The sequence below is a fragment of the Sebastes umbrosus genome, chromosome 17, assembly GCF_015220745.1.
Source record: "Sebastes umbrosus isolate fSebUmb1 chromosome 17, fSebUmb1.pri, whole genome shotgun sequence".
In the NCBI taxonomy this organism is placed as follows: Eukaryota; Metazoa; Chordata; class Actinopteri; order Perciformes; family Sebastidae; genus Sebastes; species Sebastes umbrosus.
The window spans coordinates 8,673,179-8,817,357 of NC_051285.1; the positions used below are offsets into that span (position 1 = coordinate 8,673,179).

The 144,179-nt window shown below is 39.7% G+C and overlaps 4 protein-coding genes and 1 long non-coding RNA gene across 16 annotated transcripts in view; 2 read left to right on the top strand and 3 right to left on the bottom strand.

Moving 5' to 3' along the window:
* Positions 1 to 24,722: 24,722 nt before the first annotated feature.
* Positions 24,723 to 28,888, bottom strand: LOC119475679. The gene is made up of 3 exons (XR_005203847.1): positions 28,707 to 28,888; positions 26,988 to 27,058; positions 24,723 to 24,851 (listed from the first exon to the last, which is right to left on the bottom strand). It is a non-coding gene; the product is annotated as an uncharacterized LOC119475679 (long non-coding RNA).
* A 4-nt stretch (positions 28,889 to 28,892) lies between these two features.
* On the top strand, positions 28,893 to 81,008 carry pdlim4 (PDZ and LIM domain 4). Its single transcript, XM_037748590.1, has 7 exons — positions 28,893 to 29,140; positions 39,353 to 39,504; positions 52,250 to 52,331; positions 66,253 to 66,641; positions 68,069 to 68,226; positions 76,488 to 76,626; positions 78,594 to 81,008. Exons 1-7 carry the CDS (start codon positions 29,048 to 29,050, stop codon positions 78,796 to 78,798), a joined length of 1,218 nt encoding a protein of 405 aa, XP_037604518.1. The 5' UTR covers positions 28,893 to 29,047; the 3' UTR covers positions 78,799 to 81,008.
* A 13,962-nt stretch (positions 81,009 to 94,970) lies between these two features.
* The window catches only part of p4ha2 (procollagen-proline, 2-oxoglutarate 4-dioxygenase (proline 4-hydroxylase), alpha polypeptide 2), a 51,463-nt gene continuing 2,254 nt past the window's right edge, over positions 94,971 to 144,179 (top strand). The window contains exons 1-17 of one of the 10 annotated variants that reach the window (XM_037748239.1): positions 94,971 to 94,986; positions 98,922 to 98,998; positions 100,456 to 100,565; positions 123,337 to 123,436; positions 125,171 to 125,267; positions 126,242 to 126,393; positions 128,846 to 128,983; positions 130,469 to 130,708; positions 133,169 to 133,365; positions 133,761 to 133,937; positions 135,265 to 135,335; positions 135,913 to 136,012; positions 137,383 to 137,436; positions 140,931 to 140,990; positions 141,061 to 141,126; positions 143,371 to 143,439; positions 143,870 to 143,966. In XM_037748239.1, the coding sequence (XP_037604167.1) occupies positions 123,355 to 123,436; positions 125,171 to 125,267; positions 126,242 to 126,393; positions 128,846 to 128,983; positions 130,469 to 130,708; positions 133,169 to 133,365; positions 133,761 to 133,937; positions 135,265 to 135,335; positions 135,913 to 136,012; positions 137,383 to 137,436; positions 140,931 to 140,990; positions 141,061 to 141,126; positions 143,371 to 143,439; positions 143,870 to 143,966 (1,600 nt within the window). In that variant the 5' untranslated portion in view covers positions 94,971 to 94,986; positions 98,922 to 98,998; positions 100,456 to 100,565; positions 123,337 to 123,354. Of the gene's footprint in view, positions 94,987 to 98,921; positions 98,999 to 100,455; positions 100,566 to 115,305; positions 115,461 to 115,641; positions 116,022 to 117,048; positions 117,085 to 123,336; positions 123,437 to 125,170; positions 125,268 to 126,241; positions 126,394 to 128,845; positions 128,984 to 130,468; positions 130,709 to 133,168; positions 133,366 to 133,760; positions 133,938 to 135,264; positions 135,336 to 135,912; positions 136,013 to 137,382; positions 137,437 to 137,808; positions 138,348 to 140,930; positions 140,991 to 141,060; positions 141,131 to 143,370; positions 143,440 to 143,869; positions 143,967 to 144,179 lie in introns of those variants that run through there. The other 9 variants (XM_037748238.1, XR_005203801.1, XM_037748236.1 and 6 more) reach the window with 9 other exon arrangements.
* Positions 100,576 to 103,526, bottom strand: LOC119475485. Of its 2 annotated transcripts, XM_037748248.1 has the most exons (4): positions 103,305 to 103,526; positions 101,937 to 102,251; positions 101,356 to 101,487; positions 100,576 to 101,130 (listed from the first exon to the last, which is right to left on the bottom strand). In XM_037748248.1, the coding sequence occupies exons 1-4, from the start codon at positions 103,516 to 103,518 to the stop codon at positions 101,075 to 101,077; spliced, it is 717 nt and encodes a 238-aa protein (XP_037604176.1). In that variant the 5' UTR covers positions 103,519 to 103,526; the 3' UTR covers positions 100,576 to 101,074. The 2 variants fall into 2 exon arrangements, with proteins under 2 accessions (XP_037604176.1, XP_037604175.1); XM_037748247.1 differs by having other exon boundaries at positions 100,576 to 101,487.
* LOC119475484 lies at positions 107,718 to 111,947 on the bottom strand. Of its 2 annotated transcripts, XM_037748245.1 has the most exons (5): positions 111,363 to 111,947; positions 110,877 to 111,197; positions 110,137 to 110,460; positions 109,117 to 109,242; positions 107,718 to 108,146 (listed from the first exon to the last, which is right to left on the bottom strand). In XM_037748245.1, exons 1-5 carry the CDS (start codon positions 111,451 to 111,453, stop codon positions 108,109 to 108,111), a joined length of 900 nt encoding a protein of 299 aa, XP_037604173.1. In that variant the 5' UTR covers positions 111,454 to 111,947; the 3' UTR covers positions 107,718 to 108,108. The 2 variants fall into 2 exon arrangements, with proteins under 2 accessions (XP_037604173.1, XP_037604174.1); XM_037748246.1 differs by lacking the exon at positions 111,363 to 111,947 and having other exon boundaries at positions 110,877 to 111,221.

A 144,179-nucleotide genomic window follows, 5' to 3' on the forward strand; every position in this document is an offset into this window, starting at 1 on the left:
CGGCGTAATTTGACATCATAGTGACGTAGTTGGACACAAGGAAGAACTGCAAGCCTCTACTTCAGGTTGGATTTCTAGTCTCCGCCTGTGGGTAGCCAGGGGGTGCCTGTTCTCATTCCCAGGGCGTTAAATACCGAGGCTTTGTCATTGGGCGTTGACGTTCGATACCGCCGCACAAAGCACCTTTCAGCGGCGGAAGGACACGCTCCGGGCTTTCCATAACCCTAACTACAATGTAAACCCATCCGCAGCAACAGTAGACGCAGAGGGAAAGTGCACCGGGAGTGTGGTGACATAGTTTAAAGAGCAAAGGACACACACGATGGGTGGAAGGGGAGGTGGATGGGTCCAACAAACACAAGGCTTTCATCCAGGACATCATATCCTGTGCGTCACTTCACAATCAGCTGTTCATTCGTGTCCTGTGTTCTCAATGTTCAGTGTCATTTTCACTGTGCAAATGTAGTAGTTTTAAGACCAACCATGCATGTAGTTTTTTCTTAAACGTAACTATAGTGGTTTTGACAAAGCGGCGGTATGTGACGAGTTGGGATGATAAAGTGTTGGAAGCTCACGCCCAATGCATCCAGGTACATGTCACGGGCACGGCTCCGCGAACAGAGGAACTCATCTTTTTCAGTCAATATAGCAGCACTGAGGAATTTGATGGTTCAATTTTACTATCAATGCTGATTGAACATCCACATAAAAGGTGGCAAATGTTCCCTTTAAGGGTTCAAACATACTAGTTTGTAAAAAGTGTCGTCCGACCACGTCTTATTAGTTGCCTGGTCTGAAAGGCCACACTTGGAGCCTGCCGTGATAGAGAAAGGTGAGACACATTTTTTAGTCTCTCCTCAGAGTTATTTATGGTGTTGCCCTCAGTTGTGCTCATGAACAGTGACGGAAATAGTTGTGTAAAGAATTTTAGAAAATAGTTTATTTCTACATTCACACCTCCACACACCTGACCAGCACAAGCACTGTGCTTCAAGCATACTGAGGCCTTTAAATGAACCCCAAAGTGAGTGGACTTCCAGAGACCTAGGATGGGTTTGTATACACTATTAAAAAAAGATCCTACACAACAAAACCTCATGTTCTCTGCTCATTCAATTTACTCTAAATAAAGCTTTTTACGCTGGCAGCTGGAAAAACCTGTTTTCTGTTAGTATCAACATGGGCTGTCTCTGTTCCTGACCGAGGTTTATCCAACACTGTAGAACTAAGGTAAGAAAGGAAAACACAGGTTAACGTACAGGTAACAGAAAAGAAAAAACAGTTTCCATAACCAGTGTATCACCAAACATCAAGGCACTAAATAAAACATTGGAGGAACTTGAGATTCAAAGCAAAATGCACGTGATTTTCAAATGAATAATACAATTAGCAATAGTGTAACATTAAACACATTTGGTGTGATCAAACTCTTTTTTCAGACTGTTTTTCAAGTTGAAGTTGACATTAAAGACATTTAAAAACATGTAGCACCAACCTGTGATCAGTATTCTGAAGTGAAAAGGTTAAACATCTCTTAAACCTGTCACTATCCGGTGTCATATATATGAAAGATATATGAAATTATATGAAGTGCATCTTGTTATAAAGTGCTGACAAACATCACAGGAGCCTCTCTGCAGTTTATACTATACTTCAGCTGCTGCACACGACCTGCAGGATTCCTCGAGTGTTTATGACTGAAGCCTGAAATGCTGTATGTCGTCAGTAAGTGCCGATGGTGACATGTGTGTAGTTTCTCAGTGCATGCTGTAAATGATTGAAGAATTATGAAGGGCGCAGCATCCGTTGCTGCTCCTCTGTGTTTGAATGACGGGCGTGTTAATGGGAGTACAGGAGACAAGTTAAACTGTAGACAAAGAAGGCAGGGGTTTAACATTCAACATGTGCTCTTGTGCAGTTTGACATCCATCACATCCTCACACACACACCTTTCACAACTCTTCCTCATACCTCTCTGATGGGTGTTTCTGACTCATGAGTCCATTAAGAAACAAGGCGGGTCCTCATTACTGCTGGCACTCTGCCTGTACAACAAATGTTTATGAATTGAAACTAGCCATAAAAAAAGCAGCAGCACCAACACCCCCTAAAATCCCAGAGATAGGAACAAACATCCTCCAACTGATTGGGGTGTGGTGTGGACAAGACTGGACCAGCCACCCTCCTCTGTTAACCACATTTTAGTCACATGTCTGCCAGAAATTCAGTCCTCCAGGTGAGAAAAGGAAACAGTCAAATGTCAGATTCCTGCCTGAATACAATGTTTGGGTGTGAAGATAAAAGCTGGTAGATTTCAGTCTTTAAAATAAAAAAAATTTAAAAAAACAAATCCATGACTGTATGTTAGCAACAGTATATTAAAATTAAAATAATATATGTGATTAGAAGATGTATGACACCCCTCTTTAAAGGTGCATCTACAAAATATTCTGCTTTCTATAATCACCCCATTTCATACAAACGCTCAGGTCACAGGTCAAGTATTCCAGAGAAGTACCAGTACTTTTTTTTTTTAGATAAACTGGTTGAAAGTGTTTCACCTCTGACCAAGTGTCCTGGAGTACACGTTTACATCAGCAAGGTGAGAAGTTAACCCCCTGCTGGGGGTCGGCAAAAACAAGATTTTCAGGTGGTGTTAAGTTGCCCTTTAAACAAAACAAACAATGGATGCTGGTGGAAACAATGACCACCAACATTTTTTACAGTGAAGAGGAACGACTGTTGGGATAAGTGTGAAGTTCTAGTCCAATTAAAGATTGTTGCATTCTTTGCAATCATCTTATCATTATTTTATCAGTATTATTACCAATCTCAGAAGTCAGGGTTCAACAGTGAAATGGTGGAAATGTGTTTTGTCATGGACGTGTGTGTGTGTGATTTTGGTCCTCACATAAAAAACAAGCCATGACACATCAGTGTTAGACTAGTGGCGACAATACCTTCTAATCCTTTTGTTCTGCATCCTTCTTTTTATGTCTCTTTCTCTTTTGTCCCTACCAGGCTACTGTTAGTCCCTGGTCATAACAACATCAACACACAACATGCAGCTTACGGGACACACACACACTCAAATGTCTGTGTTACCATGAGGCGATCAAACTCATCCCAACTCGTCACATACCGCCCCTTAGCGTCACTTTAGGATTAGACAATAAAATCACTTAGTTAGGTTTAGGAAAGAACTACATGATTGGGCTTAAAATGACTGTGTTTGTACAGTGAAAATGTCACTGAACGTTGTGAACACAGGACACAGCTGATTGTGAAGTGACGTACAGGACATGAACAACTGTCTCCTGGAAGAAAGCCTTGTGTGTGTTGAACCCATCCACCTCCACTCCCGCCCGCCCCGGTGTGTGTCTTCTGCTCTTTAAACTACGTCACGCGCTTTTTCCCTGTGCGTTTACTGCTGCAGCAGATGGGTTTACGTTATAGTTGATGGTCTCCTACCGCTGCTGAGGGGTGCCTTGTGCGGTGGTATCGAGTCATGTGTCATACCTCATACCCTTCACTAAATTTGTTAACACTACATAGAAATGCCTTAGTAACATGGTTCCGGAGGTAATCAGTAACTTGGTCTTTTTTTTGTTTTGTTTGGGGAACAATATGTGGAGCTCATCACTCCTCAAAAAGTTGTGTTGCAGGCACGTGGTAATACAGCTGGAAGCAGGGGCCATTTCGAAAACGCTCTATTGTTGGTGCCTTTAAGAGCTAGCGGGGAAGCTCCGTCATCTGAGGTTCGAGAGCCGGCTGCTGAACAAGCATTGCATTTATAAGCTACAGTACATTTCGTGAAAAGCATGATGTGAATATGGTTGTTAATTATATCATTTTTATTTTAGATCTCTTATTCTATCATAGACACATTTGACCTCTGTTATTATCTGAATTCAAACAGACATGGATGCACTGTGTGTGTCTGTGTCTGTGGCAGAAGCACTTCACAATAGTGGTGTTGGCGTGATGACAGACCTCATGGTGTCTGTTGTGCATCTGTTACTTCATACCAGAGTTTGTTTTTGATTAACTGAATGAAGCTCTCTCTCTCTCTCTCTCTCTCTTTTTTTCTCAGGGACACACAAACACGTCTGAATGCATCACCGCCAACAAACATCCTCCTCTGTCTAGGTGGTAGCACCCGTCACACACCCTCAGACCGCATAATCTCTAAACACACACACACACCAAAGCCTTTGCATTCACAGTCACAGTCTCCTGTAGGTATTGACATGTAGACACACACCCTCACACACACACACACACACACACACACTCATCCTCCCCCCCTGCCAGCCCATCGAGGCCCCTCACTGTAAACAGGCTGATATTTCGTTCAGCGGCGGCGTCCTATTCTTTGCGGCCGATGACACTGGTGACATGTAAAGCTCTCGGGCATTGTCCAGCTCTCTGGAGCTCTTTAGCAGTGTAATCACCAGTGAAATGGCAATGGGCCACTGGGATGAAAACACAAGTCAGCAGCTGGTCAGCAAATCACAGTTGAAAGCCGTTAAATGGTGGATTTGCCCCGTAAGCAAGACGAGCTCGGGGGGCCTTTTGTGGACCCGGTTTGTGAGTGCACAGAGTTGGAAGGAGAGACTTTTTTCATAACCATTTATATATCGGTTAGATTCAAGGCCTCTGATTTATATATGACGTCCTTTTACTCAGTATATCTCATCAATAGAGTGGAGGAGCTGGATCTCACTTGACAAAACTTTCAAAATTGTGATTGATCGCAGACATGTTGTCAACCCCGCACCGTTTCAGAGTTGGTTAAAGGTTATCTAACCGCAGAGAAATTACTTTTTTAACGTATATTTCAATTAAAGTGATTGGACATGAGCTGACTTTTGAGTTACAGCACAGATTTCCGATGTTTATGCTGGAATTGGTTAGAAGCTGCTGACCAGAAACAATTTTCAGTGTCAAAACATTTCTTTCATTGGGTTTAGCTTTGCCATAACAGTGCTACAATAATAATAATAATAAAAAATATTTGATATTTTATCTGTGTATCTGATAATAATAATAATAATAATAATAATAATAATAATAATAACAATAAATAATAATAATAATAATAATAATAATAATAATAATAATAATAATAATAATAATAATAATAATTTATCTTACATGCTTTAAGAATGTTTACAAAGAATGGAGGAAACATCAGTGACAAAAGTATAAGAAAATATTTTTAAAACAAAGCAAAATTTAGGTAAAATGATGAATGGTACATGCAACATATTACTGGTCCAAAAACAGCATGATGACTCATCACTAGGTACAACATGGAGGCAACAGCATCACAAACATAAAACAGTAGTCAAAGCGGGTCCTTCCAAAAGAAAAAAAAAAAACCAGCATTAATCTTCAAAAGTTATTTAAAAAAAAATACAAAATTAAACAAACTAGGGCTTCTGTTAAAAAGGTAGAAGATATGAAAAGAAACTCTCTGTTTCTACGTCCATGTGTTTAAACTTTCTGTATCTGAGAGACTATGATGTAATGGACTCACTGAAACAGGCAATATGTCACCATGTGGCGACTCTACACTCCACCTAGTGGCACATTAGGACTCAGAGGTCTGTGCACACAAATACAGCAGAATAAAACTAATGGCGGAGTCATTTATTCTCAGTGCAACAGTACAATACCAACAATTATCCACAGGTAGCTGGTAAGTTAGTTAGTTAGTTAGTTAGATAGATAGAGATAGATAGATAGATAGATAATATAATCATTATAATCATCCATGCAGAAGAACTCATCAGAAATGAGAAACACTTAACTAAAAAGTGTAGCCCTTAAATCATCATATACAATACATATCACATAGTTAAATTCTGCTTTACATACAGTACGGCTCTACACTATGATACCAAACATCAACAGACTATATTTCCTTATACATTAGGAACCTCAGTAATCCAGATTTGTTCTTATGTGCTAAAGTGTATGAAATACATAAATGATTATATCTTTTGTGATAGGTACAGTTTTTTGTTCTCTATAAAGTTTCTTCTGCCTGAAATATGATCCCCACCAACTTAAAACAGATAAAAAGTGCATTTTCTTTCACAAAGTCATTAAAATTAAATAAATGATAAATCTCACATAGATCTTACTTGTAATTATTACTTTTAAATATTGTGATAACTGGAGGCTTTTTGATTTTTTATGGCTATTTTTTTCCTATTATTACTGTCAGTTTCTGTTATCTACCATGTCGGTTATTTCATTTAGTTTTCTGATTTTTATTTTAGGCTTGTTTTACCTTTTCTTTTTTTATTGATAATGTGTGATTTAAATTTGTTTTTATTATTGTTCTTTTTGTGTGGAAGACCAACTACCACCTTGTGGAGGGTAATGAGGAAACAAATAAAGAATAAAGGATGCAAAATGTCCCAGTTATAGATCCTACTAGTGAGCCACAGTTCAGACAAATCATCTCATATTCATGACTCATGGAGGCTCATAATTAAGTTTGTGTGTTTTTTGGCCGCAGCCACAACTTACCACAAAAATGCATTGATCTGTTTATTTTGGGCGTTCCTGTTAGACGCAAAAAAACAATTGTGGTTCTTGTTACATCAAACAAAAGACATATTAATTTATATATCTGCATCACACCTTGCTGAGCGCTGAACTAAAATAGGGTCTGCTATTCTGTCGCAACAGTTTTTGACACATTTCTTGTGGTAGTCTCACTCAGTATTTCCTTCAGTGAGTTCTGCTGTTGCAGCAGCATGCACAGTCTTGCCAAATATGCTTATCAAAACCCTTTAAGCAACAGGCGTCCTGAACACACTCATCATGGGTGGAAAAGCTAATACACAGGCTGCTACTGTACCTGGGGATGGGGGGGTGGCGGGGGGCAATGCACCTGTTAACCTTTTATGACTAGTATTGACTCATGCACTATATATACTCTGAATATAATTTACTATATGTGTATAGACAGAAAGTGCTGCAGGGAGGAATAAAATAACTCCCTGACATAAATTACTTTGAGATTGAACGCTTAACATGCCAAATATCTGTCTGATATAGAGGCACATTATAGTGGTACATTTTGTACAAATATAACCTTTTGATCCACCGTAAAGGTACACCAAAGTTAGTGGTAGTTCACAACCTTTCTGGCTCCTTGAAATTAAGAAATGCCTTCTTGTGACCCCCCTCATAGCTTAAACATGAAGCACTTACACCAAATAGTGATCTTCCCTTTTATTTCAAGAGAAAGTATTTTTGAGTAGAGCATGTTTAAGGAACGGTCGGTTTAAGGAACACATTTGTACCAATGCGGCCTGAAAAGTATAGTAAGTTAAAGTGGCAGTAGGCAGTATATTTTTGGCATCATTGGGCAAAAATTCCATAATAACCTTTCAGCATATTGTAATGCAAGTGTTCTGAGAGATAACTAGACTTCTGCACCTCCTCATGACTCTGTTTTCAGGCTTTAAAAATCTTTGAGAGAGCGTTCCTATTGGCTGTGCTGTGGGAGTGATTGCATTTAGCATAAAAAATATGCTCAACATGGCAAACTCAAACCCAGCACGCAACAACAGCTGTCAGTGTGTCAGTGTGCTGACTTGACTATGACTTGCCCCAAACTGCATGTGATTATCATAAAGTGGGCATGTCTGTAAAGGGGAGACTCGTGGGTACCGATAGAACCCATTTTCATTCACATATCTTGAGGTCAGAGGTCAAGGGACCCCTTTGAAAATGGCCATGCCAGTTTTTCCTCGCCAAAATTTAGCGTAAGTTTGGAGCATTATTTAGATTCCTTCCAGACAAACTTGCAACATCTAGTGGCTGAATGTTATCAATGTTATCAACAGCACCTTTAATCCCAGTTAGCAGCAACTGGGGGAATTGGCCATTGCAAATTTGTGAGAAAATTAGAAACTTTGTGACATCAGTATTGCCTCATTTGACAGCGGTGTGGGGCCCAATGCCTCGGGGGAATCTTTCCTCACACAACGACATTTTTCTATATAGTGCAATTTTTTTTGTTGATGTGTAAAACTAGAAGTTTCAAAGTCTGAGCCTGTGGGCCGCCCCTCAGACAATGCTTGGAGAAAGGCACCACTAACCCCCCTCTCAATGTTATTTGATCCCATAGACACTAGACAACTGAGCCAAGACAGCCTAATATTGCTGTCTGACATAACTTAAGACTACACAAAATATATAAAAAAAGGTCTTACCTAAGGCATTTATTAGTTTCTGACTCTGGGAAAGTTGGAAAAACAGTAAAATTCCCCAAAACTACTGTATCTCTGAACCAAGGTCATCATATTTAAAGTGTTAATTTACCCTCAACAGCAAACTAAACATAACTCCTCTTTAGTATTTGACTTAACTCACTTCAGGTCACTAAAACTCAACTACCAACATTATCTGAGTAAAACCAGTGGGCCTATAGTGTCAGCTATCAGGACGGGGTGTGCCAGACCTGAAACCAGCTGATAGTGCTGCTGGTTAAACTCACTCCCAAGAAAAAAAGTAAACTTTGTAATGACCAGATGAATGCATAGTGTAGGCTACATACAGCATGGATGTAGGCTACACTCACACAATTAGTTGTGGGTCGGTAAATATGCGAACTAAAAGGAAAATCAGGTGGAACGGAAATTCGCAATATCTTATTGATTGTCCTATTAATGGGTGTTTCTGCAACTACGGTCACTTCTGACTCTCTTAAATAAAAAAAAGCAACCTCTGTGAATTTTAACCATCAGAGTATGTAATAAATATAAACAAAATTACATATAGTCGTTAAGACTTTAATCTGTTGTATACTAAATGTCCTTACCACATTACAATAATGTGCATTTTTTTACATTTTGCTTTTTTATTTTCTGTAATATTTTCAATGTTCATCAAGCTTTGTGCATCATTGTAAATACTAACATAAAAACAGTGCACACTGCATACTACATATATATCTCGATGGATATGAGTCATCAAGTCACACAGCACTGTAGCTCCATCTAGTGGCCACATATACAAATGTGTACCTCTGAACAGGAAATGATTTTCTCCAAAGTCATCCCAGGCTCCATTTAAAAATGTTGCAGTTTTATGCTACTTTATATATAAAAGGAGATGCAAAATATTCGAATTATAATTAAGTTGTTTTTAAGAGATTCAAGGAGACACTCTTAAATTCGGCATACATATAATACACCAAAAACCTCTTACTGATTGAACATTCAAGCTTTTGTAACTGGTTAGTGCTGCTCCCTAGAGCCCACATGGGCTTGCATAATATTACACTTTTATAGTATGTCCATTCTGTCCTCTTGGCTTTTATTTTGACATGTTTACTTTTACTTCCGGGTCACCTGTTGCCATTCTTTCTTTATTTTACTTTCAAAAATCTTTTTATTTTAGAAAATGTAAGTACAATAACAATATAAACATACAAAACTGGTCATTCCAGAGGTACATCAAATAATAAAATAAAATACAATAAACAATTATAAAAAAATATATATGTATATGGATAAAAAGTAATACAAAATCAGAACAGATTCTCATTGATCCGTAAGAAATTTATCAAACACATAGTTTTGATTGCCTGCTTATTCTTAATGTTTCTTACTGTGGTGCCATATTGTCTCAGTTCTTGACAAAAATTGTCAAAATTAGTTTTGGATTGGTTTGTTCTTTATAAAGGTATTAGCAACAACAAAAAAAATTGGACGGGTTATTTGAATTTGGTTTTCTTGATTTCTTATTTTGTTTTTTTATTCAGAAACCAAAAATGGAAAAACAGCAGTCGTGAACAAAAAAACTAATTGTTCTGAAATTTGCGCTTATTGTTTTGAAAAAAATAATAATTCTTATTTGAGAATTGAACCAAAGCGAATTAGAAAAACTGTAAACTGCCGCTGAGGAACAATATAGCTGCACCGTTCACTGATGTCCACTAAGTGTCAGCAGATTTCAATTGATACAAAATAAACACTTTCAAATTCTCAGGCACCAACACTGATTAACGGACTAACGAACTAACATCATCACACATGAATACAATTGGGCTCATTGGATCCACAATAGTCTCAACTTTACAGTAATACCCAATTAATGTAATTCAAGAGTGTTTAGGGACCCCAGTATTAAGAAATATTCAAATACACCATTTTAGAATAGGTGAAAATAGCACATATATATACTTTATGCAGAAAACTGCATGGTTTTAGCCCCAAACTGTATTTGATTATCATAAAGTGGGCATGTCTGTAAAGGGGAGACTCGTGGGTACCCATAGAACCCATTTTCATTCACATATCTTGAGGTCAGAGGTCAAGGGACCACTTTGAAGATGGCCATGCCAATTTTTCCTCTCCAAAATTTAGCGTAACTTTGGAGCATTATTTAGCCTCCTTGTCGACAAGCTAGCATGACATGGTTGGTACCAATGGATTCATTAGTTTTTTTTAGTTTCATATGATATCTGTATCTTCAGCCTCTGAAAAACAGTAAAGTCCGTCAGGATTAATGCACTACACTAATGCTTAACGGCTTATAACGGTGGTTCCCAACCTGGGAGTAAAGGGGGTCGCAAGATGATAAGCAGAATGTGGAGAGCAGAAAAAAACATATTTCTGTGTCATAAACCAAATGTTAACATATGTTTCACATTCTTTTTTTGATCTTATCTTTTCTTCTTGCGAATTAACGGATCATTTTATTTACTTATGGGCCAAAATGTTTGGGAACCTCCTGGCTTGCTATACAAGATATAAGAGAGTGACCCAGAAACAGTTTTCATGCTGTTTATGCTTTGGCCACCAGGTGTCACTCTCGTCACATTGCACATTTCACACTGTGATGATTTATACAGTCATACATTGAATGTCTCACATTATCTGTTACATTTAATACATTACATCCAATAAAATACAGATGAACCAGCTTTATCTGTTTGTGTGTGGCATATCTGCAGTTAGTAGCAAGCCACCTTTCCCACAAATACCACAATGAAGCAGAATAATGAATCCTATCATAAATCTGGCCTTGTTGACACAACTGGGCGTCTCTGTTTAGCTAAACACTAAGGTATTTTGTTTGCCACGCTGTCAAGGTTGAGGACTAACACGCCAACCATCAGGTCGTTTTCACACCTGAGCAGAAAACAAAGGCTGTGAAACTGTGATTTAGTAATTACACATAGAGAACTGAATGTCTTGGCATGTCACACAGAAACCAGTCAGAGGGAAGAAAACAAATCGTAAACCAAGCTTTAGGAATGTGTTATCCACCTTTAATGTATAGTGGCGGAGACATTGTCTTGTCAATGTGACGTCAGTGCACAAAATATGCTTTCTGGCTCCGTCTGGAATCAGCGGCATCAGGTTTTGGAGTGTCACACGATGACAAAATGACTTTCAGAAAACCGAGCATCTACTTCCACCCATTCATTTAGTTGAGGTTAAGGTTTTCCAGATGTTTCAAGAGCGTCCTTACGTTAAGCTTCATCCTGTGCTCGGCTCAGGCTGGCAAATCAGAGAGGTCACAAGGTCAAAGATGCTCCCTTGTTTTGCAGAGATGATTTAGAGAGGGCACCAAACAGTGTAGTACATGTGTATGTGAGCTGGTGTACTGTCTGACCTTTTGCTTGTGCGTGAAGCCCGAGTGATTGAAAGCGAACACACACGGAGCAGGTTTGGGGTTTCATACGCTTTAATCAAACCTCATCAGCTGAGCTCAAGGGCTCGGCAGTCAACTTCAGCGCCACTTATTCCACCCTGGCGGGGGTTTAAACAACACAGTAAGACACGGAGAAAGTCATTCACTGTGAGTGTGTTTGTGTGTGTATGTCTATGTGTGTGTATGTCTGGTTCAGTGACTCCAACCAGGTAATGAGGCAGAAAAAAGCACACTAAAAGCACAAAGGAGGGATCATGCAGTCTGCTGTTTGAGAGGGAGCATTCCCATGAGTGTGTGTTTCAGCTCTATCAGGTAAAGGCACAGCTTTTTTTAATCCTGCTTTTTATAATTACTACCAACCTAAACCAAAACAAATAAAATAATATGTACACATAATAACAGCTAGTAACTGTAAATTGAAAAACAAAGCATTCAAAAACATGGGAGGAGAAAAAAATGGTGATAATAATATTAATGATAATACACTTTAAAAAAGTAACTACATAAACAAATAAATAAAGCAATAAATAAATAAATAAAATGATAATACATTAAAATGTTAAATGTTTAAATTAAAATACAAAATAATAATAAAATATATAAAATGTTAAATGTTTAAACAACAATTATATAATAATAATAATAATAATAATAATAAAATATATAAATAAATAAGTAAAAATGATAATAAATCTAAATTGTAAATATTTAAACAAAAATGCATAATAATAATAATACAAAAAATATATAAATAAAAAAATGAAAATAAAATAAAATGTGTTTAAACAACAATAATGATAATGATAATAATAATAATAATAATAATAATAATAATAATAATAATAATAATAATAAAGAAAAATAAAGAAAGAAAAATAAATGAATTAAAAAAATAAATTCACACGGCAGATTCCCAACACCTATTTATATCCATGTGGTCCCACCACCATGTTAATTCACCCACATAGGACAGATACAGTGTACAAACTGTGTGTTTAGGGCAAGATACTGCTTTTTATTCCAACCTGCATGTCCTTAAACCGTTAGTGGAGTCAAATAAAGCATTAACGTATTTGTGTAGCACACATGGCATGTTTTCTTGTGGTCTGTGTGTGTAGCAGTAATGACTCAGGGCCGGCTGCAGTACCTGAGGATTGGGTTACATGAGCCGTCTGTCAGCACAGACAAAATGAGCCCCCTCGGGACAGAAGAGACAAAGTGTTGTTCACACCGCACTGATGTCAAATACTATTTAGAAGTAATCCTTCACATTTGTTTTAGGGAGGTTCGGACTCCCAAATGGGTGACACCAGATACTTTTAGAAATCACAGGAATGTGTTGTGAAGTTAGCTCAATTGGTGTGTTATTGACAACTTTACTGACAGCAGAGTCGCAGGAGTTCAGGGTCGCGGGAGGCTCATCTGGGCGAGAGAGTTACACCCTGGACAAATCACAGTCGGTCAAAGGGCTGACACATACACACAGGTACACTCACATTCACAGCTACGGGCAATTTAGAGGCACCAATTTCATCTAACTTCCACCTTTCTGTGTGCATGTCTGTGGACTGTGCTGACCTCTGAGTCACCATGCCATCCAGTCTGAGAATGACAGATGTTTAGCTTCAAACTTTTGCCGATGCTTGAAAAAGAAATGCTAATAAACGCTGAGAAATTTAAGCCTCATGAATCATTAAGCCTGGAGAAAGGTCTGGCAAACATGGAAAATCAGAGAATAGTCTGGAAAATATCCCTAAAAGCTTGGATTGACAATGAACAACTGGTAATTAAAGGAACAGTGTGTAACATTTCAGGGGATCTATTAGAATAAATTGCATATAATACTCATAACTATGTTTACATTAGTGTATAATCACCTGAAACTAAGAATCGTTGTGTTTTTGTTACCTTAGAATGAGCCCTTCATATCTACATATGGAGCGGGTCCTCTTCACGGAGTCCGCCATGTTTCTACAGTAGCCCAGAACGGACAAACCAATCACTGGCTCTAGAGAGAGCCTTTCACATTTTCACATTACCTGAAAGCCACCGTAGTTCTCTGACACGCTTGTGAAATTGCGGTAACGCGAGTAACACAAGTGTAAAACCGTGGTATCACCAGCCGCTGACTTACGTTGCTCCTAGTGTTATTATAGTAAGGATGGCCTCTGAGCGAGGTGAACGGCGTTACCATGGTTTTGCACTCGATGGCTCATGTTACCGCAGTCTTGGACAGGGAGGAATGAGTGGAGCGGTACTCAGTTGGTTGCAATCTGCAGCTATTATGAATATAGCATAATATTGAATTTCTGTACATTTCTTCTTCTGTGTTTGTTTTCAGTTCAGCCTTTCCCCTCCTTTGTTCTGTGTACAAGCACGTATACTTACATGTGTTTGTGAGTGATTGTGCGGAAGTGTATCTGTTTGCACATGCCTCATTTGACTAAAGGCTCCCGTCACCGAGGCATTATCTAACCATTCAGCATATCAGTGACTTACGGCTTCACCAATATTGACTCAGCTCTTTCTAGTGAAAGAGTGGGCAGCTTCGAGCAGATGCACAAACAGGTCGCAGCCTATTATGGTTGTGAAATACAGAAGGAAGGACGCACGGGTGAGGCTCCTCGTTCCTGACCTGCCGGGCCCGAGCTGTTCATTTGTCTTAAACAAAGTTTGTTACATATCCTCCCTTGATGATGATGCATGTGATGCTATACAGAGGCTTTGTGCTTACAGTAACGGAAAATTACACATTACAATCACACATTTTTTATCTGTTCAAAATGTACCTTAAAGGGAGATTTGTCAAGTATTTAATACTCTTATCAACATGGGAGTGGGCAAATATGCTGCTTTATGTAAATGTATGTATATTTTTTATTATTGGAAATCATTTAACAACACAAAACAATGACAAATATTGTCCAGAAACCTTCACAGGTACTGCATTTAGCATAAAAAATATGCTCAAATCAAAACATAGCAAACTCAACAGCCTCAACACCTTTAGCGAGCCACTCAGAAACCGGTAGTGCTACTGAGCTACTTGTTGAAGACCCCTGCCTTATAAGGTTTTTATAAATTGGGATTGTTATTGTTATTGTCTGACATCCTAGAGATTGGATAAAAAAGAAACAAATCATTAGATTAATCAAATATGAAAATATTTGCTTGCTGCATCCCCAAATATTTGTAATACATAAAATAGAAGTCAGACTTCGCTCTCCAGGATCATTGACAAGGTCACCTCCACCTATATCTATATATAATATCATCTATTATGATGTGAAAGTCCCTGAAACCAACACACCCTCTTCTACAAGAACTGGCTCCAAGTTGGTTTATAACACAAACAAGACACTCGAGGGGAAGACCGAGCGAGCACAAGAAACTTTACAAGCCCGACCCTGGAGGTTGTGTCTCGAGAGAGAGCTGCTCTTGGTCCAGAGAGGGACTTCATACCGCACAAGGACTGGAAACCTCCCTCCTGTCTGCTGTTTCAGTGGTTCCCACAGCAATAAATGATGCCAGTGAGAAAGGCAGAGGCTGACTTCTCCTGCTAGTGAGGGATGAATGGTGCTCCATGACCCAGCTGGCTTACTTGCCTTGCTGTTTCGCTCATACATTATTAATGTGTTTATTTTTGTTTCATAACGGCGGCATAAACATCCCACAATGCAACAAGTGACAACAACGTTCATTACGGACGTTGACGGACAGCTCTGTAATGTCATTAATGCTTCAATTTAAGTGTAAGTATAAGATTTCACTTCGCTAGGTGTAATATCTATTATAAATTAATTCAGACTTTGATTCTCTCAAACCGTTGTTTTGGTCACCTGAGGTTGGCACGGGTTACCATGGTTACACGTCTCCAACTGGCAAGGAGGCTCTCAGGAAGTGACGACGTAAACTACAGCTCAGTGCGTCAGAAAAGATACATACTGCTGTTTTTCTCACACAAAAGTGTGTTGACCGATATTGAGTATGTAGTGCGTAGATTTCGGACAAAGCCTAAGTCACTCGCGAGCACGCATAACGTCACATCTGTTGGATTTTTTTGGGTTCTTCACATTAAAAGCAGTCTACATGCTGATAGAGGAAACACAGAAAGTCGCGGAAATCTCATTTTTTAGGTTGGGTTACAACCTGTTCATACACTGACAATAAAAAAACGGTTAAAACACGTTTATAAGTGTAATAAGTTACATACAGTCCTTTTAACTGTTTCATAATGTGAGCACTATAAAGTCCTGTGAGACCACCACTAGGATTTAGAGCTACACATCTAAACCTGACTCACAGCTTGGCAGTCAGGAAGGAGGTCAAATCATCCTCGCTGTGTAAATTATGAGCCCACCAAATCCACAAAAACATAGTTTTGCATGACCTCGGGTTTGTAGTACGCCTGCTGGCTGTCAAATTACATTGACATCCAGAGCACTTTGTTCACATTTGGAGCGGGTGGTTGACTGGTAACAGCACAGGGAGGCATAGAAAAATACACTCCCTCAGACATGTGCTGAAGCAATCAAGGAGCCGAGGGAGGATGGTAACCTTTCAAATAGGAGCTCAGACACAGAGAGCGAGAGAGCGCAGGCCTCCTTGTCTTCTTCCTATTTCATACTGAATCACGCTTGATCACTTCAGGCCAAAAACCACATCTCAAAACCACAGCCTGTTGAAGGAAGTGAGGCCGATTCCTGGTAGAGTGAAAGAGATCCGTGCCAATCAGATATGATGGTGTACACATTCAGTTAGTTATATTCCTGGTACTTTCTATTTATCTATCTGCACCGCTTCAAAACAAAACTGAAAACATAACGTCTATCTGTGGGGTTTTTTATGTTTTCCAGGCAATGATTTAAAACATATCCGGACCAGACATGATGTCACCATCTAGAGTAGCTAAAAAAAATAACCCCCCAAATGGCAAACATTAGTGCACCTGTAATCGAATTAGGTCTTCAAGGCAGAGGGAGCGGAGATTCAATTACATGATTAGGTCTCAGCAGCCTGGTTAGTGACAGTAATGAGCCCACAGTGGCCCGGTTGTTGGAGTTCAGCTACTGAGAGGTTTTCCTGAATACTTTCAGTCTGTGTGGGCTTTTTTTGTTTAATATGTCTATTTCTGTGAAGCACTTTTGAGATGAACCTATTTTGTAAAAAAAAAAATGAAAAAAAAAAGTCATTTGGAAATAATTTTGACTTGACTGGAGTTGACCTAAATTTGAGAAATTTGGTCTCTACTGGGAGCCAGTATAATGAAAACATGATGCTTCTCTTGGCAAGTGGGGATTCACCATAAAAGCCAAACTCAGCTGACCCATTTTAGCTCCTGACGAAACGCTGACCTTTTCAGTCGAAAGGAAGCAAATCCTGCGCACTAAACTTGTTGTTGAAATTTAAAGCTAGGGTAGGTAATGTATTCTAGAAACCTTTTTTTTTAAATATATATATATATTTGTCAAAATTCTCTTTATATCCTGACAGCAATCAATAACTTAAATGCTCTGACAAAAACAATCTGGTATCTGTGGCTTTCGCAGGACTGTAATAAACCCGCACAATCACTTCATTCGGCCCAAATGTAATGATTGGACTGGCTACCGGCCTGTCTACCTGCACACACTCTGCCCGTGCAATCATTGTGCATCACCGGAGTCTTCCACAAGCTTCTAGCTTGACAGCTGTGAGTACTAACGATAGCCATGTTCGTTGTTTACGTTCATAATGATAATTTTGGGAGAGTGGCTTTGGAGGGAGGCCTGAAGGGACGGACTGTCTTTGTTGCCGACTTTGTGATTATTCGCTAGATTTAGTGACTTTTGCAAGACCAAGTCATGGCCAAGACCAGAGTGTATCGAGACCGAGATAAGACCAAGACTTTGAGGGGGCGAGACCTAGTCAAGACCAGACCAGTGCGAGTCCCACACTGCATGACATACTTACCTAACTAACCCTAATTAAGTGGTTGTATTGCCTAAACGCAACTTCCGGTAAAACAAGCGTATTTTGACACGCTATCCCTGGTTTGACCCCGTGTGTCGGACTCCGATGCTGAGGGTCACTGACCAAACGGCGGCATTTGACGAATAGGGAGTGAGAATGTGTCGGATTTCCAATTAGGTATTCACGTGCTCATAAGTCCTCAAACCTTTTTTTTTTTGCTTCCATAACTCTGAGCTCCATCACATTCTCATCGATATCTTTGTTTGTTGATCCATGGTAGAGGGCAAATATCACCAATAAAAGTTGTACGAATGTCTCATTTTAGCCCAGAACTGTTTTTTGTCTGAGATATAAATCAGTCAAACCCTTAATCCGTGCCATAAAAAGTTAGTTTCACAGAGGGATAAACTCGATGATGGACCCCGACAGGGGTATGCAGCATAAAAGAGAAGCAACACGCGATAGTCTGGAAGTCATCATGCAAAAAAAAGGTTAAACTCTCCCTTTTTTAGTCCCCCTAAAGCCACTAAAGTCCCTGAAGCCCCCGGAAGGCTGTAACCAGGTTTTAGAAGCATTCTTCAGGGATGTCTCAGAATTGTTCAGCTCCCCTCGTCCTAAACAACACACACACTAACACACATCATGAAGAGACGTGTGAGCTCACAGCTGGTAATAGTGAAAAGATAAGGGGATGAAGTCAATCTGTTTCTCGTTGTATTTGATGCTTTAATTGTGCTCAATCATACAATAATTGCAGCGTAAAAACACATTTTTCTGCAAGATGTTTTGGAGCAAAGAAACAATAGTTGGATTTTTTTAGGTACATTTTGAAGTGCACTATTTAAGATTTTTGTATATATGTTTCTGCATTTCTATATGACATGATGCCACTATGCTACTCTGAAAATAGTAAATCACAGAAGGTGTCTATCTGCACCCGATTCAACTGTTTTCAGGCAATTATATGGGCGTTAAGCACCATAGATGTGGGTCATTAGGGGCCTACTACGCCTACTACGTTGAAAAAGTGAAAGCGAAACTTAAAAGCAACACATTCTAACATGTAAAACTGAATGAAATGTTACGTTTTGAACACCAACAAAAAGGCTTCTTTAGGTTTAGGCATCAAAACTTCAACTTCTTTAGGTTTAGGCAACAAAACCACTGGTTCACTTTAGGGAAAAACGTTGTGTTTTGACATCAAAATATGTTTCAAAAGTGAACGTTAAGGCTTGCAAACACAAAGATAACTACACGTAGTTGCAAACCCTATTCAGGGTGAAAACCCTGTGTTTTGTGTCCCATCCATCGCCCCCAACCTCCACCCCGTATGGAGTTTCACGCTGTCTACTACAGTGCTTGACTTCCACTTCTGCTAATTACTGCGGTGGCTAGAGGTCGCTGTCGTGTTCTTACCTTCTTTCGGTGATTGACCATATGAATAGACGATAAAACCTACTAGTGGGTGTATTAGGCCCCTATTGACCCACATCTATGGTGCTTATAGTGACGGATAATGCCTATTAAATAGCCTACAACAGTCTAATCGGCTGCTATTTTCCCCAACAGTGCCTGGCAGAAATCATTTGTCATTCCTGCAACATGTAATACTAAACACTGTTTTTTTTCTACTTAAGCCAATGATTCTACTGCAAGGTGTGTACGACATTTTTCACATTGTTGGTGAAGCCATTGGAGGGGTTAACTGTGCACACTGTGACCTGGTTTAGTTCAGTTGGTGCAAAGAGAGGAAAGCAGATAAACAAGCTTTCAAGAAATGAAATGAAACAAAAGCCAGACAACGGGTAATTTCCTGAGAGCGGGTGAGTGGGTGGCTGTAGAAGTTTGTGTGAGTAGGTGTGTGGTTGTGGGGGTGGTTGTATGTGTACTGTTTGGTAGTCCCTTTTATGTCTCACAAGTGTTGTTTGACATTCCTGCACAGGGTTAGACCAAAGTATTTAGAGAGGATGAAGAGAGGGAGGCAACAGGAGGGATAAGGGATAGAATTGTTTATGCAATCATATTTATGTAAACTTTTTTAGTTTCAACTTCCAAAACCTCACAAATGCTTGGTTTTTTTCTTTTCATGTTTCTGTTAGGATGGTTTTAAGAGGAAGCATCTTAACTGTGATATTACACTCTATCTAAACGAGGACTCCCACGGTGTTTTAATTGGTCTTCTTGATAGTGTGTGAATGTGTGGGGTTTAACAGCAGCTGCTGACCAGTAGCTGTAATCCATCCCATGTTCCAGCGCTCCTCATAGAGGAACACTGTGATCTTTAAATGTGGACACTGGCCCTGCTAAAACACGTACGTTAAAATCTGAGTAATTTACGAGTCTTGTGGGAAATAACCGTACATCAGCCTGGTTTCTACTACAGACCCAAAAAAGGTTGAACAATTCCGTTTCAGACCGTGTAACACAGAAGAAAAACAACCAACGAGTCTTCAATGGCGTATAATAAAAGTGTATCCCCAGATCATTTAAACATACAAATAAAATAACAACCCACTCTTCTTGATTCACCAGAGATCGTGCCCTATTCCTCCTGCTTTTTGCCTCTTCAGCTGAGTATTCACGATCGCCTTGTATGGCTGAGATGAACTCAGATGGTCTCACCTATCAGGGACTTCCCCTGTGGTTTATGATATGTGTAATCTTTACAACACCTGTTCCTCCTGGTGTGAGACCTCAGAGTCAAAGATAGCGATGTTTGATGGTTTGGCCCTTTGAAGCAAGGCCAAGTGAAACACTGATGTGGTTGTTGACTAAGACGACTCAGTTTCTCCGTAGAAACAAACCCTACTCCTACTCTTTATTTTCTTTATTTTGAGGTAAACACTGCACAACACTGTGAGCTTATTTACAATTCAGCAGTTTTACAAGGCAAGTGAGATTCCCCAGTATACAGTACAAAGCTACAGAATGAGCTCTGTAACGTTGCCATAACCAACAGAAGACGTTTCCAATTACTTACCACAATTAACAGAGCGAGGGATCACAGAGCGTAGAGCTTGTTAAACCCCCTAAGACCCATTTACTACCAAGGATTGCGAGCACGCAGCTACTGTTAAATGCCTCACGCAATGACGCCACTATAGTATGCAGTCCTGGAGGAAGTGAAAATAACAAAAACAAAAACAAGTAAAAGTCTTGCATTCAAGGCAAGTCAGCTCACTGAAAAAATATATTTTCTTACTTAACCCTGATGGTATCTAGCCACGTGGTTTATTGGTCCAGGTTTTGAGATAGGTCTCAGTGATTTCTGCCTCCGACCCAATTAAATGCAGGTGAATGGAATTGCACTTGTGGTGGTTGTTTTCATTGGACCTATTCTTTTTGTTCACAGTGAAAGCTACAGAATGGATTATCCAGATTACCCATTGTACTTGAATGGAGGCAGAAGTCTCAGAGACTGACATACTGAAAACTGGATGAATAAAATCTTAAAGGTGCTGTGTGTTTGGCGGCATCTAGCGGTGTGGTTGCAGATTGCAACCAACTGAAATTCCTCCCGTGTGCCAAGCATGTAGGAGAAGTATGGTACTTCTAGTATCAGTAGGTCTATACCACTGCATGATTTGTTTGATAAATATTCTATCTAAACAGCCCAGTAAGTACCTCTTTGGTTGGGTTTAAACCTGAGGCTTGTGAAGAAATTAACAAGTTATTGTGCTTGGTTTAACGTTCTGTTATAATGCTTGCAACAAAACAAAGTTGGGTCATTGATTTTAATTCATTGATTCATGTTTTTGCTCTAGAATGTTTATAAAATTATAATAATGTCATATGTGTTATATTTATAGTTATACAGTATACTATATGTATCAATAATATAAGGCTTAAATATGGATACAGACAGACCTAAGCCTGCCAGCTGGCATGAATAGTGGTGGCCGTCAACTCTGTGGTATTGTCCATCGACTGTAAACACGAACGAAGCCGTGAATGTGCTGAACTCAGTTGTCAACAGCTGGCATGTGTACACAGGGGGAAACATTTATTGGTCTTTCCCAGGTCAGAACTATCCAGCACATCAGGACAAAGACTGCATTGTTACAGTGTTGATGTGGTGTGCATCATTTCCCTTCATTACAATGATATTTATCTTCACCAGAAGGGGTTCAGTTCCTGCTATTAATTTATTAGTTTCTTATTACCTCCGTCAAGGAGGTCATGTTTTCTGTTCGGTTCGGTTTGTCTGTCTGTTTGTTTGTTTGTCAGCAGGATTACGGAAACACTACTCGCCTGATTTTCATGAAACTTGGTGGGAGGGTGTAGTATGGGCCAAGGAAGAACGTTTTCCTTAACATTGCGAGCTATGGCATTTGGCCTTGGAGGTCTGTGCTCTCCAAGTGTCCTTCTAGTTTTATTCTGTGAAGCAAACGAGGATCAGCGCTTATAGTTCCTTTATTCACGAGGCAGGCACAGTTGTAATTAAAACCTGACATCAAGATGTAAAGTGTCATAATCTGTGTGGCTAGTTTGTCAGCGCAAAGCCTTTTCAGTACTACTAAGGTGAATTTAATTAAGACATATCTAACCTGACGCCAACCTGCACCAAACCACTTTTCAAGCAATTTCACTATCGCAGACATTTTCTCAATGTTGGAATAACGTCACAAGAGTTTTACTGGAGTTGCGGCGCCCTCCCGTGATCTTGATTGTTTAGTGTAAGGTGGTCATAAAACTCAGTCCAAGCTGTCTTAAGTCCGTCTTTTTCGTTTAATATTAAGTTCAATGACGCAAACATTGTCAACAACTGGTAGGTGCGCTCTCTTCAGCCCCAAATAGTCTTCAGAAAGCAGGTTTGGTAAAAGGAGAAGCTGTGTGTTTTTTTTAAAAATATAACTCGTCTATTGTCCAAGAAGACATTCTTCTGATTTGGAGTCCAAACCAAAAAGACGTCCATGTTTGCGTGCCAACCCTCCGGCTTGAGGAGATGTCTCCCACAAAGACAAAAAATGACACAAGTCTTAACTGTTGTTCGACCAGCCCCTGGATATTTAATTAGTGCCCACATACATTCCTCATGCCACCCCTGTTGCTGTGGGCTCGTCCAATGAATGCTCTCCTTACCTGGATTGTTTACTTGGAGTAACTGCTGATTTAAAGCCTTCGTCACAGCATCAGATTGTCTCATCCTCAGTATAATGAGTGGGCTTGGCGTCAATTAGGGTTTTTGTTTGTGACTCTGGAGAGGAGTTCTCTAGAACTTGTTTAGGTTTAAATGGATGGTTTGGTGGCAATGGTTTGATGATTCATCCTGGTGAGCTTTAATTATACACTCTGTGTGAGATAATGAATTACAAATAGAGAGAGAGATAGAGGGAGGAGGGAGGAAAAGCGTGAGAAAGGAAGGAAGAAGTCAGTGTCCCTACAGATAAAATCAAATTTAAAGGTGCTATTGATAACATTGATAACATTCTCACTATTATAAAAATTATAAAAGCCATACTTTTTATAATTCCATACCTTTCTAAAAGCTCTGTGTAAGCTCTAAGCGCTGCATAGTTTGACCGTTTGGTCGGAGTTTGCGAGTGATTGACAGCTGCTCAGAGACTGCAGGCTACAGCTCGGCTCTGATTGGTTGTTTTCCTCCGGTCTGTGAAATCTTGCAGATGCCATTAGGAACACCGGGGGAAACAAAGGCACATGATTTTTTTTCAGATTACCTGTCTCATGCACTACTGTCAGGATATAGCGACTGGTTTAATCACATTTGCTCAATTTCCACCCACTGATGCTTTAACTCAAGGGTGGTTTGTCTAACTACACACACTCAGTCTTTTTTACTTTCACGTCAGCACACTGCCTCAACACTGAATGAATACATTATTCTTGTTCGATTGTATCTCATATTTATGGACGGTACTTGAAGATCCATTCACTTCTGTTTGTTATTCCAACAACAGTAACGCTTCAGCACCACGTTAAATATTCATTGCCAGCATCTGGTCAGTGTGTGTCTCTTGTGTGTGGCCAGAAAACGTGGCCATTCAATTACAAGTTCGATGATGGATGACTGTGTTAAGGATGACTTTTACGCTTGGCCAGCTAAAACTTTAGCTATTATGAAGCAATTACTTTGGTTTAAAGATGACTGATATGTGAAATAAATAATGTGTGTGCATTTAAACATGCTTATATCCTTGCATTTACTGAGTATAAAGAAACCTTTGAGCCACATCGGCTGTATATTCATACACTGACTGCAGCTGCTCAGTACAAACACATTAAACTTAGCAGCTTGACTGGAACATTTAGTTCTGATTTAGAGATAATTGTGAAAGAAGTGGACACATACTCTTCAGATGTATTTCCTCCGGTATCAAATGTTCTTCTCAGTTATGTATAATCACATCAACTTGCAGATGGTTAGTGTGTAAGTCTGCAGCGTTCTTATGAGATAGCTTTGGCCCTGTGGTCCTCTTATGCTATGAAATCATCTGTTTTTCATTTCTGACTCAGCGATATTGCAACCACATAAATTAAGCTTCATGATTTCCCTACAACTATTTGCTTCCCCATGGGGCGCTCCAGGCACAGCGCTGTAAAGTGGCACCATTGTTTTCAGCCTGTGCCATTACAAACAGCAAACCATTTGCAACGCAGGGGACATAAAGCTACCAAATGTCGTGTGAGCTGAAGAGAAGCCGTGTTTTTTTGTTAATGCGGCAAAGATGTTAGCAATCAGGAGTTACATCTGCTGCTAGATTTGCCCGCAGCAGATTTTTGGACTTCACTCAAACTCATGGTAGTGATTGTAAACCCTGCACCTAATGGGACTCAGGCACTAAAACACTGACATTATCAGCTTGTTGTGGTGAGTGTTATTCATTTATGTACACATATCAGTCAGACATTAGAATTCATTTGGAGTCGTGTTTCTGGCCACCTGACAAACTTAAGTCCAATATTATTGGCTATTGTGTGACGCCATTAATAATTATTAGACTCTATCACTACCAGCGACAAAGCTGAGGAATCAACAACAGTTTAGATGACATCACTCTCCCAGACAGCAGAGGTAATCCAGATGGAGGCAGACAGCTCATGACTACAACACCGCTCATCTTACCTGCTGCCCCCTCAGGTTCTTCTTTGCTACGTAACGCAGAGGCAAAAACCATAGAGTAGATAGATTTGTAGGGGTTTAAAAGGACTTCTTAGACGCTGCCCAGGGTCTGTCGAATGACGACCATCTGGGGAAAAAGAACAGAGGGACGGGAGCTCTCTGTAGTTAGCCTCAGATTTATTGGGAGCAGGCTTTGAAGAAGACGCATATCCGACGAAATGTCAGCCTGTTCATCTGCTCAATAAATCTCCGGAGCAGACCAACAGCCCTCTCATCCTCTCTTGTTCTCTGGTTAGTCATCCTTTGATGTAGCCTAGGTAGCAAGTAAAGGTGCAGTCTGTAAATATCGTTTGGTGACACTTTCTGAAATGTGATTATTGGCTTTGTTTACATGTCAATACAAATTGCTGTATGGATATATTGTGTTTGTCAGTTTTTTAAATCTTAAATGCTCTTCCTAAACTATTGTTGTTGAAACAGTGGGCAACTCCGGGGTCTGAAAAGTGAAGCCAAATGAGGAAGTGCCTTAAACTTGCATTCTTTCTAATAGCCAGCAGGGGGCGACTCCTCTGGTTGCAAAAAGAAGTCTGATTGTATAGAAATCAATGAGAACAAATAGACCATAAAGCAGGGGATGCTTTAGGGCGTGGCTACCTTGTGATTGACAGGTCGCTACCACGGCGTTGTTGTCCGGTCTGGGAGTTGTCAGTGTTTTTGTCTTACAACTTTAACCCTTTCACAGTTTGTTTTCAGTTCATGAAAGTTAATTATAACCTTTTTGGTTGCCTGAAAATGTCTTATTCAGTGTTCAGCTGAACTTAGCTCCACCTTCTTTTGTCACTTCTGGTTGCAAAAACCCCAAATGGCGACGACCAAAATACAAAATACTTATATCTGTGGACGATATCTGACGTTTGGTACCCACTTCTAACAAGGCTTGTGAGCCAATTGTATAACAACGTTGGTATCAAATGGTATCTCTGTGTCGTCAGTTAATGTGGAAAAAACGGATAAATGGCTGAGTTTGACAGTGGTGTCTCTATTAGGCTCTCCAAAGTTATCAATTGTACCTTCAATTTCTCCTGAATCCAAAGTCCTGAGAGGAGGTTTCTAAGCTTGTGTACACTGAATTGATCTGACTAGCGATCACACCGCTTGCGTTTCTTACTTTCTCAACGTGCTCTGTTGTGTCACAGCACCTCATTGTGCAATGTTTATGCAACACTTTCAAAACACCCTGTCATGCTCTGACGATGATACCTGATGTTGAGATCCAGCTGGTTTGACATCAGTGCCACTGTTTTTACACACATTAACTGGAATGGGTTGGTGTCTGACTCAAATTGACTCAGACCTTCAGACAGAGCTCCACATGCCTGCTGTTGTCTGAACGGCAGATTCCCAGGAATGTCTATATGAGATCATTCTCTCTGCAGTAGAAAAAACGTACTCAAGCTCAATGACTCACTCTGCAATTGGCAAGGGAAATGAATGAATCAAGAAGTGGGGCAGAGAGGATTCTCCACTGACAAATAGGAGTGGTGTTTTCTGCCAGTGAGGCGTCCAAATTACAGCACAACATCTTCATTGTTGAAGATGATACTCAGCAGGTACAGCTGTCTGGTTAAGACCCTAATCAGTGAGTTATTGACTGATCTTAGTTTTAACTGCATGTTCAGATTATTTCACAAGCCCCAAAGGTGTTTTTTTATGTTTTCATTTCTTGATGTGTTTTTTAGTAAAATGTCTCAACAACTGTTGAATGGATTGCCATGAAATTTGATATTAGATATTCATGTCCTCCACAGGATGAATTGTAACAACTTTGGTGATCCCGACTTTTCATCTAGCACTATCATCAATCAGGTAGACATTTTCATTTGTCCAATGCTTTGGTTTATGACAAAGCACCTGCAAAATTAATGACATCATCCTCAGCTGCACGTTGTGATTAGTGCTAATTAGCAAATGTTAACATGCTAACACCAAGGTATAAGGTTACAGCTTCTTTTCTATGAGTTTTTAAAGGTGCAATTTTTCATCTAAATGTAAGACAGTTTTAACACACAGACTCACTAACAACTAAATCTAAATGTTTTATACCTAGTTGTGATGACCCCTGTCCTTCCCTGTTAAACTTGTTCCAGGTGCCTGGTGGCAGGGGGCCGTTAGGGTCAAGTGGGAACACCTGGCCATGGTGTTCTACATAAATATAAAATAGCTCAGTGATTAACCAGGGAAGTCAGTGATCAATAAACCTTACCTGTATGTTCACTGATGGGGATGATGGATTTTGGACTGAACATGATTACTGGACACCAGTAAAACGTCCACCTAAAAAGTGCCGTACAAAAATTTCTATTGCATTGTCATATTCTACCAAATAATAAAATATTATACATATAATAAGGCTGCGTTCGAAATTCCATACTAACATGCTATTTAGCAGCCTACGCTAAAACAGTATGTGAGATATTTTAGTATGTCCGAAACCCTATGCAAATTGCATGCTATTTCGTAGTGACGTCAACGTTAATAACGGACATAGACAGACAGCTCTGTAACATCAATAACACTTCAATTTAAGTGTAAGTATAAGATTTCACTGTTCTTGTCGTAATATATATTTTAAATTAATTCTCACAAACCAGCGGCTAACAGCGCGTTGGCTCTGCGGCTAACAGCGCGTTGGCTCTGCGGCTAACAGCGCATTGGCTCGGCGGCTAACAGCGCGTTGGCTCGGCGGCTAACAGCGCGTTGGCTTGGCGGCTAACAGCGCGTTGGCTCGACAGCTAACAACGCGTTGGCTCGACGGCCAACAGTGCGTTGGCTCATTGGCTCGTTGGCTCGGCGGCTAACAGCGCGTTGGCTCGGCGGCTAACAGCGCGTTGGCTCGACGGCCAACAGCGCATTGGCTCGTTGGCTTGTTGGCGCGTTGGCTCTGCGGCTAACAGCGCATTGGCTCGGCGGCTAATAGCACGTTGGCTCGGCGGCTAACAGCGCGTTGGCTCGGCGGCTAACAGCGCGTTGGCTCGGCGGCTAACAGCGCGTTGGCTCGGCTGCTAACAACGCGTTGGCTCGGCGTCCAACAGTACGTTGGCTCGGCGGCTAACAGCGCGTTGGCTCGACAGCTAACAACGCGTTGGCTCGACGGCCAACAGCGCATTGGCTCGTTGGCTTGTTGGCTCGTTGGCTCGGCGGCTAACAGCGTGTTGGCTCTGCGGCTAACAGTGCGTTGGCTCGACAGCCAACAGTGCGTTGGCTCGTTGGCTCGTTGGCTCGGCGGCTAACAGCGCGTTGGCTCGACGGCTAACAGCGCGTTGGCTCGACGGCCAACAGCGCATTGGCTCATTGGCTCGTTGGCTCGTTGGCTCGGCGGCTGACAGCGCGTTGGCTCGGAGACTAACAGCGCGTTGGCTCGTTGGCTTGTTGGCTTGTTGGCTCGGCGGCCAACAGCGCGGTATGTTGGCTCGGCGGCCAGCAGCGCGTTGGCTCGGCGGCTCACAGCGCGTTGGCTCGGCGGCTAACAGCGTGGTATGTTGGCTCGGCGGGCAGCAGCGCGTTGGCTCGGCGGCTAACAGCGTGGTATGTTGGCTCGGCGGGCAGCAGCGCGTTGGCTCGGCGGCTAACAGCGTGGTATGTTGGCTCGGCGGCTCACAGCGCGTTGGCTCGGCGGCTAACAGTGCGTTGGCTCGGCAGCAGCACTTTTTTCAGTCATATATTTTCATCATTGAAGTTTTGTTAAAATTATTGTTATAATATCGTGTATGGTATCGAGATCATGAACCCAATATCGTGTATCATATCATGAGCTGAGTGAATCGTCACACCCCTAGGATACATCTCACTGATATAACTCCATATTGACATTAACCAAGGAGGGAGGGGGTTTAGCAACAATAACAAAGATATGCTGCATCTAGTTAGCCCCATTTACAGGCTACCTACAGTGTTGAACAACAAGCTGATGTTTGTGACTCACAGTTGTCATGTCACAGCAGCACACTGCCGGCTCGGTCCCCTCCTCCTCCTCCTCCTCCTCCTCCTCCGGTGCTCCGGTCCTCCAGGTCTCCTCCCACTCCGCATAGACCGGCTGAAGGCGGGCAGGAACAGCCCGTCATCTCACGTCAGAGGCGGCTTCGTTATTTAAACTTGAGTGAAGAGAGGAGGAAAGTTTTCAACAGACGGGACAGCGTTGCCTAGCAGCTAGGCAGAGAGAGGACTCTTTGCTATACTTTGCCTTTTTACTGTTACCCCGTCATCTACACATCGAGGAAACCGAGGATATCCATCTGTCTGCTTCTCTCTCAGTCTCTACCAAACATGAGCCAGACCGTGACACTAAAGGGACCCTCTCCTTGGGGCTTTCGACTGGTGGGAGGACGAGATTTCAGCACACCGTTAACCATCTCCAGGGTAGGTACACTGCAAAAACAGCCCCACTAGAAATAACCCAAATATTCTTCAAATTTCGACACATTTTCTTGTTTTAAGCAAAAAAAATCTGCCAATGGGGTAAGCACATTTAGCTTGGCTAGAACTCTTAAAACTAGCCTATAAATCTAGACACTTTAAGACTGTAATGTGTCTTAAAACTACAAAAAAAGGGCACAATTTTGCTTATTACAAGCAAAGAAACTGTTATGTAAGACTTAAAATGAGTATTGTGCTTTCTTGATTAAGCTGACTTTAATTTTATTTTTTTACTTAATTTAAGAATTGACACCTTAATTAAGATTTTAATATCTTATTAAGAAAAAGTTAGATGTATTTTCTTAAAATGAGATTATTTTTCTAATGCAAAACTTGCTTGTCAAGATTATTTTTCTTTTTAGGCAAAAAATAAGAAAAATCTCCTAGAAACTTTTTTTTACTTTCTTAAAAATCCTTTTTTGCTGCCTGTTGCTCTCCATTATAAGCCCTTTTAATCATCCTTATTACAGCAATTTCACTGACTTATTCTGCATTAAAGTAATTCACATGCTCAAGGGATGTAGGAAAAGTTGCTCGTCCAATTACTTAATCGTAAATAAGAGGTCGCTATTACCCCTAATAACAGCAGCCTATTTAAGTGTATGAACAGGAGCTTTACTCTCTAAGCTGACAGACGATGCCGTCTAATTCCTGGCAGCTAAAGTTGCCAGGACAATTTAGTGAGTCATTGCAAATTGGCTGACCTTTAAGCTTTCTCTATCAGAAAGAAAACAAAACAATATGGTGATATACAACTGTATCAATATCAAGTAAATGACATACATACTGAATGTATAGATAATGCCATTTAAAGTCATTTTTTCCAAATTGTAACCAGGTGTTAGTGACCTCAGGTGGTAGTCAGACAGTCACATAGTCACAAATAGATGCAGGTAATGTCATGATTACTGTTTTATTGCATGTGTTATTTATTTATTTATTTTTATTTAAAAAGGGTCCCCATTAGCTGATACCAATGGCACCAGCTAGTCTTCCTGGGGTCCGAAATCAAGTACTTTACATCTATCACATACATACTATATATACAACATCATCACAATATTTGATTTATTTCAAATATTTTCTTACACTCCTAGGAGCTAGTAGTGAAAGTAGTGGTATAGTGTTCATGAACTTTCCTGACCCTCAGAATATGGGTCAAGAGTCCTGGCAGAGGATCTGGCAGTAGCCAATAGTTCATCCCGGCCAGGGTAAACACAGCCCGGTCCTGCTGCCTGCAGGGCTTCATGCAGAAGGAGGAAGGGGGGGGGGGTGCTGACATTTGTTTTTCATCAGAGCTCATTGGTGCTGCTGAGGGATTCCAGGTGTTGTGCTCAGCTGTATCACCAGCCCCTAACCGGCCCTTTAACTACAGGGCCCTAGCACTTCAAGCCAGAGGTGTAATTTTTAGATTTATGGCGGGCGAACCCCTGAAGGTCACCTGAAGTGCTCTCTGCTTTTACCACTGTATCCCTAAGTTGGGATGCGATGGTGAGGCACTTCAACTCACAGTCTGTGCAAACTAAGTTGAAAGTCTTCACAGTTAGGTTTGTGGTTTCAACATTAAAGAGTTGCTAGCTTTCATGGCACCTTTGCTTCTTGAGAGCCACCTTTTGCAATTTGAGACATTTCTGTGGATAGAGCGTTCCCTTCATACTTGATCTTCATGTTTGTCTCTTCGCGGAGTAAAGTTTCCAACCGAGACCATGCCCGAGACCAGAATTCATTTGGAAAAAAAGGAAAAAGTTGCGGTTTCAATATCAGTGATTTAACAATTTCTGAATTTTGCCATTCCAGCCTGTGCATACTTGCATGACTGCCAATGTGGAAACCATGGCATCCATGCACAGGGAAGTCTTTGCATTGTGAACGTTGCGTAACTCAGCGATGATGGCGTCAGTGAAAATAATTGCAGGTTACACTTCACAGACAGTTGCATAGCAGAGATGGCAATAAAAACCAACACTGACATGCAATACAGTAATAGGGAGTTTCGACTAATTCCTAAATCTTGGCTTGAAAATTCGGGAAGGAAGCAGCTGGTGAGATGCAAGCATATTTATCAAAATATGTAATGTCGGAGGCATAAATACACACAGAGTTCTGGCAGCAAGACCCAGCATTACACCACCTCCCGAGGACTTTGCTTTCTACCAGCTATATTACAGAGCAGTTCAGGGTCCAAATGTAGTCACATGCTCTGAAACATCAGCTGACAGCACAAAATGTGTTTTACTGGCAGAACTCGCTAATTGTTTTTATCCTGGTATCTTAATACGCCGGTTTACATGAGTGAATAAATCACAATTAAATTCAGGGAGAAGTGATAAAAAAAAGATAGAAATGGTGGGAAAGGAATCCTCTTGCCTCACCTCATGGGAGCTGGTCGCATTCTGGGTTTTGAAGCACGCTGTGATTCACTGCTGCTGATATACTGGAGGGTTTCCTAAACTTGCTATTCATCACATGCTTGCAACATTCTTGCCGTACAGTGCATATGCCCAAGACGGCAATTACAATGTGTTGAATGGTGACGCAGAGAGAAATACGTGGAGGGAGAGAGAGAGAGTGTTTGTGAGAAGCATAGTTTATGTTGTATAGTATTTAAAATGCCTCTTCGGGGGGCACTCTCTGAAGGTTGTAACAGCGTCTGCTGGCTTTGTATAACTAGAGGAGATAAGGTTAAACACTAAATGCTAGACCTTTTGCAGTATTTTACGTAATCCTTCCAATCGTACCTCTGGTTTGCACAATTGACAGATCTCCTCCCCTCTTCCCCCGTGTCCTTAAAAGGGAACGCCATGAAACACCTGCATTTGGAGACAGTGAAAGTTGTAAATACCAGAGAACAAGTTCTGATGGCAGCAGCTGGTTTCTCCCTTAAGGTGATAATGTCCCAGGATAAGCCCATTAGTCCACTGCCAGACCATTAAGTCCCAGCCAATGACGTGTCTGCTTGACTCTGGAAACATTTGCCCTGATAATGTGTGTGTGTGCAGTCACAGTGGTAGGTTGTTAAATGGCTTTGTGTGCATGAGAGAGAACGAGTGGCAGAGAAACAGAGACATAATAAAATCACCGATGTAACTGCTGAAGCATTTAGAGAGGATACGTTGGATATGACAGCTGCGGTATAAGCCTTTTTGTAAATATGTGTCAAACCACGTCTAGGCAGGAGGTGACGCAGGACACTTGTCAATCCCGCCGACTGGCAAACAATCGTCTTCTGAACGGGAATTCACAACTGAGTGTTCAAAAATGATCCGAACAGTGCGCAGCTTCCCTTTCGACACCTTTATACTGCATGCTGCTGCGTGGTCTGTCTTGTCTGTCCACGCAAGGTGGGAAATTGTCAGCGTAGCTTTCAGACAACTACTGCTGCTGCATTTAGAGGGTTGTTTTGCACAGGCCACATTCTTGAAATTGCATTTTTTTTTTGTGATTGTTTAATTAATCATTTAGTTTATGAAAAATGTCCATCCAAATTTCCCAACCCCCAAAGTGACATCTTCAAATTATTTGTTTTATCCAACCTGCAGTCCAAAACCCAAAGTTTATAATGATATAAAAGCAGAGGAAAGCAACAATTCCTCTCATTCCTAAATCAAATATATTCAGTTTATCATCACATAAGACAAAGGAAAGAAGCAAATCCCCATAATTTAAAAACTGAAATCAGGGAATGCTTGGAATTTTTGCTTGTAAAATTACTTTAACAATGAATCCATTGTCTAAATAGTTGCTCATTGACTTAAGTGTTTCAGCTCTACCCACAGGGAATGAGATAAACACCTGTCACCTGCCAGATAACAGGGTAAATGTTGGCTCAGGTCACCTGCCACCATTGTGGATGGGTTTTCCTTGTATTAAGAAATATTATTTTAAAAGCAATTATCTAAGTTATAAATAGTCAGGGATTATATTACATGATATTGGCCTATTCCATATTACTGTCTGGTACCCCTGACTCAGTTTTTACAATTCTAAAGCATAGACCCTGTCTACCCACCACAAAGACATAATATATAAAAAAAGAACTTCGTAAAGATCTATATAGTAACTGTTTTATTACACCATCTGTTGCTCATTGTATACATTATCTTACCGCTTTCCATCTGAACGTGATCAAAGTCTAATCTGATACATTTTCAGAGTAGGATAAACTGGAATTTATCTTCAAACAATACTGACATGCCCATATGTACATTAAGGGGTTATTGATCGCTGTAATCATTCCTCTTGTCCATACTGGCCGGTGACCTCAAAGAGATCCTTTCTTTAAGTGATTAAGTGATGGAAACAAACGATTACAGAGACCAAAAAGTCTTTCAATGTACATATGGGCATGTGAGTTTTGTTTTGACACAACCTTGAGGAAAATGTGAACCTATCCTTTAAGAAATAAACGAGAAAGAGAGATAGAGAAAGTCGGAGTCGGAAAAATCCTTTTCATCTGTCTTCTGGTTATGGAATTTCTGGATTTTGATAGAGTTCAAAGAAAAGCTTTTAGTCATATCAAGTCATGCCGTTTCATGTTTGTTAAGCTCACAGTGCATGCATTAACAACAAATTATATCTTAGATTGAATCAGCAGTTATACATCCAATGAACTCCGTGTCCTTTGCACCCTTTTAATCTCTCAAAGTGTACTTCTGTTCAACTCCGCCACATACCAGAGACAGGACATGTGACCTGAAGCCACATGGGTTGCTGCTGGTTATAATAGTCAGCTTTAGGCAGCTCTGCTTCTCCAGATGCTACGACCTGCAACTTCTGAGCAAAAGATAACAGATGGTGCTCTCCAAGAATTTCCTGTTGTCGGTGAAGCTGTGTAGCGCTCCTGAAGCAGTATATGAGCAGGAGAACAATGCAAGTCCTTGGGATGTTGCTGAGCTTTTCCTGCTCATCTGCTTATCTGATGCATGAAGCGGAGTCTCCGTGATTGATGTTAACACGGGGATGTGTGAGCAGTGCCGTGAAGATGAGCAGATTTCTGGTCTTTTAAGTACAGTAATTACAGTTTTAAGTATGAAGACCATGTGGAGAAAAAAACGCGTGCTCTGATTCTTAGTGCATTCATTATATTTAAGCACCCTGCAGTTCGACGCTATATCTTCTCTTGCGGTATGAAGTGATTCTTGAATTATGTGCTTTTCCTTGTGAGCTTTCCTGTCGTCTTAGCCGACTTGTATTTCCACAAACATGTGTTTGTTTCGATGTATTTGCTGTATCCCAAGTATCTAAAATATTACTCTTGAGACGCTCTTAGGAAACTCCTTAGGGGAAACGTGCAAAGAAACAGTCTGAATCATTACTAATCTGATTACAAATCATATTTAAAGGGGTTGGTACTCACTTTTCGATGAGTAATATCGTGCTCATTCTGGACGTACACAAACGCATTACAGACTGTCATCAATTTCAAGTGACTCTCCCGTTTGCTTGTGTTCTCATTAAACCCCCACATATGAAATCATCAGCTGCAGTACCGGTCTTAACAGGTTCAGTCTCTTGATAGTCACACACCAGTCAGAACCTCACACCCGAGTCTATGTAATGGCTTTCCAGAGTGTCACCAAGGTCATATCCATGGTTATATTGTTATGGTTATCGCAGGTCCAACAAGCAAACAAAGGATTTTGACACGTTGCCAGCAGCAATTACTCTGTGTGTTGCTGAGACGTACGACTCGGTGTGCTCCCACCCAGCAGAACTTTTCTATAAAGTTTCCCTTGAATTAAATGAATGCTGACTTATCCTACAACTACAAGAGTTTCTACTAATCTAATATTAAAGTTGCCGTACTAATTTAAAGTGTCCTTACAGAAGCTCGGAGTATTAGATCCTGTCATGATCTGCTCTGCTCTAAAGGTAGATTTTTCAGGAACTAAGGCACTCTTAATTGTACTGTATGGCTTCGATCTCAGACACAAACAATGATGACACGGCAGTTGACTTTGCCCTGAGGCGGACGTGTCGATGAAGCTTTAACACATTCACTACAGTACACTAACACAAACATTCGCACACATTCATTCTTTTCTTTGTCGTCCGTTTCACGCTCCAGCAAACAAAAAAAACACGAGTGCCCACAGTGAAACCACAACTCCAGCACACACTCATCAGGCCTCAGCGTGCCACATGATGACTCTCTGTGACATGAGGCTGTCATTTGCTAACCGCTCTATCTGCTAGCAATTAACTATGTCACTGTTTGTGGAGCAGCCCCTTATGGAAACAACGCAACCGTTTAGATTGCCCAACAACCAGTGAAGCTGCCGTTTGCGCCATCACCATCAAATCCATCGTCTTACGTGACCTTATCTCAGTCGAGTAAATTAAGCAATGAATTTTTCTGTTAGCAGCAAGATTGATTTATATAATTTTTAGCTCTCATTTTGTCATCAGTAACAAAAAGCATCCCCTTTTTGTTGCTGAAAGTAGGTTTATTGGGTGAAAATTCATCCCATATGATCTTAAGTTGCTATTCAAAGCAAAGTTGGATCATGTTATTGAATTTATTCTCTCTTTTCTTCCCTTCCGCAGTGGTCCTATAACCACTTCACATATATTCAAAACAGCTTTTGTTTCCATCCTCTGCCTCGGCCAAGACAACTTTATTATCTGTAGTCACACACTGTTTGTTTTCAGACGACTGTCATCTCTCATTTTTGAGTTTTATTCTTATTTTGGCCAATAACACGAAGCCAGTAGAAGTGGATCACTCAGATGATGTTAATACCAGTGGTTTCATGTAAGAAGACAACAAGACTCGGTCAAAGGCGAGGACACTAGGGGACATGCTGCTCCACGCAACTGGCCGTCCAAGCTCTGACGTACCCTATCGTTAAATGCACCTGATTGGTCCCTGGTTTTCTGCTCGCCGTTTCAAACATGGTGGCCTTTCTTGTAAACTTTCTGTTATTCCGTCTAAACAATCCACCAAAATCTACTTTTGAAAATATTTTAAGAGAGAAATAGGTGATGCCACTGGTGAGTCTTGTTTCATTTTAGAGCTAGATCGCCTAGTTTGACAGCATGGTCCAAGTTTCATGAGCCGGACGCGTTGCGCTGTACGGGCTTATTTGCATAAAGGACCGTTCCCCGCCTTTTCATTTTGAAAGAGCAACAGCCAATGAGGAAACTCCAACGCTCGGCCGACCAATCGTGTATCTTCATCACTCACTCAGTGACAGACTTTTGAGTTTGTAGGGCTGATCCCTCTGCGGTCCAGCCAAAAATAAAACGTTAAGGGTAAAAAATATAATGTTTGTATGGTCTTCAAAGCCACTTGCCCAAGCCATAGATTGAGTAAAAACCTAATTAGAAAATTATACTCATCTTTAAAGCTCTGTAGAGTTAAGCCCTTACATCACACTGCATCCGCAATGTAAATATAGCAGATTGTGATTATGTCTGAACCACGTAACTCTACACCCTCCTTATATTTCCTTGCAGACGGGAATGTTTGTCCTCTAGTAACGACCTCAGTCCTGCCATTGTGGCACTTGGCATACCACTGTGTGTGTGTGTGTGTGTGTGTGTGTGTGTGATTCATACACTGCTATTCATGGCCTGACCCTGAGGTGATCTAAGTCACTGTGTGTGTGTGTTTGGGGGGTGCATGAACTTCGGCCCACTATGACACAGCCAAGGCACAAACCCAAGACACAAACATAAACATTTAAAATGCATTCTCACCGTGGAGGTTGCGCAGAATGGTGTGGGTAAACTATAACCTCCAGTTAGTGACTGTCAACACTGACAAATAAGAATCAGTTACTCTTCTCCATCCCCCCAAAAAAACTTTATTCATGCTTTTGCATCTTTAAAAGACTCCATCTGTAACTCACCTTCGATTATACCATGCTTAGTTGTGTAGTTTATGTCAGATTTCCATCAATGCAGTACGTAGTAAAGTGAGTTAACTTTCCCTGTGATTCACACACACATACATTTCCCACAATGCCCCCCTGACCTCTCAGTTTACCGGAACTGAGTCAGGGGCTTGGGGGCGGTCAGAGGCTGTAAATTAGGAATTCCACATCTGAACCACACGACTCAGCTATTAGCGCTTCATGGAGCGTGAACTTGTGTGCGTTTGCTTTTAAAACGCTCTTCCCAGTTAGCGAGGCTGCTTCTCTTGCGCAAGCAGATCCTCTCTCGATTCATTATTCCAGACATACATAACTTAATTTATCTTGGATTAGATTACTAATATCTGCTGGAGAAGTAAGAGTTATTTCAACACAAGTTGTCAGCGTTCCAGAAACAATACATCTTAATGCGCAGCTGTCAAAGGTAAAAGGCTTTCCAAGATGTTGTGCACGGGGTCAGGCAGTGGGCGCTCAAAGAGAGGCATCCACTTCAAAAACTTGGACGACAGGATAAAGATTAATCACCGACACTTGACATGCAAGGCCTTCATTAACAGGACGGTCACCCTAAATCTTCTGTTCCCTGTGTGTTTATGGATGCAGGTCGTCATTTTAACCTTTTAGCTCTGAGGCATGCTACAAAGGGCTGGAATCTGAAAACCTACCTGATTGAGATCTGTGGTAAAAGTTTAGCTTTTTATTTATTTATTTACTTATTTGGTGATGATGAAACAATTAGTAGATAATTATGTCCATCCACAGAAAATTAATCTGCAACTATGATAATCGAATGATCATTTAAGTATTTTTTAAAAGCAAAAATGTCAAAACTTTGAAGGTTTCAGCCTTTCAAATGTGATTATTTGATGCTTTTCTCTGTTTTATATAATTGAAAATTGAATTTCTTTGCGTGTTGGACTTTTGATCAGTCAAAACAAGCATCTGAAGACATCAATTTAAGCTCTGGGAAATTGTGATGGACATTTTTTTTTTACCATTTTATGGACGATAGGATTCATCGAGAAAAAAATTCGAACAGCTGTTGCCAGTTTAATAAACTTTACTTAACAGTAAATCAATATTGATTCTCTCTTCTCTACTCTCAATATGAAAGTGTCACAAATTCTTGCAGTTAAAATTCCTCCTTAAACTGTGACTATAGCAATTGCGTCCAGCTGCAGAAAATCTTCTCCCATTTAATGGTCGGAAAAAAATGCAGTCAAACTAATACTCATGCATGTCATAGCCTGACAGCACATGGAGCGCACAAAGAAGACCGGAGACATGCTGACAATTGTTCGCATTTTATTACACTTTTGTTTCATGGCTAGTAAAGAGTATTTTTTTCTCTGCAGCTTGCCGCCATATGACAGTGACTGTTTTACTGTGGATGTCTTGGTTTCATGATGGATGATTTGATTGGTAGTTTCTTCTTATTTATGTCAGCCAAACCCAGTCAGAGGCAGGCCTGGAAATAGCAGGGACATTTGTGTGTGTGTGTGTGTGTGTGTAATAATGGAAAATTGTTATCATATGTTACTTAGTGTGTCTGTGAAGGTGAAACACACCCACCTTCCCCTCCTCACCCCTCTGCCTCCCTGTGGGGCTCAGATGTCCGCCGACCGGAGTGTTTCTGGAATAATAAGGGATCACAGAGAGGAACCTGCTCACTGTCCAGCGGCTCAAAGATAATCCTCAAAAATTAAAGCGATGTGGACATAATGTTTTACAAGATCAGAACGGTCCAAGTTACAAATCAGAGAAAGCTACAAGAACATATTGAGCAGATGTTTGTGAATGAATCTAACATTACACAGAGACAGTTGTTAACGTTCAAGGTTCAAATGCAAACTCTGCACTTGAAATGAAACACCGAGGGTTTAGTCTGATGCAATTGCTGAGTGATCATAAAATTGGACATTGTTATTTTTTGACAAAATTTCAAAAGGCCAGGCATGTTAAAGTGTTCCAGTACTTTCCGAATATTTCACCACCTCCCAAACTCTGAGTGGCCTCTCACTTCCCAGTGTCGTTGTTGCTGGCTTTTGAAAACGTAAACCTAGAGTGCTGCCCAAGGCAATATCACATAAATCAAAAGAGAGCTTGCTTTTGTTGAATTTGGCCTCCGTAGTGACACTCCCTCGCATATACTCTTTTTCTTTCTTTTTTTTTTGTCTTTCTTCCTCACTGACAGTTTGACACCACTTATAACAGCTCTTTCTTTTCTTTCCTTGGGTGTGCTTGGATGGCTGTGTGTGTGTGTGAATGTTTTCTTTAGGTAACACCAGGCAGCAAGGCGGCCCAAGGTGACCTGTGTCCAGGCGACACCATCTTGGCTATCAATGGCGACAGCACGGAGATCATGACACACATGGAGGCTCAGAACAGGATCAAAACCTGCATTCAGCAGCTCACACTCAACATCAGCAGGTATGGAAACACAAGATTTTGATCTATATCAAACAGCATCCTGACAAGCAACCTCTAGCGGTCATGTTAGCGTGACGTTGCTTATAGTGCCACAAACACACTTAACGAGGGCGTCGGGATGAATCACACAATGTGTCTGAGACCTTGGTCAGTTTTGGTTAATTTGAATTATAATCAAGATCTTTTAGTTGCCTAAAAGAGGAATTCCAGTCTGATTACAGTTGTTGGGGAGTACAACTGCAGTTGTGAAAAAAATTGTATGACGCTTTTTGTGGCTTCTGAAGGAGCTGTGCGAAATCTGATAAATTGCCTCAAGTGATGTCACTCGAGTCACTGTCAGTTGGGACTGAAGACTACAAAGTTAGAAAAGTTTTCTCATAATTGTTCGTAGCTATACCTACGAAAAGTAATGCATTGTATTTTGTGTTTATCCCACAAGATCAATTTGTATGTAATCCACATCATTGGCAACCAGGAAGCATAGAGAGCGGAAGGATGACTTTCGTCTAAGAGACCACTGTTCGTCTCCCGTGTGAAACCAGATGTCAACGTTGATTTATTTGTCACGTAACTTCCGTACTTAAGTTATGCCACTTCTGTAGTTATTTTAACCCAAACCACGATCCTTTCCTAAACATAACCAAGTAGTTTTCTTGCCTTAACCTAACCAAGTTATTTCCTGTGAAGACAGACGTTTATTTTGAAAAGTCTGTATGCACGTAACAAGCAAACATCTCACTGTATTGAAGAAGACTTGAAACTAGCGATTGAGACCATAAACTCATGTTTACAATGTTTACTGAGGTAATAAATCAAGTCAGAAGTAGGCTCATTTTCTCATAAACTTTTATACAATCAGACTTCTTTTTGCAACCAGAGGAGTTGCCCCCTGCTGGCTATTAGAAAGAATGCAAGTTTAAGGCACTTCAGCATTGGCTTCACTTCTCAGACCCGGAGGTTGCCCACTGAGATTTTTTGAAAGGCTCTGACACACACACACATGTACTATATTTGTTTATACTCAAAATTTTAACCATACTTTAAATGAGATATAGCTACCTTGCATGATCCGTTTACTACATCATTAGTACGTACTGTAGTAATTGCTTGCAGACTTATTATTTATGGGCGCTTGTTTCTTCAGAATACGTGACAAACTGTACATTCAGCCCATTTTCCACAGAGGATGGCTGGTGGGAATTATGACGTTCAGAATAATTGGAAGTCAGGAAACGTTACAAACATTAGTCACTTGCTAATCAGTCGTCACTGCTTTGACCCTTAGCAGAGGCCGCTTATGGTTTTTGCTTTTAGGCTCATTAAGTGAACTGAGATGAAAAACGTGACTGTTTTTTTATGACTAAGGTCATTTACTGCCTCGCGTCCAGGAACACATATTGTTTCTATTTCTGGCGGGTCTGTTCAGCTCGGCACAGTCGAGTCATACGGACGTATGACAGGTTTACGGCAGCTTAAATGATCGACTCTCTGCTCCTATAGTGCGCTGTCAAAGTCAATGAGGCTTGTGTATATATGTGAGTCAGACGGTGACCTTTTGAAATGGACTTCACAGCTCGATATTGTGCATTTTACCAGTTCACGAGGTGGAAAATTAGCTTCAACTCCTCAGCATCATTTTGAGGCTGAGTATGTGAGGATGGATGAGTTGGCCTTTAGCGGAGGACAGGAGCAACATGTTTCTGTCAACATAGCCGAGCGGAAATCATCCATCTAAACAGTTAATGAGAGAGAGAGAGAGAGGGAGGGTGGGGGGGATAACCAAGGAAAAACTGAAATGGCAGTTGTTCCCCACATTTCTATTAGATGGTTACCGCCAGAGTACTGGAAAGTGCAGAGCAAATCTGGCAACCTCTGAATCCCGTCCTCTCAGATGAAGAACACTGTGTGGTTTCAGCCTCAGTTACAACTGGTGTTTCAGCTCTCTCCTTTTAGGGCAGCAGACAACAGCGTCTCTCTCCCGTAATGGTTTTGAGCGTTGCAGATTCAGTGGAAATAAGAATCACTCTCTGAGCAATCAGACCCATCAGATCAGTAAAGATTCACACATGCAGGAACTCCAAATTCAGACAGAGAAACACGTTTTCTCTCTCTCTCTCTCTTTGCACTGTATTTGTGTTTTATAGTATGCACTCGAGCGTGCAACTGCCCTCCCTTTCCCCACTGCCTGTAGTAGAAGCCATCCATCCATATGTCAAGCTCAGCGGCTGAGCGTTAAGTGGTTTGTCCACATAGGGATAGTAAATTTATTTAAGGATACATAAAGTAGTATTCAGCGCGCAAAGACCGGGGGAGCTCCTCTGCAGCTGCGGGAGCACAAAAAGGGCACTCCTTCGCTTAAACACTTGCACCCTAATGCACCCAAATTCAACTTAAATGTCCCTTTAAGTAGTCAAAGTTGTTGGAGAAAGTAATTTAGTGTGATAAAAAGCAGGAGCACTTCAGAGTGATGGATCCATTAGTTGATGTTTAGCTTCACATGAATTCTTCACTTCATTGGAGCTCTCTCACATTTATACTGACTGACATATTCAAACTTAAGATGACGTTTTTATGGCTACACCGAAGTGGACAATCAAAGACTTCTTGTGCATCATTTTTCACACATTTTCCATGCAGTTTTAGGTCAACATATTGTTTGTGGAAACCTTCGGATCTTGACCAAAATCAGTTCAAATTCGGTGACTTTAGGACTAAATCATAACCACAAGTAAACATAGTCATGCTGTTCATCAACCCCCTTAATTTTCCATTTAAACTGACAAGATAGCAACACAGCAGAGGCAGAACAAGGCAAGCTGCTGGTATGTGACCTTTCCGCAGTATATTGCTTGAATAATTACAGTCTGAACTGCCCTGCTGCTGGACAGGAGGACGGTCAGGCATTCACCTTTGGCTCCAGAGCACAGCGCTGAAATGAACTGCTGGTGAAGGGCAGGGAAGACAGAGCAACAGGGGTTCAAGCTTAAGAAAAAAAAAAAGAGAATTAAAAATATGGATATGAATGTTTAGGACAGCAGACAAATAAGAGTGTTAAATATAAAATATAAAAAGAGAAAGAACAACAATTGTAGACAGAGACTAAGACAGAGAGAGGGAAGTTGAAGCCAAGTAGAGGAGCGGTGAATCAGACAGACCAAGTGAGAAATCCACATGGGCCTCCAATGATGTTTTACAGACAACATTTTCTGCGGGGTGCATTGCTGGAAAATCAATTACACAGACAACACAGTGACTGCGTTTGAATGCTCACCAGTATTCCACTGTTATTCAATATAACAATATTCTGAATTTGATACGGGTCATGTAAACAGCATATTCTGTTTGGATATCCTGAATTTGGCCTTACTTACTGGCAGTTTGCGACACACAGACTCTTGCCTTGTTTATTGGCAGCTTATGTCCAAAAGAAAAGCCCACATTTCAGGTCAGAAGGAGAAACACATCTACTTTTAAACATTATGAGAGACTTGGATATCAACAGGTTTGTGGAATATTAATTTTCATTAGCCATATAAACAGCTTATATTGTCTTTTTTAGAATAAGGGCAAAAATTGGAATACTCTGTGCCTGTAAAGGTAGTCCGTGAAGCTCAGAGTTGAGTTCCTCTCCCTGAGATAGAGGACATGCATCACCACAAGTTTTGAAATAATGCTTAAATATTCCTGCTGGACGTTATGGAAAAAGGAGATGAAGGGACGAGACTTTCCCACACACTCTTCCAAGTCAAAATATAAATCAAGGCTGGGTATGTGTTAAGTCTCATACCATTGTTCCAGGGGATTAAAGCGTTACATTTGGTGTCCTAAACATTAGGTGTGAGGTAGCTTTTTCCCAGGAAAACTGCTGCACAGGAAGTTGTGATAATAAACAGCAACGGTCACTATGATGGAGCAGACAAACAAAATAGAGCCACATTCATGGGCTCAAACTTCATCAACAGATAAAATAGGTCAGTGTTTTGGCTGCTATACTAATTAACCACTTCAATAAAATGCAAATAGTAAAATACATAAATATAAAAAGGCACAATAAATAACAACTGTTGGGCAGGCCTGGAAACGGTTCTCTCAGAAATCACATTGTCTGTGGTTGGTGAATGAAGTCCAAGCCCTGTGTTATTAATTATCCAGACAATGGGGATGTCATGTTTGTATGTAAAATATGTTATTTACTGAAGGAGATGTGAAATATAGGATGTAGAGTTTATTGGTAACACTCCTCAGTAGGGCTGTCACAGTCATGCATTTTAGTTGACAATTAATTGTAAAGTTGTAAAATGCTCAGACAGACACTTCAGATTTGTTGTTCGCAATGTAGTAATATCAACCCTGGACGCCCTGGACATGTTGATAGTGAGTTTACTGCGTCCCAAACACATTTTCTAGCATCCCCGGGACGACAGGACTCATTTTTTAAAACAAGTACTGTCACATTTTCAGAATTTTGGCATTGACTTGGTACTAAAGTATCAGTTCCTGTGACATCCACCTAATTCACTTTCTATTTGTTGCCACATTTGTAACCTTGGACTTTAAATTCCCTCGATTGTGGAATCTGACGATTATGCAAAATGATCGCGGTCAGCTCAAACAACCGCAATCAGGCGATTATGTAATAATTGCGACAGGCCTACTCCTCAGTTGCGGGCTCCAGGAATAACTGAGGATTATTTAATTGCAACCACTGATTCTGGAGTCAAAAGAAAAGAGAAAAAAATTGGGAGTGACTCAAAGAACTCACGCTGACACACTAGAAAATAATATTTGAGAGGAACCCAGTTCTCAGCCCTCATTAAAAGACTGCGCCATAAAATACTCCAAACAGTCCCGGAGTCACAGAGGCAGAAACAGGAGACCTGTAATTTTGTGTTGCTGCCGATGGACAAATATATGAGTCTACACGTCTGCTGCGAACCAAAATTACAGTACACTGGATGCATCTGAGCTTGAGGTCTTGTATAACACAAGAATGCTGCTTTGTAAAGTCTCCGCATTTATTACTTTTATAACCCCCGTCTTTCATAATTTCTATTACGGAGCATTCTGAAGAGCCCCGGGAAGCTTGTGAAAGCTGAGTAACAAATAAAGAAGCTTCATGAAAATTTGGGCCGGCAGCTATAGTTGTTTTTCCCTCAAAGAATGCTGTCGTTAAAGGAAAATACAAACCTTCAAATGCTCATATATTTTAGATATCATTAGCCTTTGCCTCCCAGAATTTGTGATTAATTGTCTTGTCTAATTTTTACTACAGACAGTAATAGTTCCAAAAATGTCATTCAGTAACCCAAGGAAAATTAGTCTGAGCTACCTACATTCAATTGAGTTTTATGTCATATACTTAATCAAAACACATCTTGTAGTTGCATTATATCCGGGGTAAATGAGGGTATGGAGACTACAGTACATACTCTTAGAGTTTGATATGATATTTTCTGTATATTTCTATAAGCTATTGCACTAAAATGTAACATTTGTTGTAAATAGTTGAGCTAGTTTTATCTATTCTAATGGCATGGCTCTTTGAATGGGAGTGTCACTTGGTCTGTCCACCACTGGTACAAATATCTTAACAATTCTTGGATGGATTATCACCAAATTTTCGACAGACATACAGGATTCCCAGACAATGATTCTTACTGACTTTGGTGATCCCCTGACCATTCCATCTAGCGCCACCATGAGGTTGACATTTGTGGTTTTGAGTGACATATCTTGACAACTATTGGATACATTTACGTGAAATTTGGCAGACATTTCTGTCCTCCTCAGGATGAATTGTTGTAACTTTGGTGATCCTCCTGGTGACTTTTCATCTAGCGTCGTCATCAGGTCAATTTAAAAAAAAAAAAAAAAAACTAATGTAAAGTTCTCCAACAATAACTGGAGGTAGGGCTGGGCAATATGACGATATATATTGTCAAAACGATATCAACATGTATATATTTTCTATATCGTTTCTATCGCAATATAGGCTAGGCCCATATTTATTTATTTTTTCTCTATGATTTCACTTAAAACTGTTATGTTCATTTTGCACTCAAGTTCTTAAAATGACAAAAAATACTCAGTACTTTTCATTTTCAAGTATTTAATTCACACAGAAGTATACAAAAATTACCAGAAAACATGCTATATCATAATATATACAGTATCGTTATCGAGATATTAAAAGACCTATATTGTGATAGAAGACTTTGGCTATATCCCCCAGCCCTAACTGGAGGGATGACCACCATTCTTCCAAAAGATATTCCCTCAGCTGTTATTCCCATGATGATGATGGTGGGGAGCGCTGTCTTAAACTCATCTGTCATTGGTGTTCAGTTGTGTTGAGATCTGAAATCTGAAGGCCATAGCAAATGGTTCACATCACTTTAATACTCCTCAAACCATTCAGTGAGCATCTTCATGCATTATGATTACTGTCATTTATTCCATTCATTTATCACCCAACTATATACCACACAAGAAGAAAATTGATGCAGAAATGGAACGTATAGTACATTACCAATAATGTTCTTGGGTGGATTTATAGTTTATAGTCACAGCGCTTAAGTGAGGAAAAAGATGAGAGAATAAAGGAAGCAAGTGAATTGAGAACGAAAGACAAAATAAGGAAAGCAAGACGAGGACAAGGAAGCAGAAAAAGAGCTGCTCTTAGGTCACCGCTTTTACCACAGCTTTCCATTTTCCATCAGGCCTCCCTGCTGATGCAGGCCTGTCAACGCTCCGCTGTGAGGTGAAACACCCTCGCGAGTTTCTGTTAGTTCCTGGCATCAGTGATGCTGTGTCGTCTCGTTGAGGAGGGAAAAATGGCGGCCACCCCCGCCACGCACGCTGTCCAAGTTCACTGTAATGTCAGAGGACCTGGACAAGACACACAAAACCCGTATTGGAGTGTGTCATGTCTGCTTTGCTTGGCTTTTATATCCTCAGACCTAAACAGTCTTTGAATATATGAACCAGCTGTGGAGGAAAACCTCTCTCCTCTATTTTCTCCTCCTCTTCCTTTGACCTCTTCATCGTCCCTGTAGCATTCTGCCATCTTCCCTATCCAAACCTAATTCCCACTCGACTCCTTCTTTTTATATCTCCTCTTCATCGCCCTCTCTTCCAACCTGCCTTCACCTCCCTGCAGTTTCCCTCCTTCTGCCAGAGCTCATAGGCGAAGGCCATGTGGTCGCAGAGGCCTGAGAGACAGATGACGGTGGTTTGGATGTGTTTCCACCGCTGGTCAGGCTGTTCGGAAAGAGTCCTGCTGGGGTGGCAAGTTAAATGTGCTGAGAAATGACTCATGATAGCTGAGCTGTGTATGTGTGTGTTACTCTGACTGTGTGTCTTGTTCTTGAATGCTTGTGAAGTAAGGACACCCTGCTGCTCTCGTCTCAATTTGACTTACTGTTGAAAAGAAAATTTAGGATTTAGGTCTCGGCTGGAACGAAGCTTTTGCTGCAGATGGTTTACAGTTTAAAGGGTCAGTTCACCCAAAATAACCCCAAAACATACATTTAAACATACTTATAGTTTCAGTTTTGTTTGCTCTGGGATTGTTTGCTTCTATACACCGATACAATGAGAGTGAATAGCGTTGGATTTGTGAAAAAATGACATTTAGAGAAACAGCGGCTTTCAGAAACAAAGTCCTGGTTAGTATGAATACATTCACAGACCTCACTTTAAAGAGTTTACATTGGAACTTTTATTATCTACTCATAATGTATATAGATTCACATCCACTGTATTGGGGCCACAGAAGAAGAAGAAGTAGATATTCCCATAAACCTTCGCACATAAAAACAAAACTATCTGGTTAACCACTATACACGTAATAAAACTTTTTTTTTTGTGATTTTGGTGAACTGAACTTTTAGAAACCTGGAAGGAATGATGTACAGTAAATCAAATCAAATAAATATAATAATAAATATAACAAAAGAGTGGTCGATCAAAATATCAAATAGGTCCAACGGTTCACTTACTAGCTTTTTCAGAACTTTTAACTGCATCTCACAGTCTTCATCAGTGACTGAAACTGGCTGAGTAGTAAAGTGTAAAAAGTTGGTAGAGTGACAGCAAGTGGTTGCATGAGACCAAAACCCTTGTCTCAGTCCAAAGATGGGAATGGCTTCCTTGAGCTTTATCCGCCCATCTAGATGGTCTGATCAAAAGCTACCTTTGAAGGTTGTTGTGTCACACAGTAGAAATATAATGTACTGATGAGGGTACAAGCAGTTATTGCTTGTTTAAAGGACCTTTTTCACAGTAGGTTAGGATTTGGATCAAGGTCTCAGTATTAATTTTAGGTGTGTTAAGGTTCAACGTATTCTGACAACGGTTTGTATGATGTTATACGAAAAAGTTATTCCTCCTTTTTTGTTCGTTTTCCTTCGTAGATCGACTTGGTTAGGATTAGGCAACAAAACTACTTAGTTAGGTTTAGGAAAAGGTCGTGGTTTGGCTTAAAATAACTCCAGAAGTGGCGTAACTTAAGTACGTCCGTTATCATCCCGACCTCCTCCCTACGTAGCGTTCGCCACTCTTTATATTTCCTGGTTCACGATTACATGATTACACACAAATTACATTTGTGGGACATACACGGATTACAGTGCATTACTTTTCGTAGGTATCTACGAACGGGGTATGAGAGCAGCCTGTAAGGTTAGACCTGCAGTAGTGAGGAGTTAGGCTAGGATGAGAGGTTTAGTTGATGTGTAATGCATGCGTGGGAAATGCAAATCTGCTCGTGATCTGGAGAGTAAAATCAGGGCACAGGGATTCAGGAGGAATCACAGAAAACAGGCAGAGAAAAGACAGAGTGGGACCGCTGGAGGATTGGCCCCTGCTGCCTCGCTTTGACTCGAGGACCTGTGACTCACAACTGAGGAATTATGCACGAGGCTGCATGGGACCAGAGGAACACAGGACTCCAGCTGGGACCAGGATAAAAAGAAAACCTCCAACGGACCCAACTCACACCCGCACCGCTGCCTTCTCCTCCCTCATCGCATCATTCCTCTCACGCTCTCCCAAGGTCTCTTTTTTGTGGTGGTTATAAATGCAACATCAATGGAGTTTGAGAGGCTGCGTTGCAGAAAGGGAGGATGGGGGGAGACCACAAACCTCCCTCCCTTTTGCTCTCTTGCATTGATCTTGTCATCACCCAGATGCAGATCTCTCCTAAGTGACCCCCCTTCAGGTCAGCAGATGAGACCCTCATGGCTCCTCTTTAAAAGGTGATTTTCTGCCTTCACTCCCCGAGGAGAACACATTTCAAATCTTCTCACGTTACAAAATAACAGAGGAGCTGCTCCAGTGGTCTCTGATGTATGATCAGGCTGAAACCGTCCTTTTTTTCTGATGGGTTTGACAGAGCGAGGCAACGAGGCAAGACTCTTCGGTGAACCCTGAAATGTTCCGCGATCAGCCGCATCTTAATTTGAGGGCACTTGGTTTTTTTCAGCCGCCTGTCCCATGCTCCTCCTCGAACATGGAGATCCTGTGCAGCCAAAGTAAACTCATCCACCGCTCCAAAAACCAGATTTCCCCAATCAGGAAATTAAACCTGGCAGGGGGAGGTCAGTCAAGCAAGGGAAAATATGACCAAAGGAAAGGATAGGAAAGTCGTCGTGATGACCTGAGACCTTCTGTTTCTTTCATTTTTAACCCCTTACTTTTATCTTTTTGTCTTTTACCTATTCGTATTCAGTGTGGCTTATGTTTTTCTTTTCCTTGCGCTTTCCTTTTATAATTCTAAAAGTACTTTTGGGGCCTATTATGTGATTTTTAAAGTTCCTTATGTGGCTATTTTAAAAAAAAAAAAAAAAAGTTTTTACCAAAATGAGAACACATGGGTCTAAATTTCACAAATGAGTTTTCCTTTTTTCTTTCACTTTTCCTTCCATTTGTCTGCATCCAATCGTGTTTGACATTGATGTATACAGTTAAGAGCAGAATGGGGAGCTGGTGGGCGAAAATCAAAGACGACACTTAAAGAATGAGCCTGGAACTATTCACCCCCGTCCTATTTATCATTGCGAATCTGTATTAAGAAAGAGCACAGATCTGTTCTCTCGGAGAACCCCCTTGCGTAGCGGCTAGACAAAGGAGGTGGAAGTAAAGACGAGATAAAACCACTCAGTCTGCAACTAGATGATCTGGTTAATATATCATCAAAGGTATTTCCAGGCTAGGAGGGAGTTTTACTGCTCGGACTAGATTTTTTTTACCAAGGATCAGGCAGAAAAACAGACCGAGGAAATGGGAAAGTAAAATGATTAGAGAAAGAAGAGGTCGAGAATAGAACAGGTTGATGAATGTGGAGCAACAGCAGGATCCTGATCTGTCGCAGACTGACTCAATACTGGAGGACGCACTAAAGTGGCAAACAGGAAATAACATTACAGTTCATTGTCCCTGACTAAACTGGTGTGCAGCAGATTGTTTCTGTCTGCTGTGCTTCTACATCTAAGCTTAATAACTGAAATAACAGCCAGGAGTTCAAACACTCATGTCTCAAGTGGAGTATATTTTAAATTTCAAGGACATAACTGACATCCCTCTTCAGACTGACCTACAGTATAATGAGTGCAGCAGTGTACTTCTGTAAATCCCAAGCTGGTCTGCCTCTCACAGTTTCCACTCACGCCTCGCCGTTCACATCTCCCATTATTATGGACGTATGCTAAATGTCCAAAATGTCATTTCAAATAGGCCACTTCAGACTTGAACTTTAACTCGTTTCAATAGGCTGTTTGTGCGGTAACCATCGTGACCAAACAATCTGACAACATGAAGGCTTTCTGACGGAGGAGGGGGGGTGTCATCCTACGCAGTCCACCAGACACTCGCCGCCTCATAAGAGCGCCCTTGATAGCAACACCTCCGTAGTTCATATCTGGAGCGTTGCCTCAGCTCAACCAGCCAACGCCGTGCCAGCTGCAGCCGGATGACCTCACCTCTTTAGACGTCAGCCAGAGTTAATGGTTTTCTCTGTGGATGGAGGTGTGAAAGATTAGAGGGAAGATGAGTGGAGAGAAGCACTTGCACAAAGACACCCCCTAGTTACCCTGCATGATGTCCTGGTGTTACCCTTTTGGAAGTTGGATGCCTTCCCAGTGAACAGCCAACGCCATGGCAACAAAAACCTCCCCAACCTGAAAGACCAAAGAATCCCCCTCAGATCTTTTTTTTGTTTGATATGTCGTGCAAACTGCCACCACTTCAACACGTAACTTGAAAGCGAAAGAGGAATGCAAGTGGACCGTTGAGGGATGCCGTTTGAGACTAATAACAATGTTTTATCAGCCTGAGAAATAAGTTGCACTCCATTAATTTCGCCGAAGCCTTTAATTCTCTGGAAAGAAATGATGTTCGTGCACAGTAGGCCCATTCTGCGGTGCTGTAAATCAGTGATTCTCAAAGTGGGGTACGTGGCACTCTGTCAGGGAGTCCGCAGAATAATTTACTTTAAATTATAAAATTGTGCAGTATCATTAAAAAGTGCATATCTACATATGGGGGACCATTTGTGTCAATAAAACAAGCATATTTTGTACCCAGGTTAGCTTTGGGCTAGGAGAAATAGAAGTAAAATCGTTATTTTTTTTAAATTGAAGCTCTTACTGTAAATCAGCTTTAAAGTGGTGAGTTTAAATATCTGGATTTATTAGGATTACATGTATGCCAGTCTTGCTACTGTTCATTTTCTGAAAGCTTTTAAGATCAATTACTTGAAATGTAGGCTGTAAAATGCTTTCAAGCTGAGTCCAAATGCAATTGGAATAAAATCATACTCTGTTTAAAAGTATATCAGTGGTATTAATATTCAATAACATTGCAAATTTCCCCGCTGGACTAATAAAGGATTATCTAATCTGATTTTAACATGATTCTAACTGAAATGTGTTTCCGTCTATCACTATGAAACACGTCTGGAGTATTTGGTTGAAGAGTTTTAGAATGCATATATGTGGCATCTAAGAGTGCAAATGGTAGTAAGCATTATGCGTAATTTGTGTTATGAAGAGGGGCTCCTTGGAAAACGTTCTCCCTGATAAGGGCTCCCTGGGCCCAAAAGCTTTGAGAACCCCTGCTGTAAATAATGTAGTTTATCATTGCTGCCAAAGCCATGCATTTTTTTTGTAAGGAAATGCAACTGGAGTCAATTACTGGTAATCTGAGCAGGAGTGGGTGAAGCCTCAGATACCAGTAATTCAGTTATCACTACTTTAGAAAAATCCATGGCCCAAAAACTGGATAGTTCATACGGTGGAGTTATGATGTGATGATGACTTTATCTTCGTACCAGTGGGAGGAGGCCGGAACGTAGCTTTCCTAATGTGAATACCTGCCAAATGTACAAACTACACATACATGCATACACATACAAAGCCACCAGTATATGATTTGTTAACTGCAGCTATGTGATAGTTTTGGCACATAAAGGGGACAGCAGTTAGAGGGATATCGTGTGACGCTCAATTCGTCATCTTTCCCACTTTACAGTAATTCTAAGAGGATTTAAGGGAATACTGTCTTTGCTTTCACTTTTTTTTTTCAGTCATTCCCACTCAGAAATAATTACACTTTATACACTGGATCTTCTGTGGAAAACCTGTCAGCAAAGAAAAAAAAAGTCATACAACTGCATGCTTCAACACCTGGGTGTTCGATGGCGCAAGATTTATCTGACTCTCTTCCTCTCATGGGTATTGTCTTTCAGGTCGGGCTCAGGAGACAGAGTGTGGTCGCCAACAGTTAGTGAAGATGGCAAGACGAGCCCTTACATGGAGCCTGACTCACAGGTAACCACTGTTTACTCTGGATTTACCCGAAGCACAAGCAACAAGGGGTTTTTCTTTGGATTTAAATTCACACCCACTGGGAAGCTGTCAGAACTGATCTGCTTGAATTTTTCCTACTGCCAACACAGAGTTTCAGTGTTCGGATTTCAGTCAGGTGTTGGCTGAAAAAATAGACTTCAAATTACTCACCACACCACAAATGAAGGAAAGAACTAATGGGTGAAGTTAGCTGGTGAAGTCTTTGGTTGGCTCATAGACCGCCATTTAATATGATTGTCTGTCTCTTCCTTAGTGGAAGTTGCTGGTTCCAAAAAATATTCCCATTTAAAAATGTTTATGTAACTCGTATTCTTAGAGTTACTTAAAATAGGAACATGTGACTCTCCTGGATAATGTAATGATCTTATAGGTTTATGTTACGACCGCCAGTTTTAATTATTTCAACTCTGTTTCTGAGAAACCATCCGTACGTTCCAGTACCCATACTACCATACTATTTAGTAGGCCAGAAAAAGATGTAGTTTGTCCCAATACATAGCATGCCAAATGCAGTATGTCAAAAATACCAGGATGTACATCTGATCACATTGTTCAGTATGCAAGCCTGCATGCTTTTCTGGCTATTCTGAACCACAATCCTCTGTGCAGCAGATATATGAACAAGAAGGTCAAAGTTCAAGGCGCAATGTTGACAAAGTAGTATGCATACTGCATGCAACAGTACATACTGTGTAAGGGCAGCTGCAGTATATACTAAAAGTAAAAAGAAAAACTATGCGATTTTGAACACAGCCCTTGTGTTGTTCATCAGTTTGGTATGGCGGATGTGTCTAAATACTACAATACCCATGAGCCTTAGCCAGCATTGCTATGGAGAACAAGCAAATCAGAGCGACAGCAAATTTCAAAAATTGTCAATAAAGTTGTGAATAAAATACAGCGCCGTAGTTGCTGATTTCATCCAAAATTGTGGCAGAGTTTTAAGATAGAGATGAGATGATTCTTGCAGAAATGCACCATGGGAGTTGTAGTTAACTTCTCCCCAAACAATTTTACCTTTTGACTTTTTCTCAAAGAACCCGACATTTCTAACGCAATTGTTAATCTGTTGTTCTGATGATTCAACCGGGAGAGTTTCATGCCCATCCGAGCCATGGAAGTGCTCCAATTTGCGCATAATATCGTCTATGGGAAAGTGAATGGGGATTTTTACTTCCAGAACCAGGGGCACCTGAAATAGCTCCTCGCAATTCTATAGGCTTTGATCTGAAGTGGTTTTAGAAGGTCAGTAATAATATTTTGTAAGGAAAACTTCTGATAGACAATATTTAGTCCATAATGTAGTTCATGTGACCATGATAAAGATTATTTAAAGACCCTTTAAATCCAATCAGATCAGTCAGTGTTGAGTTCACTCTGGATGAAACGTCAGCTAAATTTTTGACTTAACTATGACTATGACTCAGCAGCACATTTCTCTCGTTGGATTTCTGTTAAACTTGGTTTGTACTTTGAAATCTAATGCTTTGGATCAGGATCCTTTGCTACCTACCACGTCAGCCACATGAGAGGCTAATCCACATCTGGGGTCATAACTTAAAAGTGCAGTTCTCTGGGTGTGAGACCCAAGTCTTCTCACTCTGTTTATATCATAAACAGAATCCATGGCAACAGGCAACAACACTTGATCCCTAAATTGCATGTACACTATCATTCACATGATTATAAATGAGATAATGCATCCCACTGTTCACTGGAATGGTTTTGAAATAGTATCTTGATTGTTCTCCAGTCGTACGAGCTGCCAAACAGACATTCAAGGCATGATGAACTCTAGCAGATGATCTTTTCCAAGTTTTCCAGTGCTGGCAAGCCAACAGGTTTCTGAGCACAGAGAGAATAGGAGGTGTGTGTGCATGCACATATGCTGTGACTGTGTGACTGAAACAGACAGACAATGAGCATATTGTGGCTCAGACATGCGAGTGTCCATTCATCAAGTATTGTATTGTGGTAGCTGTGAAGTCGGGACTGATATATCTCTCAGCCCTCGCTGTGGCAGGGTCTCCTTGTCTAAAAAAAGGGTGGAATAGACACACAAAGAGCTGAAGTGAAATCTATATGTTCACTCATCAATGGGAGTTTTTGATGCCTTACAGGAAAGTATTGTTGTCTGTGGCAGAGACGAAAGTGAAAGAAGCTTTTTAGCGTATGTAATCCATCCGGGCTGTTTGTGGTCATGGGATCAGAATTCTCATCGGATGATTTCTCTCTCTGACATTAAGGATATCAGCAGCTTCCCAGGGGACTTTTATTCTGAAATTACCAGTTGTGTTGATGTGTTGTGCTGCAAAGTATTTTAGTGTACTTTGTACCATGGCCATAGGAGTTACTTGTTTCTGATTGGCTGTCAGGTGACCAGTAAAATAGTATAAGGTAGGGCTGTCAATCGATATTAAATATTTACCCGTGTGATTGTCCATAGTTAAATCGCAGTTAATCGCAAATTAATCAAAGTTTTATCTGTTCAAAATGTACCTTAAAGGGAGATCTGTCAAGTATTTAATACTCTTATCAACATGGGAGTGGACAAATGTGCTTGCTTTATGAAAATGTAATTTTATATTTAGCATTTAACATTAAAAATATGCTCAAACATGGCAAACTCAAGCCCAACAGGCATCAACAGCTGCCAGTGTCATATGATACCAATATCTATCTATCTTCTAGTGTCATATGATGCCAGTATCTTCACTAGCCTTAAAACTGGGCCCGCTACAACCTAAAAATCGCAAGGTGCGTTAATGCGTTAAAGAAATGGCGTTACAATTAATTTGTGTTAACAAGTTATTAACGCATTAACTTGCGCTAATAACAGGACATGTCAAACAAAGATTAAGTTTACAGTTAAAACATGATAAAACATGTCAGGATAAACATCATCAAACATACATAAAAACAAGCTGACCTAAAGCAATACTGTAAATAACATTTTTTATCCGTGGCTGTATAATGCATTGCCATATGTTAGATGAAATACTAAACCTGTGTGAGAGAGGAACTATCAGCAGCAACTGTTTATTCAAACACAGTAATATGAGAGGAGCAAATCTGTCTGTCTCTATCCCCTTTACCTCTCTCCGTATCTCTGTAACATCTTATCCAGTCCTTCCTCTCTCCCTCACCGAAGCCTAAAAATGTTCCCTGGCGTCTCTTTTAATGAAGCGAACCTGGACGGCTCGTAACCGCCAAGTCAGGGCCACTTTATCGTCACGCTCAGGTGGATTCCTCTGAGCATGAAAAGAGGAAACATCCGTTCCCTGGGGTCACATAAAAGACCAAGGCTCTCTCTTTCTTTCTCTTCTCAGACACACAACAATGCCGATTGTTCCTGAATGGAAACAATATATGCACCGGCGCCTCTATAACACAGTTTGAACCAAATCCGAACTATGTGATACTGTTGGCCCACAGTTGCTCCGATGATGAGCCAGTTTGGACAGCAATGAGCAAATATTAACTGAATCAAATCGCTGGATCAGGACGACAACATCATTTTTGATTGTGCTGGGAAAGATTTGAAGCAACGTGTCTGTGATACCTACGGCTATGTGTGATGTGACATGCAACATTAGGACTGTTACTAAAGCGGTACACTTTGGCTAGCAGGGTGAGAACTGAGGCACACCCGGACACTTCAGATCGTGTATAAAGAAAACAATTCCTCTGGAAAATGACCACACATTTTTCTGGCTTACTCAGGCATTCATTGGTGTTTTTACTCGGCAGATTGACTCCATTAACTAAGAATATTGCAATATTTTCTCTACCGCTTGAGACCAATAAACTGCTCCCGAATAGTTACGAATCCAATGACGGCATTCTGTATTTAACATTCCCGTTTTTATTTATGGGACTCCTTGTTCTTGACCAACTGGCTATGTTGGAAATTCCAGTCTTGCTTGTGGGAACTGAGCGGGAAGTGACACATGGAAGCTATGAGGTGTTTCCTTTCACCTTGGGAACACAGGAGACTCTCATAAAAGTCGATGAGGAAATGTTGTATTGTTGGATATAAGTAAGTGTATGACCCGATACGGTTGATGTGACTGTTTTAGCAGCGGCCTCTTGGGTGTTTCTTTAATTAGTTTGGGGGAATTCGGTGGAACTGTGTGATGTGTTTCCAAAGAACTGTGCTCATGTCTTTAGCAGACTACTCGATGTCGCACACAGCTTCCTGAAATATAAATAGTTTGATAACGACGGGTGGCAGGGATGAGATAATGATGAGGTGTCATACAGTAAGTAAAACAGCAAGTGCACATGTAGGTTTGACAACCAAATTTTAATCTAAGCTCCACCGTGTAGTTCTGGGAAGACGAATGAGTTGTAATCAGATGCTTCACATAGCTTCCAAATATCATGCAAAATGATAGGGTGCATTTGAGAGAGAGGATGTTAAGGCAATAGCAAGCTAAAAGAAGTGTACTGAATCTGATCAAGGACCAAATCAGGAGCTTTTTACATCAAAGATCCCCTCATTGGAGACTGGAATGCATGGTCTACTTGCACGGCAGCTGGATTCTTGCAATGGCTCAAGATCACATCTCACGCGAAAATCACGCTTCAAGTAATGTGTTTGTGTCCGGCAAGCCAGTGCACGGTCCATCAGTGTCTTGTGATGAGCTACAGGCATGGTTTAGGAGTGTGTGATGACATGGAGGGTTGACGGTTAGTTCAAAACAATAAAGGCGGGTCCTGAAGAGGTTAGCGTATATGCTGCAATAGCATCAGTTATATCAGAACTGGAAAGTATTTCTTAATTGAAAGAAGAACCAAGGACGGCACTGAAGGCTTTCCTCGATGGAAAAGATCTTTCCGCTCTTCTCCCGACCAGCTTTGGCAAGAGTTTGATTGACAGATGGTTCATCCAATTGCCCGCCAAGTATTTTTTGAAAGTGCCTGCTCTTTTCCAAACAGTTTCCAATGAAGGCTTCTCAGATGGTTCTGTGTAACAAACCATCTGGCGGGTCAGGTTACTTCTGTACAGCATTGGTTCTCAAACTTTTTCTGTCATGCCCATCTTTGGAAGCTGAAAAAAACAATTCCCCCTTGGGTATACTGATTAATATTTGGGAAACCTGTGATAAAATCCTGCAGTTGAACTTCAGTGAAATAAGTTGTATTTTGTGTCAGTTTTGCTCAATCACAATCACCTGTTTTTCTCATCCACCTTGCCATAACTGATGTGTGCACTCATTTGCATTTGAACAATGATGTTATGCTCAAAAAAATGGAAACTACATAGTCGGTGACAACAAATCTTTGATTATTTGAACCGCAACGTGATCCACCGCTTCTCTTTGGGACAAAAAGAGGCCAAATGCCCCCTAGATGACCGGATGGCTGAATGCGTTTTCAGAATCCCACAACGATCACTCTCTTTGCTGTGACAGGTTTGACCTCATCTGATCCACATCGTTCATCTGATATTTTCATCAGCGGTCTTAAAGTGTTAGTGGTAAAATAAGCAAATTATCACTTCAAGATGGAAATTACATCAGGTTTTACGAGACGTCTGATGGAATAATGTCTCGTGGCTTTAGCATCTATGCCGCTGAAACATAATCTCATGCAAAAACCAACTCTCGTCATATCTTCAATCTGAACCTTTTTCCAATGAGAAAGACAGTTTTAGAGAAAAAAATGCCTCTCTGCCTTGTAAAATCTCATTGTGCATCTGTCGCTCCTACTCTTGGATCAGTTTTATGCACAAGTAAAGCGATACCAGCAGTTACTGACATGTCAGGTTTTCAAAATTCCTCCACTTGAATTACACAGTGGCAGCTTCAAGTAGGTGGGAATGGCCCATTGGTCAGCGTTAAAGCCAATCAGTCGTTTTTTGGCAAGTGATATCAGAATGCCATTCATGGCGACTCTCCCCTATTATTAAAGTGATAGCTGTTGTGGCCGAGCACCGTGGCCTTGTGGAAAGAATGAGGCCTCACAATGCGGAAGCTGAGAGGTCTGGATCACACGTCACCGAGGCTTCCAGGAGCTGGCAGCTGCCGGCGAATTCTCCGGGCTAACATTAATAGGAGCTGACAGACGGAGTCCTTGCGACCATAATTCCTTCACTGCTTGGAATTGAACTTTTACAAAAAAATGTGTGCATGATACAAATGTGTTTCATGAATATAACAGGACAGTGGCTTCCCAATATCTGGCATTAAGAATGATTTGCCTTCTAAAAAACATAAAATAGTTACAAGTTGAAAACTTGATAGGCTTCGAGGGTTGTAAACTTAATTCGTCAAAGATGCACATTTACGCTGAGGAATGATGAATAGTCAGGATTTCGTGCAAAGACTGGATAAACCATAAAAGACCCTGAATACGAAACAATATGGGGCCATTAAAGGGTTTAGAGTCTTCTCATAAGTTGCCAAAATATGTTTACTGGGTCCACTGCTACTTAATCCCCTGCCAGGGAATCCAGTTTAGCATTGCTGGGAAGTCTTTTTTGCAGCTCCGCATTCATTCACACAGCAGGCCTTTTAGATCACAGACCTCTGACCCCACTTATTTGGTTGTTTGTGTTCAGTAATCAGCCAGTAATCCCCTGAAATGTCCAAATCAGCCTTTGGGTTTTCCTAATGGAGCCCTCCCTGCTCTGCTTGGCTGTCAGCGTGCTGGGGAGTGGACGGGGTCATTGAGAGCACTCTCTACGGGGGTAAGAATTCACATTTAGAAGATTTAGAATAACCGTCTTTCTCTGGTCTTTCTACTGAATTTTGCACCAACCACTTTTATTCAACCTTCCTCTGTTAGAGTATAAACTGCTCCATAAAAGACACAAAAAGACACAAGACAAGTTTTTAAACAGTTATGAGACGGGAGTCTAAGGTACTAATATGTCTTGTGAAAAAACTGTAGCTGTGTCTCAATTTGGATACTTTCGTTAGTACACTTCCATGTACACTGTGCACACTATGTACTTACTTGCGTAGTGCATACATTTTCAAAGTGTAGTGTTGTCTCAAATTGCACACGACTCACCGGAAGCACGGTAGATCCATTGGTGATAGTCGGCCATGGAAATCACGCCGTATCACCAGTAATTCAATTCAGACAGATAAATTAACCCAATAATGGCTTCCATCCGACTACAGTATGGTGCTTCGTTAAAAAAAACAACACATGTATAACTTAAAGTTGTATAGTTCGGTGTTCGTCATTTCAATCGCAACTGATGCAGCTTCCTCGCCCGCCATTTTCACAACTTTGTAATAGGTTGGCGTCCGTTGAGGGTGAGAAGTGTCCAGCGTTCCACACTCAGCGTTTTGACCATTACGAGTACAACATCCGGGTACTTAGAGTGCGCTGCATTTTGCCATACTTCTCAGTTTGAACGCACAGAAGTACACGAATTGAGACACAGCACAGCTGCTTCATAACTGACAATTAACTAACCCAAACTTTAATCATTTTATCAAAACTTTAAATTAGGGCTGCCTCCTCTTAGTAGATTAGTCGACCAAAATTCCTAAGTTGATTATATGTGTCTTTATGCTTCTTTCATGCCAAATTACTTATACCCTAGAAACTTCTGAGCACTTCTCTGGTGAACACAAGATGTGATTTAAAGTGGTGTTTTTGTGTGATTCTTTGTGGAGAAACTCAGTTCACAAATAGATCTGTCGAGCTTAGTGGGTAGAGCGGGTCGTACTGTCTGCATGTCGAAGTGTCCTTGAGCAAGACACTGAAGCCCAATTTACTCCCCACGCGCTTCACAGCAGCTCACTGCTCCTAAAAATACTTACGATGGGTTCAATGCAGAGGTCATGTATGTACCTGTATGTACAGTATATGACGAATGTAATACAATTTAAATCAACTAATCGATTAGTCAACAAAACTGTATGAGTGTTAGTCGACTAAGAATGTCTTTGGTTGAGGACAGCCCTACCTGAAACATTCAGGCTGTATTGTAATGCTATAATTGGCTGCATCATAAAGAATTTAATTCAACCCAGTGGTGACTTATGGAAGTAAAAGCTTTTTAATAGCTTTATTTAATAGAGGAAATTGATCAAATGCATCCCATTTTAAATGGATTCTAATGCTCCAGCCATCTTCCATGGAGCGTTTCTTCCCTCTCAGACAGGCTCACAGCCAGAAACCCTAAAAACTCTATTATTTTCCGGTCTTTCTCCCCCCCTCCACCTCTCCGGCTCTCTGCTATACCTCCTCTCTAGCCCGTCTGTCTGTCCTCCCAGAGAGGCACCCAGGGCCAGGCCCGGGGAGCCATAAAGGGCTGGTTTGTGTTTGGTTAGTGGTGCAGAGCGCCATGTGAAAAGCTTAATTTCGAAGGTCCAGGGGGATTAAACCATGCAGGAGGCAGGATAGAATGAAGGGGGGTGCATGTGTGTGTTATCATGAATTTGTATGTATGTGTGTTTAGTGAGGCAGGCAGGCCGAGGTCTCGGTCCTCAGTTAAAGACAGGCATATGATTTCAATTAAGGTCCTCCACCTTTTTCTCCTCCTCACCCCCTCCTCCTCCTCCTCTTCTCGTCTGTCTTCCTCTCCCTGAGCAAACTGTGGTTGTGGACGGAGGTACCAGAGCTGCAGTCTCTTCCCATTCAAGCCCTTATTAATCAGGGTAACTTTTAGTCAGGTTGATGAATGGATGAATTTGGTGTCTCTTGGCCTGAATGCACCTCAGTTAAACATAATGCAGTTTATGAGAGCCTATGCAGAGGTAAATTCACATGCATGCAAAAGAAAAACTTTCTTTGTGTCTTTCTTTCCTTCTCTGGCATCCGGTCGTCCTGAACCATTAGCCACGCTTGGTTACCATTGTAAAACAGGTCAGTGAAATCAGATGGCAGCACATAGAAGTAGACAACACTGGTTCTCATAAATAGTTACTGCGTTTGGATCGCCTTCCTTTCTTGTCTTTTTCCCCCACACTTCTTTCGAAGTTTCTCCTCCTCCGAGCCAGAAGGAATGCAGTCAAGACTTGGGAGAAAATGAAAGAGTAGCGATGCTCAAGAGGGAGAGAAATTAGGAAATAGATGATCTCACAGATGGCCTTTTTCAACAGTCTTGTTATGTTGAGTTGGAGATAAAACCGAAGCTGCTCATATTAACTTTAAACTGTTTTGACTACATTGGGAAAACAAGATAAGATTTCCACGGGAATTAGGGTGATAAGGCTTTCACCAGATTAACGCGACTGTCACCTTCGGACAAAATCTACATTAAACCTATATGTAGTCCAGACGTGAAAGGGTAGAATAAATCTTTTTAAGGAGACACTTGGCTTACAGCTGATTTTCTTGTGATAAAAGGAAACCAAGCCTCCATACCTTTAGAGGCAACTTGAAAGCACTTACAGGTCCTGAATGTTACCAAACTGGCATTTTTACAAGGCATGCACCAGATGTGCTGCCTTATAAATCTGCCAACCACCCAAAGCAAATATCTTTGCAACAGGCATGCGAGGCCAGAGAGTGTTACGAGAAAAAGGAGACAAAAGGAAAGGTTGGGGAAGGGGGGTTCGGTTCAGCTGAAACAGAAGGAGTCGCACCGTGTCAGGCCGGAGTGTGAGGGTGAGAATGGGTGCACATGTACTTGCTGCTGACAACAGGGAAATATATCTAAACACAAGTTTTTTTTTTTATTAGCCTTCCAGGTATGCACATACATAACTTTTCCTCTGGGCTCTCCATTTTTTTTTCCTGTTAAAGGGTTTTTTTCTGTACAGTTTTTCCTTGCGTAAGGATTAGGGCTGTCAACTTATTAAAATATTGAATCACGATTAATGGCAAATCAATCACACATTTTTTATCTGTTCAAAATGTACCTTAAAGGGAGATTTGTCAAGTATTTAATACTCTTATCAACATTGGAGTGGAGAAATATGCTTGCTTTATGCAAATGTATGTAGTTATTATTGGAAATCATTAAAAAAAATATATGCTCAAATCATAACATGGCAAATTGAAGCCTAAAAGGCAACAACAGCTGTCAGTGTGTCAGTGTGCTGACTTGACTATGACTGACTTGGTTGGTACCAATGGATTCCTTAGTTTCATACGACACCAGGATCTTCACTTTAGCTTTAAAACTGAGCCTGTTACAACCTAAAAATCGCAAGGTGCATTAATGCGTTAAAGAAATTTGTTAAGGTGTTATTATAGCGTTAACTTTGACAGCCCTAGTAAGGATATAAAGTAGGATGTTGTGCGATTTTTGAGTCCATATGTGACTAATTTGTGATTTGGGGCTGCTGCAATAAAATGTACTTCGTCAGGTCAATTTCCCCTCCGGTCAATAAAGCAAGACAGGAATGTTTTTCCTGTCCTTTTATCTCCATATGTTAGCGTGCGACTACCTGTCCTCCTTTGCATGTTTCTGTTTGTACAGATTAGGAGTCATAAGTGTAATGTCTTTACTGTCATGCCACTGCAGGAGCGTGTAACATAATACACTCAGGGATTTTCCTCTTTCTTGCCTCCTTTATTCTCCGAACGCAGACATGAATAAGCTCGCCTGACAGTCATACAGTTAAGGTACTGATTGATATCTGCAGATCGTGTGAATATGAGAACCGAATAATGAATTCTCATTAAAAAGGGGTGTTAGGACAGTGATTTGTTCTGAAGAACTTTTGTTCTGCAAACCCTTCCAGCTCAGGAAATGAAAGACGTAAGATGGATCGAGCTGTGAAATAAAAGATAGCGAGGTTCAAAAGAGCACTTTAAAGAAAGCAGCCAGCAAAACATTCAAATTCATCCCTCCATTATCTCTTCCTGAGGAAATGCATTCAGAAATGTTATTTTAAAGGAAGGGTGGAGATGTTTTGGGCAGTAGGGTGGTACAGAAAGTAGTGAGATAATCATTAAAGTACCACTGTGTGTCTAATCCAGCACCAGGGCCACGTCTCCAGTTGAACTTTCACTCTACCACAGTGTGGATAGAAGGAGTTAGACCTTATCAGTAATATATCAATATTATTAATCAGAAGATTTTAATCTCCCGAGATCTTTTTCCTCTAGAGGATGCATTTTGCCACAGTGGAATGGCTGCAGATTTGACTGTTATAAGGCCATTAAATAGTCGTTATCGGTCGCTATAAGCACCATAGATGTGGGTCAATAGAGGCCTACTATGCTGTAAAAGTGAAAGCGAAACTTAAAAGCAACACGTTCTAAAACTGAATGAAATGTTACGTTTTGAACGCAAACAAAAACATTTCGTTTAGGGAAAATATCGTGTTTTAGCTTAAAATAACTACCTTTCAAAAGGGTTAGGAAACAAAACTACAACTTCTTCAGGTTTAGGCAACAAAACTACAACTTCTTTAGGTTTCGGCAACAAAACTACAACTTCTTCAGGTTTAGGAAAAAAAACTACAACTTCTTCAGGTTTAGGCAACAAAACTACAACTTCTTTAGGTTTGGGCAACAAAACTACAACTTCTTCAGGTTTAGGCAACAAAACTACAACTTCTTCAGGTTTAGGCAACAAAATTACAACTTCTTTAGGTTTAGGAAACAAAACTACAACTTCTTTAGGTTTGGGCAACAAAACTACAACTTCTTCAGGTTTAGGCAACAAAATTACAACTTCTTTAGGTTTAGGAAACAAAACTACAACTTCTTTAGGTTTAGGCAACAAAACTACAACTCCTTTAGGTTTAGGTAACAAAACTACAACTTCTTTAGGTTTAGGCAAACAAAGCCACTTTATTAAGTTTAGGGAAAATCTCGTGTTTTAGCTTAAAATAACTATCTCACACATAAAGACAACTACACGTTGTTGGTTTCACATTGGATGCCAACTCCGACCTCGTGGGTTAAAACCCTGTGTACTGTGTCCTGTTCACGGTCCCCGACCGCCACCCACATCTACTACAGCGCCTGACTTCCGCTTTTGCTCCTGTCATAATTACTACGGTCGCTAGAGGTCGCTGTCACGTTCTTTTATACCTTCTTTTGGTGGTCTACCATGTGAGTAATGATAAAACCTTCTAGTGGGTGTAGCAGGCCCCTATTGAACCACATCTATGGTGCTTATAGCGACTGATAACGCCTATTCAATAGCCTGAAAACAGTGTAATCTGCTGGAAATCTACAGGACGTTTTGAAGGCATTGTCAATGTAATATTCCTGCATTGCTAAATCAGTAAATGCCCAGTGATATCAAAGAAACTATCAGGGATTTTATCAAATGTTGTTATTCCGTCCATATTCACAAAACATGGAGGTTGAGGGAAAATCACATGAGGTCCACCATCTGTGCAAATAGGGCTAAAGATATGGAGAAGAATCTGGTTTGGCCCTGTGGTGAGCACCAGGCTTCAGAGTGTCTGGTTCACTTGGAGAGGGAGCCGCAGAGAGTTGGGTGTTTCTGACATCCTGCCCAAACTGGGTTTGGCTCCGGGAGACGAGCACCGACTGCCCCTGCCTGCTTCTCCGAACTTTAACCATGAATGGCTATCTGCTAGCATTCGGATCCTGGATTTATCCGTCTTCACTGTCCGAGGTTTTTGGGGAGAGTAGGACGAGGTGGTTCTAAATTTCTCCAAAGTCGTCCGTCTTAACTACAGGAGGCAGGGCAATGACAGAGCTGCTTTTCCAAGTTGTGGGCATGTTGGTGTAGATGAGAGGAGGACTGAGAAGTGCTGATTACATTAGACCTGCGTGTTTGTGTGCGTGTCAGTACATGTGTGCATGTGTGTGTGGTCCAGGACAGGATGACATCCAGCAGACCCATCTGTTGAAATGACAGGGGTCCTGTCTGGAGAAGCTGTGAACCTCCACCTCCTGTGGCTAAGACACTTTAAACACATACAGTCACACACACACATGCACGCACGCTCATACCAGTGGCTCATCACTTGGACTGTTTCCCATCCTGCCGCATTACTCAACTTGTAAACAAGTCACTTTAATTCAGCTAGAATGTTTATAGTCTGAAGTTATGATAATGTGCAGCCCTGTTTGGTCTTTCAAAACTACTGGCTATCTTGGAAATTCAAAGCACTTAAAACACTATCAGAAGTGGTGACATCATTGCGAGCCACGCAATAAAACTTTATCTGTAACGTTCAGTTTCTGAGGCGGACGAGCCGGGCTGGCAGTGAGCGTTATCGCTGAAGTGTGCTGATAGCTGTGGTAAACACTGAGAGGCTCGGTGAAGTCACTGCGGAGTTTATGCATGAAGAGGGCGTTGACCTCAGCATAAATATACAGTGGTGCGAGTGTAGGTGTCTGCGCATCTGTCCTGCATTAGTCCAGCAGCGCATCTGTGTGGCAGAAGAATGTAGAAAGTCTGCTCCAACACATCAAAAAAGATAATAATTTAATCTTTTACAGTGTCTCAGCTCTGTCAGCTTCTATAAACGCTTCAATCCGAAGAAGAAGAAGCAGCAGCCAGTGGAAAAAAACAAAACTTTTGTTTCAATATTTACACCACACAAGTTAATTTGTTTTGACAGAAACATCTGCAGGAAATCTAACGCAAGCTCCTTCTTTATAAGCCTCGCTATTAAAGAGGGAACAGCAGAAATGAAATGGAAAAAAAAAAGCTTTTCTCTCAGACCTCACCGCTGCAAAGCCTCATTTAGGAACAACCACTGTTTTCGCCTTTGAAGAATTGTGGTTTTAAACTCAGGGCACCATTGGGCTTGTTTTCTCTTTTTACCCTCATTTCCTGAACCAAAACATGATGGTGCATTCTGTAATGGACCCATTACTCCTTTTTTCTTCCTCTTAACATTATTAATGATTTCTTATTTGTTTGTCTGGTTTTACATAATTTCCATTCTATTAACGGCGGATATCTTGTGATGTTTTCTTTAGCTTTTTTTAAGTTTTTTAAATGTTTTTTTTTTTTTTTCTTCCTTTGTAGAATTTCCGTCCCATCACCAGCGGATATGGCAGTTCCAGTCGCAAACCTTCGTACACCCCTGAACCCCAGTACCCGCAGTCTCCCCAGTACCAGCAGTCTCCCATGTACCAGCAGTCTCCCCAGTACCAGCAGGTTCCCCAGTCCCCCAAGGTTCCCCAGTCCCCCAAGGTTCCCCAGTCCCCCCAGGGTCTCCAGTCTCCGCAGGCTCCCCAGCCCACTCACCTGAACAACGGACACTCCAGACCCAACAACGGCCACAGCTACGGATACGGGAACGGAACCGGGCACGCTCAGTACAACAACCCAGCAGGACTTTATCACAACGGCAGCAATGGAGACAGATCTCTGCCAACCAAGATGGGGGGCCTCAGCCTCAGCGCCACACACAGGTGAGGTGATCAGAGTGTAAAAATATAAAACAAATGAGTGCTAAGTCCCACTACAATTTACAGTTTTGACAGGATTCTCAGATTAGTCTATAAGAAAATCAGGAAATGTACGTGTTCATACGGATTAGTAAAAACTTCAACTCATCGTATACTGACGCTTTCTCAGACCCCTCGGCGTCCCTTTTCACTCGCAGTAAACACGTGCGTAATGTTGTGAATTAAACAAAATCTCTTGCTTAGGTTTAGACAACAAACCCAGATAGTTTAAGTTTTGGAAAAACATCATGGTTGGTGCCTAAAATGACTGCGTTTGTAAAGTGAAAATGTTACTTGACGTTGTGAACGCGGGACATGAACGATCAGCTGATTGTAAAGTGAAAGTGAAACTTAACGCACGGGACATGAACAGCGGTCCCCTGGATGAAAGCCGTGTGTTGTTGGACCCATACATCTCCCCTCAAACTCAATTCTACTAATAGTAATTTTTTATAATCCACATATTTTCTTCTTTGAAAACGGATAACAGTGAACCTTATCTATGCAGTAGCGTTCAGTCACTTTCCCTAATTCATTCATTACACAATTTCTCCATCTTTCTTTCTTCCTCGTCTCTCACTCAGTCGCAGTTTCACCAGCTCAGGCTTTCTCTCTCTCTCTCTCTCTCTCTCTCTCTCTCTCTCTCTCTCTTTCTCACACACATGCACACACGCACACACACACACACACACACACACACACACACACACACACACACACACACACACACACACACAAACACACACACACACACACACACACACACACACACACACACACACTTACACACATTCAGACTGCAGTGAAGCGCTTCCTTCAGACTCCTGGAAACGAGTCTGGAGACAAACATGCAGTTAAGTGTGTCAGGATTTGAGCACGGCTGTCAACAGCCCTGCTCATCTCCCAGAGGTCCGACCGTTGGAGTGTATCAGATGAACGTGATCCATCCTGTTAGCTTTGGGGAAACTTGACGGATGAATGAGCATGCAGATCCATAGCGCAGAGCTGTTGTGATTAAGACTTCATGCCCGTGGAATCACATGTAGACTGTAACGTGTACACCTCTGTTTCTCCCTCCCTCTCTGCTGTCTCAGCTTGTTAAGTTTTCTTTTCTTCCTTTGGTGGTCTAGCAACTGTCATCTGCTTTTATCTTTTTGTTTAGGCTACTTCAGCTCATTTCGTTCCTTCCTTGCTCAAACATCACATCAGGACACCACCTGATAAAAGACTAAAAATACAGCGGCCATATTTGATACCAGAAAGAACCTTAGCTCCTTTGTTGTCTTTACTGATTCCTAAAAGAAATTGATGTTTCTTGCCACCTGTCCTAATCCTTATTAAGTAGATTGCAGTACAATAATACTGTATCCTTCCTCCCTTGTCTCCTTCAGCCCAGAGCCTCCCACACAGTCCCCTGGGGGTCGTAACGGTTTTGACCCACACTCAGACGTCTACAAGATGCTGCAGGACAACGAGGAGCCCGTCTCAGCTCCCAAACAGTCCGGCTCCTTCAAATACCTCCAAGGAATCCTGGAGGCTGAGGATGGAGGTAGGGATATATCTGTGTGAATGAAAAAAAACATGTGCACTGCAGCCTACATTTTTAGTGTTGTGCTGCTTTTCCCAGGAACAGGAAGATTACTGTAACCGATGGCACTTTTGCCGTTGTGTGCACTTTTAGCACCGTTAGTTACCAGCCACCCGCTTGCCTTTGCCATGTTGAGAGCTGTTTAGAGGCAATAGAAATGCTCCCAATCCTGTATTTAGCACCTTTAAATATCAGAAAATTTTATAAAATGCCTATTTCCCAAAGCCCAAGCTGAAAATAGAAAAATATTTAATTCAATAGAAGACTTGAAAACCAGCAAATATTCACATTTTAGAAGCTTAAGGCTGTTCATCTTTTTGCACTTTTTGCTTAAAATCGGTTAATCGAGAATGAAAATATTTGTTTTTCTCAGTAATTGTCTGTCAGCTCTGCGTATCTATGATACCACCATATTCCTTTTGATGAGCTTTAGAGGGCTGAGCAAGGCCTGCATCTCATTACTGATTGTCTCAAAGAGTGATGCATCATGTGCAACAAACAGTTCAAGGACAGCTTGCAACCTTTAACTTTGAGGAGGTTGTATTTCTCTTATTCTGCAATGATATAATGTCAGCTATCGTGACTTTGATACACTTGGCTGCTCTACTGTCAACAGACTATAAATATAACGTTGAAATGACTAACATTGTTGAGCAGGTATAAAATGAGACTGCCTGCTGCGTCTGCATCTGTGCAATTCTCACAAACTATTTTCCAAAGTCAAGTTTATGATATACGTATACGGTGGACATTCCTGAGTGAATATTTCCTCCTGTGATTCCAGCCAGAGGAACATCTTTTCCTTGCTCAGGCGGCTCCTCTCTCACTGTTTTGAGCTGCTCTGTTTTACTGGCATAGTTTTCCTTTTATAGAAAGACGCAAGACAGCGAGGTTAGGGGATAGAGAGGAAGAGTGTGAGAGAGAAAACAAGAGGACGGAGGGAGCAGGAGAAAGATGAAGTGCTTTAAATAGCTCACACAGGGATGAACATGGGAGGGAAGTTTTGGTTTGGCAATTTACTGCAAAAACAACTTCACAAAGGACAATAAAGTGAGAAATATGGTGTTCCTGTCTGCCTTCTGACCGCTCAGCATTCCAGCTTTTGAGGAGGAGTCATGTGATGCTGACAGCAGCGGAGGAGGACTAATCCTCTCACCTAAAACATTCTTTTCAGTGTCCATGTTTACCACTATAAAGCAGGGCAAACGTTGTTAAAGTCGTAGTTATGAGCCAAGTGTTGGTATGTTACAGCGGAAACAGCCTGGACCTCAGAGAAGTGGGCTTATGACCTGTTAGCACAGATTGTCTAAGATTAATGTTTTTCCTCAACCTCAGCAACTAACACTGAGGCATGCTCATCTTTATTAATATTAGTGGAGTGTAACCAGCTGTGGATGTATGAATCTGCAGTGTCAAAGTCAGCAGAGAACTTCTCTCCAAAGATCTGCTCTGACAGAGTTTACAAACTGGTGCAGATGTTTCCTTTAGAAAAGAATGATGGCTTATAGTTGGTGCTGATTTGAATATTTTCATGCAACAAAACAACAGCAACTTTTGGTTATTGTGTCCTCCTGATATTTACTTTTGACAGTGGAAAAAAATATAGAAAATAGCGTATTGGCCCGAATTTTTGTGTTTCTGCAGTAAAGAGGTCGGGAGACGATTTCAACTTCTTTTCACTCATCAGGAGCTAACAATAGAGTACACTGGGCCAACTAAACCAGTTTAGGGCTGGCTAACTCTAAAAGACACACAACAGACTTGAAGTGACTCGCTAGCAGGCCAGCAACATTAAGGCCGCAAACAACCCATAATGCATCACTCTCTGTAGGAGCTGGCAGGTGTTACACCGATATTCTTTTAATTCAAAAAGTATATCTGATGTCGTGAATATTTAAATATATATAATACAATCCCTAAATTTTTCAAATGTAATCATGCTCGGTGCATGCACTTCTGCTGCTCAAGGCGAAAAATAATTATGCCGCCCCTCTATTTCAGCCCGCTCTCATTCCCAGGGCGTCAAATACCGAATATCAGAATAAATCAATCACTGATTTTCTTTCCCTGTAGAATCTTATTATCTCAGGATGAGAGGAAAAACTTCCCGCTCAGCTATCACATCCCTGGGTTTACCTTTTGATGTGAGAGCCGACCGGATAATCCACAGCGCAAGGAACAACGCTGACTGCTCCTGCAGTGAGGCCTGGAGCGGAGCCAGAACACACTGTTTCCTTAATTTAGCAGTTATCATTACACTCAGAGCAATGAGAGAGAGGCAGAGCTAAAGAAAGAGGCAGAGTCTGAAGAGGGCTGGAGGGAGAGAGACACTGCTGATGGATTAAAGAGATTTAAAGGGAACTCTTTTCGTCTGCAGCTCAGGAGACTGACAGGTTGATTGACAGGCTAAGCCCTCGATGAAACACGGAGACACCTCAGGTTTACATTGGGATCATTTGAAAAGCTACCTGTCTCTCTGTCGATGTTTGTCCGTGTCATTTAATCTGTGTGAGAGTGAGAAATCCTCCCACATATGTTGCTTAAGTTTGTCCCTTGGTTAATGTTTTTAACAGCCCAATAAAGAAGAAACAAGTCAAATTTACAATTGAACACATTCGACACTGAGTTTAAAGTCAAATCCTCTTGTTTTTGAATGCATACCTCGCTGTCAGGCTTTTAAATCACAGTAGTTGGTCCCCTTTTGAAGGTGAAAGCCCCCGTAGAGGCCATGTTGACTTTCAGGGGCTTTTAAAGTTAAAGCAAACAAGAGTGTCAGTTTACCCAGAATTCCTCAGACTCTGCCGTGATTGGATAGCAATGTGGATGGTAGAGGGGTGGAGTGAAAGTAAAATACTGGTGTTAAGTTAAGCAGTATTACCTACGGTTGATGATGGAAAGAAGAAACCAATACGAAGGTCTGTTTTTTTCCATAACATCTGTGGGTTTTACTTAGTTATATGCTCACAAATAAGCCTTTACGGACAGAACTGTTTCTGTATTTTTAAAAGAAATTCACATTTAAATAGTTTACTGTTGAATGTGAGATCTTGGGGATTGCTCTGTTGCCAATGAGATTTTATAATTTCCACCTTTACTAATGAGATGATTTTTTTTTGTGATCAAATTATTATTTTTTCGATAGTGGAGGTTAGATTGATATATACCAACAAATCATCAGCATACATCTGTAATACTGGACATGAATCATTTTATATACAATTAAGCATACAAACATGGTATTCATATATATATATATATATATATATATTATCCACGTATATTATGTAGGCTACGTATATCTGCCAAACAAAGGGCTCATATATAAAGTAAAAATTTGAAAAAAATACAACAATACATATATTAATTAATTAATTAATTAATAGATAAACAAAAAAATATATATTCATAAAGAGTAGTAGTAGGTAGTAGAAAGAAAAGTAGACTATTGATGTGAATTTAAGAGGAGGACAGAGAGGAGACTGCGTGACGGGGGAGCGTTTCTCCAACAGTCGGAAAAAGAAATAAACAAAATTCCAGTGACCTCTCTGAAACCTTATCCGTTCCTTGAACTCCGAGGTTATTTGTTTAGAGAGAGAAAATCCTGAAAAATATCACATTTTCTACTGTTCCTTACATTATATGTTTCTAGAAAGGTGGCTTTACAGAACATCAGCTTGCAGGGGTTATTTTTTCAGCAGATGGCTTGTCACAACAGTAATGAATGATGGCCACAAAACACAGTTTCAGTACATGGAAAGCAGGCTGTGACCTTTCTCAGAATAAGACCTCGGCGTACTAAGAAATCCATCAGCATCACTGCTGTGCAGAGAAGGAAATGTTGCACTCGCAAGGTATAACACCAATTATCAATTGTTTGTTTATGTTTTCTTTAGTGTATAATCACCTGAAAATAAGGATTGTTGTGTTCTACATGTTGCACTGCCATGTTTCTACTGTAGCCCAGAACGGACAAACCAAACTCTGTTAACTTTTCCTGCTTGGGCCGGAGACGATAACGTTACTCACTCCCGTTACCGCCGCTCTCCCTCTCTTGCTTCACCACTCACTTCCCACGTACACACACACAGACTCTGCGCACTGACCTTAGCTCTCCAATATGCTTGGCACACAAGAGAGCAATCTCCTCACCTCACTGCTAGATACCGCCAGATCCTACACACATGACCTTTAAGGTTAGGATAGGTCATCGGGCAGCGAGTCTTGCGAGAGTCTTTGCACGTTTTTGCAATTTTGGGATTACCCTGAGCAGGTGACGTAGTATATCGAGCAATCGATGTTTTTTGTTGCCTAAACCTAACTAAGTAGTGTTGAGTTTTTTGTTTTGTTTCGTTCTATTAAACAACATTAACCACATATATAAAACTGCAACCATAGTCCGGAAGAAAATACATTTCCCTCATGAAAATGCAGTTTAGTTGTATGCGAACGTTATTTTGTGGGAGACAGGGTTGCTCAAAAGTGACATAGGAAGTTAAATAAATCATCCCAGGGGATCAACTTGGATTTGATTTGAACAATGTGACTGTCTGTATTTGTGACCACCAACTCCGATAGGTGAAAGTAAACATCCCATCAGTCTTGCCCCCTCTTCAAACACACTGCAGAGCAATTCAAGGAAAAGTAGGGGGAGCATTCCACTCAGATTGTTATTCCACAGGGATCAAGACGGAGCTGAACAGATACAAGATTTAAAGCCCGAGCAAGATTCCTAGTCCAGTGGGAGTAAACATGTGATGCCAGTGGTGAGGGGCTTAACCCTTCGGCTGTCTGTTGGCAACAGGAGAGTTGTTGCTTTTTGTTTAATATTCTTTCATTTGCTTACTCTATAAATGCTCAAAATACGACCGTCATTAGCTTCCAGTGCCCAAAGTGAAGTCATTGTTTTATTTGTCCTAGTGGGAACAACTTTGAAGTACTCGGTTTACAGTGGTATGGTAACAAAAGCAAAAAGAAATCCTTAGTTTTGCTTCATAATAAGCCTTAAATTGATTATCAGATTTGTCATTGATTCATTTTCACGTCAGCACCGTGTTTTCAGACATTTTTCTCTGTCTGACTGCATGTGTGGCCCCAGAGATTAAAAGCTTTTTTACGTCCTCAAAAGTTGATACAATACCCCACAAAATGATATTATTACAGCTGTTTATTTATCTTTCGACGCTGCGATTCCCTTTGCCTTAAACTCCCCCGAGGCTTCACATTCTGCACTTGACAGGTTTGAGTTAGGATGGGGGCTGTTTTACAGTACGCTTGGTTGATATTAGTCACAGCGTAGGACACACATTGTGCCGTAAATGTTGCGTGGGGTGAGATTTGTGTTGTAAGCGGCCAACTTGTCACTGTCTGTCAAATAAAATACGGTGTCTGTCTGCAGTTGGCAACAAAATATACGGGGCCTAAGTAGTCTGGCTATTTAAAAATGTAGAAGCAAGACTAAACAAGCACTTATTCATTCAGTATCTATTCCTAACTGTGGTCTAAAGGTTTTGATTAGTCAACCTTCCCCTCTGTGAGAAAGTCACGAAAGTGCTGCACATAAAAGGTTTTCCATCCAAGTGCATCGTTAGGTAATAGAGACGTTAATCCGAAATAACCTCCCCAGCTAATGTCAGCTCTTAAACACACCATGGAGCAGTCGGAGGCGAACGCTTACTGAGGGATGGAAAGTGCTTCGAGTCAGGTGCCAGCTGCGAGGCAATTAGACTGTGGTTAGTGGCAGTGATAGGTGGCTCGTTGCTGGCACATCATCAGTAAAGGGAAGTCCTATAGTGCAGCTCACTGTGCCCCACTGATCTACCCTGGTGCACTTGTAACCACTGGACTGGCTCCAGTATTAAGTATGCCCCTTTCATGCATTCCAGTCAGGCATAACTAAACGCATGATGATCGGATTTGATCGCTCTTAATAAAAAATGCCTTCCGTGGGAAGGCAGCAACCCTTGTCTGCCACCAGAATAACCAGCCTCAACTGCTTATTATGGGTTTTCTTTTTTAAATAGCCTTTTAACATAAATGATCATTATATTCTGTTGGTCAGAGATGGGACCAAGTCACAGTTCTGCAAGTCACAAGTAAGTCTCAAGTCTTTGCACTCCTGAACTTTGAGTTTCGAGTCCTAGACAAGTCATAATGCACTCTTCACCGAATGTGATGCCATTTTAACAACAGAGTAACTGGTGCCAACTGGCGCTCGGTAACGTAATGTTAGTTCTTCATGGTTTTCTCCAGCAACTTGATTGAATGCTGTCGAAATTGGTTCAGACAAAGTGGATCTGGGGAATTTATTGTAAGATAATGAAATTGCAAGTCCCAATAATATTTACCAAAAATAAAGAGTCCAGAGTTCAACAAAAAAGTTCAGTTTGTTAAGTTCAGTTTTTCCCCTACAAGTAAATCATCTTCCCAAACAAATCAGTAGAGGATCTCTAAAAAAGGAAATAAACCCAACATCTCCGACGCTGTTAGAGTTACCTCCGGTACCGGGCAGTTGATCGTCTCCGTGCACACACATTTTAAATAACAGGCTACTTTTTACTCTTCGGGATTGGGGGAAGGTATCAAGTCTTGTCAAGTCAAAAGGCTCAAGTCCAAGTGAAGTCACGAGTCACTGGTGCTAAAGTCCAAGTCGAGTTGCAAGTAGTTTTTTATTTTGTCAAGTCGAGTCTAAAGTCATCAAATTTGTGACTCAACACTTTATATGGGTTCAATTTGAAAGAAATCTCCTGGAGGTGTTGTCATTTCAATTTTTAATTTAACCAGGTATTCACTTTTAACATAGACAATGCCTCTACCTGTTCTTTCCATTGAGATGAATGTCGTTCACAGATATTGTGTGATTGTAGCATGTTGGTGTGTTAGTTAAAGATTGACTCTGTAACATGGGATGCTGGGTGTCTAGTCAGGTTGACTGATGAAAGCTTACTAGGAAATGCCACTCCAGACTCTTGAATGGAGCCCACATGAAAGAGACACAGAGGGGTGAAAGAGAGGGGAAGGCCAACAGAATTTCAGTGACTGTGATCTAAAGGGAAAGCAGAAGAAAAAGGGAGTACTTTCTTATGAGTTAACACAGACTTTTTTATTCAGTGGCTAAAACAACACGTACATGTGAATTTCCCCACCAATGAATCATTCATTTGGAGACCACCGTGGAGATTGATGACAGTATTCTGTCCTTGGATTTTACATAGCGTGCCGCTGGGTCATATTTCATGATATCTGAAAGTGAAAGCATAAATCTCTTTAAAACAATCACATGTTGAGGCTGAGGAAGAGGATAAGTGGCAACATCCTGCTTATGAAGGCAAGCAACAATGTTAATGAGACTTACAGAAACACTAACCCTAAGCATGCCAATACTTTTGGTGGGCTACCATTTGTCTTGAGCATGATACAGCATTGACAGCAAAGTTATAGTCAAATTAAAAAAACAAAGTTTCTACTATAAGCACTGTATTCTCTGCTGGAGCAAAACAAGGTTGAACCAGGTTATTGTATTTCCCCAATTGGTTGGTAGGACATTGTTAAATGATGTGGCTGCGAGGGTGTTTATAGATACTCTTCTTGTGTTTAGGTAGGTTGCTAGAGTGTTATTACTCAACCTGGTCTCACGGAAAGGCGTATAAATAGCACAACATTACACGGACATTCCGCGTGTCATGAGGACGGATTTTAGCCTTTTCGCATATCATTTGTACACCACACAACAAAACTACGGTAACGTCCAGAGTTAGGTTTAGGCAACAAAACCACTCAGTTAGGATTAGGAAAAACGTCACGGCTGGGCGTAAACTAAGTACATAAATTTAGTAAAATACGTATGGCAACATCGGTACGGAGAACACATCACAAACGTCACTAAAAAACGTGACAAATGTCACTAACATAACTTAGAAAACTTCTGTCTCAAACTCCAGTCTCCTGGTTAAAGGTCCTGTGTTTTTTGGAACACAGAGTCCTCCAGAGTGCAAACACAAACACACTCTTATGACCCTGTATGACACACACACACACAAACACATATACAGTATATATATAAACAGGGTTACCTGGGTGAGAGGCCCACAAATGTTCATGTCAGCGCCTGGAAATCTGTTGTACGTTTATGCTTATTTGTTAGATCTGTCCTCTGAGTAGTTTATGATGCAGTTTCCAAAGTTCTTGTATTTATTCTGTGGTTGTTTTTGTTTCTGTTTTTCTAGGTGTTTCCCCAACAGACAGAATGAGAAACTTAAAGTCTCCAGTCAGGTCTCCAATCCCCAAACTGGGAAGCCCCATCCCCAGCCCCATGTCTGGTCTCCAGAAGCTGCCCCAGTGCACACGCTGCTGTAATGGCATTGTGTAAGTATTGAACGTTTTTGGTCGTCTAAAAATGTCTTATTCAGCGTTCGGTTGACGGCCAATCTCGAGGCTTCAAAACAACAGTCCACAAACCGATGGGTGACGTCACAGTGATATGTTCACTTCTGATATACAGGCTATAGGAAGGGAATTTCGCACAAACGTCCACTTGGACTCAAGGATCAACTGATTAGATTTTGGTGGTCAAAGGTCACTGTAATCTCACAAAACACATTTTTGGCCACAACTCAAGAATTCATATGCTAGTTATGTCAATTTCACACAAACGTCTAACGTCTAAGATAAAACGATGAAGTGATGACATTTACAGACATGTTGTGGATGGATGGATGTAAACTGTAATTTGACTGTTTGGCGGAGGCATACAACCACGAGGCGGTAATTCTAGTTTTATAACTGTTTCGATTTGCTTTTCATTTCAACACTTGAGGTATAGTGTAATCATTTCAATTTAAGGTATTACATATAATCACATAAAACGTAATAGTTTAATCATTATGGTTACGGTGGTTTACAATTACAGACTACTGAAGATGCAGTAAATAAACACACATAAATATGAATGATTTATTATCAGATTTGCTGTCGCCATCTCGAAATTACATGTCTCTGTGTGGTTTAATCGCTCCGCCCGTGGTCATAAAGTTTAAAAGTTGAACATTGAACACGGTTCTTCCCTGCCTATGAAACAAAGAGGTTAACTTGTGCAGCTCAACCTGCACCAACAGGCCTCTCGCAAGTACACCCTACTCCCATTTATCATTTTAATGATTAAACCAAGCCGACGTTCACGCCCTTTCCCACGCACATACACACAGGTACATAATGCACAAACATACACACACACACACACACCTTTCTGCCAAAGTAACAACATGCACCGGTAATCCCCCCTCTATAAAAGCAGCTGCAGGTAAGCAGTGATGTCATCGGCTTACTTTACCCCGTTAACAAGAGGGCATTGTAGGAGCTTGCAGGGGCGCAATAAGGCTGTTATGACCTGGGAGCATTTTTACAGCTTTTTAAACAAGTGTAGAGCGCTGTGTCAAGAGTTTATCCTGCAAGTCATGTGGTTAGACGGGGAAGGCGGTTAAAAAAAGATGCAGGCTTACGACTGAATGGTCGCTGGCCCGAGTCCCCAGTCCAGAAAGGAAAATCTTATTGGGAACAGTGAATGAACAACGCCCTTGAACAACCGCCGTCACTGTGTGTGACTGAGTGAAGCAGTGAACTTTCTAATGCACCAGCAGCCAGCCAGCAGAATGAATAATGTACTATTCAGCTCCCAGGTGTGACAGCATGGTATGTGTGACCTTCCGTCCACCTGAAAACTTCCCTGAAATATGACAGAAATATATTCAAATACTTGCATGGTTATAGTCGCTATAAAGTATGATAATAATTGCTGATTAGCATAGATAATAGAAAGCTCAAGAGGCAGTCATAAATAGTTCATCATCACTTCCTTTTAAAGTCCTCTGCGCTGATGGTACCTCCCTAAAGATTGCTTGCATTTATCCTTTTAAGGCAGTTTGTGTGTCATTGCATCATTTTCCAGTCATGCATTTTCATACTTCTCAGCAGTGCGACCGCATACTGTTCCATTGTAAAGCTTCAGTCACACTGCCACCTCGTTTTGATGCATACAGGGAAAATGTACAGTATAGTCCTCTATCTTTGGTCCTTTTTTCCCCTTTCACTTCATATAAGGAGTTGTTTTTCCTGTACACGGTCAATAAAAATATATTCTGACTCAGGATCCAGCAGAAAACGTACCAAAAAGAAACCACCCCTATTTAAAACATATATAGCCTTACTGGACTCTACACTGTTTCATGTGTATCTCTTTGTGTGTGTTCCATTTTGCAGTCATCCTCTGCTGCATCTCCATCATTTCTAAATGTGTTTTCATAATACGTCTAACGCACTCTTATCTCCCCGTCCAGTGGCGTCATCGTGAAGGCCAGGGACAAGCTCTACCACCCCGAGTGCTTCATGTGCGACGACTGCGGCGTCAACCTCAAGCAGAGAGGCTACTTCTTCATCGAGGACAACCTGTACTGTGAGACCCACGCCAAGGCGCGCGTCCAGCCCCCAGAGGGCTACGACATCGTTGCCGTTTACCCCAACTCCAAGGTGGAGCTGGTCTGAGGTGGCGATACTGTATAATATAACTAGGGGGAACTAAAATCTGGGAGAACGGGGCTAACTAGAGTATCCTAGCCTACATTTATCAGGCTCTGTCACGCAGGAATGCCGATCTTGGATCAGTTGTGCCTTTGGGAGAGTCCTATGAAATGTGTGTATCCAAGATCGGCATCTCTATACACCGACAGTCTTGATAAATGTATATTGAGCATATTGAAATACTTTGACAGAATAAGGCTTGGCTCTGATGAGTATCCCAGACCCATTAATAACATGACAATGTATGTCCCCACCTGACGGCCCTCATCTCTCAATCAGTGTGGTTTACATCCAAGAAAAACATTTAACCACGGTGTTCATATCCACATCACCAGCACAGCATATATTACCAGAATATTCAATGCAATAACCAAGAAACAAGAAATGCAGCAGATGACAAAAGTCTGCAGATGTTTATGCAGTTTTAAATCAGTACACCAGTATACTTTTCTAACAGTCAGTGCATTAGTTGTATGTGTGTGTGTGCAACCCGTTCTCACTCCCAACTCGCCAAACGCCGCTGAATAGGCAGCGCCCCTCGGCATCGGGAACCAACGCATGGAGGCGTCCTTTAGTTGGGAGTGAGAATGTGTTGTTGTGTGTGTGATATGGATTATTACAAGAGATATTTGAGTTGATTGGTGGTTTTTCTGCCTTCTGACGGATTTTGCATTTCGGTATTATAACAGCAGTTTCACAACGCATTTAAGGTATACCGATATTTAGTTTAAGCTTCGGTTAAGGGGTTTTAAAGGTTTCAGTGTCTTTTTAACTATGTTACAGTTACACATTATGCTCCTGTCGCAGGATACACTTTTGCATTTTGTATTTATTTACATCTATGCAGTTTATTTTTCAGACTTTCTATGATACAAAACTGGGGAACATGTCTGTTTTTCTGCAGTTGTGTGAAACAATAAGCAATAATTCATTATAAGCAGATCTCTAACACGTATAATTGCGAGTGTCTGGAATGTGCGAGTGTTTCAGTACGCTTTGGGGAATGAGTTTACCGAACTATAACCTGTAGTAAATGCCTCTGTGTGCGGCTATCCAAGCACCACCCCGCCCCCTCTGACATTTAAATAAAACTCTGCAGGAGACATCCGCAGAGTTTCTCCCAGATGTGATCACAACAACCGCAATTTATAAACAACAAAATGAAAGAAAATTAGACTTTAATGATGCAGTGCGTGCATGTACTGATGACATTTTGATACACACTCACAGGAGATTGTAACTGAAGTGCTCTCAAGCACCTGACCGAGAGAGGAATTTCAGCTCTCGCTCATGTTCGCACAGTTCATAAAAACAAGAGCACCGAGTTCACCGGGTCTGTTTATTAAAAACACTCCATTTTGACACCAATATGCTCTCCGCCTCTCATGACAACTTAAAAAATTTGAGACGGTCGTAGAAAAACTGTCCACAGCTCACAACATGTGGGAGTAATATTCACCTTGTTAAGTTTTTTTGGACCCACAACACAGATACATTACAGTTTCTCTTTGGAAGAGAGAAAAAGACAGAAGTTGGAAGCATACGTATCTGTATTCCCTTCCTTCTATCAACTCGAATTTCTGCTCACAGCCAAGCAAATGAAATAGATTTGTACATTTCCTCTGAGAGAGAGGGAACAGAAAGGGAGGGCGATGAGAAAGAGACATTTTCTTTTCTTTCTGCAAGAGGAAAGAAGCGCGTCATTATGAGTCCAGTATGTGGCCATCAGTCTTGTGAATAGTGAAGTAGGTGGAGATTATTCTTAATTTTAGTTTCTAACAAAACTACTTTTTTTTATTTGAAATGAGAAAATGAATTTTGCAGTGCTTAATTTCCATCGTTTTCCTCTAGATATCAACAGTGATGTGTAGCTGCTGGTATGCCATCTGTACTAGCTGTCTTGTAAATTATGTGAAAATTCTATTGCTACCACATTGTTTCTTTGGTATTGTACATATTTGTTTTATCCTGATTGCTTTAACTAATAGTGCGTAACATGTCACTCACGTGCCTTCGCATACCCGGTGTCTTTAAATGATTTCTTTTTTGACACAAATCCTCTTCTTGTGTTTAACTTATTGTTCTACCAACACGTGTTTTTTTTTGTTCTGGAGCTTCTTATTTGCTTGTTTTTTCTAAGATCTAAATAAAATGAGAAGTGCATTACCATGTTATGATCGTTCACATTCGTCACTGGTCTTAACTGCAGGATTTTCAATAGAAATTTCCACAAGGGATTCAGTTTGTATTTTTTCCACATTGTAAGACTGCAATATGTGTGTCTTGCAACCTAATTCCTAAAACATCCACTTCACAGAAGCATAAAATGTGAGCATAAAATTGTCAGGACACAAAACCTGCTCTTGTTTTCATAGTGTTGCGTCTCATACAACTTTATTGCCCACGAGAAGGAGTGTGTTTTTCAACTTTAGATCAGCAGCCACCCTTCTTAAACAGTAAAAATCAGGGTGTGAGGTAATACACAAGTCAGTCTGTCTCTGATCATTAAACGAGAATTAATGGGGCCTGTTTCTGGACAGAATATAAATTAAACCAGGAGTAAGCCTTCATTTAGAATAGTTAATCCTTGTTTTAAAAGTGGCTTTGGGAAACACATCTGAAAACCATTGTTTATAGTAACTTCTTGATTGCGGAGTCCTGGAGTTAAATTAAATTGATTTCAATCGTCTATTTTAGTCCTCATTCGTGAGAGTGTGTGCAGACAGAAGTGGCCTAATGAAGCTCAGAAAATCTGGATGGTATCGTGAAAAAAGCCCAAGACATGATTGAATCAGACAAGTAAAAAATGACTTAACAGTAAAAGTGGAATTAAGAGAAAGTTTACGAACAGAACACCAAAATCCTAAGAGTGATGTGAACTTATTGTGTATATATTGTGATTTATTACCTTTCTTCAACTGCAAATTATGCTGATGTTTGTCAACATCTGTTTTATCTAATAAGATCCAGTTTTCACTCTGGTTATCTCAGAGTTTTCATTCACATATATCTATTATAGTAAACTAAAACTGAAACTAAAACAAAAATAAGCAGTGAAAAATGTAATATTTTTAGTAAATTAAAAACTATATCCTTTAAGAAAAACTGAAACTCTATTGCCTGGGTAAAAACTAATAAAATTGAACATAAATGCATTTCAGTTTTAGTTTTTTTAGCTTTAATATGTCACTACCGAAATAAAGAGACATGAATTTCTGTCAACTCTCTTGACATTGAACCACAGAAATTGAACGGACTTGACCTTCCAGGAGCTGCTGCTGTGCCGCAATCGCTTCACATTGGACACTAAAGTAGCACGGAGATTAAACAGCCATTCCTGCACAGTTCTCCAACCATGTATTTTATATGTATATGTAGTGACATACTTCTGATATAAAAACTAAAACTAAATCTTTCTGAAAAACTGAAACTAAACTAAAACTAGCAAGCACACTCTGAAAAACAAACTAATACTAAAATAAAATGAAAATGAAAGGTAAAAATTAAATAAATAAAAAACGAATTGAACATTTTAAAGTTTTATAAGCTTGGTGGGCGCTACGCTTCCGTGACGGCGTCGTCGGTCAGGACAGCGTTATCAGCTGTAACCGCCGTATGAGAGCAGTGCAGAGCAGCGGCCAGTGGGGCGCGCTCACATGCATGAACATGCACTAAAAGGCATGTACGGCCGGCCCGGCTATGTCAACAAAGCACAGAGAAGCTCAAATTACAACACACACAGACAGAAAAAGACTTCATTGTCTGCTCAGATAGACATTACTCCTCTATATCTTTACATAGACAATAGTTGTTTGCTGCTATACTAATGCTCTGATTGATAAGTACTTACATACAGTTACGGGGACTTTGTAGGTCTTGATCTGAAGTTAAACCTGCATTGTTGGAGGTTTAATTAAGCCCTCATTTAGTCCTGTAGTTACTCTCTTCAGGAACATTCATTCATTTATATAAAACTTGATTTAATGTGATACTATTACAAGCTATATCAGAAAAAGCCAATTTGAGCTTATTTGGTTTAAAAGGGCACTTTAACCACGAAGCATGCTTAATGCCTGTCTGGGAAATGAGCCAATAGTGCTTAAGTATCCTCCTACTCTGTAGTGATGCTTTATGGCGCTGTAAATGTGTTGAATTTCATCACATTTGTGGCTTCTCATGTTGCAGTATGTGTGCATCAGCACCAGAGCAGGACGCTGAATCTGTGATTACAGAACGTGGCACCGATTCAAGGGGATTCTTGTAATGAAAACCAGGAGGCGAGAGGCCACCTCATACCCCGTTAAATGACTTTGCACCTTCAGTAATAACTCATTCAACAACCGTAGGGAATGCCTGCAGGTTTGAGGTAAACAGAGTGCTGGTGTCTGGGATGACAGTTTCTCTACAGAAGTGTTTTGTGTAATCAGCATTACTCACATCTGCAAATCTTTCCCATGTGCATGACACTCGTATTGTGCTGTCAGTCTCAAACTGAACGTAATGTACAGTGGTTAGACAATCCATGGGAGGGTTTTCAAAACTTTGAACCTCTAACTTACGAATCCAGAAATGCATTTTTAAGAGTAATCAGTTTAATCCACATTTTAAAGTGAATTTATCTGTGTCACAGCTAGGGTTTGGATTCGTCATATTCCCCTCATAAGAAATAGCAGTCTGCATTCCTCCTCTACAGTCTGTAAAGTAAATATGAAATGACCTAAATAGCTGGTGTGGAAGAACTTCACTTAAGTGTAAGCTAAACAGAGGCAATGAGAGATACAGAGGGAGAGAAACCGATACTTTGCCGAATGGAAAGAATTCAGCTTCTCTCACATCTATAAACATTTAGCTGGCTTTAAAGATAAACACTTCAAGTTGCTCAGAAACAGAGCTTGCTTTGCTCTGCAGACAGCAGCGACTAGTAAACTAGTGTCCGTCACATCTTTGGGAACTGACTCAGCAGTTTCCCTCAACATCTAACTATAGCCTATAGTGAGGAATATCCGTCTGTCTGTCTGTATGTCCTTCACATAACTCGAGAATCGCTCATCTGATCTACCTCACACCTGGTGGGTGTATTGCTCAGGACCAAAAGGAGTGCAGTGTCGAATGTGGTGCAATTTGAGCAGATGTTAACGCTATAACAATGAACTTTTTTTCTGGATTCAGACAAATCTATCCAAAGAAGCAAAGAGTGTAGAAGCAAAATTGGCTCAAATGCTGTGGGCAGGGCTTATAGTACAAGAAAGAGCTCCTCATTTTTAATCATAATAGCCTGAGGCTGTATCGAGCAACATAGTGTGATAGAGATTGTTCGGGGTCAAAATTAAAGTTGAAAAATAATTTCCATTAGTCCCATACAACAATAAGTTTCCTCTGAGGGAAACTCAATACAGGACTCCCAAACTGTCAGTGCGTCATGAGGGGAGAGGAGATAAAGGGGTTGAAATTAGTGAATGTGATAAGTCATGATTGTCACAGCCTCCAACGCCTATGGTGCGCGCATCTTAGTGTGTGCACATGCACGTGCGTGAATGTGCGGTACACTTAAGGGTCCCGGTTTGGGGGTTTGAAAATATGGTCACCCTATATGAGAGCAGTGCAGAGCAGCGGCCATTACCTAGCCAGTGGGGCACGCTCACATGCACGGACTATGCACTAAATGGCATGGGCTGCCGGCCCGATTATGTCAACAAATTACAACACACACAGAGGGAGAGTGACTTCATTTTCTGCTCAGGTAGACATTACTCCTCTATATCTTTACATAGCAAATAGTAAAGCCCTGAATATCTTGTAGAGAACCTTTAAAGACTTCTCAGTTTCCACACTGTTGTGGAGAAGTTCAATGACTCCAGGTTCTTTCAATCAAACATTGGCAGAGCTATTATGGTTTAAAGTCTGAAGGAGGTCGTGTTTTGTCTTTATTTATGGATGCACATGTGTGTGTATTCTCGTATTTCTTCAATGAGGACAGAATCTCCACACAAGGGTAAAAAGGTGCTCAGTTTGTGTATATACAACAGTTCCCTCGTGGTTTGTTTGCAAGGATTTATATCGCTGGAAGCCTCTTGATCCTCCTAATGATTTGTTTGGCCTTGTGAAGGGATGAAGCTTTGATTGAGCTTCGCTTTGATTCTCATTAAAAGGGGATTTAGAAAGAGACAGTCGCTGATCTTGAGACACCCACAGGATGACCTCAGAGTGGCTCGGCTCTCAAAGGAGCAATAAAGTCTCGATGGTGGTCCTCCTGTATAGGTCGGTGGAGAGATAGTGAGGCTGCCACAATGAGGCATTCACTGTCTCTGTGTAAAAGTGTGCAAAATCAATACAATGTGCAAGATATATACAGTAGTTCTCTCAAAATGGATAATGTGAAGAAGTCAAGTGGTCTGACTGGCAGAATATATTTGCCTTCATCTTCATCCTGAATTGATTTCTCACCCAATGCCAACAACTGTTTAATACAGCTGTTTTTGTTTTACATGAAAGTCTTAGACCAAGAAAAAAACTGATCTAACTGGAGCTATTTTCATGCTAACAGAAAAGGTTATATTTCAGCCCAGTCACACAGCAGTTTGTGAAATAGTCACTAAATTGAATGTATTGATTCATGCACATAGACGCAAATTTCCCTTTTTTTCACGATGGTCGACACAAAATCAATTCTTATATAATCCACATAATTGTGAGCTGGGAAAGTATGAGTTACGCCACTTTCCGGTGTTATATTAACCCAAAAGGCGATCTTTTCCTAAACCCAACTAAGTAGTTTTCTTACCTAAGCCTAACCAAGTCGATCTTTTCCTAAATCTAACTAAGTAGTTTTGTTTTTGAAAACACTGGAGCGGAAATTGCTGGACATTCGTAGGAAAACACACAAAAAATACTAATATAATGTTGAAAGTTGTGCTGAGCGCCACGAAAAAAAGGGAAATTTGTGTATATGTACACGAATCAAATAAATTCTATTTCGTGACTATTCATGCTCTGCCATGAGACTGTGTTGTATATTTTAAGTCCCTATTGTTTGTCTGATTTTGGCAGGATCTCTTAAAATCGCGTTGACAGATTTCAATAAAATGTGTTGGAATGTAACTTCACCGGCCAAAGAACAAGTAATTCATAATACATTACACCATTTTCTCACAAATGAGAATGGAAAACGATCTGGCACATAAGAATGTTTATCACCAATTTGATGCTAAGGTTAAACATCAAAATATTTTCTGCTATTAAAATGCAGTAATGACACATTCATGTTGTCTGTGCTGCCTTGACAGTGGAATGCGCTCTCTGAGTAACTTCCCCACCCTGAACTTAAACTGCTTACATGGAACTGTGAGCTCACAGTTTAACATGAGGAACAGTAAAAAATATAATGTGCTTGTGCTTGTGTTGACAAAATGCCACTTGTGTTGCAAAGTCTGTGCCAGTTCAATCAGACCGGGACAAAATCCACATGGCTAAAGATGCACAAACAAGACCTGACGTGTTGTAAACTGGTGTTGGAAAAGAGTCACAAAGAGACTAATTTTACACTCAATATTTACTCAAGGTGACATTGTTAAAGATGTATAAAACGTACATTACATGTAATGCAGAGAAGGAGGTCTTTTGTTTACTCTAAAGAGTAGAAGTGGCCAAAGAGAGCTTGCTACAGGATCTATTGGTTTTCAGACACATGCAACACATCTCTGCCCTGTCGAGTCTGTCTAAATAAAAGTGGATGTAAAAAGCAAACAGATGGTTCATGTTTTCGAGGCATGTCTGCTGGCTCTGGATGAGTTAAATAGAGCTGAAAGTGATGACAGATTGAAGCAATGGATGGATTTTTATATAAACTACAAAACAATAGCATTTTTCCCTTAGAATAAACTTTGATCGTTTAGCCAATTTGATTTAATCAAATATCAGCCATCATATAAATGGTTTTATGATCTCTGTTTCTATGATTTGATAGCATCCTTTCTGAAAGCAAAATTGGGAATATAAATGAAAACAATTCAATACGAAATAGGTGAAAAAAGATACTCTAACAATATTTAAAAGGACATGATGACCCAATACTCTCAGATGAGTTAACACTATTCCTAAGCATGGAGCTGATGGACAGCAACTTTGAACCTTCAACAGTCAGACATACTTAAAAGAAACCCAGTTCTGGTCAGGGCTCTTAATTTAGGTGAAGTTAGAGGGATAGGGACGGGAAACTGGAAAGCCCAATTTAGCTGAATGACAACAGGCCAACCAAAACAGTAGAATGTAAACAGATGTCATCAACTTCTCTTATCTTTTCTCTGTCTCCCTTCCTGTCTGTCTGTCTCCCTGTCTCCCTGTCTGTCTGTCTGTCTGTCTGTCTTTCTGTCTTTCTCTTCTACCCTATGGACATTCTCCTTTATACTTCCTTTGCCTCTCTTTGTCTCTTTTTAATGACACAACTGAAGCACACACATTCACACACTTTTCTTTACATACCCCCTCTCCACCCTGACAAGAAGTAGCGACGTGTTTCAGCGGATACCATAGTGACTGTATGAAAAGTTCCACAGCGGTTGGCACTATAGGACAAACACGGCAATACACCAAGTGCCAGCTCTTTCTTTCTTTCTTTCTTTCTCTTTCTCTCTCCCCTTTGTGTCTTTCATCCTTCCCAGAGTTCTTTAACTGAGTGAAAAAAAGACCTTTATTTCTCTAAACCGCTCAGTCTGGACCTCATGAAGCAGACGGACTGGAGATACAATCGTCTGAGAGTTAAAGTATAGAGCGTAGGGAGTCATAAGTCTATCAGAGACACAGAGGGAGGTGGGTCCAGCCTGTCCGCTGGAGTTATTTGTATTGCTGGCTTTGGCCATAATACAGTATGAATCTCACAAACTCTGACAGTCTCTAAACTTTAACAGTTAAAAATAGTAAAACTCCTGCTTAGTTGTTGTGCTGTTTAGGAAACCTTTTTTTAAGTTTTGACCAATTTCACCACCATTTTACAGTGTCACTGCAATTTTCATATCACTCTGAAGCACACAGACATAAACAGTTTTCATCCAGAGGTCAGAACATGAGGGCAGCCAGAAGCCTGAGACTGCTGGGTTATGGATCGGTGTCTCAGACTAACATGCCGGCAAAATCAAAACAGGTTATGGACCAAATAAAACACGGTGGTCATTTTTTATAAAAACATAAATACTCATGCCACATTAGATGAAACTCACCATACTCCCTTTCTATATCTTATGGTTTCACCAGGGCATGCTTCAGAGGCAACATGTCTCTTGGGGTTCCACCTTATAGATGTTAAATGCAGGATTGGGAGCATTTCTATTGCCTCTCAACGGCGCTCAACATGGCGAAGGCGAGCTGGTGTTTGTTTCTCCAAACTGGGGACTTGCTGACTGTCATCTAATTCAGGTAATACACTAAATATGGATAATTACCTCATACAACCCCACTTCAAAACACCCAAACTATCCCTTTAAGCTAGAAAGAATACAGTATCAACAGAAGAATAAGATGTCATGAGATCAACCTTACTAGAACACAGTGTTTTTTTATATTTAAATCATTTTAGAGCACAGTCTGCCTTGTTTAAACTGAATATTATTACATTATCTCTAGTGGATTGGTAATAATCGGGCCAGGCTAGAGGTTCTACGTTCACTTCACCTTTACATTAGTACAACATACTGAAATACAGGACTCAACTCTTGTATTACATATCAAGTCTGACATCTTTTATGCTGAATAATGTGAAATGTCTCTAAAAATGTTCATGTATGTGTTTGCATTCTTTTCATCTTTTTAAGTTCTTTATAAATTACGGGTTTTATTTATAAGGGATCACAGTTTGTCAACGCAGACTTCATTTAAAATGTTGCTTCCCGTCATTTTCAAGCAGGTTTTACAACTCTAGTGATAGCTTCAGTAAAATAGAAGATTTGGTAGAGCCCAAAAACAGAGCTCAACGAGAGTGAATATTGGACTTACATCCCACAGGTGGCCAGTCGCACGATTTCAAATGACTGATATGTCAAAAAAAAGTGACGTGTCAATGTTGTGTTCACAAATTGCGACAAAAAAATAGTTTAAAAAAATGAGGAGGGTACAGAAATAAATGTATTTGATGTGTCTATCAGGTTTCATTCACTTTATCTCTACAGGAGGGATTTACACCAGAGGCAGGAGGTTTTGCAAAAGAAGTCCATAAAACCTGCTGAAAAGTTTCAAACCACAACGTGAACAGTTCATAAAAAGGAGTATGCTGAGAACACCAAAACCAATGCGCTCACACACACTGAGTTTAGAGTAATCTAACCCTGTGTAAATGATAGGGATTGTATAATTATAGTTATGTTAATATGACATAATGTTCGATCCACCCACAGATGTGCGGGGGTTTTTCTGCAGACCGCCCAGATGAAAGCATCCAGCTACAGCATGTCACTACAGCAAACATGAGCTCATCTCCACATCCAGACTCATGACTCAAACTTGGAGCTTAGGAGCTGATTAATGTGCGTTCAAGAGTGAAGATTTTCATCTCCTTCTTCCAGTTCACCACATTAAATTGAGATTTGCAGCCCTGGGAAACTCCGTGTTAAAATTCTCACTGCGCCACGAAGTGTCAGGTTGTCAAACATGAAGTGTATCAAATGGTGCTTTCTCATCAGGTATTGATCTAAAACAAATATTTGCAAATGCTATTCGACCCATGCACTTTACTTTTGGGTAAAGAGTCACACGTTCTCTGATTGAAACGATAAAACTCCAACTGTCATTATGTTGCCATTGTACGCCCTTCTGCCCTGGAGAAAAAATAATCTCATTGAATACCTTCAGGGCAGAGATGTTCCCTCATCTTAATGTTATTTCAGAGGCCATCCCATCCCACCAAGAAAAATATCTTAGAGGAAGAACAACACTTGAAATATGATTTAATGTTGTCTCTTGTTTCTCTGGTGAAGTCGCTCAAAGGTGCCGATGTGTTTGATGTTGAAATCAGGCCAAACAGGGTTCATATTAATGATGAGAAATGACTTCAAATGTCAAACTGTGACAAAACGTGGCTGAGATAAAGAATCAGATAAAGACAAGTATAACAGGTTAGGGATAAGGTATAGAGACAAGAGCTCACAAGAAATGCAAGTAGTAGTCTATGCAACTTTATCTTTATAACAAACTTTATTTATATAGCACTGTGGCTTCGATCCTCGGCTCCTCCAGTCCACAATTCGAAGTGTCCTTGGGCAAGATAACCCTAAATTGTCACCTTGCATCGCAGCCTCTGCCATCAGTGTGTGAATGTGTGTGCGAATGGGTGAATACTGACATGTAGTGTAAACGCTTTGAGTGGTTGGAAGATTAGAAAAGCGCTGTATAAATGCAAGTCCAAGTCCAAAACAAAGTTACAAAGTGCTTTACAAGATAGAAATGGCAGACAAACAATGATAATACAATAGTTTAAAGGTTATACAACATTGAGCAAAGGAGCTACATATACGAGAAAATACATTAGTGTTAGCTGCATTGCTTCAGCTGTGGTGAACTGGACTCTCTATAATAATTTATAGGATAATATTTACACAATACAGTATGCACATCACGCTGGTGTGAACTTCCAATTTCATCCAGCTGGTAAGATTCTTGGTAATACTTGTGAATGAATGGGAGCACATGAACCCACTCACTCTGCTGCTGATTGATGACCTGCAGAAGAAGAGCAGCGTGTTACTGTCACTTCAAAAGGTGATTTATCGGTAAAAGGGAAGATGATATGCATGGGACTTCTTGAATTAATTTAATCAGCTGAATGAAGTGCGATCCATCAAAGCAAGCAGATGAGAATAAATCTGAGAAGTGGGTCACAGGTCTGGGACCAGGCCAGCAGATTTGCAGATCTGTTTACCAAAAGCCACTGACATTGGTCCAATTACTGAAAATTAGAGTATAATTGTTATATCATCTCATTTTCATTCTCAGTCCTCAATTTAAGCTGCCTGAACTGTGAGAAAATAAGCCAAACAGGAAGATAAAAACATTCCTCTGGGTTGGTTTGGCTATCGACAAAGCAGAGCATTTTCCACATCTGAGACCAGACAATCAGAATAACAACTTGAAGCCCATAATGGGGCAGAAAAATGCTTCAAATTGCCCCAAAAAATGGATGCTAATATTCCTTAGCACAAGCCAAGTATCTTGGTCTGTGCCATTATATATCGTAAGTGTGCACATTGTCAGCTAAAATTAGACAACATAGCATGAAAATAGCTCTATTAAAGCCTGTGGCTGTTGGAAGCAACGCGGTGGTGGGTGGATTTGAGCGATCAGATCCATCAAAACAGAAATGTTGCTATAGCCTCTGATGCTAAGCAGACATTCCCATGTAACATCAATGGCCAGCATTTATAATGGTTTCTAGGAAAATGTTTAAGTTAGAGCCCAAAAATCCTTAAATATTCTATTCTTGACTTTGATGGCTTATCATGACCAAAATGCAAAACAGCTTACCAGTGGTGATTTTAGACTCCTTTTAGGGGTGCTCAAGCAAATTTCATCTTAACACCCCTAAAAAATCATTATCAGACCCTCTGAGACGGCGATCCCGGTCGACATTACTGTCTTTAAGAGGCTGTAGCGGGCTCTAGATATTTGTGTCATGCTAGTTTATCGGGAAGGAGGCTAAATAATTATCCAAAGTTAAGCTAAATTCTGGCGAGGAAAACCTGGCATGACCAAATTCACAGGGGTCCCTTGACCTCTGACCTCAAGATATGTGAATGAAAATGGGTTCTATGGGTACCCACGAGTCTCCCCTTTACAGACATGCCCACTTTATGATAATCACATGCAGTTTGGGGCAAAAAAACATGCATTTATTTTGCATGCAGTATAAATGTGTTATTTTTGCCTATTCTAAAAATGGTGTATTTGAATATTTCTGCATACTGGGATCCCTAAACAGTCTCCAGTCATAATTGAATTGGGTTATGACTGGAAAGTCAAAAAGTGTTCTGGAGTACAGTTCATATTTACTCTTGTACAGTTCGCATTATCATGTGAAAGCCAACTGTACCAAAACAAGACTGCTATTTAATGTGAGTAACGTTAGCAGTCAGCGAGTAGTTTTGAAAGGGCAGGCTTTTTTCAACGCCGCCAGTCTCCTCTGAAATCTGCATATGCGTGCAGCATGTGCCGATCTCATCCTCTGAACTGCATGTCTATGGGTGATAAAGCAGGAAAACAGGCGAGAGGTTCCTTAGAATATAAACAATAGTAGGCGGTGGGGTTGGGCAATGTTTGTTATTTTATTTAGCTAATTTAATGGTGTGCCTCTGAAGAACCAGAGCTGCTCAGCTGCTCAGCGAGCAGAGAGAGAGAGAGGGACAGCGGGGGGAAACTCGGTGAAATAGAGGTTTATTTCAACCAAACCAGAGTTGGTGATTGCTGGAAAGACTAACGACGACGGTTTTGGTGAGTTTTATTTAGTTTCTGTCAAGTTTGAATGAAGTGTTTTACGATGCTCCGCCGCTGGAACAGATGATCTCAACGTAATCAAATACACATAGATGATGACGCAAGTGTACACTTACTAATGTGAAAGCTTTGACTCTTGTGGATTCAATGATTGAGTTGTCACCTAGCACCTGACTTTTGTGTTTTCCTTTACGTAAATAAAGACATTTCCACCATAACTTGATGCAGAAAAGGCAAAAATTGGTGCATAAAAATTCACCATAATGCTTCCGAGGGGAGGAAGCCCAAACCCCCCGCTTAATATGTGTCCCTCCCCAGTGTTGAAACGAAACCTACGCCCTTGACTGTGCATGTGTATGAATCGCCCCTGCAGCTTCCCACCACAGCTCACACATTTTTATGAATCAAAACACAAGTGGGCTACTATTGGTCTGTGGGACATTCATCTTCTTCTTTTCCATTAAGCACATAAAGTAAATCTAGGGCAAATATATCCATGTCAGCTACCTCACCACCCTTACTGTAGTTTAATGATTGAGTCAGGCCTTTATATGACATCCCATCATACATCTGACACAGCACAGTAGTTCCCATAGACGGAGGCCAGCGAGCAGCCGGCCTGCCAAATGACAGCACTTGTTTGCTTGCTATTTCCATGGTTACCAGTGGCAGGGGCTTAAAAAGAGGCGTGTGTGTGTGTGTGTGTGTGTGTGGGTGGGAGCGTGATTGCATGTAAGAGTTTTTCTTAAATGCACGTGTTTCTATTTACTTACATGAACATGCATATATTTGGGTGCAGGTGTGTTTGTGCATGCACTTTCAAACTTGTGTGGTCTTGTCTAAATGACGATCCCATTCGGCCCACTAAGCTACATCATGTCTCATTCCCGTCCATTCGGGATGTGAATTCACTCACTGGCTCGTCGCTCTGAAACCCCAATGACACAAAACTTTCTGGCAGGTTCTGTTTGTGCATCAAAGTGGTTCCCCTTTTGGACAGAGACTACACTGGAGCCATTGTGTTCTGCGCCGACATGAATGCTTACTTGACCGTTTTATTCATTTGCGATTCAGGCTGGGTAATGACCGTAAAGAAGTTATAATGGGTGGCAAAGCTTTGAGGCTGGTTGTGGAAACATTTCAAAAGTTAAGTAGATTATAAAGCAGTGTTCTTGACAAACTAAATGAATGTTTTATTTCAGGGCAGTGGTGAGTCCAAGGCTGTTTTTATCATTCATTTTTTATTAACTCATGTAATTACAGGCATTTCCCCCCTCTAAGTGCCTTAGCTGGGCGTGTCAGGGTGTTCACCTACTTCACTGACCGAGGAGCTTTTGTTGGGAGATAAGAGGCTTCATTGTCTGAGTGACCCTGAGAATTTGACCGAAACCTAACCGGCTACTGCTCAGTCCAAAAGTGAATAACGCCACTTTAATAACAATGTTCGCAGACCTTGACCCCCGTTAATCTTATTTCCAGATGAGAAGAAACTAAGTAGAAAGCAGGAGGAGGGTTGGGAGAGGTTTGGTCCTGTTTTGATTGATGGAGAAGTTTCCGATAAGGAAGATGGACTGCGTGAGGAAACATTTTTGCCACAACCTTGGCTGATGAAGTACACATTGTTGGTAGGGATGTGTGCAATAAGAATCTGATGACCAAATGCTGCACCTTGACCTCTGATGTCATCCATGTGATGGGCTAATCAACAGGCGGGGGTTGTTGAGAGGTTGCCATGAAAACAAAATAACAAGAATGACCCTGAGATGTAACACCTTTAGCCCTGACGAAAGGTTAAGTGCATCCACTATTGTCTTAACAGCAGCCTGAAAATATGCTGTTGGTGAACATCCCTCCCTGTCTGTACAGGGTTCTGTACTAATAGATGTAATCTCTCTAAGAACATCATATAAAAAATATTATAATGACATGTCTGAACAAATTATGGTGTGTGACATGAGTGAGTGATAATTATTTTATAAAGCCAGTTCATCAGGTTTCAAACAGAGACATGTCAGCTCAGATGAAGTTCACCTTACTACTCCCTTTTCAAATCTCTCCATCCACCATTTCATAAAGCAGTTTCATTCAAATGTAGTGTTTTCCTTTCTATTCTTGGCCTTTTCCTTGCAAACTGTGGCATAAAGGTAATTATTATTAAGATAAGATAAGATATTCCTTTATTAGTCCTGCAGTGGGGACATTTGCAGTGTACAGCAGCGAAGGGGATAGTGCAAAAAACAAGATGCATCAGCTAACACAGTAAAAAAAAGAGCTAAACAAAGAACAAAATAATAACTTTTATCATCGTTATCATATTATTATTATTGTTATTATTATTATTGTTATTTTTATCATTATCACACGTGATATTTAATATTCTCGCGAGGTTTCAAGAATTGTTTTGCCACAGTCTTCTAATCAATTACTTAAGAGCAACAGGAATAATATTAATTTCATTTAATTTAATTTATTTTATTTTATCCTGACAATACTGCTCCGCACTTTCCGCACTGCAGTCCAGTAGGTGGCGGTAGTGCGCCTCTAAACTCGTTTCCCTACCGCCAATAAACACTAAAGAAGAAGAAGAAGGTACAGGTAACAGATTTCAACACAACACCTGTCCTTGACTTCTGATGAAGTTTACCTGTCCTCAAGTGTGTCGTGAATATACTCAGTCGTTCAGTATGTTCTCCTTTCTGACTATCAAGACCAGACAAAGTTTATTTGTGATATGCTGGTCGAAGTAGTCTAAAAATGTGTGTGGTGTCAAGTCTTTGGGTGTAACGTTAATCCATGGGTCAGCAACCTGTGGCTCTGGAACCACATGCGGATCTTTAGCTCCTCTCCAGTGGCTCCCTGTGGACTTTTAAAAATGGAAATGAATAACTGTTTATTGTTAACATTTTCATTTTTATTTATCATTGTTGTAGGTCTATGGTACGACGGTACGATGGGGTATTAGGGCCACATTGAGGAAAAAAAAATAAATCTGAGATTTCGAGAAAAAAGTCATAATATAACGAGAAAAAAGTCAAAAGTTCATGAGAAAAAAAGTGGTAATATTATGAGAATGAAGTCATAATATTACGAGAAAAAAGTCACAAGTTTATGAGAAAAAAAGTCGTCGCATTATGAGAATAAAGTCAATATTATAAAGTAGTAATTTTACGAGTTATTTTCTTTTTTCTTGTAAAGTTATGACTTTATTCTCGTAATATTACCACTTTATTCTCGTAAAGATATGATTTTATTCTCGTTATATTATGACTTTTTTCTCGTAATATTATGACTTTATTCTGTAAATCTCAAATACTTTTTCCCTCAATGTGGCCCTAATACTCCGTAGTACATTTGCACTGTGTGTTCCAATCCGCGTACTTCCGTACTTACACTTACTATTTTGAGTGCATAAGTGCGTTCACACTGGGAAGTATGGCAAAATGCAGTGCACTCAAAGTACCCGGATGTTGTACTCAAAACGATCAGCTCGTTGTCGAATGTGGAACGCTGGACACGTTCCACACTTAACTGTCGCCGTTATGGCTACGTAGCGGAAGGGGCGGAGCCACGAGCACTATTCAAACATACGTAGATAACAGAATAAAACAATACGTAAACATACCGGTGCATTTTCAGCCAACAGGAGGACATTTCCGGTCAGTGCGCCGCAGAGAATTCGATTTGAGACGACCCTACCCCGCTGAAAGTTACGCACTACTCAAGTGAGTACAGACTGCACAAAGTGCACTTTAGCTAGTAACGTTAGCGAACTGTAATGTGACTACTGCATTTGAAATTGTAATTTACTAAGCTACTTATACTTGTTGGTGTAAAAATGAATTGCATGTATGTTACTAACTTCAAAGCATAGTGTTGAAGGATACTTTTGACCCAGCAGGTGTAATTCATTACCTTAATTAAGTCTGCAGCCCATTAAGGTAAAGCCCTTATATTATACATGATTCACTGGCATAGCTTACTGAACATCATTAACTCTACTGGATACACCTGTGTGGGTTTTTTTCTATGACAAGTCAAAATGAGAATATTACAGTTTTTCTCAATTGTTTACACACAAATACTGGTACTTGACACACAATGACCACAACATGTAACTCATGCACCAACCCCCTGAACCAATTCTGCTAAACTACAAGCACAATTCCTGCTTTACACTCAAATTGCAGTTCTAAAACACACTTTTTTTCAAAACACTACACACAATTCTCTGCATTTGGCACAATTTTCATGAAGAAAATCTCGTTTTCACAAGGAACACACTGTCATTCAAAATTCTAAAGTCAATTGCCCTACTATGCACACTGACTCATCACATGGGCAAACACCTGTCACACAGTGTTACAATTAGCAATCAGTTGATGCTTTTCATGGCTGGATTTGACATGCTAAGCGATATTTCCCCCGCTGCTCGGCCAGGGAAAACATTGCTTGTGATGTGGATGAGGTGCTGTGGCCAGACCGAAACAGAAGAGAGGATGCAGCATAGTTTTTTTTCCACTGTATGTGCAACTTTGTGTTGGTTGGGATGTACACTGTGTACATTGGTTTTGTGGGGAAAATAAAATATATTTGTTACTGTGTATTTGTGTGTTCTGAGTATAAAAACAATATTCTAAAATATTTTACAACACACTTATGTATGTACTGTCTGTAGTAAGTGTAACACTGAACAAAAAAAAGGCCTAAGTCATTATGATGAATGGAGAAGAAGTGTTTTCCATTCATCATAGTGTTTTACATTGAGCACATCAGTGTTCAACTGGTTCTTATAAATGTCTATTCATATGATGGTTTGTGTGTGTCATTTGAAAACAAAATACCATTTTGAGAAGAAATAACATTGTTTTGAATGTAAAGTTTCATTTTGCAGGAGAATTGAGGGGTTTTGCCCATTGTGTGTGTGTTTTTTGATTTGTGTGTAGAGTTCTGAGAGTATGAGGCATGCTTTCAGAAAATGTGTGTAAACAATCGAGAAAAACTGTAAGAGGCTACTCACAGCTGGAAAAAATAGCAGACTAGTGATACAGCTCAGAAAATGAAGAAAGTTATCAATATTTGTGAAGCTTATATGAAGTGTTAAAACTTCACATCACAGTTGCAGTATTTCTGATTACCATCACTTCTTATTACAAGGTTTTTTCTTACTCTAAGTGCACATAAGTTTAAAAAACTTGTGCTCCGAGTGCTGCACTTTCTACATGTGTACACTGCTTTGTTTATATTATGGAACTGGGACACAGGATTTGGCCTTTGTCTACAACAGCTGCCAAAGTGAAAACATCACCTCAGACTGTCTTTTAGTTAAAGAATAACATTTTTTTTAAATATTAAGATTTTACATTATAAAGTGTATCATTGTATTTTGTTGTCTTATACCCATTGAATGTGGTTTTAGTATATTAATGCTGGGATTGTGTTCCACTCTCTCATGTGGCTGGCTGCCAGACCTATACATTAAAATCCTGAGCCTGAATAGGAGGATAAAAGCTGCAGCTGTGGAAGCAGCAGGCAGTCAGACTAAAGTAAATGGAGTCATTCTCCAAATCAAGGCCAACTCATTGGACGGCTGCAGTTGTAACCCAATTATTCCCAGGCCACATGTTCTCAAAGCTGGGGTGTCAGGCAGAGGGGGAAGCCCTCCTTCTCTCTCCTGCAGTCACCCCATAAAAACACACAGGGGTAGTGAAGGAGAAAGTAGGGAAAGTGTTATTCCATATGACCTAAGTGCAAAGTCAGTTTAAAATGTTGTGGCTGTGGATTGGCATATAGTGTAGTATGGCGTGGAAAGACAGATGGTTAACTAGAAGATTGTAGTATGCCTCTTTTGGAAACACACAACCGCAGATATGATGGCAAACCTTTTGATATAGAGAGATATTGAGATGGAGAGAGACATGATGGGGTGTAAGGTGATATGAAAGTCAAGTCTACGGGTTTATGTTGTTTATTTTAGTATATTTTATGTAGCCTAAGAATTTGAATACTGTTACAAGAATTTCAAAACATTGGTAACATAACTGTTTCATTAAGGACACTTATAAGGTGAATGATTTTGAAAAAATATCGAATTGTGATTATTTTGACAGATATTGCAATTGTGACATGATTTGCGATGTTAGAAGGAATGATCATTTTTACATAATTATTCTCCTGTGATTTGAAAATTAAAGTAGTCCATATTGTGATTTTGATAAAATCTTGATTAATTGTGCATCCCTATTACGAAGTAAGTCAATGTAAAAGCATTGACGGATCGTGATGTGCAAAAGAGCAGCCCGCTTAGCACATTCTGTGTGTAACTGCAATGAATAGTAAGGTATTAAAAAGCCCATTTTGGGAGACAGTGCAAAAGACAACATGTCAATGAACAAGTGAAAGAGATTTCCGGCTCAACTGGTAGACGATGCAGCACCAGAGGAACCACATTCATCTGTCTACTCCTCTGGAGCTGCTGTGCTCCAGAGGAGTAGACGGATGTGGTTTGTACTACGGTGTATTGCGAGGAGTAGTTAATGATGTGAGAGTGAGTAGTTGTTACAGGGAACCACGCTCAAAGTTAACAATCCTCAACCATCCTCTCCCTCTCTCTTCCTCAGTTACTCCATCTCTGCCCAAAGAGTGACAGACACTTCCCTCCATGAAGCTGAAGGACTTTTTTGACAGTGAAAATGTGGTGAGTTGTTTATTCTAGTGATGACTAAGTGATATGATGACATGTCATTGTTGTCTGACATGATAAAGGAAGCTGACCAAGAAAGGGATTTAGGAAACTTCACTTTGCAAAATGTTGACGCAACTGATTAAATAAATCTGAAATGTCAGAATTATTGTTAGCGGGACTAACTCAACTACAGTGCTAAAAGTAAGTTTAAGCTAAAAGTGCTTGGTTAAGGTTAGAGAAAGATTGTGTTCATAGTTAAAGATAGGAAACAGCGTTTTGTTGTAATATAGATAAAATACAAAAGGATATTGACAGTTGAATTGTAATATAAATATTTCACATAATTTTCATATTTTGTTATTTAAGGGACATTTTATGGGAATAAGCAATAAAATATACATAATATTAAATCTCTATATATGCCCAGAATAACTAAAAGATACTCAAAATAAAATGATTATTTTTTAACAAAATGTTTGAATAAAATCCTTTTTTTTTTTTACAAGAAGCTTTAAAACACACATCAACATAGAACATATACCTAAACATGAGGAGTAGGCTGAACAATACCACAAACCTTTGTGCTTTATTATTGTGTAAATATACAGTTTATCACACACACAGAATCAACTTTCTACAAACGGACAGATAATAACTGTTAAAGGTACTGTGTCTTCCAAAAACTTTTAATCCAATTAGAAATAACATTACAACTTTGAATGCTGGCTAAGCCACTTTAACCCTCTCTATAGTCAGCATACTGGAGTGTTTTGCTATAGTTGTTTGCATCTTGGCCACAATTTGAACTTCTCTGGTTGGCTTTGAAAGATTTTTTCAAGCCAAAGGTTTGCACAGTTTGTCCCGATGTATTGAGGACCATGCACTAGTTCCACTAAAGATAATACATTATAATCAGGCCAAGAGTCACAAGGTTTCTCACACAGCAGCCTTTTGTTGCATGTTGTTGCCACCTTGTGGTCAAGTGAAGAAAGAATAGAGGCCGAGTCTGTCAGTTGATCACTAGACTAGTGCATGTAGCTTATTTGACAAAACAGAAGTTAGAAAAAGGTGTCTTTTAAAACATGCTCTATAGGGGTACAGTACAATTTCCACTGCAATCATTAAAGAGCCTATGGTTTGAAAGTTATTGCGGCCTATGTGGTTAAAGGGACAGTTGAGCTGGAAACAATTCTTTGCATCAAATGGGGATTTAAAGTTACCAGCAATACTAAAATGAACAAGAAGTTACCAAAGATACCGTTCCGTATTCTGGTTATGACCTTTGGCTCCACCATGCGGCCAGTGAGGATCACTACATTACTTGCAACTCTGGTAGTTACTGTTTTTGCAGAAGGGAGACGCCTTAAGCAGAACAAAGTCTTCATTCAAGTCAAGTCATTTTTATTTATATTACCCATCGACTGTATGTAAAGATGGACGATGCGTCTCCTCTTTCTCCCGCTGTACAGAAGTGTAGCCAAAATATCCCGGATATGGGAGCTGCCAGCTTGAGAGTTTGACGTCATTTGGAGCCAGAGTCTGCGCAGTAGTGATCGGGCGGGGGAGCCGCGGTATTAAGGTATGTATAGCATCAAATAACTAATTAAAACCAAACTTATCAGAGAAATGAACCCTTGAACATAAATCAGCGTGATAAGAATTACCTAAAATGACAGTTATTGACAAATTATTTGACGTGTACTTTGTGTCACAGCCGTGACCATAATGTAATTAAATGTTAGGAGTTTTGGCTTCATCTTCTATCACTACATTGCTTGCAGCTTGTACTTCTTCCTTCTGTTAATAACTGCAGAAACAGTGTATATCCAAATGTCACCCAAGAGTTACACTATTTATTTTGAAATTGTTGAAAAAATTATAAAGTAAAAGAAAACTTGTTTGTATCAGAGTTATCTTTTTCTCGTACGCTTTAATGGTCTGAGTAGAAATTATGTATATTATTTTTTTCACCTTTTTTTCAAGCCAAAAAGACAATGATATCTGATGATTTTATTTATCTCAAGGTTGGGTAAGGTTCCCAGCAAGGGAGATGTTAGGGTTCAAACTATGGCTGGCGCTTAATAATGTTTAAGGATTCTGTATTATTCTAACAGTTGTGTAGATAACGTCCTCTTCAGTGTTATCTGGAAAAATGAAAAACAGATGTGAAATGTGATGAAACCTATCAAAGAGGACATCATGTTTTCTTTACAAAGTGATTTACATGGTTTTAAATGAATGTAATGCAATAGCTATCTGAGACGTGGAAAAAAATGATTCAGAATCTATAAAATGATGTTAACCTAACTTAATTTCAATATGGTCCTTAGTGAGATAGAAGAAGACATGGGAGAACAGCTTTAACTTACCCTCATTAACAGTTGTGGATCTTGGTTTGTTGTGAAGTTTTATTATGCCAAGGCACAGAGCCACAAGGAGAAGGAGAGTGACAGCACTAGCTGTCACAGCCACGATCATAACAGGGAAGGAAGAAACAAAATCTAGAAAACACAAACAAATATCAAACATGATTAGATATTATGATGACATTGACTTGTCAGTTTCCAAGCTACAAAGGTGTTTCTCAAATAATTCTTGTCCATTTGTTTGTCTGCCATCAGGTATTCAACATACAGTAACATCTACATTAGCAGTGGATGTGAAAATAATATTAAAAAAACATAAGACAGAAGACAGTTTGAGATTCCACGTGGATACTTTCCCACTCCCACCCACAAGACTTCAGTGATGTACAGTATCAGATAGCAAAAAAATCTATTCTTTCTATTATTCTTTTATTCTACTATTAATTAGCCAATTACCCATGCAGCCAGAAAATAAGGGATTTAATTAAATTTAATTGATTTGTTCTTTTTTAAATGAAAACTGTGAAATAGTAGTGAAGAGCTGATATTTAGAAAAGATAGCAAGCATCCTTTAAACACTGTACCTTTACAGCCTGTCAGATGAATAACTGTTTCATCTCTGCTCACATTGTTCCAAACACCACACATCAAGTTTCCTGTCTGCTGACCGAGGAAGCTGATGGTAACATATGAAACACTCGGTTTGTCTCGTTCAGTTTTTTTTCCAGTCAGTGACTCGATGTTCGCTGTCATGTTGCTCGGGAACTGGCTGGTCGGCACCAGTAAGAAACCGTTCAAGGTCCAATTGAACTCTACTCCATCTCCCTCAGAGGAGCACCTGATGTTCATCTGTTCTGGTGACAAACACATCTGGGAAACAGCTGGCTTTGACACAGGAGCTGGAAGACAAACATAGAATAACATACAGTATCTAAAGTACAAAATGTAAAGTGAAATCCACTACCAACTCTGTTAACTATAGAGCCATTATCTATTCCAGCTCCTATTTAGATTGTTGAAAAATTTTAAAACTCAATTAAAAACTCAGATCTCTACTTAAGTAGAAGCAGAAATACTGCTAGCTGCAAGTCCTGCATTCAAAATATTAGGCTACTCAAGTAAAAGTACATAAAAATTAGCATCAACATATACTTAAAGTACCAAAAGTTAAAGTACTTATTATGCAGAATAATATATATTATTGTATTCTAATTATTGATGCATTAAAGTGTTCATCACTTTATTAAATTCATTAAACTTAGTTGTTTAAGTTGTTTAAAGACGGTATCGGATAGGTATCAGTATTGGCAGATACTCAACGTTGCAGTATCGGTATCGGACATTAAAAAGTGGTATAGAGCCATCTCTACTACTCAAACCTTTTCATCAGAAAGAGTATATAACAGTTAATGACTAAACTTAATGGAAGACTGACAATATGGAATAAAAATTTAAAACTTGTTGCCTCAAACCTGATCTCTCATCACCGGTCATCTATCTTTTGCATTGCTTGCTTTTATCACATTTTGCATCGGCAGGTTTAGGTTAATAAAATCCTGTTATTTATTATTTTATTATATTTTTTCATGGGGCGTTCTTGCAGTCTAGTGGCCTAAGAAGCTTATCAGTGGAAATCTATGGTTGCCTGCAATCCTTCCCCTCGCTAATAAAAGCAATATGGCAAAAAAAAAAGATTATTATGAACATACTGTATACTTCTCGTTGAATTGGATCTATCAGTAAAGTTAAGACTTATTAGAAGCAGACACCTTATTAAAATACACATGTACACACATATTTTAAATAGAAAAGTCTAAGGGATAAAGTGTATAAAATGTACATCTTTTACGTTAGTCAAGTTTAACATATCTTCTATAATTCCTGTTTTAGATATACAATATTCTTTAATTCACGATTGGCATTCAAAAACATTTATGATTTTTTTTACCTACCTTGTATTTCTAGACGCACATTCACTTTTTTCCATAAAACACCATCAGATCCAAATTCTTCCAACAGGTAATCTCCAGAGTGTTTCTTCATTGCGTGACCCAGTTTGATTTTTCCATTGGTGAAGAGGTCAAACAAATTCACATATTCTTCATGCTGAATCACTCTCTGATTTTTTGTTTTTAGAATAATATATTTGTCATCCTTTGTCAACATAATATCTGTATTTGCTGTATTTGTCAGATGAAAAATCAACATCTGTCCCACTGCTCCGGAACAGAACTGAGCTCCAGTACGTTTAAAGAAATTGCATTCGATAGGTCCTAAAAAACAAAAACAATAAATCATGTAAAATACACATAAAAAATATTAGTTGTTGTTTGTGTTCAGCATTCAATTTTAGTAGGGAATTAGAAATAGTATAAGACCATTTCAACATTTTATTATCTCATATTTTGATATCATATTTTGCTTCCTATGTCATACTTTTTCTGTTGAATCTATTTTTAGCTGCATTTCTAAATTCAGTGATTGTCTCTATAAACTGCTCTGCCTTACTTCTAACAAATATATATTTTTTACTGAATTATTGTCTATAAAACATACAGTTAACTGCATTAACATATTTTTACACTATAATGTACCTTTTGCCAGGGCTGTTGTTGCCAGAGTTGTTGCCAGAGTTGTTGCCAGAGCGGTGAAGATCATGCCGATGGAAATCATTGTTTTTCTGTTAATAATAATAATAATAATAATAATAATAATACAAATCTTTATTTATATAGCACCTTTCATACAGGGTGAGTAATTCAAAGTGCTTTAAAATAAAGTCGAGAAACAAGAGAATAAATAAAAATAGACAGATTAAAACATGCAAAATAAAGCCAAGCAATATAACAGAGGAAGCAATAAGAACAATAGAACATGTAAAAGAAACGTATAAAACAAAGGAAGAGCGACAGTTATTTAAAGTTTTAAAATGTTCACAGAGCTTGCGTCTCTTAAAGAGTTTTGGTGCATAGTTAAAAGAGGCTGATTTGTATTTTAAAAAACTGGCAGAAGAGGATCTAAGAGGCTGTGTTGTAACGCATAAATCAAGTGTGATTTTTAGCGTTACATATTCATTCTTTTTTAGTTTTATTTATACACTGTAAAATTACAAAATTTTAAAAATTGTTTGTTAGTTTGAACCTAAAATTCAATTTTAATGAAAATTAATTCTGAACAATATAAATAGCATACATGGACTCTTTCAGAAAATAGATGAGGATGTATACCCTCTACAAATTATAAGAAAAATACTGCAATGTTTAAAATTCAAAACTGTCACTCACCGCGTTCACAATGGTGTGATGTCTCTCTGTGGCTGTTAAAGGCTGACCTTTGAATTTTCCACTGACGGAAGGCTGGTTTATGCTCCTCTTGTCTTTTTCTTGTACTTGTAGTGTGTTAAGAATCAAGGAAGTGGTTATTGTCTTGTCACCTACGACCTGCCAGTGAGCAAAGTGAACTTATAACTGGCAGTATACAGATAAAGACTGCTGATATAAACTATGGCTGTATTCAAATCTGCATACTATACTAGCAGTTCATACTGATTTGCCCAAAATATAATGTAACATGTTGTATGCAAACTACAGCAAGTATGCCAAAAACAACCAGATGTCATACCGATTTGGAAAAAATCTCCAGTATGCATCGGACCAGTGTACCTAGCCTACTGTATCCCACAATGCAAAGCGCTGGAACGGCACAGATCTGTGGCCACAACAATAGCAGCCAAAAGTGGCAAGTTTTTTACATTTTTCATGGCTACTTCATCACTAAATTCACTTCTGAGAATTTATTTTTGAATTGAGAAATCAACTGTGTAGATTTCAAACATTGGCAGTTTTACGAATGTTGATGGCGAATCGAACATTTGCTCCAACATTTTTGGAGTTTAGAAGAACAAACTGCCGGGTCGCCATCTCGCCAGTTGGTTGGTCACGCTCACAGACGGCTATGAGCTGGCTGGAGCTCTCTCAAGAGACCGGTCTCATAGACAAGAGGCTGTTATTTCCTTGTTAATGGATGTTTTGTTTAAATACCAGAAAACAAAAAAGAAATCAAAGTTCAATAAGTTGTATTTTTTGATAATATTGCAATAGTGATACAAGTTTTTTTTTTTTTTTCAGTGCTTTAAGAGCTTGTTTTAAGGCTAAGGCCTGGCCTAGCATACTGCAAAATACATCACTTTAACAGTTTCATACTTCATACCACGGCGGAACGCAGTAGAGTATGCAGTATGTACTGTATACTGTATACTGCATACTGCGTTCGTCAGTAGTATGTAGTAGGCGGTTTCGAATACAGCCTATGGCTTCTGAAGCTTGAAACAATGTCCAATGTGCTGCAAGTCTTTGGTGCAGATTCTCTATTGCCTCAATTTGAACATTTCTAAATGACCATATGCTGTGTGAGATGTTCCAGTCATGCGTGAATGGTTACATTTTCCTAAATCACTTTCTGCTTTTCTTTCTGTCTTTCTTTATACTTATAAAAAGATAATGGAAAATAAACAGTTTGTGACCTTCTTATTCTGCAATACCAAGCAAATAAATGGTGTCAAAAACTTAGATTTAAACTTTATAGAATCATGCAAATGTATTAAAACCTTTAGTCCTCACTGAGGTGTGAGTTTCCATTTCCGCTGCAGATGGAACTACTGCCTAAAAAGCCTCAAGCTGTGAACGTACTATACTTTACCCTTGTCAAACAGGCAGTGTAAAACATATTCCCCTTACTATATGTATACATTTTAAGTCACTTTTTGTTGCTCTTGCACTAGTTTCTTTGAGAAGTACTACTAAAGGACAGACCTTATAACACCATACATAAGTATTTAAATGCAGAATATTTATTTTAATATTTTATGAATACAGGAAGCTGCAGATGAGGTGTTATATTTCTGCAAAGGACACAAGAAGAAATAAACACTTCCTGCCTCTAATTGTAATATATAGCCAAACCTTTGACCAACACTTTACCTACCAGCATCTGCATCACTAACTGTTCTCACAGGAAACTCGGGTGATGTGAAATTAAACAATGTGTGAGACTGACAGTTAAAAACCACAGCTTTTTTCTTTCTCGGCTGCTGCCACAGTCGCGGTAACTCATGAAACGTTCACAGACTTACGGCCTCTGCTGTAAACCTAGATGGACAAACTGTTTTTGCTTTACATAACTGCTTGCTTCCATTTAGTTTGCATTCAACATTACTATAAAGCAGAATGGCAACCACTTGATTTTTTAGAGTTTTATTTCTTCATAAATCAGTAGAAAACTTCAGGTGCAGTAATTGCACCAGAAATGTTCACATTTTCAGCTGAACACAAAAGTATATAAACTGGGAAAAAAAAGTTCGGAACCTTCACAATGATGTCCAACTTGTAAGGATCATGCATTTGTGGGATGAGCAGCACACCTGATTATGTGGGTAGCGCCCAAGAAAAATTTGCCAAAATGCTCCGCCAATGGTAAACAGTGTATTCTCCTGTTGGTATTGACTTTTGTTTTGAGTTGTTTGGTGGATTGGATGATTGAACTCTCTATCAGTAACAAGGAACAAACAAGACATATTGGCTATTTTACACTTTATTCATTTAATACACCGTCAGGAGCCTCAGTAGCGGTGGAAGATCCATATGCAGCCACAACAGCCTGGCACCTCCTCCTCATGCTGGTCACCAACCTGGTCACACGTTGCTGTGGGATGGCGTTCCATTCCTCAACCAGGATTCGTTGCAGGTCAGCCAGTGTGGTTGTGTGTTCCCTCAATGATGTCACTGGCAAAACAAGGCTTGTCATCATTGAAGGCCATCTCAATGCAGTGAGATATCGGGATGAGATTCTGCAGCCAGTGGCGACAACGCTCACCCCCATAGAGCCAGGATTATCACAGACTACCTCCACAATGTGAGAGTAGAGAGAATGGAACGGCCTGCCAAGAGTCCAGACCTCAACCCAATTGAACACTTGTGGGATCAGCATGGGCGTGCTGTACGTGTTAGAGTGACCAACACAACCACGCTGGCTGACCTGCAACGAATCCTGGTTGAGGAATGGAACGCCATCCCACAGCAACGTGTGACCAGGTTGGGGACCAGCATGAGGAGGAGGTGCCAGGCTGTTGTGGCTGAGTATGGATCTTCCACCGCTACTGAGGCTCCTGACGGTGTATTAAATGAATAAAGTGTAAAATAGCCAATATGTCTTGTTTGTTCCTTGTTACTGATGGAGAGTTCAATCAGGAAGGTAAATAAACAGGCTTTCCAACGATGTAAAATACAATGCCAATTAGCATTGTAACAACAGAGAAATAATCCACCACACACAAGTTTCCGAACTTTTTTTTTCCAGTTTATTTATAAAAATGTTTACATTTGCAGATCTTTTGATTTAATTAACAGTCAATTAGAGGCAGTAACAACACAATACCAGGCATTAATTAACAACAAGAATTAGGAGGAAATGTTTTTGCATACATTTTCAACGTAGAATTATTTTATTTTAAGAAATACACACTTGTAAGAAAAGCAACACCAAGGCAATGTTATACAGTATACTCAGAACAGACAGAGCATTGCCTTTCAAATTAGCAACTTCAAACAATTCTTCAGTACTGTATGCATTATGTCAGTGCTCAAATTGTTCAATAGGAGGTGCTCTTTCACAGGTCACCTCACAGCTCAATGAGTACTTTAGGTGGAACTACTTTGAAATATCAACTTGAGGCCCGGTGAAGTGATGCTTTCGGTGAAATTATGCCTCTGCTTCAGAATGTAAAAACATGACTCCGACTAAAAAAGACGGAAAGGAAATGCAGGAAATCAAAATCACAAGTCACAACTGTAATAAGTTTTACTTTACAATGGCACAAAAAGCAAACTTGCCTCATATCAACATTGCTATATCTATCCTCTATCTGCAAAATATATCCTCTACCAGCAAAGTAATGAGCTGTCAAATAACTGGTGGAGTAAAAAGTACAGTGAAATGTATACTGTAGTATAAAGTAGCATTAAATTAAATGTTACACAAGTAAAGTACAAGTAGCTCAAAATAATACAGTACTTGACTGAATGCAGTTACTTTCTGGTTGTGGGGACCTTTGTCTGCACCTTGTCGTCAAACGGCTCTCTGGTAGTTAGCCTACTACATGCTCTCTGCACTGTTGCTGAGGAGTTGAACTGTTAAGACTATTGTTGTTCTATCTATTCTCTCTCGTTTTGATTCAATGTGTCACATCTAATTTTATAATTTAGACAGACTTAATGTTTCAAATGTTTAATGTCACAATGGTTTAATATGGTTTAAGAGGAGATGATAAAGCATTGAGCAGAACCATTAGCTGACCTGATCTCATAGAAATTCAATTTGACTTTTAAGATATCTCCACATTCTCTCCACTTTGTTTTACCAGTTGTGAGGAAACTTAGAACCAATGTTATCATCACTTTATTTGCATTTTATGATTGATTTGATGATATATATGGTGAAACCAAGACAGGAAACAATACAACTTTAGAGTAAAAAAGGAAATAAGTTGATTGTGTTGATCATTAGCACAAGCAAGTCTTTCAATAGATGTTTATTTAAAAAATGCAATGCCAGACACGCTTTCTCATTATCCTCCATCCACATTAAAAATGCTGCTTTTTTGAAACCACTTCAACTAATACATGACAAACAGGACTAACAACAATATACCAAACTAAATTAAGGAGGATTATAGCAGCAGTAGCTGCCATAGAAATGATATTATCTTACCTTCATTAACAGCCGTTGGTCTTGTTTTCTTATGCACATGGCAGATGCCAAGACACAAAGCCAAAAGAAGTAGTGTGACAACACTAGCTCGTACAGCCACAACAACAGGGGAGTGAGAAAAGAAAGCTAGAAAACACAAACAAATATCAGACTCAATTAGACACTATAATGATGCAGACATTTGATTTGGTTCACTAATATTAACTACAAATAAAACTGAACAAATCTGAGAATGTTGCTTCTAAAAGGTGATCCGTCCCATTTAGATGGGAAATGATCAAAATACGTCATGTAGAAGAATTCAAGTTTATCTTTGATTGGCTAAGATGTCCGTCCTCCTCATTGAGGTAATGTGGATTGCAGAAAATTAGGAATTGATCTTTCTTCAAACTGTACCTTTACAGCCTGTTAGATGAATAACTGTTTCATCTCTGCTGACATTGTTCCAAACGTGACACGTCACGTTTCCTGTCAGCTGACCGAGGAAGCTGATGGTAACATATGAAACACTCGGTTTGTCTCGTTCAGTTTTTTTTCCAGTCAGTGACTCGATGTTCGCTGTCATGTTGCTCGGGAACTGGCTGTAGCCTCTGGTCGGCACCAGTAAGACACCGTTCAAGGTCCAATTGAACTTTACTCCATCTCCCTCAGAGGAGCACCTGATGTTCATCTGTTCTGGTGACAAACACATCTGGGAAACAGCTGGCTTTGACACTGGAGCTGGAAGACAAACATAGAATAACATACAGTATCTAAAGTACAAAATGTAAAGTAAAATCCACTACCAACTCTGTTAACTATAGAGCCATTATCTATTCCAGTTCCTATTTTGATTGTTGAAAAATTAAAAAACTTAATTAAAAACTCAGATCTCTACTTAAGTAGAAGCAGTAATACTGCTAGCTGCAAGTAAAAGTCCTGCATTCAAAATATTAGGCTACTCAAGTAAAAGTACATAAGTATTAGCATCAACATATACTTAAAGTACCAAAAGAAAATTGATCTTTCTTCAAACTGTACCTTTACAGCCTGCCAGATGAAAAACTGTTTCATCTCTGCTGACATTGTTCCAAACACCACACATCAAGTTTCCTGTCTGCTGACCGAGGAAGCTGATGGTAACATTTGAAACACTCGGTTTGTCTCGTTCAGTTTGGTCCCCTGTCGGTGACTCGATGTTCTCTGTCATGTTGCTCGGGAACTGGCTGTAGCCTCTGGTCGGCACCAGTAAGACACCGTTCAAGGTCCAATTGAACTCTACTCCATCTCCCTCGGAGGAGCAGCTGATGTTCATCTGTTCTGGAGACAAACACATCTGGGAAACAGCTGGCTTTGACACTGGAGCTGGAAAACAAACATAGAGTAACATACAGAATCTAAAGTACAAAATGTAAAGTAATGTCCATTACTAACTCTGTTAACTATGGACTACTTATATTTTAGATATGTAATGTTAGCTCAACACACAGGTCACAGGTAGATGATGAAATATCAGTGATGAATCACAAAATAATTGTACAGTACTTTCGCCAGTATTCATTTTTTAATTTTTTTTTATAAAATGTAAATCTTTTACATATACTTTATTATTATTATTAATAATCAATTTTACATAGAAAAATCTAAGATAAGTAATAAAGTGTATAAAATGTAAATCTTTTACGTTAGTTAAGTTTAACATATCTTATATAATTCCTGTTTTAGATATACAATATTCTTTAATTCACGATTGGTATTCAAAAACATTTTTTTTTACCCACCTTGTATTTCTAGATGCACATTCACTTTTTTCAGTAAAGTACCATTAGATCGATATTCTTCCAACAGGTAATCTCCAGAATGACTCTTCATTGCGTTACCCAGTTTGATTGTTCCATTGGTGAAGAGGTCAGGCAAATTCACATAATCTGCATGCCGAGTCACTATCTGTTTTTTTGTGTTTAGAATAATATATTTGTCATCCTTTTTCAACCTAATATCTGTATTTGCTGTATTTGTCAGATGAAAAATCAACAGCTGTCCCACTGCTCCGAAACAGAGCTGAACTCCAGTAGGTTCAGAGAAATTGCATTCGGTAGATCCTAAAAAAAACAAACATAAAAACAAATATTTTTTGTAAGCTTTTCTGCCATTCTTGAAATATTGAATTGAACATTTTTTTTTTTTTAAATTATCGTCTATACACATACAGTTAACTGCAATAACATATTTTTACACTAAATGTACACTAAGGTACACTAATGTACCTTCTGCCAGGGCTGCTGTTGCCAGAGTTGTTGTTGCCAGAGCGGTGAAGATCATGCCGATGGAAATCATTGTTTTTCTGTTGTAAAACATAAATCAAATGAATGTTACATTTTATTTCCATTTTAATTAGATTTACATACTGTAGATTACTAAATTTAAGTTTGAAGCTAAAAAGTCAATTTTTAATAAACATGAAGTCCGATCGATATAAATTGCACGTATGGACTGTTCTGTATCAGAATTGATACCCGCTCAAATTTTAGACCCTAAATCCTAAAAAAATATATTGTTTCTGCTCACTTTAGCTAATTTCAGCACAAATTTAAAATTCAAAAATGTCACTTACCGCCTTCACCACGGTGTGATGTTTTCTTTGTGGCTGTTTAAGGTCAATTTTCAACTGACAGAAGGCTGGTTTATGCTCCTCTTGTCATGTTGTTGTATGATTAGAGTCAAGGAAGCGGTTATTGTGCTGCAACCCACAACATCATATGCTGTGTGAGATGTTCCAGTCATTGTGTGAATGGTTACATTTTTCTAAAACACTTTCTGCACATACTTATAAGAAGCTTATGGCAAATAGTATGGCATTGTTACAGAGTGGCCTAATACAGGGGACAAAGTAGTAGAAAATCACATACATTATGGCAAATACACATTTTCTGTCTCAGTTGTTCAGTATAAACACTTCCTGCCTGACAGTATAATGTGTAGCTAATTAAGAAAAACAACAACAACAAAAAAACATATACTATACAGTACTCACAAACATCTACATCACTAAACTTTCTCACAGGCTACTCGTGTTACAGTATGTGTAATTAAACAATGTGTGACACTGACAGTTAAAAACCACAGCTATTTTCTGTCTCTGCCTCAGCACCAGAAATGGCCTCGTATTTCAAGCAGCACCCACAAGTACAATGTGTTCAAGAGCCAGTAACATCACATTAATGTTTTTGGACAAGTTTTTTTTAAAACACATTCACAAGCAATGTTAAACTTCAAACAATTCTTTTATTATTAAAATAATTTAAATATTTGCTAAAGTTGCCACTGAAAAAATACCACAAAAAAACAAGGGACGTACTGCAATAATTTCACTTCTAAATTTATGTGTTGGATTTGCCAGTTAACACCTGACTCTCAGCTTCTAAAATCTATAATCTAATGTATAAAACAACATACACCAAGTTATCACAGTTAGAATTCACAAAGTCCTCTTGCATCAGTTGTGTTAAATATAAGCCAGCCTGTATGGTGGTTGAAACCAACATATTGTTTATCAACTATTCATATCTTACTCATCTGAAAGCAGACCATCCGCCTTAAATTTAACTTCCATACAGGTCTTTAAATTCATGCAATATCTACTGTAGCTAACCTTAGACACTACAAGTGAGTGCTGCTCAGTTGAGTGCCCTGATTGGTTAAGTTTGTGTCTTTATTTATGGACCACACTGCGGCCAAGCTAAATATGTTGTTCTCTGAAGACATGTTGGTTGCGGTGTTGTTTCTGTTGTTTCCTCATTGTATTGTAGATCATATCATCCAGGTTCATCCAGTTCTCTTTGTTTCCACCAGCTCTTCTCTATCTCCTGTCCTTCCCCACTCTGCCTGTGTGGTTAAATAAATCCACCGACATATTTGTACATGTACAGCAGTGTCTGCTCTTTCTCATTAAATTGGCCTCCTCTGCTGTTGAGTAATGATGAGTCATGATGTGGAAGAGATGAAGCAACCCCTCAGAGAAATGAAGCACAGATTGTAAGAGAGGGATTGTAACTTAACATTATTGAAAGCGCAGTTTAAGTGCACAAATATAAAGATTGGTTATTAAAGATAGATGAAGTTAATGCTTCTCTGTATAAGTGCTGAGTTGAATTGATATTTATCAATTATCTTGTGTTGACCCACAGTGACACCTGCTGGTCAAACTCAATACCGAGGGTCCACAAGATCTTTGGTAATTTAAATCCATGGATAATCAGAAATTATATAAATCTTATAAGTCTACATTATATAATAGTATAGCCTACTATATATTTTTATTTTTTAAAAAGTTGAAATACAGTATATAACATATATGCTTCTGATGATATGGTCTAATAATGAAAATATCTCACTGACCAAAAAGCCATTTTTTAAGAAAACTGAGTTAACTGTTCTTTCCCCCAATATTATCATCTTTAATATACTAATGTTATCAGCTAAAATAAAGGCCACTATGTTGCTCGTTGTAGAGATGATGCAAGTGTGTACTGCAATCACGAGGAGTGTTTCATCAGATGTGCCTCAGCCTGCCACACATGTAACATTTGATCCCCTTACAATCCTACTAGCTTTATTGTGGTGTCTTCAATCTCATTTGGTGTTAATAAAGTCCCATTACTTCTATTGGTCCCACTTGCACACACCACAGAGACATCTGAGACAGAACACAGAAACTTCCAGAACAAGAGATAATTGAAAAGCCTTCCCCAAATGTTTTTTTTTTTCCCCAGATGGTGTTCAGTGCATCCAGAGAACAAGCCCTGGAAACCCAGATCCAAACTGTGAACGTGACTGAGTGCACGGATTACATTACCGTAAATATCCTAAAAGATTGAAATGTAGCTGCACAAATGCTTTTGACTGTCCTCCATCTGCTACCATTCTCTGTTTTCTGCTAGAGGCTCTTATTGATAACAGATGACATTTAGAGACTGGGAATAAAACACAGCTCTACAGCAAAGCCTTTTGCGGTTATGTTGTTTTGACAGTCCATCACTAGCATACACATAAATCTTAACTGGAGCCTGTATGAATAAATAGGTCCTATTAGAATTAGAAATATTTTATTGATCCCTGAACGGAAATTGGGACGTTACAGTTGCTCTTATCAGCATAAAGAAATATAAGAAATAAAGAGTATGTAAAATCTAAATTATGTACATAATGTTATATATAACACAATATATGTAGCGTAATATAAATAAATAATAAATACAAGAAATATGTACAAATATTACCTTATGCAATTTTAAATAGTTCCCTATATTTCAGAGAGAAATATTTTACTTTTTAGTCCACTATTCATCCGACAGCTTTAGTTACTAAATATTTAGCAGTTTTTACAATTTTACATACAACAAATAAAATTGTAGTGGCCATTTGTCGGAAAAAATGCACCATGGGTACGTGGTTTACGCAGGCAAAAAGAGTCAAATAGATTTTTTTAAAGCCTGAAAACAGAGCTATGAGGAGGTGCAGAAGTTTAGTTATCTCTCAGAACATGTGAATTACAATATGCTGAAAGGTTATTATGGAATTTTTGCCCAATGATGCCAAAAGTATACTGCCAAATATTCTGCCTACTAAAGCTTTATCAGTAAAATTTTGACTGCAGGTCTTTTACTTGTAATGGAGTATTACTATGGACTATGGAACAAGTTACCCCCTGATATACGCACTGTCACTGACCTAGTACTTTTTAAATCAAAGCTCAAGAATTTAGAATTGGCTTTTAATACCTAGTAGCGCTGTGACATTTTTCCTGTGCTTTTTATGTACCTTTTTATGATTTTTATGATATGTTGTGTTTTTATTCCTGTTATTTCTTGATGTTAATGTAAAGGACTTTGGGTACCTTTTGGTCATTGTAAAGGGCTATACAAATAAATGTTGATTGAGTATTTTTACACTATGGCATTTCTAAAGGATCAGAGTACTTCCTCCACCACTGGCTCTTAAAACATTAAGGTATCAGGTATCCTGGTATTGTTTAATCTTAAGACAACATAGCACAAACCTAATGGGACTTCAACACCCCTTACTGTGTAAAGAAATATTGTTTTTGCCAACCTAAAGCTCAGAAATGGGGAGTTTACGAGGCGCACTTGAGGGTAACACAATAATACAACCTGATGAAGAATGTCCCTGCGCGTCTCTTATCAGTATTACGGTCAGCCCTCCAGGAGGTTCTGTACGTGGCAGCGTCTAAAACGTGAAACTCCTCTCTGTCTCTCAGTCTGTCTGTCCTACTCACAACCCCGGGGTGCCAAGTGAAAGTGCGTCCACATATGTGACGTTACTCTTTAAGACCCAAGAGAATAAAGGTAAGATAACGTTAAATATTGCATCTATTACATCACTGGAGAAAGGGTGCTGAATGGTAGAGCTGGATGTGTCTATACCGAACATGCTGGATGGTTGTCAAGAACTGGGTCCAACAGGTTTGGATACCAGACTCTTATTAGGACCTTTGTGGTGCTGAGAACGTAAAGTAGCAACCGCTCGTGATTCTGCTGAGCTCTGTGTTTATTTACGACATGTTTGTTACATTGTATCATTCTGCGAGGCTGTCATGGTTACAATGTTTCGCATCGAATGTTTTGAAACTTTGTTGCAAACTTTTTGTGTCAGAGCATCTCGGACATGTCATTGTTTACTACGCACATTCTTTTAAAGAGGACGAGGTTTTTTTTTTTTTTTTTAATGTTGGCGCAGTAATGTCTGCAGCCTTCAGAAACACACAGGCTGCAAAGGATATATATTGGAGGGAGAACAGAAAGAGCTGAAGTGCTGGGAATTTCTAGAAACAACTGTGTGACGTCATCGGGACTGCTCTACTATCCAGCTGCAGACGATGAGCAGCAGCAATGCTCCCAGTCTGCAAGGCAAGATGCAATGCAAAAATCCTTTATATATAGTTTACCCAGCTACAATTCACCAAAAGTCAGGTGCAGTCTATATTTTTTTTCATCATAAGAGTCTTTTCTGCACTATATTCACTTTTTACATAGTCCTATATCACAGTTGTTACTCTGCACTATATTTAGTTTTAACAGTTTTCTTCATCTCCTTGTATTTTTATATCTGGTATATATTTTTTTGTACTTTATACTTTGCACTACCAACTTTTTTTACTGCCTTTTTTACTATCATGTTCTGCACTATGGAACTGTGATGCTGGAAACTTGAATTTCCCTCGGGATTAATAAAGTTACTATCTACCTATCTATCTATACTTGCCAACCCTGAGACCTTAAAAAATAAGGAGTATTTCAAAACCGAAGCATGGGGTCAGAGGGTCCGCCCCCAGAAAAATTTGAGTTTCAGAGACTTTGTTTCCTGCATTGTGACTTTTAAAGACTGAAATAACAAAATAATAAGTACACCGCAACAGCATTTTATGTTAAATAGTCCTACTTTTAATTCTCAGGAAAGAAAACTTGTTAATATGCCCCTCTGGCGTAAAACCAGCAGAAATCTTGGACTTGCACTAGTACAGTACAATACATTCTTTTGGCAGACGCTTTCCAAAGCAAAACTAGATGTTTAGTTCACTTGTCAGCTAAATTATGTTGGAAATGCTCACTTCCATTGTATCAGAGCAGGGAGGGACTAAAATGCCTCTGTAAGTAGTCTTTCTATTGGTTGGTTAGCTGTATGAAGTTGCAAAATTGCTGTGAAACTTGCTAATATGCCCCTCTGGCGTAAACTTGTGTGAATCGCTGACATAAACTACTATTAATTCGTTTTTATTAATTTATTCTTTTTTTGCACATGCTTCAGTATTTCTTTCTACTCTCCATGTCCCTCTCTGTCTCTCACTCACTGAAGGTCCTTTCAGACACAACTCCAAAAGGAAGGACATTGGCTTTGTCCACCCTTGGCAAATAATGCCACAAAATATCCCTGTACACACAGTCCTAGAATAAAGGGATGTATGCTCGCCAGGTGAATACATGATGCCCTGCAGCGATTTATGTAGTACAATGGCAATAATTGGATGTGGCAAATGGAAGGCAGCAAATGGAGGGAAGCCATAAATCTGTCAGCAGTAATTGGGCTGGAAGGCAGGTGACATGCACTCTCAAGAGAATGATGTCTTGCTAGATGCAGCTGAAACAAGAGAACTGCTTTATTAAGTTACGTGAGTCTCTGTCTGACGATCTCCCCTTTTCTATTATGTCTATTTTCATTCCCTTAAGTAAGTTGCAGCCAGTGTCCAAGTCTGGTTGTGTCTTTTTTTGTCATAATATTGAAGCAATGCTTATCTAAATGCCTCGGTGATTTATATTTATTACAATATTACTGTCTTTTATTAAACATTATTTATATACGCCTTCAGTGTTTACATACCAGAAAAAAAGCTTTTGCAAGTGGAGGATGTGTTTGTACTCTTGCACATAAAAAATGTGCGTGTGTTTCTTTATGTAAACTAATGTGTGCAACTTTGAGCCTGTCTGTCTCTTTATGGTAATACATGGCTTAAAATGAGTCATGCTCTGTAAACAGGGACCCTGTGGTATGAAGGAGCTGGAGATGAACACAGCGTTCTGGTAATAGATAACCGATGCTGCCACGTTGGGATGTTTAGTCATGTTCAGGGGCCTTGGAGGAGATTTAGAAATGGCTGTCCCTCAAAGCAGAATAGATCCAGCCTATTTTTAGTTGCGATATAGCTACATATGTTTCAGCTCTTGTTGCATCTGAAACTAATTTGCCTGAAAGTCAACCACACATGGTCAGCAGAAATCTTGGACTTGCACTACATTGCATTCATTTGGCAGACGCTTTCCAAAGCGAAACTGGATGTTTAGTTCACTTGTCAGTTAAACTATGTTGGAAATGCTCACTTCCGTTGTCTCAGAGCAGGGATGGAGTAAAATGCCTCTGTAAGTAGTCTTTCTATTGGTCAGTTAGCTGTATGAAGTTGCAAAATTGCTGCGAAACTAAAAAATGATGTTCGTTGTTCACCCCTCGTGATGTTTAGTGGAAGTGAAAGTCAAATAAAATTTTGGTGCACTTGGTTTGACTCTGCCTAAACAGAGTGGACAGTGTTTAGAGTGAATCATACTGACACTAAGCAGAGACCAACCATTCAGGACATCTGCTGTCTTATCAAATAATTAATCAAAAATTCAATTTCCTGTCAGCAGCAAAGCCAAAGATCTTAAATATTTAATTATCTGTAACAGGTTTATGTTAATCTAACATAGTCTAATTGAGGTTGAAGTATTCTGTGTAAATTGAAATGCACAGAGCAACAGCAATGACACGTTTCAAGTTTGAATCTGAAATAGTTTTCTTTGCAAGTGGAGAGCGTTAAATCTCCCTGAGCCTGACGGGCAGGGATTGTCTGAGCATGTTCACGGCCTGTGGATACTGTATGTGCACGTAAGCAGCGTATTATGTCCGGATGGATGTATCACTCTGCACACGTGTGTTAGCATGACTGTGTATTTTATCTATGCTTGTGTGCGTGGGGTGGGGTGCATGCCAGTCCTGCTTACTGATTAACATCAGTCAGAAAAATACCTGTTTAGCATCTACTCTTTGTTGTTTATCTCAGTACATCACTTCCAAGCTTCACAGTGTGGAGAGAGTTGGCAAGCATCTCCCATTCTTTAGAAACATAGATAACTAATCCCTTACTCTCGACTAGTTTTATCAAACTGCTGGAATTTGGTCTTCGCTGCCAAAATGTAATGTAGTAAAATTGTGAACTGCCACGATACTGCTGCAAGCAAGAAAAGCCACCAAGCAGATATTACATTTATCATGCTCGTGTCAGAAAGGTACTCGGTATCGGCCGATACCGCAAGTTCAGGCATCCAAATCGGTATCGGGAAGGAAAAAATGGTATCGGAACATCTATTTTTCATATGTCCCAGCGTCTTCTTCGTCATTGTCTTCTTTATCCTAATCATCTTCGTTTAACCATCCCACTTCCTGCATGTTAAATTTTTTTCTGTAGATTCTGAAAGGCAAGTTTAATTTGTAGAACGCATTTCCAACAATTATTCAAGGCTTTAAAAAGTCTGAAATGGGTCTACTCTTTTGCAACAATATTGATCTATTTGCCTCCGTTGTCTTGACAACGTTCCCTTACTCACATCAGCCCCAGTACTTTCTGCTTCTTGGCGTTGCTCTTGTTTGCATTTATAATTAAATTATGTTTTTCAAACTCTCCGGGAAGAAAAGAATGAAAAAGATTAGTTTATGTTTATATTTAATCTGTTCTCTCAGACCTCTTGACCTATGTTTTGATCTGTTTTCCCTCCAAACAGATAAAGAGTATTTTAATAACTTCCCCAATTGGCACTCGTTTGACCCAAGACATCTGTTGCTCGTACAAGCCAGGTTTTTCTCTGTGGATTTGTTGTCAAGTGGGGAAAGAAGGGGGGAAAAAAGAACAGGACAACTACAGATGTGGGAAATTTGACGGTTGTTTGCTCCTAAGAAACCCCTGCCCCATTGCAGACCTTGGATCCTTCCTGCTTTGCCATAGAGTGTGGTTTCTTATCTCTCATCTGGAGCCACACCTCCATGTAAAACAGCAAAAGTCTGGAGAAACTTGAACCCAATAGTTGATCAGAAAGGAGCTTCTGTGGGTTGTTGTCATCATTACACACCAAAATTGGAGAATGGATGAGTAAGAATACAGTTTTTTTTTTCCAGCAAGGTTGTGTTATCTGACATTTTTGCTGACCTCCATTGTTTTTTTTTGAGGAAATGCTAGATGGATTTGTTGCATATCAGCTTTTTTAACACATACAACACAGGTCAGCAGCACAGGAAGACATGGTGCACTCAGTGTGTCCTCTCATGACCCGTCATATCATATTCTGTCCTGTCCTCAGTGCTATTCCCTATATTTGCCAGAAATGCCAGGCGAGGGTCGGGAGTCGGGAACGTGGGGTGGTAAATGTATCAGGCCTCTTTCCAGGAATGTGACAGGGGTGTTACAGCCTGCAACAACAGGCACTACTGTGTTTGGGCTGAGCCATCGCACAGGCTGTAAATTACAAGGAGAGAGAGATTTGGTCCTTTCATTGTGGTAATAGCTATCTAGGCTGGCACTCATTAAAGCACTCTTCTGTAACCTAAATGAGTAGTAAGAATACACTTCCCTGAGATTTGAGAGTTATTTATGAAGCTTTACAGTTACTGTCAGGAAGGTGTAGAAGTTCTCCTTTTAAGAGTGATAGATTTCACAGTTTTAAAACACTCAATACACGAAAATGAAATCTTTTTCAGTTCTGGTGTACAGTCAACACATTCAAGTCTAACTACAGTAGTTGATCTTGGCATATTGATGCAGGAAAAACTAAAGTAAATACCTGAAAGATCAACACTTGCATATAGGTGAAGGCCAAAATTAGAGTGTTTTGCAGCCCAGATAAGTTAGGCAATGGTTTGGCACTGATGTTGGTCTGATTTCATGGTCCAAGAGAACTGTCCATTCGCCATGTGCACCCAAGCCAAATGACCACAAGGATCATGCATGCATAACCAATCTGCGTTTAGTCTTTTCAATAATCATGTTAGGTGGTGGAAAGTTACTCAACATGCATTGCAAAGGAGTTAGTACCATTTTGTAGCTTTTGTTTTCTTGTGTTAAATTAAGTGAAATTTGTAAATATGTTGACAAGCAGGCATAGTTTTGTATATAAAAGGATTAACCCTGAAATAATCAGTCAAAAGAAGCTTAAATCCATTCAATATCTAAGGGAAGGGCAGCTTGGTTTTATTTTAAATGTAGCGTCCTTTTTTGCCACATCTATGGAATATGTCAGCGTGTCTGTCCTATCGTTCACCCACCTGCTCCCAACAAGTTAGGACAGCTCTGCAGCTCTACATAATGTAGGAGACAGAATAACTAATCTATGTTGAGAAAACTGATAAAATACTTTCACTCCTAAGCCAAAAAGTAAGACCAAATATGTGTTGCTCTGAGACTCCCATTCTGAAATGTTTGATTATACAGACACTAGCCTACAGTATAACCTTGCACCCAATGTGGTACATTCCAGCAAAATAACTATAATTGTAAATGCTAAAACTGGGTTAAAGAAAGTGTAAAAGTCCAGTATCAGTTCATTTTGAGGCATGCAAGGTTAAAAGGTGTGAAAGTGAAATTAGAGTTCACAGTGATGTGTTGTACGCTTTAAAGCCATTCACAGCCCTTCACCAGTAACACCCACTGTTTGTTAGTACCATATGGCATGGTTGTCTTGATGTTTGCCTCATTAAAAGGATCCATTTGTCACAAATAAGCCAAATTCTACCTTCCGTCATGTTTGTTTGTTTTTTTTACGAAGGATCCACTGAAAACTGGTTGTACCATTAGCAGTTTTTCCTTAAAGTGTGTTAACTGACATTTGGTGTTGATGGCTTACTGTCTTTTGGCTTAAGGCTTAAACTCTGTTGTAATGCATTAACTTTGTCGTGACTTATTTTGGCAACAATAGAGAGTCGACTTGTATTTTGTCAGCAGGTGTCATGTAAGTGAAATGATTTCTTTTTCACCTGGAGCAGATTCCTCTCCAAGTTATTACCACACTAACAATTACGGTGCCACTTTAATGCCTCTCTAAGCCTTTGATGAGATAGTGGTGCAGACAAGGGACATTTGGAAGTATGGAAGTATGTGTATGTGCATGGGGCACCTGTAAACATTCATCTCTCAGAAGTGATGTGGTAAAGCAGAATTAGACTAAATCCAAGAGGAGAAAGTGGAGATCACAAACAAAGCTGGTCTCAGTGCTGGACTGTGAACAGAGACTTTCTGCCAGTCGATACATCATTGTTTAGTCCTGCTTTTTCAACTTCAGCTCTGTTGTTGGCTCTACAGTAGCTGGAAGTCAAAACAGCTCATGTTGCTCTAGCCCTAGATATCACCACTTTATATTTACTGAAGGAAATATGGCTACTTCTGACAAGAAAATCATAATAAACATTGAAACAATGGGCTAATAACAACAATCTAACATGTTTAGTGTATAGTTGCTGGGTATTTTATACTCCCTTCCCAGCACCAAACAGCAGACACAGTTAGGGACTAGCTGGTGAACATGGTGGAGCATTTAGTGGTTAAAGAGCCAGATATTTTTAGACCAAAAACAGAGCTAAAGAAGAGTGAATATTGGACTTGTTTTGGCCAGAAACACGACTCCTGTTGAATGATAATGTTGCTCTGTAACTACTGGATGTGTAAATATGTAACTGTTTGCTAACAGGTTTGCTACATCAACTTAAAAAGTGATATGTCAATGATGCTGCCCCCATGTGGCCAAAAAAAATGTATTGGCAATTTAATCATTGTCGCTCTAATCACAGAAATCTTTACGTTTTTGTTCAGCATTCAAAGGATCTAACCTGTTGTACTTGATGTGTGGTTACCATTTGAAAGTGAGTTACTTGTGAGTTTCTGCAGTGCAAGCTGTGATCTTTATTCAGTCATGAACTTTTTTCATTATACATCTGTGGGCCACGTTGAATTCCAGAGTAGTAATAAAGAAAAGGCAAATGAACTTATACTGACCTTGCAGTACAGTACATGAACCAGATGTTTGTACATTGTTCTTTATGATTTTTGAATATGCATTTTGTTCCTATGTCTGTGTGGTGAAAATTACATAATATACTCCATATATTTTGTGGAAACTGAGTGTTTTATTAGGAAGAAACACTATTTGTTTTTCCACATTGTCCTCCCTTATTCTCTGTTAATGAGAACTGGGCATACAGGCTATTATGACAGCATGCCTCCCAGCAGGATTAGTGACTCATTCACAGGAAACACACTGGAAACTTTGAATATTGTTAGACCCTCGTCTAATTTAGTGGGGAAACACAGCATCATCGCATAAAGTGTTGACTCCGGGTAATGCAAACTGCAAGTTTATCTAACTGTGTGGTTCAAGAATAAGAAGGTAATCAAAATACTTAAAAAAAAAAAAAATACATAATTGTCAGTTTGTAGTGGCCAATATGAAAGCAAATCACAGTTATGGATGAACGTAATATTAATTGGGGGAACAGCTGGACTTTTCCACATCTTGAGTTGAATGGTGATAGAGAAGAATAGGACAAGCTGCAAAACTTCATCCATAGATTTATACCAACAGCAAAACTGTTTTGCTAGACAGGCTAAAATGAACATTAGCCTGGATTGTGATGTGATTATGTTTGTCCTTGCAGGTTATTGAAAGAGACAGGATGAGGAAGTTCCTGTCTTTCGTCCTCTGGGCTCTGCTCTGCTGCTGCTGGACAACACGGGCAGAGATCTTCACCTCCATAAGTAGGTTTAAAGTGCTCCTTTTTTCCCCCTGTTATTTTGTTATATTAAAATATATAATTTGTCTGCTTCAAGCTTTCATTTGGTCTACTGCGACATTGAGGACAATCTTTTGCTCTTAGTATCTATATTGAACTCAGATGGCTGTTAGTACACTGTTATTCTGCTGTACAATCAGAAAAAATACCCTTGAATGTTGCCTTGCAAGCTACAATACATTCAATTTAGCAGTCTGTCTTATTATGGGATATCTCAAAAACACTTGGATATGCAAGCAAATGGTCCCGTATGTGATGGAATTTTCCATCAATTCCTCTCTTATTGGTAGAAAGGTCAGAGTGTTTGTCTAGAGGAGCCACCGTTATCTGTACAGCTGTGTCTGTAGTGGAGACCGTAGAGCCAGTCGCTAGGGCAACCAGGGTCAGAGATGCCAGAGGAACGAAGTAAGTCATAACATGATAAGGGGTAAGACACTGAGCACCGGGGAGGAAGGACAGAGTTGTGAGGCCTTCACGCAGAGAGCATCTATTGTGGAGACCTGACAATTCTCCTTGATCAAGCTTCAATAAACCTTCTTTTGTAAGACATCGTCAGCTCCGGACCTCTTCCTTCCAAAGATAACTTGTGTATAAATTATTCCACCACACCGTATAGGTACAGTAGGCATGGATACCTGTTCAAGCCATGTTTACCAGCTTATAATCTTCTTTTTCCCTGCGTTTCTTGTTGCATTACCACTACCCCAAGTTCAGATTAATGGTGTGAAACCACTGGCAGGACTGTGTATTCGTCCTTGTGCCTGTGCACAGGATAGTGCCCTGAATAGGAGCATCAGCAGAATGTAACATGTAGACGAGAACAGAGTTTTGCGCTCAGGAATGCATGCATTTTCTTTGCCATGAAAAAAGTTTTTAGATGGAGGAAGTGGTTAAGAGGCCAGTAAAGTCTGAGTTTATTTTAAGGGACCCTGAGAACTTTTAAGAGAAATAATTGTGGTCTACTGATTCCTTAAATAGAATTTGTAAAAAAAGAAAAATCTCTGTAAAAGAAATCCCCCATAAACGTTCTTCATCCAATATGTGAGAAGAGGATCACTGATTTATAAAAACTGCTTTTGATACACAGTATGCATTAAACAGTCACTTAAATCACCTTGATCTACCGCACTTCGCTGGTCAGTTATAGTGTCTCCACGCAGAAACAATGGAAGTGTTTAACTATTCCTCTTCCCTGGCAACCACTTGTGAATTATCCATGGCTGAGCGTTTCCATGGAATTGTTTAAGATGCACGTTACACTCCGACTATCCACTCAAAGGCTCATGGATGAATGCCCCGCTGTAGTTTTCTGAGTAATTCTATACAATCAAAGCCCCACCGTTTTGTGGCTGAGGATTTATTTTTACCTCAGTGCAAGTCTGAGACAAACAGTGTTGCAGAAATACATTTTATCGGCCTTTAAAATCGCAGTAATCACAGACTTAAAAGTTCTCTCTCACTCTCTCACATCAGAATGTTCTTGGATTAAATGTTAGATAATATTGCTTGATGGAGTTTTAAATTAGAAATGGAAAAGATTTGTCTAGAAAATACTACATAAATACATTTAAATATATACAGTACATTTTTTACACACTGGAAATGAATAGGCGACACATCTTTTGAGTGAGAAAGGCGATGCTGATTTTGTTGTCAATGACACCTCTCATTCACCTTCAGTATCTTTCTCTCTCTGCAGGCCAAATGACAGACCTGATCTACACAGAAAAAGAGTTGGTCCAATCTCTGAGGGAGTACATCGCAGCAGAGGAGTCCAAGCTTGCTGCTGTCAAAAGGTACATTTGAACCCTGTGACTGAATAACAACCCAACTGTGAACTAAGTACATCACTCAAGTGCCATGGGAATTTCAAAATAAAAACGTATCTTAAAGATGATGATATGTATTGATGTTTTCAGTTTGCATCAATGATATTGGATTGCTGATCATTGATATCAATCCACACCGATGCATTGTTACACCCTCAGTAAAAGTATAAAAAAAAAAAACGAGGATTAGGGAAAAGTCAGAAAAAAGTAATATATATTTGAAAGTTTCTTCTTTCCTATTCCATCAATCATCTCCCGACCTCTCAGATTTGTCTTGTGACTCTTTGGAGGGCCCGACCCTTAGATTGGGAAGCACTGGACTAAACTACCTAACTGTATGTTAATGTAATATATGAAAATATACAGTATATTAGTCACTTTTACTTTTAACTTTTGATACTTTAAGTATAGTGCTGACAAACTTCCATACTTTTACTTAAAGGAATACGTAGCCCACAAAATGACATTTGTATATCAATTACTCACCCTGTCTTACCTTGAATTCTTTTAGAAAACTCTCGCATGCATCCACGGTGAACGGAGAATCAAAAAAAGTGGCCACCATTTACTTCATGATATCAAGACTTTTCTCCTTTGTGATTCTCTGTTGACTGACCGTCTGCGGCCCATATTATGCTCTATTTGTGTTATGTCTTAAAACAGAGATTCCATGGTAATAATCTTGATCCTTGTGGATTAAAGCGTCAAAATTATCTCAATAGCACTGACATGTAATATAAATATTAATATCTGTTTCATCAACAGTCAACAGCACAGAGATTTGTTAATATTAACAGTCCTTTAACCATTTAGTGGTCTAGTGTTTCTACCTTGCATTACGTCAATATGAAGTAATATGTATAATGAGTATAATGCCTTTACAATGTATCTGTATAGGAGCTTTTACAGCAGTAACAACACTTTGTCTGTCTGTCTCATAGCTGGGCCAACAAGCTTGATGCTCTGACCAGAGTGTCCACATCTGACCCAGAGGGCTACCTGGCCCACCCAGTAAACGCCTACAAACTGATGAAGAGACTAAACACAGAGTGGTCTGAGCTGGAGACTCTGGTGCTTCAGAACCCCTCTGATGGTAAGGAAAGGAAGGAAGGAGGAAGGAAGGGAGGAGTGGAGCTGGACAAGTATGGTGTTATTTTTGCTTTGCTTGAAACACTGTTGTTCTCTGTGTGATTGGCTATAAAACCACTCCATGTTATGAGCAAGTCGGGTTTAGATGGGGTAAGAAAAAAATGTTGGTCTTGCTTTATTTTCTGTGTTTTTGGCCACATGCAGCTTTGAGTCTGTTGCCTGACTGAGAATATACAGACATTTCCTGGGATAAGCTGTGCCTGTTTTGTGTTTGACAGCTCAACCAAAGCGTACAAAGAAAGTTATATTATTTTCCTCCAGACGAGTCCCCGTTTCTGCTTTCTCTCTGCATTAACTAGTGGTACATCTGGAAATACATTTTGCTCAAGCTGAAACAATTTGAACCAGATCAGATACGTCTTTGCATCAGTTTATGCTGCCGTGGCCAAATCTGCATCTGTTCATTCTTGCCTTTCCATTGACATTGTATGCATTCATACAACACATCGTGTAATGCATCTGAAGGGAAGCATTCAGCACTATTTATATTTATATGGGGCTTCTCTCAGCGCGCGCATAAAGCAAGCAGCAAATATATAAAATCTAGAGCGGATGTGAGCAGAGTGATTATAGATGCAGTCAGTGTGGAAATTTCTGCTGAACTCTGCTCAAATACTCTGCTTCTCTAATGAAGAGAGAGTGAATAAAGTGTGTCATGTTTTAGCTCCAGCTGTTCCTCATCTCTGCATAATTTGGCCATGTTCTCTATCTGTGTGTGTGTGTGTGTTTGGATCTGAATGTCTGTGTGAGGCAGATAGCTTGAGCATGTGTGTGTCATACAAGTGAATCTGTATACGTGGCCATGAGTGCGATTAGAGAGACTAGATGTGAGCCTTATAAAGAAGACATAAAGTGTTTAGATTTAGTTTAATGTTTGTACTTTTCTTTACATTAGCAGGTAGTGTTTTTTATTTTATTTATCCTTTACTATTTATCCAGGAAGATCCCATTAAGATACAAGATCTCTTCTTCCAGGGAGTGCTGGTCAAGAAAGCAGCAGTTTCACATAAAAACTCTTTCATGTTTTTTTTTCACAAATGGTAAAAGATGAGAGGCATACTGGCCATACCAGCGATATCCATAACATATTCCACCTGAGTCAAGGATTATGTAAAACAGCAACATTTTTCCTTCAGTGCAGTTTGTAAAAGACCTTTAAAGGTGTTCAAAGAAGGGAGTACTTCTAAGGTAATGATATTTTCATCTTAAAGATTCATATATTAATATATAAATTGCAATAGTTTTGTAAAGACTAGAACACTGATTCATTCCCATATTTCTTTTCGTCTTTATGTTTTGGCAACATGGATGTATTCACATGCCATGTCAATAAAGCAAGTTAAAAGAAACATTGACACTGAGAAAGAAAGGATGATGGAATTTGGACCTTTGCCAATCATACATGATATACAGTATAGGCTCATTCATCTGGACTGCAGGTTCATCTGCTGAATAACACAGAACGCGAACAAATCATAGAAAATATCAATGAAAATGTCACATCAGCCCTCGGGATTTTTTTATGATTTCTCAGAATTTACTTATGATAGTGATGAAATAAGAGGAATATGGAGGATCACACATGATAATATTAAAAAAAACAATAAACATACATGAAATTTGACCTCTGCATCCTAAGTGTTTATGAGCAGTGGGGTGCTGTAAAGCACCGGGGGAGCAACTTGGGGTTCAGTGTCTCGCTCAAGGACACTTAAACATGCAGACAGTAGGAGCCAGAGATCGAACCGCCAACCTTGCGGTTAAATGACGACTCGCTTAACCCACTGAGCTACAGATGCCACTAATATTTCTCCAATACATAGTACTCGTTGGTAGTCATCATTAGCCAGATACAAGACACTGAACTAAATTGATTGATTGGTATAGGCAGAAGGGGAAGGATAATATTGGTCACGCAGACGCCCGTCTGAGTTCAGAACAGAGGCTCTGATTATTTACAGAAAGTCAGGCAAGTTTGTACTGACAATGGGTTATAAGCATGAATACATCAAAGATATTATCAATAGCCTTTGTTACCTTTGTTTTCAATGCTAATTTTGGCTGCAAATGCATTGAGACCGGATGAGAGAAGAGGAAAACAAAGAGGATAACTACAAAGACAAAAGCCCATTAGAATCAAGGGGTTATTTGCAGTTTTATTGCTTAATACATTTAAATTACATTAATTAAAATCAATGAAATTAGTTTAATGCTCATTACGTCCCATCATGTTTATTTCCATGAAGTACAATCACACTTTCCAAAACCCGTTTGTTTGCATGCATTATATTTAAATGTGACTTAAGGTGCTTAACAGAGAGTTGAACGTTACATTGCTGGGTGTCATCCTTGGATTAATTTGTTGAGTCATTAACTTGTTCTTACTTTCTTTCCAGGGTTCATTTCCAACATGTCCATACACAGACAGTACTTCCCAGATGAAGAGGATGAGACGGGTGCTGCCAAGGCGTTGATGCGTCTTCAGGACACGTACCAACTGGATTCTGAGGCCTTCTCCAGAGGAAAGCTGCCAGGTAACCAAGGAGTGAACATGAATATATTAAGTGGGGTAGAAAGAAAGAAAGAAAGAAAGAGAGGAAGGCAAACTGAACTCACCCATAATGATTTTAAACTGATGTGTTTATACTAGTCTCTTTGTGAAAAGCAGTTTGAGTTTTGGACCTCCTGACAGGGTACATTTTTGTCAAATTAGGTCATGTTGACCAGTCCCTTCAAGGATAAAGTTACTGCTAATTAAAGGCGGGGTTGGAGTTAAGTGTACAGTTATTTTCAAGTTAATACTTTGGTTCTCGGTAATGATTGGATTGAGAATAAATGTGTATGTGGTTAGGAAATGAATGACTCATTATAGTTGCATCATACACAGACAAATGTTGAATCCCTCGTCCTAGAGAAGTTCAGCTTTATTTGTTAATACAGCCCTTCATTACAGTAAGGCTTTAAAGGACTTCACAGATCTAAGGACCCAGAACTAGCAGCATGCACTGCTTTCTGCACCATATCATGTTTTATACTACTACTAGGAGCTGCCAAAGTCAGAAATGCTCAAACTGCACACATATTGCCTTTAAAATCACAACTGGTCACTTGAGCTGCACTTGAAGCATACAGTAGTTGCTAAGTTTGAGCTGCACTCCTATTTCAGTGTCATTCTAGACACAATTTGGATTCAACACAGGCATGAGAAGGTGTGTTCTTGTGCATACTTCTTCAGGTATGAGTCTGTGTTCAGTTAATTAGCTTGTTTTTGTTTGTGTGTGTGCTGGTTGACTCCGCCTTTAATGCTGAGAGAGGAGCCAGTAAACCATATCTGATAGACTGCATATCTCAACCTGCCCGCTAAACAACTTAAAACCAATATATAATGGATAAAAGTGACAAATTGGATGCCTATTAAGGTAGAAATTACATTTTTCATATTTTGGATGAAGCTCAATTCAAACAGTTGAGGCAGGTGGGCACTAGTGACACCAGAGTACCATCATTAAACTCACTTTGCTTCATAAGTTGATCATAAACACAAGAAGACTTGAGATAAGACAAACTTTATTGATCGCATGCAGAGAAAAGTAAGTGTAAACATATGCAATAGTATTGGTAAGTAACTGGGGTGAGAATCACCAGAGGCCCCACGATACGATATTATCATGATACTTAAGTCACGATACGATCTAAACATTTTGCGATATGCTGAGTATTGCGATAAGATACATTGCAAAATTATGCAGTTTTTCAACATCTGTTTTATCTAATAAGATACAGTTTTCACCCTGTTCATCTCAAAATGTTCACATATCTTGAGGTAAGAAGTCAAGGGACCCCTTTGAAAATAGCCATGCCAGTTTTTCCTCGCCAAATTTAGCAAAAGAAATCTTCTTGGCAAGCTAACATGACATGGTACCAATCAATTCCTTAGCTTTTTTAGTTTCATATGATACCAGTATCTTCACTCTAGATTTTGAGACTGAGTCATTTAAATGTATTGAATCCCGCCCCAGGTATGCACGCCAACGCCTTACTGACGGTGGACGACTGCTTCGACATGGGAAAGACGGCTTATAATGATGCAGACTATTACCACGCTGTGCTGTGGATGCAGCAGTCCTTGAAGCAGCTGGATGCCGGGGAGGAAACTGTGGCTACCAAGGCGGACATTTTGGACTACCTCAGCTACTCTGTTTACCAAATGGGAGACCTACCTCGAGCCATTGAGCTGACACGCCGACTGGTGGCTATCGGTAAGATGCAACATACACAAGTGAACGGACAAAAGATATAAGCTCAAATCAGTGTGCACGCTAATACACACAAACTCTCGTTCATTTATCTCAGCCTGAGTAAGTCTTTTTACAACCATAAAGAACGAGGTGAATGGGTTCATGGTCTCAATTTTTAGAAATCTAAAATAGCACTTGTGTTTAAGGAGCACTGTTGAATCTTTCAGTTGCCTCCCATAACACACACAGACACCAGTTAGCTGACCAATACATCCGCAGTCCTCTACTGTGGGATAATTGATGGGTTGTCTCCTTGCTGTTTCACTAATCACTACAGTACTCTCTCACTGCAGTGGTGCTCTGTGCTTGCCAGAGCAGGAGGGTGTTGTCCATCCAAAGTAGGAGCCTGTGGTTGTAACTGTTATTTTAGTCTCTGCATCAAGGGCTGTGTTGACAGCTGCAGGCCATCTTTTTTAAACCTCTGGTATGCTTGTTTACATGTCAAGTGAAATGGATTGAGGTAGACTTAGACCTACTTTGTACCATCAAGTGCTACAAAAGTAATACTTAAAATTCACAAATAACAGCTCATACACACATCAAAAAAGAAAATGAAACGGTAAAGGATATAGAAAAGCAAGAAGCAAAGTATAGTCCAGAATAAGAACATCGAATCTAAGCAAGACATCACTTTTATATTGTTTTCACAGGGAAACGTTATACAATAAATTGCATTTGTTTAAAAGAGCTACAAATGTAACAGTCCAAAAATAGCAATAAAGCACATACAAAGTCAGAGGTAAATAAATGCACATAAAAGGCATATGTACAAACACATTAATGTGGCTGTACAGTACATAGAGAACAGCTAGGCTAGATAATGCAAAGAAAAAAAGAATGAAAGGATGAAAAAAGATTGTCACTCTCTCATCACCCGCATGAATATTGTTACATCTAGAGCCTGTTAAATCTGTCAATCAAAGCAGGTCTCAATTAGTACTGAAAGAAACTGTTTATACTGGCCATCTGCCATGACTGAATCAGTGTAACAATCAGTATACTACAGGACTGATGGAAAAGAGTATACTTACTCATTTATGTTGTTTAGACTGTCAGCAGTCTGGGGAGACACCCCAGGCAAAAACATTGCTTTCCTGCACTGGTCAGATTTTGTGCTATTTTGCTTCAATAACACGTCTACTTTCAGATTAGTGGAAAGAAAACATAAATAAAACACATTTAGGTGTTTATTTTACTAAACTTTGTCTATTTGTGTCTGTAGATTTCTTTTAAATTCATCAGAAGTTATCATTAGATAATGCCTAATTTGCCTATTTAAACATACAATTTCAGAAAACTTGTATTACAAAAAAATAATCTACATCTATTAGGTAAGGTTTTTACACTGTTTTTCCACCTGAGGTGTCTCCCCTTGGGTTAAATTACACGGTGCAGCTTTGCTCGTACATGAAAATGACCAGGAGGCACAGTAATTCATTTGCTCACTGAGGATTCAGAGTTTTGCCACAAAACTCCACAGGGGGGCGTGCTCTTTCTACTTTCCACTATGTACCTGCTTCAGTACCTCAAACACTAATGGTTAGTTACTAACCAAACTAACCACAGGACATGAGAGCGACACTAAAGATTAGCAGTGCAGGACGTGTTAAGATCATAGTAAAGTAAGCATATCAATACCACACCACAAAGTACTCCAGTACAAGCCAAAGTCCTGCATTAAGAAATATTACTCAAATTAAGGAGAGACTCCAGTAGAATGCTAACTTTTGGTGAATTAAGGAGAAATCTACAGACGCAAATAGACAAAGTAGTAAAATAAACTCCTGAATGTGTATTTTGGATGTTTTCTTTCCACTAATCTGAAAGGAGACATGTTATGGAAGCAAAATCGCGCAAAATTTCCAATTTGACCAGTGAATGAAAATCGATGTTTTTGCCTGGAGTGTCTCCCCTTAAAGTACTGAAGTAGTAGCAACAAAATATACTTAAAGTATCAAAAGTAAAAATACTTATTATGCAGAATGGCTCATTTAAGCTGCTCCATATACTGTTGGGGTAGTTTAATCTATATCAGTGCATCATATTTTATCTACAAGTTGTAGTGGGGTAGCAGTATTAAGCAGCTTAAAATGGAAATAGTCATATACCTCAAAATTGTACTTTTATGCAGTACACAAGTAAATGTACTTAGTTACTTAGTTAGTTGAAGTCCACAATACAGATGTTTACTGTAAATGGCAGCTGCCACTGTAGTTAATTTGGTTTCTCTTCAATTAAACCGTGCAGTACTTGGGTAAATTAAATAAATGAATACAGCTTTGAAAAAGCTAAAGCTGGAGAGGTAAGTGACTGTGAAAGTTTAATAAACATGTAATGCAGTTTCTCCTCAGCTCTACAGGTTATTCCACTTCTCAGTTGAGATTTGATCCACTGACAACCAGATTTGTCTTCTACTGACAGAGCCCAGCCACCAGAGGGCAGGAGGAAACCTGCGTTACTATGAGCGGTTACTGACCAAGCAGCTCGAGGAGCTGAACCAGGACTACCAGCCTGCCTCTGAGGAGCCCATCCAGCTGGGAACCTACCGCAGACCTAAAGACCATCTCCCAGAGAGAGAGACCTATGAGGCTCTCTGCAGAGGAGAGGGGCTCCAAATGGTGAGAGATGAAGAGAAAAATAAAAAGTAGGCAGTCTGCGATGTAAAGACCTCTAGCAGAGAGGCAGTCAAAGTACTCTATCTTTACGTACAATCTGACGTGTTAACATTTTCTTAAAGTACCTGAACTTCTGCTGTAAGTGATGGTTTATTTTCAAAACTTTTGGTCTAAATTATTTTAAATCCAGCAGATAGATCATTGATATTCAGTTAGAGCTTCAACAATTAATCAAGGAATGTATTGAATATTGAAGAGCAGTGTACAAGAACCTGCAGTACAGTGACACCAACACATAAAACAGCAAGCTTACAATAACTTCAGACACAAAATACACCTTCACAAAGCTGGAATTGTTTGGTGATATTATTTTCTGTTTATCCTGTGTGATTCACCAGAACGAAGCGAGGCGCAGCCGTTTGTTCTGTCGCTGGCAGGATGGTAAGAGGAACTCTCGTCTCCTGCTGAAGCCCATGAAAGAGGAGGATGAGTGGGACAGCCCCCACATCGTACGCTACCTGGAAATCCTGTCCCACGAGGAGACTGAGAAGATTAAGAAGCTGGCTAAACCCAGGGTGAGACAAGAAGCAATAAATGAATAATAATACATTTAAAAATTCTGCACTGAACACAAAACATAAAACAAAATCAGAGACAGATCAATTTGATCAATACCAGTACTATGCTTTCCTTATGGACGGCATTGCTTTTACAGTGTTAGGACGCTTTCACAAGCCATAGTCCGTTTGGCTAGTCCGAATCAGAGTGAAATTTATACTTTTGGTTTGTTTTCTATTTAGCCTGGTTCAGTTTCACAGAGCACAAATAAAAACAGACCAAATTAAAAAGATAATTAGCTGAGGGGCGCATATGAAGGAGCAAATTGATCTTTTTCGTCTTGAGAGCTTCCACTTCTATGCAGGGAAACGCAGACTTGGATAATGTTTTCACTTTACACACGCGCAAATCCTGTCTCCTCCAGTTTATGACTTTATAAACATCACTATTTTTGTGGTCCGAGACCACCTCTCGCAAGCAGTCTCGGTCCGGTTGTTTTGGTCCGCACCAGAGTACGATTACTGCGTTCACAACCACCCAAACAAACCGCACCAAAGTTTGATTAAAGCGGACTAAATGTTGGCTTGTGAAAGTGCCCTTATTCTGATAAATACTGTAAGGGGTGATGATTAATCTATACTGTAGTGCTGCAACAAACAGCCTTCCTACAACAAGTGGACTTGACAGTTCAGTTACAAAACAGTACTTTCTTTTCTCTTTTCACCATACATTTTGTGACTGTAGGTTTTATGAGGTATGTTTTCACCTTGCAAATAGGCACGAAAAAGTGTTGATTTATTTTTAACCAGGCATGCTTGCCTTGAACAAAGACAAGCCAGGTGCATCTTGCTTAAAATTCTGCCTAACATTTCAAAACCAGACTCAAAGTAAGGATTTGTCTTGTCAGCTGGATTTGACAGCTGCTGTATGTATGTAAAATGTATGTTTTGTGGCACATTCATCTAACAAAATACACTCAAACTTCTGAATATCTACATGTACTGTGTTTACTCAGAAGTAATCACAGCATTCGTGCCTGCATCATTCTTAGAAACTCAAGTTCACACATGGTTTGTTTTATAGATTAAGTCATGTTTTTCTCCATCCACATGTAAATGTTTGGTTACGGGACTATTCCTGTCTCAGCTAGACTATAGTGATATTATTTACAGATGTGCTTGTCCCACTACTTTGGCCTTACTTGACCCACTTTATCATGCTGCTTTGAGATATATTTCAAAGTCATGCTGGAGTACTCATCACCGTGAGTCTGTAAAAAGGAGTCTATGTTTTTATGATGACAAACACTTATATTATTTCTGTGTTTTGTTTTTGCTTTTGAAGCTTGCCAGAGCTACTGTCCGTGACCCCAAAACAGGCGTCCTGACCACAGCCAACTACAGAGTATCGAAAAGGTAACTCATTCAGGAAAAAGGCTCTTTGGATGGATTTCAGTCATTAATACATGACAGGAGCTTATTATTATCAGGTTTTATTATTGATACCATTTGCAGTGCAGTGTGTTTTTTAATAATTTGAGGGATTCAGCCTTTGTTTTTTTACACAATTATTTCTTCACTCTTTACTGCCAGACACATTTTTTGAGCTACCCTTCCTACAAGGAAACCTTGTTCACTGTAAACTGCTGTGAAGCTTGTTTTCTTGGAGCAAAAAAACAAAGTACGAGGCTTATACAATACATAGATTGATACATCTGATAAAATCACAGTAGGGCATTAACAGGGTGGCAATGGGTGGCAACAGGTTTTTGACTAGTAATTGCACCACTAAGGTAGTAAAGCGTATTACTTAGTCTTAAATACTAGGACTGATTGCTGAGGAGCAGATGAGGAATTACAGAAACTAGAAGGTCCAATCCCCATTGTCTACCCTGAGCACTCAATGACTCGATTGTACATCCACTGTTAAAGTGTTTGTGTATGTGTGTGTTCACTGTACTGTGTGCTTATACATGTGTTTTTGTTTTTTCAGTGCATGGTTGGAAGAAGAGCATGACCCTGTCGTTGCCAGAGTCAACCAGAGAATAGAAGACATCACAGGCCTTACAGTAGACACTGCAGAGTTACTACAGGTAATGTAACACATACTACAGAATTACATTTTTTATTATTACATCATCATGTCACGTATTACACGGAAATCTGATATCCATTCTTCTATTTTTACTAAAGGTAATAATCTTCACACTCATAATAATGAAAGTGATATATACAGGGTGTATCTAAGAACAGCGTGTGTCAAAAACAGAAGCACAAAATGTGTAAATAAGTAGTGGACAAAAAGACAGGAAATAGGTAAAAATGACAACCGCACAAGCACAGAATAAGACAAAGGAGTACATGTTATCCTGTCAAGCATTTTGAAGGGATTAAAACGATTAAAACACCTGATCTAGCATTTCACATTCCAGTTATACTCCTGCTGTGCTACTGTACTTTTTGAGGATTGTCAAGTGAAAACCACATTCAGACCTCTAAGGGCGCTTTGACAAGCCAACATTTAGTCCATTTTAATTAAACTCTGGTGCGGTTTGTTTGGGCAGCGGTCTCGGACTGTTTCTAAGCGAACAAAAACGCAGGCTGCCTCTTCTGGCATTTGTTGAGATGGACACAACTAAACGACAGGTTAACATGAGTGGGAGAAGACCGACCTGGGCCGAAGAGCACATGCAGAATATTCTAAATAAAGTCCACAAAAATAGTGACGTTTATAAAGTCATTCGATATAAACTGGAGGAGAATGGATTAGTGCGCACAATAGATTAGTGCCCCGTCAAAGTGAAAACACTTTGATAGCAATATTTCAAAGTCCCGTCCTTCCCTGCATAGAAGTGGCAGCTCTCTCGACGAAAAAGATAAATTTGCTCCTTCGTAAACCCCTTTAATTTTTTATTTGGTCTGCTTTAATTTGTGCATTGTGAAACCAAACCCGACTAAATGGAAAACAAACCAAAAATATAAATTTCACTCTGATTCGGACTAGCCAAACAGACTATGACTGGTGAAAGCGCCCTAAGTTAGAGTTTCAGTAAGAACATGAGAAAAACTTAAAGTATGTATTTTCTCTCTCTTCCTCTGAGATTCCCCCCCCACCCCAAATATAATGAAGGTGAACAGAATTTTGTTTGTGCATGGAAAAATGACAGAAAACTTCGACAGCAGTGAGTCCTTCCAGAAACAATGTCACAGTCGCTGATGATATTACTCCACAGAACTACTTTCTACCAAAGAAGTAGTCCCTATTTGAATCCATAGCTGAGTTGTGAAATGTAGCAAGGTATACGGTAATTATTCTCGATTGAACACCTAATGTATATTACGACTATGGCAATGAACTAAATAATATAAAAAATATTCACAGTATCAAAGATACATGTACATGCATTATAGTTTGCCAATGAATTTTTGAATTTAATTATCACCTTTGTCAATGGCTGACCAGGTCGCTAACTACGGAGTTGGAGGACAGTACGAGCCACATTACGACTTCTCAAGGGTGAGTTAATTTGTGGGCGAATGTGAGTGTGGGTGCAGAAATTTTAAGAAGACACACACTGTCAGTAGTTTTATCAATGTAAATTAATGTGTTAGCTTTTGTTTATGTGCGAGTGCAGTGTCTAGTAATCTTTATTATGAGTACATTATGATTATACACTGTAACTCAAAATATGTATTTTTTACTGTCTTTAAAAAAAAAGAAAAAAGAAAATGCATCAAACTTTTATTGTAAAGAATATTTCTTTCTTCTCCTCCTCAATCTCTCCCTTCAAACACATTATAATGAACCCAAAATAATCCTTCTATACTGTCCTTTCTCTTCTCCTCACTTAAAACAACCAAACACATGCTTCCTGTACTCATTTGCAAGGATAAACACCCGGCAAATGTTTTCCTTGTAAAGGAAAAACGCCTGCACACTACTCTATGCCACGTTTCGATCCTGCTTGGATCTTCGTCAAGTGTTTGACCTGGTCGGAAGACTAGTAAAGCGCTGTATAAATGCTAAATGCGAGTCCATTTACCATTTATATGTATGGGGAGAGTTGGAAAGACTTGGATGTGAGTTTCATTTTATCTTGCTGAGGCTCTGAATCAGGTCTTCTCTCTCAGCTTCATATCTTTGACACAGAATCATTACATGTTCTGAAGTTATTTCTTGTCCACAAAATCTTTGTGTTGTGTTTTCTTTTTTTCAATGCTGTACAGTTCAATCCTGTTTGACCTAATCTGGATATTACTGTGTCCTCTTTCCTGCTTCTTCCTGTGTCCTCTCATCTCGACTTGTCTTTGAATTCTGTAAAACCATTGCCTTGTTCTTTCTTCCTCCCACTTTTTCTGCCACCTTTCGTTTAATCTGTGCTTGATTACATTTCTGTGTTACTAAAGTTAACTGGTATATAAGTGTGATTCTGTTTTTTGTGTCTTCTTTTGCAAATGTACCATCATTTGAATTCTGTATGATGTAGGGATGCACCGATATCAGGCCGATACTGACTCAAATTGCTGGATCAGGTATCGGTGACAATGGGGCCGACCTATTCAGTTCAATTCTTATATACCATATATATTATACAGTATACTGGAATTTAATCCCTATTTAAGTTTTGACCAATTTGTTAATGCACTAAAAAGGTTCACACTTAAATTGTAATTCCTGTTAATTTTTAAGATTTTTTACCAAGTTGCTGGTGTACGATTAATTATTTTAATAATAAATAACAATTCAATACATTTAGATCTATTATTTGTTACATTTTTGTTTTTAAGAGAGTAATATTTAAATCAAGCCTGATGTTGCCTTACACGTAAAAGAATGATCCCAGTCACTTCCACACAGTGAGGCAAACAGCTTATTGATTAAACACTGGTACTGGATGGGTACTCGGTATCGGCCGATACCCAAAGCCCAGGTATCGGTATCGGGACTGAAAGGGTCGTATCAGTGCATCCCTACCATAATATCTGTTTTAATTCTATCAAAATAGGTGGTTTGCTTGTTGAATGGCTTTACATCGTGCCTGCATTTCTCTGCTATAAACTGATAAAACCATCCATCTTTTAAATGTTCCTGACCTTTATACTTCGGAGATCTGAGCTGTGTTCCCTCTGTGTGTTAAATCTGGAAACCATCTATGATCCTCCTCTGATCTATAGCTGTGTGTATTGTACTATGTGTGCGTATGTTCAGCTGGCTTAAAGGGACTATTTGTAACTTTCAGAAATGCTTCTTAACAGCGACACCTGTGGCCGTGAAACCAACGAAAGTCAGCGTCGAGCTCGCGCTTGCTCGCTCTAAATATACCTGAACGAGCATCGCTCAAAACAGTGAGGCGACACAAGTCAGCTAAAACCACAATATCACTCCATATTTCAGCTGCTTGGCAGTAATGTTAGCTGACCAGACGAAGGACTCTCCATGAACATGATTTAGATCTGATCTTAGTGTTGGCTTTTCCAGTCTCAGCACAGGCTGATGCAGCGGGGCTCTGCAGCGTGTCTCCCTGCTCTCTCCGCCCGCAGCCGGAGAGAGCAGGGAGACACCGGCACCTGGTAGGTAACGAGACGATAACGTTACTCGCTGAGGAGCTCCGTCACTTCACAAGACACGGGAAACCTCTGTTGGTCTGGAGGAGCTGCAGCATCTATTTCTGCACAAACGTCCACTGTACATTCACTAGATATTCTCAGAGCTACTAACTCTTCTGCAGTGTGGAGTGAGCGCGCGTTCACGTCTAGAGGTGAAGGCAGGCAGGCAGAGGAGGAGAGGCAACGGCCACACGGGAACGCGCATATGCGAGCGCGCATGTGTGGCGACCCTCTACATTTATACGCTTAAAAAGTTACAAACAGTCCCTTTAAGTTTTACTACAGAATGACTCATTTTCTGAATGAAATCTTCTTGCTTTACCTACCCGAGGTTAAGAATGTACACACTAATGATTAATGGTCCTCTGTGGATACCCCTTCAAGAAATAACTGACTTTATGATAAATACTTACCTTCTAATACAATGATTAAGTGCTCCATGTTATTTTTAGATTTTTATGTGCATTATGTTCCTTTAAGCTTATAATTTGAAGTTATTATTTTGAACTTAGGTGAATGTAATGTAACATGTAATTCAGTGTAATGTTTCTGGCAGATTTGATTTGATGTGAGTGCAGTTAGTGCCTGTAACAAGACATTATTTAATAACAGCTTCAACACAATTTGATCAATTTCCCCGCATTTTGTTATAAATTATAACATATTGCGTTGGTTACAAAATGTGAGAGTTGCACTTTTTTTCATGAAAATGTCATAATACTAATGGATGTTTTCATTCATAAAAATTGTTAACATAACATTGTTTATTTTTTGCATTCTAGCGTGAAACATACTGACTCAAAATTAATTTTAAAAGATATAATTAGTATTATAATTAATTCAATGAAAATGGGAATAATTATATAAAATGATCATTCCCTGTAATATCACAAATCATATCACAATTGCAATATCAGTCAAATTAATCACAATTAGATATGTTTTCAAAATCGTTCAGCCCCAAAGCCAAAGGGGGGCACCACAGGTCATAGAGGTCTAATTTAATATTTGGGAAGTTTAATTTAGCTTAATTGTTAAAAATATACCCTGTGTACAGATGAAGACATCAATTTGGTTGGTTATTACATAATGCAGTTATTATTACATTTTCATTTTAAAATAAAGTGCAACTCCCGCATTTTGTAATAACCACTGCAATATGTTATTTATTACAAAATGCGGGTAAATTTATTACATATTGCATTCCAGCTGTTTATTACAAAATGCAGCAGATTATTACAAAATGTGCGTGTTATGACGTAATGAAGTGAAAATGTATCACATTTTGTTAAATTATTATGTGCAGTGTTATTACATAATGTGTTGTTGCAGTGCCCTTAGTGGCGGGGCTCCTACTCTGGGTCTTTTTGGTGATGGGTTAAACGTTCTAACCATCTGTTGCAGCGTCCTTCTGACAGCAACTTCAAGGGCGACGGAAATAGACTTGCTACCTTCCTAAACTACGTAAGTACACGCGCGTGCAAGCAAGCAGTGTTTCATCTTGTATTTTCACACTTGAATTTTATCTTTGTAGAAAGATGAGCCAGATGCTTTCAAAAGATTAGGCACTGGAAATCGTGTGGCAACTTTTTTGAACTACGTAAGTACGTACATCCAGTCGCCGTTGATTGAAGGCCAGTCGTGTGGCAGTGCCCTGAAATCTACGCCCCGTCCTTCTTTTGTTTTAGCATCATGAGCACGTGCATTAGCTCCGGTTCAATCTTGGACTTGGATTGATTGACTTTCATTTGGCCTGTAGTTTGGCATTATATTACAGTCATGTAGCTGAAAATCTAGAGTTGCTTGATGTAATGGGGCAAGAGGCTGTAATATTTCTACAGATTTTTGGGGAGATACTACTATAATAATGGTGCTGGATAAATATGCCATCACCCGGATGACTGAGAAACTTTGTAGACAAATATCTAAGAAGTTTTTCTGTCAATCAGTTCCAGTACATATTGTGGAGAGTTTTGTTGGCCATCCCCCATTAACACGCTGATGTAGAAGCCACCCTTGCTAACACTGGATTGTACAAAATATAATTATACCTTTATACCTCTTTATACCAAAAGAGAAAAAAAAGTTGTTTTTGAATAAGATATGCACTTGAATTGTTTTTTTTTTGTTGAGTAATTAACCTTGATATATGATGTGGAAGTGCTTCGGGACATTATTGATCTACAGTATATCATAAATGTAACTTCTCTGAATAAACAAGTCGATCATAAGATATGGACAGGTTAAAACAGTATAACAGGATAGAGTTTAAGGAAGCCATTGATTCTTGCAGGGAAATTATAGCCAGGTACTGTAGCAGCAGATACTACAGACATAAGATAAAACAGTTAAAGAGATAGTTTGGGTGTTTTGAAGTGCGGTTTTATGAGGTACTTATCCATAGTCAGTGTATTACCTGTGATGGCGATCGGCGCGCCCCCAGTTTGAAGAAAACAGACAAGAGTGCCAGCACGGGAGCAAAGCAATGTACTGCTGTGGACGGGGCCGGCAGCAAAACGTGTTTTAGCCACCTAAAAGAAAGGCCCACCTAAACATGCTCTCACCAAAGCAACCAGACTTCATTGAAAAAAGACCAGCAACTTTACCTTGCAGAACACAGGGGGTTGCTTGTCTTCCGCGGCCTTGATCGGTTAGTTTGTTTGTGTTATTGTGTGACTTTGGTTAATTCGGATTCACCAAAGTCACACAATAGCACAAACAAACTAACCAATCGAGGCAGCGGTAGACCAGCAAACCCCCTGTGTTCTGCAAGGTAAAATAACTGTTTTTTCAATGGAGCCTGGTAGCTTTGAAGAGAGCATAGATGGATACAACGGCTTCAGTTCCTCATCGGAAAGGGCTTTCTGACAGCAAGATAAAGCGGTGAAAATAATCTGAATATAGCGTACACTTAAACTGATATTTATTTTTTTTCGGTGGGCCTTTCTTTTAGGTGGCTAAAATAAGTTTTACTGCCGGCCCCGTCCACAGCACTACATTACTTTGCTCCTGTGCGGTAACTCCTATCGGATTCTCCAAACTGGAGGCGTGCCGACTGTCATCTACTGTATATAATACACTGACTATGGATAAGTGCCTCATGGAACCCCACTTCAAAACACCCGAACTATCCCTTTAAATTCTTGTGTCAAGACATTGCAGAAAGAATTAGAAACCAGTTTCATTGTTATAACAGTTCAAGAATAATCCAGAGAATGTTTGACTCGTGGAGAAATACATGTGTTATGGGACACTATTGATCATCATAGCTTTATGTAACATGACATGAAGCGATGTGATGAAATGGTGTGTGGAACAACTGGTGGTTCGGTTTTTCCTTTGCTCTGAAACAAGTATTTCTTTAGTCTTTCTAGTCTTCCCTCACTGTAGTGCATATAGCAACTTTCTGACACTCCATTGTTGTGTAAAGATGTGTGACTTGTCATTTTGTGCATTGTATCTCTTGCAAGACCTTCACAGGACCTTGTTTTCATTATATACCACTCATCAAGCAATATTTTTTTTTTGTTATGAAATGACATAAGATAAAAACTTTACATTTAATTGGTCTTGTATTAGCATCCACTTGTATTTCTTGATGTATACACATACTCAAAAATGATATTATTTGCATTATTATCACATTTGTTTCACTTAAAAGTAAAATATATAGTATATTAATAGCAACAAGTGCTTTTGTATGTTGACATGTTATACCACAAACGCATATTTTTTTTTAAAAGATGCGTCCTTTGAGGATTATTGAATAGCAGTGTGTTCGTTTTTTGTTTTTTTTAAGAAAAATACAGAGAAAGTTTCCAACCGGTTTGTTGTTTTTTCTCAGATGAGTGATGTCGAGGCAGGAGGGGCCACCGTCTTCCCTGACTTTGGAGCAGCAATCTGGCCGAGAAAGGTGATGACAACAGAGAGTGTGTTTACTGTGAAGAAGTGCCAGTTCATGGCGTGTTAAGTGGGTTTAATTAATGTTCTAATGTTACCAGTGAGAAACAGATGTTGAGGTGTTGCTGTTAGTTTCATGAATATGTGTCGAGACTTGAGAGTATGACTGACAGAATGATTAAATGATCTCATTGTGAGGTTAGGGTTAAAGCATCTCCTGCTTTTTGTGCCAGTGTGACATTATAAAACCTCTGTAGTTGTCAAGTAACCAAAAGTTTGCTTCATAAACATTTTAGTCATGTTTCTTCAACGAATCCCCACTCAGTGTGAAGCCACTTGTGCTCCAGTTCCTCTTTAATCCAGCATCTGTCTTTTCACGTTCCAACTCTCTTATGCACACTTGGTGATAACATCACGTTTTAATTTGTTCCGTTTCTCCACAGGGGACGGCAGTGTTTTGGTACAATCTGTTCAAGAGCGGGGAGGGAGACTACAGGACCAGGCATGCAGCCTGTCCTGTCTTAGTAGGAAGTAAATGGGGTGAGTAGAGTTCAGATTCATCACAATTAAGCGTTGACACATTGAATGGGATTATAATCATTATATAGTTATTTGGTAAGAAGATGGCTGAAATCAAAGTGTTATCCATTACATCAGACAAAACAAAAACCTTAGTAACAAATTGTGACAATTCCTTTGAATCGTTAATTTAGATTTAATTTTGTTAAATTATATGATGATATCATAGACTGT

Coding starts and splice junctions, on each gene's coding strand:
- LOC119475484 (XM_037748245.1), bottom strand. CDS start 111,453: ATGTTTTACAACAGAAAAACAATGATTTCCATCGGCATGATCTTCACC. Junction 110,461..110,876: donor TGTGCATCTAGAAATACAAG/GTGGGTAAAAAA, acceptor TTTGTTTTCCAG/CTCCAGTGTCAAAGCCAGCT. Junction 108,147..109,116: donor ACCAACGGCTGTTAATGAAG/GTAAGATAATAT, acceptor CGTCTTTTTTAG/TCGGAGTCATGTTTTTACAT.
- LOC119475485 (XM_037748247.1), bottom strand. CDS start 103,518: ATGTTGACAAAGGATGACAAATATATTATTCTAAAAACAAAAAATCAG. Junction 102,252..103,304: donor TGTGCGTCTAGAAATACAAG/GTAGGTAAAAAA, acceptor TTTGTCTTCCAG/CTCCTGTGTCAAAGCCAGCT. Junction 101,488..101,936: donor TCATCTGACAGGCTGTAAAG/GTACAGTGTTTA, acceptor TGTGTTTTCTAG/ATTTTGTTTCTTCCTTCCCT.
- pdlim4 (XM_037748590.1), top strand. CDS start 29,048: ATGAGCCAGACCGTGACACTAAAGGGACCCTCTCCTTGGGGCTTTCGA. Junction 39,505..52,249: donor CTCACACTCAACATCAGCAG/GTATGGAAACAC, acceptor ATTGTCTTTCAG/GTCGGGCTCAGGAGACAGAG. Junction 52,332..66,252: donor ACATGGAGCCTGACTCACAG/GTAACCACTGTT, acceptor CTTCCTTTGTAG/AATTTCCGTCCCATCACCAG.